Source organism: Uloborus diversus, chromosome 8 (genome assembly GCF_026930045.1).
Source record: "Uloborus diversus isolate 005 chromosome 8, Udiv.v.3.1, whole genome shotgun sequence".
Taxonomy (NCBI): Eukaryota; Metazoa; Arthropoda; class Arachnida; order Araneae; family Uloboridae; genus Uloborus; species Uloborus diversus.
This window is the reverse complement of record NC_072738.1, coordinates 23,938,112-24,075,094: the sequence shown is the minus strand read 5'-3', so window position 1 is coordinate 24,075,094 and position 136,983 is coordinate 23,938,112. Positions and strand designations below refer to the sequence as shown.

The window sequence follows — 136,983 nt, the reverse complement described above, 5'->3', positions numbered from 1 at the left end:
GGAGGAGAAGTCAGGGTAGTTTTGCTTGTTTCTGCTTGTCCCCAAAACCAGAAACGAAAATTATGTTATTTCGGTTGCAGTGATGTAATTGAAATGGGAGGCTAAATTTTATCTTGAACGTAGGAGTAAAATTTTCATTTTCTTAGAGCTTTTCATAGAAAACACGTTGTAATTTCTAGATGCAGATATTTTAAAAGCACATTTCTTAGGTTGCGTTCGACGAGCTCGAACGAGAGCGACCGGTTAGTTAATCACGTGACAGCTAATGATCACGTGCTCTAATCAACCAATCAACTGCTTAGAATGGTAACCGCTGTGGTAACCGGTTGATCATAGAACGCTGCGGTTAGTAACCAGTTACCTACCGGTTGACCGGTGAGATTCGTCGAACGCAACCTTATATGGTGTAACAAAGTTTTTTCTTTTAAATATTAGTTTCTTTTGCTTGGCAATACCGCTTTGCGTATAGATTTATTTTTCTTCCAAAGCGCTCAAAAACGTGTATTTTGAAGAAACGTCAACTTGTAAAGATTTCGTGGTTTGTTTTGTATTATTGATCAAGATGATTTCTTAACCTTGCATACATCAGGAATACTATATCAGTTTATAAACGTTGTCTTTCATTGAATAAGCTTTGATTAGAGAAATGTGAACCTGTGCGTTTCAGCAAGAAACTTGATTTTTGAAATTTCGCACGATCATTTAATTTATTCTATACTTTTGAAGATATTTTACTGCTTATGTTTGTTTTTATCTTGAGTTTTGTTTAACGGATTGCTAGCATCGAGTCGAAATCCATTCGAATCTTTATTTTCGTGCCCCTTGATCTTTAATTTCAGTGACTTTCTAAGCGATTTTACGCGAACATACGCGATGGAAGAAAGTAGTGGTAAAAGCTCTGAAGAAGAGAAAAAAGACAAGTTGAGGTAACTACCATTTCATTCCTATAGAGTTAAAGGGCTTTCATATTTTATCTGAATGAAATTATAGTCAATAGTACCTACGTTATAGGTTTTGGATCATGGACTTGCGCAGAGTTATGAGTGCCACACCATACCTACGGGTCTTAGAGTTCAGATTGTGTGCACAGGGCTGCCCCTGGCGACTAAAATAGTGATTATTGCTACTATTTTGAAACAAAAGCGACTGTTTTAGCCAGAATATGGCCGAAAACGACCGTTTCGCAATCAATTTTAAAAAACGGCAACTATAATGGAGAAAATGTGACTAAAATCTATGAAAACTCCTTTCTTTTTTTCCTAGTGCGAAAAATTTATTAAAACAAATTGAAAATCCACTTTGCCTCCTACAAAATAATAATAATAAAAAACAGCAGGCTTATGACTTGAAGGGTTGCAAACTAGATACTTGTTGACAAAAAAGCCTCTGTAATACACTAATGATCAGGGCTCAGTTAACCTTTGAAGTTAAGGGAGGGGATCTAAATTCTATATGTATTGAAACAACTCAAAAATTACAGTTTAATCTCCCCTCTTCCGTTGATATACAGATTGTCAATAATTTGAAATTTTGTACATTATATATCGTTGCATTGCAGTTGGATCAGGCTCATCATGATCTTAACACAGCAATGCTAATAACTAAATCATTACAGTATTTTTGCGCTTGTTTTTTTTTTTTTTTTTTGTTTGCATCCTGCCTGAGGAATATTTCTTTTTTCAAAAGAGTTTGGATCTGGCCAATTTTGGACTAATATGCTATGCATAATGTGACCAGATTTTTCAAGCTAAAAATCAGGACACATGATGGAGGGGTGGGGGGCCGTCTATTAAGCCTTTTTTCCACAGGCTTACTTAATATTTTACGTAACATAAAAATGCCAAGAAATAACTCAAATGTACCAATAAAGAACTCAAGTTGAAAATAATTTAATAGTATTGATGTAAAGAATATTGCATCAGACAACAAATTTATTAATCAAAATTATTATTTTCAGTTGTACTTGCTGTTAGAAGCAATTTTAAGAAGCAAATTCTTGTTGCCTTTCAGAAAATCAATTAATTTCTTGCATGAATTTATTTTCCTCCTTTCGCAGCTAACACCTGACGCTTAACAGCTCCTCCAAAGCTTCAATCCAAATCATGGTGGAGGTACTTCAGCATATTAAACATTAAAGAATAACATTTTACATGGCATTCTTAGTTTACTGACAGCAAAAAATCGAAAAAGCGTTTAAAAAAATCTAGATTGTATGTTACATTTCTTGTGTGATGGAATTTAAACAAAAAAAGCAGGACTTTTTCAACAAAGCGGGACACTTTGGCGGGACGGTAAGACAAAAAGCGGGACGTCTGGTCACATTAGCTATGCAGTATGGGGCCTCTAATCCAGAATGCTTGGAAGTGCGACCTTTCTGTATTGTGGGTTCTGATTCAAGAAATGAAGTGAAAACTCTCCTGTTGTATGGTCACCTTTTTTCTGGTTTCTCTTATGTTTACGCTGAATTTCTTTTATTTTTTTATCAATCTGAATGAAAGTATACTTCATCATGCTAAAAGGAAAGTTTGAGATTACTTACAATGGTGTAAAGTCCGCGAATGTTGCTTTTTATTATGCAATGTGCTGATGAATACAATAAATGAATCATATTTTTATTTTAAGTAATTTTGTATTTTTGTTCAATAGGTTTGTATTGTATATTTACAAGAAGAATTAAGTTATCGTTGACTGAACGTAGATGTTAGAAGATTGTTGCTCAACTAGAACAAAATCCTTATTTGCACATAAAACGTAATAACGTATAAGCATCAAAAAACTTTTTTTATAAAGCTGTGTTTTTAACATCAAATAATTGCTTAACATTTCCAATTTTAAGCTTTTAAAGCTGAAAAAAAAAAACAAGATTTTTTTTTTTAAATAAAAAGATGAGAAGAAAAAAGTTCTGGACTTCAGGTCTTCTGGATTTTTGGATCTCATAACTGTATATCACACTACTTACATTTTAAGTAACTCACAAGTTCTCATTTAAAATGGCCTAAATTTCCCTTTTTACTTCCTTTCACAACAAAGGAAGTATTGTATTCGCGAAAAAATCTGTGCTCCAAAATCGACCTTAATTTCCATTTTTCTCACCCAAAAATGAATGTTGAGTTTTTTTTTCGACCCGACCACGCGTACATATGTACCCAAGAACGTATAGATGCCCAAAATATCCATTTTGACGTTTCCCGAATTAATTATAACGAGTTTTCGTGACGTCTGTATATACGCATGTATGTTGCATAACTCAAGAACGGTATGTCCTAGAAAGTTGAAACGGTACATAGACTCCTAGTGGGCTCTAGTTGTGCACCTCCCCTTTTGGTTGCATTTGGGTATTTCTAAAGGGGTCTTTTACCCTTTTTTGGGTGGAAATCATTGTTAATTTCGATGCAAACTCAAGTAGTATTATAATTTGGCGGGCACTTGGCGATATATCGCCAGTCTTTTGGTTACCAAGTCTTGTCGCCAACTTGGCGACAAATTTGGCGATTTTTTTAAATTTTATTTTTAAAATCTGGTTTCAATGTAGTGATGTTCCGGATATCCGTATCCCTATCCGCGGATATCCGAGGGAAAATAAAGATCTGTATCCGTATCCGTTACTTTTTTGACTGATCTTAAACGAATCATTTCTATTCTAAAATTTTTTAAATATTTGAATAAAAGACTCTTAAATTCTGTTTAAATTAGGTTTTATTCCCTATTTAAATTATAAGGTATCATTCCAGAAGCCAATTTGTACCCCCCCCCCCCCCCCCCCCGTTACAAAAAGGAAGGGGAAATAAGTTTTAAAAGTGTATCAGCGTGTCTTTTTGTGGCAGCGTTGCTCCTAAACAGATGAACCGATTTTTGATAATTAATTTTTAATTCAAAAGTGTTCTTAGCTTGGCCTCGTTTTTGTAGAACTTTAATTAGCGGAAATATTAATTAAAAACCGACTTAACATTTTTCACAATTATGGTAGTAAAAATTTACCCGTACGTTAAAAATGTTGGCCCTAATTGAAAGAACGAAGTTTTCTGCATTTGATATTTATTTGAAACTTCCAATTTATATACAGTAGGAGCTATAATCTTGTAAAGTAAATTTTAAATGCAATTCTAAGCCTTTATACGAGTGATTGGTAGCAATTTCATAGTCGGAAGATGAGAAAAAGCTCAATGACTTAAAATTTTTACCTGCTGTCAGTTCATATTCGTTAACAAATGTGTAATCTGACCTGCGAAATTCATCTTAATATGAGGTCGGCTCTCTGGGACATGTTTTGTTTTTTTAATCTTTAGTTTAATATTAGTTTTTGTTATTGATTTCAGGTTTCTGTTATTCTTCATTTTTGTTTTTCTCGGCATCCTTCAAAAAAATGTGAGACTAAATTTTCTATTTACTGTTTGTAAAGGTGTTCCTGGCTCTGTATTTCGTCAGTTGGAGTAAGTTCGGTGGAATGGCTCAGCGCTGCATTTTTGCTGAAAATAAAAAGCGACAAATTATTTCTAACCTCTCTAGTAGCAGCTTTACACTCTTGCTCCTGTATCCTACATCTACTGAGTGAGCTAGAAATAATTTTTCACATTCCATCTAAGCATTAATGCAGCGCTGGCCCATTCCTTCCAAATCTGCCTCAATTTTAACGGAGATTTCTTTAAAGAGTAAATCATAGTTTTGGTTATATTTTTGCCGCAGTTGACATTTTTTGAAGAAACTACCATTATTCTGAAGGAAATACCTTCCGTAATAAATTTTACACTTGGATAGTTGAATTGGGTAAAAACAGTTTTGAGATCCGTACCCGCGGATCTTGACACTAATGATCCGGATCCGCGGATCTACTTTTTTAACGATCCTGCACATCACTATTTCAATGTGGCCATTGTTGGTGATATTTAGAGAGTTAACTCTTGAATCACATTAAAATTGCAATAATGGGAAAATAGCATTAAATTGGTGCAAAAGGAAGTCATGTGATGCACACATAAGCTCGTTTTTTGATGTAAAAGGGAGGAAATGTATTTTCATATTCTTGGTAATTGTACTAATCTCAATGTGTTGTGCAAGTAATAATAATGTTCAGGTTAGCAGCTCTATTTTTAACACTACATTTGTACAAAAAGAGTTTTTTATGGATAAGTTTATTCAAATAATTGCATGGTTAATTTCTTTAGTGAATAAGTCAATTTTATGTTGCTATTTTTAAATTATTGTCTTGTTTTATATTAAAAAGTGCGTTCAATTTTTCAGTGGTGGAGAATATAGTAGTCATCATGAAAGTGATAATGGTAAGTTTATTTCTTGAGTAATCTTAAAATTTTAAAAGACTTCAATTTTATATAAATTGTATTTTGATTGCAATATCTAGTTCCCAGGTTATCCTAAATGTTTTACTGTATTTGTTATGCTCTTGTTTAATGTTTTAATTGTATGATTTTATTTTTCAGATTTTACAAATAGTACATTGATTGATAATGATCCAGTGAAGGTGCTACAATTATCTCAACCATTTTTTGTTGCAGATACTTTGGAGGATGATGAGTAAGTCTAAATATAATTATTCTTTTTTTATGTTTAATTTGTTTTTTCCTGAAATGTTTGTTGCCCTGGAGCTGAAAGAGTGACACAACAATGTGCAGATAATTATCATAAACGTTTTTGTAAATAAATAATACTTGGACAACCTTAAGCTGTTATTTGTATTTATAATTTTATTTCTCAGTTTTTTAATAAATAGATTTTTTTCCCTTAAATGTGGGTTTTCAAACTCGATCCGGAGGCAAAAAATGATCTCCTAATCGAATGAAATTTTATATATAAACTTAAAACATCATTTGGCACCTTTTTCTTGCCCTGCCCAATAGAAGTTGGAAACTTCTTTTTACCATAGGATGGTGATTCACCCTCCCTAATGTTCATGCTGGTGAAGAATCATTCTCACTTTTACACTAGAGAACTTGTAGGACTTTTGTCTCCTTTCTACTCTGTGATATATATATATATATATATATATATATATATATATATATATATAAAGATGGGGGACAAAATAATTTGAACACCTGTGAAATAAGGAAAAATCTTTATTAATAGGAGGTTGGACCACCCTTTGATTGAAGAACAGATTGAATGCGACGGGGGATAGATGCATAAAGGTCATGGACAACATTTAAAGGAATATTAAGCCATTCCTCCTGCTGAATGGTCTCTAATTCCGAAATTCCGGATGGAGGTGGAAATCGGGAACGAAGTTTGGGACTCTAAATATCCCCATAAATGTTCAATAATATTTAAGTCCGGAGACTGAGGGGGCCAGGCGAGATGTTCAACTTCACTGTCATGCTCTTCGAACCATTCTTGGACACATCTGGCAGTGTGTATGGGGGCATTGTCGTCTTGAGAGAGCGGTCGCTCTCCAGGGAACACAGTCTGGACAAACGGATGGACATGATCCTCTAGAATGCTCAGATAGTGATTAGATTTGACACGCCCATGCAGAATAACAAGTGGCCCAATAGACCAAGAGCTGACCCCCGAAAACGCGATTTATCTCTTTTATGGCTTGTGGCCGGTTAAAATAATAAAAAAATGCAATTTAAAACTTTGGCTCGAATCCCCCCCACTAATTTTGGGTCACACGGCTGCGGGGGTGGATGAAAGGTCAAAAAAATGAAAAATATCAAAGTGATGAGTTAAATGGCTAAAAACTATATAATAGCATTATATTAATAAGAAAAAACCCGTAGCGAATTTCCCCCCCCAGCTATGTTGGGGCGAACGTGGTGCCCCCCAGGGGTAAAGTATCGATTATTAAACTTTAAAAAAAATGATCACTTTCGTGGGGGGGAATTTTACAGGGTATTAGTTTCATTATTTTGATTGCCAAAAAAAATTCCCCCCCCCCAGTAACTATGGGTCAATTTGTCAAAAAAAAATTTTTTTTGTTCCTCTTTATTTGGTTCAAGTCGAGTATTATTCGAACTTACGCATGACTGTTTAAGTTGCAAAAAAAACCCCCAATGTTTGAACGTTTTTTCATTAAAAAAAACTCGTAGCAATCCCCCCCCCCCACACCTATGGAGGGGGTTGCTACGCGGTGCGCAGTTTTACAACGTGGTGCCCCCCCCAGGGGTGAATTGTCGATTGATTAAATTAAAAATAAATGATCACTTTCGTGGAGGAAGTTTTACAGAGTATACATTTAATTGCAAAACAAAATATCTCCTCCCCAGCAATTATAAGTCTACTAGCTGCATTGCCAGGCGTTGCACGGTCTACCTCAAAAATGTACGTGTATTCGGCATTCTAAGCATTTTATACAATTATATAAATTTTCTCGCTTTCATTACATTTCTTATTGCTGCTCCACTCCTATTAGTCAAAGCGCAATGTTATATAGCCTATAGCCTTCTCAATAAATGGACTATTCAACACAAAATGAATTTTTCAGTTCGAACCCGTCGTCCCTGTAGACCAAGAGCTGAGCCCCCAAAACACGGTTTATCTGTTTTATGGCGGGTGGCCGGTTAAAATAATAAAAAAATGTGATTAAAAATTTTGGCTCTAATCCCCTCCCCCCTCCGCCCACTATTTTCGGGTCACACGCTGCATGGGTGGATGAAAGGTCAAAATAAAAGAAAAATATTAACATAAGTGAAATGGCTAAAAATTATATGATAACATTAAATTAATTAAAAAAAAAAACCACGTAGCAAATCTCCCCTCCAGCTATGTTGGGGCGAATGTGGGAACCCCCCCCCCCCCAGAAGTGAAAATCGATTGTTAAAATTAAAAAAAAAAAAATCACTTTCGTGAGGTTGGGGATGGGGAACTTTACAGGGTATTTGTTTCATTATTTTGATTTCCAAAAAATCTCCCCCCCCCAGTAACTATGGGTAAATTTGTCAAAAAAAAAAAGTTTTTTGTTTCTCTTTATTTGGTCCGAGTCCAGTACTATTCGAACTTTCCCATGACCTCTTAAATTGTAAAAAACAATTGCAATTATTTATTCGGTTAAAAAAAACACGTAGAAAATCCCCCCCCCCCAGCTATGTTAGGGCGAACTTGTTGCCCCCAGGAGTGAATTATCGATTGATTAAATAAAAAAAAAAGATTACTTTCGTAGAGAGGAGGGATTTTCTCAGAGTTTACATTTGATTGTAGCAGGGAAAAAAATCCCCCCCCCCCCAAAAAAAAAATGTTTTTAATTTAAATTAGAAATTTCGAATATTTTTCAAAATGAAAGGAAGCAATACAGCGTCCGTACATCTGCTTCTACCATTGTGTGCTCAGCATGAAAAGAATGAAGGGGAAAGTATACGCCTGTGATGATTTCTTCTTGCTGTTTCGAGGGCAGTTTCGTCAGTGATCAACTGTAGCCAACACAGTGAAGTCGTTATAGCTGTTGGTTTTTCTTTTCGGAGCACACTGTACCGTATCCTTAAACTGAAAACGTAAAAAAAATCCTTTTTTCAAAAATATATTTTGATGTTTTTATATTATGAGTGTTTTAAAGGGTAATTTTAAGTATAGCTAGCCACCAGATAAAAGATAATTTAGTATATTATCTCTAGAGTATACATTTAATTGTTTTAATTGCAAAAAAAAAAAATCTCCCCCTACCCCAGTAATTATGAGTTTATTTCACAAACAAAAGTGATTTTATGTTAAAATTGCAATAACGACTTTTTTACTTGTAAATGTTAATGCGTTAATCCGATGCGTTAAATGAATTTTTAAAATAATAATTTGGAAATTCATATAGATTTATTTACCTTCAGCATATTGCTTGTGATAGTGTCTATCTAGTTTGATAAAAATGTTCCTGCAATCTCGATGATATAAATCTGCTTCTGTTAAGAACTCGGAAAAATCTAAATCACGGAATTTCAGTTTTCAGTGTTTTCGAATCTTTGAAACTTTTATTCCTTCAAATAAAGTTTCTGTCAAAACATTATCTTTTATCTGGTGGCTGGCTACACTTAAAATTACCCTTTAAAACACTCATAATATAAAAACATCAAAATATATTTTTGAAAAAAGGATTTTTTTACGTTTTCAGTTTAAGGATACGGTACAGTGTGCTCCGAAAAGAAAAACCAACAGCTATAACGACTTCACTGTGTTGGCTACAGTTGATCACTGACCAAACTGCCCTCGAAACAGCAAGAAGAAATCATCACAGGCGTATACTTTCCCCTTCATTCTTTTCATGCTGAGCACACAGTGGTAGAAGCAGATGTACGGACGCTGTATTGCTTCCTTTCATTTTGAAAAATATTTCAAAATTTCTAATTTAAATTAAAAACATTTTTTTGGGGGGGGGGGGATTTTTTTTCCTGCTACAATCAAATGTAAACTCTGAGAAAATCCCTCCTCTCTACGAAAGTAATCTTTTTTTTTTAATTTAATCAATCGATAATTCACTCCTGGGGGCAACAAGTTCGCCCTAACATAGCTGGGGGGGGGGATTTTCTACGTGTTTTTTTCCCGAATAAATAATTGCAATTGTTTTTAACAATCGATATTCACTTCTGGGGGGGGGGGGTTCCCACATTCGCCCCAACATAGCTGGAGGGGAGATTTGCTACGTGGTTTTTTTAAATTAATTTAATGTTATCATATAATTTTTAGCCATTTCACTTATGTTAATATTTTTCTTTTATTTTGACCTTTCATCCACCCATGCAGCGTGTAACCCGAAAATAGTGGGCGGAGAGGGGAGGGGATTAGAGCCAAAATTTTTAATCACATTTTTTTATTATTTTAACCGGCCACCCGCCATAAAACACATAAACCGTGTTTTGGGGGCTCAGCTCTTGGTCTACAGGGACGACGGGTTCGAACTGAAAAATTCATTTTGTGTTGAATAGTCCATTTATTGAGAAGGCTATAGGCTATATAACATTGCGCTTTGACTAATGGGAGTGGAGCAGCAATAAGAAATGTAATGAAAGCGAGAAAATTTATATAATTGTATAAAATGCTTGGAACGCCGAATACACGTACATTTTTGAGGTAGACCGTGCAACGCCTGGCAATGCAGCTAGTAGACTTATAATTGCTGGGAGGAGATATTTTGTTTTGCAATTAAATGTATACTCTGTAAAATTCCCTCCACGAAAGTGATCATTTATTTTTAATTTAATCAATCGACAATTCAACCCTGGGGGGGGGGCACCACGTTGTAAAACTGCGCACCGCGTAGCAACCCCCTCCATAGGTGTGGGGGGGGGGGGGATTGCTACGAGTTTTTTTTAATGAAAAAACGTTCAAACTTTGGGTTTTTTTTTTTTTTTTTTTTGCAACTTAAACAGTCATGCGTAAGTTCGAATAATACTCGACTTGAACCAAATAAAGAGGAACAAAAAAAAATTTTTTTGACAAATTGACCCATAGTTACTGGGGGGGAATTTTTTTTGGCAATCAAAATAATGAAACTAATACCCTGTAAAATTCCCCCCCACGAAAGTGATCATTTTTTTTTTAAGTTTAATAATCGATACTTTACCCCTGGGGGGCACCACGTTCGCCCCAACATAGCTGGGGGGGAAATTCGCTACGGGTTTTTTTCTTATTAATTTAATGCTATTATATAGTTTTTAGCCATTTAACTCATCACTGTGATATTTTTCATTTTTTTGACCTTTCATCCACCCCCGCTGCCGTGTGACCCAAAATTAGTGGGGGGGATTCGAGCCAAAGTTTTAAATTGCATTTTTTTATTATTTTAACCGGCCACAAGCCATAAAAGAGATAAATAGCGTTTTCGGGGGTCAGCTCTTGGTCTACAAGACCACGCTAAGATATCGCACCCCGTACCATAATTGAGCCACCCCCATGCTTCACAGTCGGCAAGAGGCATTCAGGATTAAAGGCTTCTGAGGACGTTCGCCAGACATAAACGAGCCCGGTAGTCTGAAATAGGGTAAATGATGATTCATCTGACCATATTACCTGTTGCCACATCTGTGGGGACCCAACTTTGTGGTCTCTGCACCATTGGCGTCGCTTAAAAGCATTAGTTGCTGTCACCAAGGGTTTTCGAATTGCTACTCTGTGATGAATGTTCGCAGCATTAAGTTCCCTTTTGACAGTTTTAGTAGAAACGGAGTCCTGGAGATGGCTGTTCATTTCAGATGTTATTTCGGATAAGGATTGCTTTCGGGCTACTATGCGCTTCAAAGCTCTTCTAGCCCTATCAGCAAGCTTTGACTTTCGGCCACTGTGGTGCTTTGAAGACGTCTTCTTACCTTCTTTCGTGTAAGCTGTCATAACCTCTGACACCGTACCTCTTGCACACCCCAAAAGCATCGCTGTTTCCGTAACCGATGCTCCACTTAAACACGTCCCAACAATCATTCCTCTTTGGAACTCTGTAAGGTCTGACATCTCAACTTATTACAGAAATTTAGAACCAAGCATGCAGCATTTGTGACTACTGTTGAGACACTGATAGGTTCTTCTTCACGCTCACCAGGTGGCAGACTTCTGTTGCAGGTGGCGTGACTGTACTATAAGTGTGAAATACGGCATACTTTTTCATAGGTGTTCATATTATTTTGTCCCCCATCTGTATATATATATATGTATCTGCAAATCATTTTCAACTCCTTAAACAGTGTTGCAGATTGTCAGAAAAGTTTGTTACTGGATATGTAAGGATATATGATTTCTGTTTCTGGATAAAATTAAAACAGCACTTACTTTCAGTTCTATGATGATATCTTCACAAGAAGATACTGTGCCTTTTCTGATACCAAGTACTCCGGTTGAAGCTGGAAAAGGACAAGGTGCTTACATTAGAGGGGAAAAAGAAGAATGTATAACTATACTAGATGAGGTAATGATTCTGTGCTATTCATGATATCCACATGTTAACTATGTTTTAGTTTTAATAGCTGAGCTCTTGTCAGAATGGTTATTAGTATTGGCTTAAAATGTAATGTATAGAGGATATATTTGTGTGTTTATGCTTTCTCAAAGCAAAATAATTTTCTCTGAAAAGCATTGTATGGGGAAACAGTAAGATCCTCGATCATCAAGCCACCAAGTCGGTGTCGAAAAATCTAGGGGGTGGGGTGGGGGGGGGGCATTTTCTATTTATTTTTAAGTGTACAAACATTTAACAATTTACTAAAAAGAATGAAATTATTAATAATAAATAATAGTTATGAAATATTTTTTAAAGTTAATTCATAAGTTTTTGAATTTTATTGTATTAATTAGTGACGTATGGTCTGCCCAAGAAAACCAAGCAGAGACCTTGGACACTCCGAAAATTATTTTCATTTCTCATTTGTATGCTCATAATTGACAGAAAGTATGAGAAAAAGCTTTTTTTTTATCTTGACTTTCACTTAAAATAAGTGCAAAAAAAAACATTTATTAGTTGCTCGTCACGAAGAATGGAATTCATTTATAAATCAACTGTTAAAAATTAAATGCAGTATTACCCCCAAAAACTCGGAACTTGTTAATAGTATTTTGCAATGCTACATGTTTTTGGCCCCAGTTTTAAAAAAGAAATTATGAAGCAGAGGGTCATAAGACAGTTGTAATGTGCTTTTCTACTGGTCCTTCCTCTACTCCTCTACCACAATTTCAAAAAATTTCTTATTTCGTTTATTTTTCATTTTTATTGCATTTGGTGTTTTTACATGCAATTTCAACATACATTTTAAAATACTATTTCATTCAACAAAAATTTTGTTACTATTAAATATCTTCTGATTTTTTAAATTTTATGTACATGTTTTAAATTGTTTTATAAAAATTAGTTAAAGCAGTGTTAATTCTTTTAACTTGAATTTTCTATTTGACATACAAATGAACATGTTGCAAAATGTCTTTAGACTTAAGTGTCTACTTTTTTCCTCTCCCAACCAGCATGTGTGCACATCAATGTTGCCAGATGTCCCGGATTTCAAGGAACATTCCCGTATTTTGAAAAATTGTCCCGCATCCCGGAGAACTTCACTACGAAACGGCAAAAGTCCCGTATTTTAGCTGATAACAATATTTCACAGAATGAGACATTATTTTCTGGAGAAACAAATAAAGTAAAACAAAAAAGTGAAATAATGAGCTCTAAGAAAACCATGTGGCAGCAATCGCAAAAAAATGTTTTTGTTTTGATTTGGTTTGCATGTTTTTGTTTTGGTAGCAGACCCTAATTAGCCATATGGTTGCTTCTCCTTTTCTCATATACTAATGCTGGAAATATAGTTCTTCGCATGCTTCATCAATAAATCGCAATGAAAACAATTTTTATGTTTTGATAGGCGACATATTGCGAAGTTTAATGCTTTGTTGCGATTGAATTTTTCAGATTTATCATGAATAGGACGTCTCAAAAAATCCCCCCCCCCCTTATTACTTCTAGAAGCTTGTCCCGTATTTACTGTTCCTCAATCTGGCAACCCTGGTGCACATAGTGCTTTAGTTGTATTGAATATTTCTTTCTGTTAAGAATTCAAATCTTGGTTTAAGTAAGTGACTACTAATAACAGTAAAAAAGTGGCTACTAAATATTTGAATTTTTATGTCTATTTAACAGAATTGTATTTCTTCTTCTTTGTCTATTTGTATTATTATTATTAAGGAAAACCATAATTTCTTTAAATTATCCAGTTTACCCTGCTTTTTTTACAAAATTTTTTATTTTATTCAAACTTATTTTCATTTATCCTGATTTTTTACTCTTAGACTTGTGATCTTGGAGACAGTGAGAACAAAGCACAAGTGACTCCAAAAAGCTGATGATCACCCAATCTCTTTAAAATGAAAGCGACATGACGCAAGATTTGCCTGATCTGGATGCAAACACAAGAGTTGTTGCCTTGTAAAGAAAGTCCCAAAAAGACTTCGATTGAGAGTAAAAACAATAAAAGTTTTAGATGATGATGATGATTGGAATTTAAAATTCTCAGAAACACAAGGAACACAAGATCTTATGGCTGTTGTAGCAGAATCGCCAAAAAGTGAGTTAGTTTCTTATACTTATTTCCTGCATAAATTATTTGGACTTTTCTAGAAAAAATTATTTATGTTGTATACAATTTTATACTCCTGTAGTAGTTCTTTCTTTTTCGATGATATAGTTTTTAAAATATATAATACAGTTAGCACTAAGTAGCAATTATTATGTTTGTATTAATAGTATAGATTTGTAGTAGTACTACAGTAATAATATCGTCGGCACCATGCTAAACTAACAAATGTGAAAATTGGCACTTTTCAGGAGCTAAACCAATAATTATTTTTCCACTTGATGCATTTAGTTATTTTCAATGTTTTAATTTTTATAAATAACTTTTAAATTGTAAAACTTTCATTTAAAGTAGTTGTAACCGATAAGTAGCACTTTTTGAGCGCTACAGCAAACCATTGAATTTGAAAAAGGAGATATGTGATTTTTCACATTGGTTAGTTAAGCATGGTGTCGACCGATATGAGTTGTACTTTTAAAAAATGAAATATTTTATAAACAAATTTTGCATTCCTTCTGACAGAAAAAAATAAATAAATCTTTCAGATATCCCCGTTGAAGAAAAAGCACCAGACTTAGAAGAACAAAAAGCACCAGACTTAGAAGAACAAAAAGCACCAACTTTAAAAGAAGAAATAGATTTAACGTCTGAAAATATCAGTAGTCCAACTCTGTAAGATTTTTCTTTATAAGTGTATACAATAACTTAAAATTACTACATATCTTGCATCCATAAATCAGAGATGAGATTTTTCCGGCTTTTTATGTTGACTTTTAAAACCTTTCCTCCTTTTTTTTGCCTTTTAAGGCCTTGTTTTTCTCAAAAATCGGAAAAGAATACAATTTTTTTAAAATTTTCGATCTACGATTTCTTGTCCTTTCTATTTTCCCCTCGAATCTTCATCCTCCGCGATATCTGCCAAAAACGTATGTTTTGAAATCATGCCAACAACATCAAACAAGTGCTGCGCCGAAAGTTGCATGCCTCGTTTGAGATTTCAATCTTTTTTCATCCTGCAAGTATTTCAATTATTTTTAATGTTGGGTTAGTTTTTTACTATCTGCTACCTTATATCTGCTTATTTTGTTCATCATTTCAATAATATTTTTTAATTTCTTTAAGTTATTTTAGAAAAAATTCAAAAGTCAATCAAAAAATGTGGCTTAGCATCCAGTCTCGTATTTTACTGAAACTTGGCATGGTTACTTTTTTATGTATTTAAGAAAGTGTAAAAAATATTTATGGTGAATCTCAAATGGTTTAGGCTTTACAGCCTGTTAAAAGTTTTGGAATTTCATGATTAAATGAGGCAGCTGCAAGTTGTTCTTTTGATTCCGAAATCGATTAGGAAGTTTTTAGAAACAAATTTTGGGTTCCAATGCAAGAAAAAAGATAACCAATCGTTTAAAAATTTCAATTCTTACTATGAACAGTATGTTCTACCATATAAGGAAATTTTAGGTTTTTCTCTCTATTGTAAATTTTTACTTTACAAACAGACCTCATTTTAAAATTTATGTTCTCCACTCGTTTAACACTATAAACTCAAATATTTTTAATGAAAAAATGTTTTTTTCTCTAAAAAATATGAAAAGTTGACACTATTGTGTGATGCAGCCAAGATTAGCCTTTGGCTCCCTCAGCCCTTTGTTCAAGGACTCAGGGGTTAGAAATTGTTGCCTCTTTTCCAAAATGTGGATTTGTTTAGGAACAAAACTCTTGCAAGAAATGGTACAATGCAGCAAATTGTACAAAATTAGAACTTATACTTACCTTTAAAAATGGTAAATTAGCTATTTTTTCTTGAAATTTTTGAATATCAGGGCTTCCAGGTTCTATTTTGATGCGGTTTTGGATATCATCCCTTTCGCTAAATGTTTTTGGATTTTCTCCTTTTTGCTCTCTGACCACTCTCATCCCTGATAAATAGCAATGTTCTTTATGTATGCCATTTTAACACTTTTGCATCTATTAACAAAAGTTGTACTGTTTTTAAGCGTAATTTCTTTACTTGCTTTCTATATCATAATGCCTATGTTTTACCTCCGGTTGCCAAAAACAATGAAAAATAATGGTAACTATAAAGTTAATATACACTCCATAACAAAAAGAATCGACGCACCAAAATCAAACAACTCCTTCTTGGTGCATTGATTTTTTTGTTTTGAGTGTACTTCCACTTTTTTAATTGTTGCGAAAAACAATGAAAAATAATAACAATTATAAAGTTTAAGTTTTTTCAGTAAATTTAACAAATTAATTTCAAGGCTGAAACTTAGCAAGCATATGTTTTTAGCTTTTCAAATAATGCAGATTTTTGAGCTTTCTTTGATTCAAGTCAAGTCATCATTTTAAAAGTGTTTTTTAAAAGCAATTTTTTTCACTACTAGGGGACTTCGCCATCGTACGTAATTTGAAGATTTATATTAGCTTTTAGGAAGAATCAGATTAAAATGCAGATTAGGATTAGGACAAGAGGAAAATCCTGCTCTCCCCGAATAAAGAGATTTTATGTAACAAGCTCATTATAATTAGGACAATATTACAATCCTGTTTCTACCCAAAAGAAAAAATGAACTTAGTGAAAATTACTTCTACCAAAATTATTAATAAGCTATTTTTAAAAAACCCCAAATTCTTCTTATCATGTAATTTTTTTTTTAAGTTAAAGTTTTACGCACTGTAAAAAAGTGAAAGGATAAATTTCAGCAGAAGAGAATTTATACTCTCTTATGCACTTTGAAAACCTGGATAAGGGTTAAAACTCTGAGGCCCAAAACACCTTATCTAAGCATTAAAATCAGCCTTGATAACGTTAAATTTCTGATCATATTCATTTCATGGGGTCATTCGATTCCTGTAATCCAAATCAGATTGTGCTGTACGTTTGGGGGAAGTAGTCATAACGAGAAACAACTGGCTCATTTTCAAAAAAATTTACCAAATAGGTCAAGACAAAGGACTTATTTGCTCATCAAACGTTTTTAAGATCAATATTGCTGAAGTTTAAAAAAGTTGAAGTTATATATTGATAAAAAGGTTGATGCTTTCAAACATCGATGCTTTTTGGTCGATGTATCAATACCATCGATGTTTTAATTTCGAACATCGATGTCGCACCTCTAGTACGTGTCCTGTTTGATTTTGTTTTGCAATAAAATCTTCTGGATAAAAAATTGAAAAATCTTCCGAATTTTTTTTTGGAGGTTGGCAGGTAAGCAATGGCCGAATTTTTTGTTATTAAATGATGTGAAAAATAAATTTTCTTTTTTATGGTCTTGTAAACAATTTAGTGAATTTTAACAAAACATGTTTTTTTTGTCATGGTAAATGGTAAGTCTGCTTTTTAAGAATTTGTTAACTTACGTTGTACTGTACTGCTTTTTACCTTTCTACAGCAGTATAACAGCACATTAAGCAGTATTAAAGTCGATAAAATAAGTCTATTTTTCTTTTCTTTCTTTTAAAAGGAAAAAAGAAACTTCAAAGCCGGAAGCAATCGAGTCCATAACAATAGACGAATCAGAAAACATTGAAACCCTAAGTGATGATGAAATTGAACCTAGTCAACCTTGTCTCTCGGAATATCAAGGCTTATCATCCTTTAGGTTTCAGTCAGCTGAAGAGGCTAAAAAATAATAGTACTTCGAAGGAACAAAGTCAAGAAAATGGTGTAAAAATTTCTGATGTTAGCAGTAGTGCGGTTGACTCTAATGCTGATATTACATCTTCTTTGCCAATGGTCCCCCCAAAACCAACCTGGTGACATTCCTCCAACTCCATTCAAGAATGCAGATAGAATGGATGACGACGATGAAAAATGTGATGATGTAGTCGCAGAAAGCATTGGAAACAAAAGCAACGGAAGTTCTTCAAACAATATTGATGATGGTGAACTGTTGAAGCCTGAATTAAGTCCTAATGAAAAGGATGTTATTAAGATTGATTGCAATGAAATGTTCCTGAGAAAGAAGAAGAAGCGAGTGATCATGTTAAGTCGGCTGATGGAAGAGTCCAGTTCAGTTGTTAAAGAAGTGAGAATTGATGTTGCAGCATCATTGCCAGATATTGAACTTCCAACGAAAAAAAAGGTTGGTTTTAAAGTTAACCATTCTTTTAAAAAGCATACAAGAGAGAAAATTAGTTAAAGATTTTATTTATTTTAAGCAGAACTCATGCCTGTTGTAGAAGGATCTAATAATTTTTTGAGACAGCCAAGCTTTCATCTTTTTTTTTGTTTTATGATTCAAATTATTTATGAATGGTAGTGGAATCATTAAAATATCCGATTCTGAAGAATGCAAAAATTCAATTCTTATTTCAATATCCAAAAAATAATTTATTTAATACCCTTCGTAACTTTTTTTTACGCATGCGCACTATTATGTTCAACTACTGAAGTAAATATGTACAGCATTTGTTTTAACAATGGATTCATACTGTAAAAAAATCAAAAATAAGGACCAATTTCTTTTATGTAAAATGCATTTGAATTGTGTTTAGAAATGAGCAAACTCTAAATTTTCCAAACCAAAATAATGATCAGAATTGACAATCTCTAAAAGTGAAAATTTTGGTAATATTTGTGAAGGCATAGTGTATGCCTTCACAAATAATACAACTTATTTGATTTGATTGTTCAATTCAACCATATGAAACTTTGTTTAAAGCTTTAGTTTTTTAAATCAATTTTAAATCATGCTTTGCAGTTCACTAGTAAATGTTTTATCCAAAAAACTTAAAGCATCAAATATGTGTATAATCATCGCTGGAATATATGTGATTGCGTGTGCAGACACACAGATGTGTATAATAATTATTATCTTTTCTATTATTTTTATAGATTGCAGATACCACAGAAACTAAAGATGAAAAACTTGAAGTATCTAGTAAGTACATTTCTATTATAAAGGTAAATTGTATTAACTTTTGTGTGGTTTAACTGATCTTTTTTACTGTTTTATTAGGTCAAAGCAAACCAAAAGAAATTGTTAAAAATAATACAGAAACTCCTCCAACTGCTATGCTGCCTCCACTTACTTCTAGAGTAACCTCTTTAAGAAAACAAAGAACTAAAGTAAGTTTATAATAACTTTCTTAATGTTACCCCCCTTTTTTGCCTTACTGAAACAATACTCAAGTAAAAATTTTAAAATAAAGAACAAAAAAACCCATGAATTCATTTTTGACAAATTGAGGTTTTTGCAATCGAGAATTGTTTTGCTTCTCCCTGCCTCAATCCAGAAACTTCTGTTAGTGTTAGACGGAAGATTATTCTGCTGTTCTAATTAATTGAGTAAACTTAATCTGATACAGAAAAAAAAAAAGCTCTTTTGAATGTAATAGAATGTTAAGGGTTGGGGGTGGGAAATTTTTCATCTCTTCAATAGGCAATTTAAATGAAATAATAGCTTTGAAATTAATTAGAGCAGCTAATTTGAAATTCAGAAAGGGGGGAGGGGCAAAGCCCTGTTTATACACCTAGGCAAAAACAATTTGTACAAAATTTCAAGACTGTAGGTACTAGTAGTAAGGGGTTTCCTGGTTGCAGACCAGCCACAGACATAATTTCAATTTCTTTGATGTTACTTTTTTTTTTCCCCATATAAGGCAGTGAGAAGCAAAGGGATGTAAGTTCCAAAATTAAAAATTTGAGGATAACCAATTCAAATGGTGGGTGAACCTCTCCTCTCTGTCTTGGGGCAAGAGATATTGCTAGTAGCCCTGGTAGGCGATGCTATACAGCATGATTTAGAAAACTGTTCAATGAAAGCCTACCTAGGACTAGGACCACAACTTTAAACACGTTTTACTCAAAACTTGAAAATGTTCAGGTACATCCATTTGCATCTCATTTCCTTATGTATAGGGAAAATCATGGTTTTGTTTAAACCCCTGGTTTTTGTTAAAAACATTTCTTTCAATATGATAATTTATTTGTAAAAAAAATCTTGATTTTAGAACTTTGAATTCTTGCATTCCTGATTATTTCTTTATTGATATATATATATTTGTATTATTAATATTCAAGTAGTATAAAGAATTACAATCAACTCTCGGTAACTCGAAGTCCCAAAGGACCCGCCTAAACTGTTCGAGTTATGGAAATTTTTCACAACAGTCTCAAGAGTTTGGGACCCGATAGAAACTTTGAGATAAAGGAATATTCGAGTTATAAACTTCAAGTTATCGAGATTCGGCTGTAACTAATTTAGTCCAAATATTTGTGTGTACAAGGTGTCACCCCCCCCCCCCCCCCAGGCACATTAGAAATTTTATCTCAATAGTTAAACTTACATCAGTTTTAGAATCTCCAGAACCTCCATTCTCTTGGTTAGATGGCAGTGCCATGTTGCTTTCTCACATTTTAATATCACAACTCATGCTTTTCTGAAATGTTTTGGGTCACAGCAAGAAGCTTTTTAAAATTTGAATTTTTAAACGGGGTAGGTAGTTGAATGATGAATATTTTTTATCAATTTATGCATTTTCTAATCTTATTTGTTTCAGCCAAGTGACAGAGCATCAGCTATATCTGCCGTGGACACACCTGAAAATACCAGTAAACATTTAGTTGGTTCTTTCAAAACAAAAGCCTCTCTTCAAAGAATGTTAAACTCATGTGGATTTTCTTTAGATGAGGAGGTATGTATTTTTGTTTTTCTTGGGATGGAAGTAGGCTTGTACCATCATAATCGTTATGACTTTTATTGGTCATGTACTGTTTCAAAACGAAATGTTTCTTGTAAGTAATTGCGCTCACCAAAAAAAAAAAACTTAACATGATCTTCAGGGTTGATTCTAAGGTCATTTATTACATCATAAAAATTACTTTTTTAAGATGTTTTTCATCATTTTTTTAAAAAACTACAAAAAACGACTACCCCTACTAGGATTGAACCCTTGATCTCAGCTTTTTTAACAAGTCGTTTTAACCAACTGAGCTTTGAGGCTTCATGTTTACATAAAAGCAGTGTAAAAAAGCTGAATAAACCACTTTTTTTGGACCAACCTCCATAATGTAAGTTTTCTATTCATTTTTCGACAAAAGCTTCGAAACAAAAATAATATGGGTTCCGATGGGTTCTGATCTTGTCACAAAAAGACTTTGTCACTCAAAGAATGATTCCAATTAGTACTCATAATGAAATTTTATTGATATTAGCAGTTATATACAAAAGATATTTACAATTACGAAATTACAAATCAACTTCTACATTATAAACCACGGCATTTCATAGCGAAATTATTCGGGCGGCTTTTCCGCACATATATTCATTCTCGTTCCCTTTGCTGTTCTTCACAGTCTCATGGGATATGTTGATTCCCGTGTGGCACCGGCTGCTCCAGCTCTCTCAAGGCAGTCCGTTATTATGGGGGCCCCCCGGTCTGGGCCTCTATAATAATGTTCTTTAAAATAATGCTTTACTTATGAAATTTGATGAATCATTCATAAAGTTATGGCATTGTCACAAAAAATAATGTATATAGCTGACTCACATGAAGCATTCAAGCTCGAAATTTACAGCCTTGCTGTAAAAAAACAATGTAGATTGAAATTTATGCTTCTACTTTGTAAAAATTTTTTTTAAAGTTTATCTATGATTTACTGTGTTAAAATCAATGTTTCTTTTCTGATTTTAACAACAATAGAACTCTAGCTTAGATAGAACCCTGTAATAAGTTTACCAACTAACGGAAACATGGATTAAAATTCGGCTGAAGAAAAAAATCCTTTAAAACAAGATTTTTCGGCCTGGATTCGAACTTCCCGTATAAGCATGACGCTTCATCCAACCGAGCCAATGTGTCTTCATTTTTGGATGCTATTCATAGAAGTAATACACAATATAAAAAAATGTTTTTTTCTTTTTAATTAAAAAGAAATTTTTTTAGACCATTAATCTATTTTTTGTTGTTAGCTTGCCCAATAAGCTTGAAAATCCGTGGTAAATCATGGAATTTAATACAAGAATAAGGAAGATCTCATGTAGTGACATAAAAACAGGCAAGAGAAATAGTATATAAGATTGCCTCATTGAAAGCTAAAGAGTTGGAAAATAACTTTTTGACTTGCTAAAAAAAATCTTTTGCTATCTCATTTTTCTCTTATTATTTATTATTTTGTCATAGTGTATACAAAAGATTATGATGTTGCAAGGAAATGAAAAGGCTAAAGTTACAAGAAATTCTTCAATTGAAATTGAAAGTGGGAATCTTTATTTAGATGAACAAATTGTTGTAAGTATATTTTAGATGTTTTTTTACCTGACTAGTTACACTTAAGCACTTAAAGCACGGGTTAACAATCTTACTGACTAACTTAAAGCAATTTCCATTAAACAAGCACCTAAAATAAGAAACAAGTATAAAATGGGCCATTCTCCAGAAAACGTAACTTTTGAATGCAAATATTTTTCAATTTCGAAATTTTTTTTTTTATTTTTAAATTCTTACATGAAAGTGTTACCAACTAAAAGTAACCATAAACAATGGCTCAGCTAAGTTCCAATTATTTTACTCATAAATGAAAAAAATATATAATGCCTTGTTCACAAAAATGAAAAAATATATAAAATTTTTTAATATTTAAAAATCAAGGCCAATTTAATATCAAAGTAGTAATTTTGTTAATTGGATACAAACAATCAGCTAATTTAATGATTAGTGGGAAAATGATATTAAGCTTTCTTAATTAAAGTACAGCTTAATCAGTAGTTTCAAATGTATATTAAAAATAGTATTAGTAAATTTGAATAAAATGACAATTTATAATTTTTGTAGAATGACTACTATTAATGTATTTCCCCTCCATCATTTATTTTCACCTCAGAAATAATATCATTGATAAGGGCTGTCATGGAGGTGAGATTCACGGAGGTGAGAAATTTGCCATTAATATAGGCCTAATAGATAGGCCTAATCTGCACATGTTAAGCATATGAAAACATTTTTTACATTCAGTTATATTCCTGAAATTCAAGTTTACAGAGGTGAGAAGTCAGAATAACCACACTAGAGCAGAATCTATCTTCTTGTTTTCGACAAAAAATCTCACAACTGAGGAATGGCATTTTTGTGTTTAGGTAACGGAGGTGAGAATTTATTGTGTGACATGACTCCTTGTTCAACTAAAACCAACTAAAACACAATATTAAAAAAATTAAATATACTTAAGCAATAAGTATTTGAGACACTTGGTGAAAGGAATGATAAATGAATAAGTATATACTTTTAATTAAACAAGTTATTAAGCAACATAAACAGTCACACAAGGTGTGTGACATGCCATGGAGGTGAGAATTCACATGTTGTGAACCAAAAATATACTAAAATAAAAATTAATATTAAAAAATAGTTGGCAGGTTTAAATAGATATATTTTTGATGAAATTAAAAATCATTTTTAAATGAATTGTTCCTTAAAGTTTTTACTGTTAAAGGCGTGTAACAGAAAAGTTAAACTTTTTTTAATGACCCAAATGTATTTATTTATTTTTTTGATGATTCCTAACTGTTGTAGCTGTATTAATAAAATCATTGAACTGTTCTATGTGGTTTATTTTGATATTTAAATTATTTATTTTTTATGTCTATTATAAAATATTGTGTCTCTAATTATTTATTTATTTTGTGTAATTTCTGTCCATATCTTTTCTTAAGCTATGATTAAAATCTTTGATGACTTTATCTAGATTGAATTTCCTGGCGAGCAGCCTCGTATTGAAGTTCTGTCACCTTATTCTGGGAGTTCTTCATCTTTATCTAACAAAACACCACATTCTAGTGATTACATTGCTGATGTTAGTTCATCATCATCCGGCAAGTAATGGGGGGAATTTTCAGTCCCCATCACGAAATGACCACCAATAGTAGTCAGTTACTATGCATCCCAAGAAACAGGCCCAGAAAATTATCCAAAAAACATCCACTCAAAATTCTGATCAGCCTAGAAGCTTTAGCAATGTAGGTTTTGCACCACTCAAATCGAAGCAAAGTGGAACTATCAAGGATGAAATCTCCCCACCGACAAATAGATTGTCTCCTATTAAATCGGAAGAGAAAGAAGAACCAGAGGAAAAAGACGAGAGGAACGAAAAACTACTCGCAGGAAAGCAACCACTACCAAATCAAAAAGCTACTCCAAAATCCAATAGAAGTAGATCAGGAAGAAAAAGGTCTGCTGAAGATTCAGACTCTTCAAAGAAAACTGAGTCTACTAAAGAAGTGAAGCCTAAAAAAGACACACGAAGTAGGAAAGCTTCTTCAAGTAAAAAAGATCCTGTTGTTGTAATAAGGTATGTTATCTTTTTTTACATATATTTTTTTAAATAAAACCTGCAATTAACTGTTATTGTTTTTTTTTCCTTTTTGATGATTACTAAAATGTATTGATTACATGATCTAATTTTTTTTTAATGTTGAGGTTACAAACTTCATTTTGTAGAGAATTGTGTGGCAAAGTGGAAATAGTTAATACTACTTACTACCTTTTATGTAATGAAAAAATTGGAAATTTGTTTTGAAAATGAGTGCATAAAGACAGGGCAATGTATTTTTTTTTTTTTTTTTTTTAATTTGCATCAGAGTACTATTATTTTTTTGGTTGTAAATTTAAACCTTCAAAAAAGAAGTGGACATTTTTTTCCTTTTGTGTGTGTGTGTGTTGGGAAAAAAGTGAAAAGTAAAATATTTTTTGTTTGACTCTTCATTAAATGAACAGATAATGAGTTAAATGAATTAATAATTTAATATAGGGGGAAGAAAAATGAGTTAATTAATTAAAAAAATAAATTAATGATTCAGTACGTAATTGATATAATAAGTTTTAGGTCAATGAAGCCCCCAGTTTGCTCCCATTCACTTTGCCCAGCGTGCTCACACACACTTCACACATTCAAAATATTAGCTAAATAAGTTCTGCATTGGACAATTCTTGATCCCAATTAATACTTAAAATGTTAATTAGAAATGCTTTATAATTTTACAATGACAAAAAACATTTTTGACGAACCACAAAAAATTACACTATATGTTGTCAAATTTTGAAAATGACTTGTTTTATTTTTTTTTCCCTTGATCTTTACAACTTTTTTGACTGAAATCAACTATATGTTTTGAAACATAGTTCAAATATTGCTAGTTAGTAGGGGCTGCTGACACTGTGAAAATATTTTTCTATTTCACTCCTTACTATTTCCCTTTGTCTCCTCCCCCCCCCCCCCCCCCCGCCACATTTCTCTACTACTGAAAAAGAAAAGTCATATTGTCTCAATTTGGCAAGATTGGACACACATTTACCTTTAAAAATAATCAGCAAATAATAGATTGCATTTTGTTGTTAAAAAAAACAGCTGAGGAAGGAAAAGTTGCTTCTCAGCCAAGATTCCCCCATTCAGGCTGAACTCGTGTGCTATAAATAATATGTAAAATACTGTAGAAAATGAAAACATATTTTTTTTGCAATTCTAAGATCAGTGAATTTTACTCCTCCTTCGTCCTTCGGTACTGCACTGATAGATAATGATAATAATTATTTTCTTTCCGAGCTTGAATTGAAATTAACTTTAAATTTTAGCCTCATGCTTTCTAAATTTTGAAATGTAACTTGGTGTTTAAACGAAGTCAACAGTCTGCTAAATATAAATTAGTAAAAATAACTTACTAGTCAGACAACTGCTGAGATCTCCATTATATGGGAGCAGATTTGAGCATCCCTCTGAGGGTGGTGGTGAACCAAGAGCGTGTTTGACACTTTATAAGTTTTAAATGGAGACCTCATCTGGGAAAAAGGTACAGTGGTATCTAACATACAGGATGAATCTGAAAAGTTGGCCCAAATTTTAAGAGATGATTGAGTACACCTAGATGATTCAGAATTGCATAATACTGTTACGGGCTCAAAAATGTATTCTGTGGTATATGGCGCTCTACGGGAATTTTATTGTACAAAAATTTTCTTTTTAGGTAGGGTTGATAGATTTTCAGGGTTCTTACGCTCCTTACAAACTCCTTATAAACTCCTGCTTTTTAAGAAAAGGAAAAAAGGGCCATTAAAACTCCTGAATTTTGTTATAATCTCCTAACAAACTCCTTATTTTTTTAATTCTACATGACTCAAAGATTTTCTTTAATTGCTAATCCAATACGAGTGATTACTTTATACCGAATTTTACCGGACTTCCTCTATTTTTTCATCTATTAATACCGGAAATCCGATTTTTGCCTTAGACTATTTTCTTCCCCACATCCGATTCCCCCCCTCCAAATTTCTGAGGATTATGTCGATAATTACTGTATAACATCTTGTAGACTTGTTAAAGTACCTTCTATTTTTTTTTTGTTGCTTTAATAAATTTTTTTATTTGCCGTTTTTAGACTTTTGATGCTTTCATTTTGATTGAAACAATCTCTTTGCATCCGATATGAGAATCAAATTTTTCTGATTTTTGATGCTTATTATGCTTTTTTGGAGGGCAAATAAATTTTATTTCTTTTTATTCCTATAGAAATCACAAAGTTAAAATTTTCACGCCTAATTCTGTGTCCTTTATTAGAGTCAAAACGTTAAAAATCTAAATAGCTAGTTTAATTTGATTTTTGCTTCAGTTACGTTGGTTGTTATTAATAATACGTTTATTGAAGAGCTCTAAAATGCAATTCTAAAGTAATTTCTTTTATGTGCCGTTCTTTATACTTTTAACATGTTCACTTTGAAAATCCCTATCTCTTTGCATTGGCCATGGGTATAATATTTTTTACATTTATGATGCTTACTATGCCTTTAGAAGAGGCAATAAAATTAAGTTCATTTGTATTTTCATTAAAATCATTTAAATTGAAAAGTTTTTAACGAAACTCATCCAACACTTTAAGAGTGTCGAATGTCACAAAGTTAAGTACGGAAAAGCTGGCAGAAATTAATTTTTGTTTCAATTTCGTTTAGTGTTTTAATACATAAGTAACATCTGTAGTTTGGCCAAGTTTGTGATTTTTTGAATTTAAAAAAAAAAGGAAAAATGGACCTTTTTTAATTTAAATCAGTTTTTTTTTTACATTTTAAATATTTGTAGATATTAATTACAAAACATGAATAAACATAACATATTTTATACAATAGATGAAAGAGCAACTTAATAGCTGAACAGTGGTACCATTATATCCTAGACTTCTAATTTCAGTACTTTTTAGAAAACTTCTTAAAATTAGTCGATTTTCTATGTTTATCAGCGTAGTGTAAGAGAAAAGTTTTGAAATGGTCTACAAAATTTTGATCAATTTTGAAGGTTAAAATAATTTGTACAATTTTTTAAAAAGGATCCCTAATGTTTAAATTTTCTGTATTTCAATCTCGTATGAGTAACCTTATGTTCCTATGGCAAAATGAAACCCACAAGCTTTTTCCAAAAATTGTTTGTTGTGTTTGAAGTTTGTCCTTTTGTATCCTATAAATATTTCAATTATTTTGATAGTTGGAAGTTATTTTGGCCTCTACTACTTTCAGTTGGCTTATTATACAGTACAACCTCGATATCTCGAATCTCTCTGGACGGGAAAAAATTTTGAGATATCGAGTTTTCGAGTTATCAAGGTTTTTAAAAAATTACACTAGTAACTCTCACATTTACACACACGTACGCTATTAGCATTTATATGTACTATTAGTACAGTAAAATTAGGCCAAAAAATGGCCAAACCCAAACATCCAAAAAAAAAAAAAAAGTGAAACCTGTTGCAAATTACTTCTTACCCTTCCAGCAAGAAGGGGTAAAAAGTCCCAGCACTTTGCGCGTCGGGTTTTGGGGGGAAGGGGGGGGAGACGAAATAATCCTCTATTTAAATAAAAATAATTTCTATTACTTAAAAAAAATTCTGAAACCTCGCAGAAACCACTCTATAATAGTAAAACAATAAACTCTCGCATAAAAAAATTCTAATTAACCGGGGTGTACAGGCGGGGGGGGGGGGGGAATGGGGGGGTGTCCATGGAGCAGCTTTGCGTCATTGGAATTTTTAAGGCAGTTTTTTCAAGGGTAATTTCTTTCTTTATTGAGGACTTTTATTCTTGATGGGTACTCCGTCACACTTAAGGGGTGCCGCCATCGCTTTGGGGGGGGGGGGACCCTGAATTTACATTCTAAAATCACAGTGAGTGCACATTTGCAGTGAAGTTCACGAAAAAATTTCCCTGACTTAAACTTTTCCGAAGTACAAAATGCCTCACAATGATATGGTAATGTCAGAATGATAATTCTAAAAGATCTAAGCGAGCTCAGTAACCAAATTATTTGTGACTGGAGTTATTAAACTGTTTAGAGCGCTGGAAAAAAAAAATTCCTGTGCAGCATAAAAAAAGTTCAAATTGACCAAAGTTTCCTTACTTTTTCTTGATTAACTTACTTCAACTTCTCTATAATCTTTTGCCATCACCGTAAGGGTGGGACAAACCGGAATTGCCAATAGTGAGACGGGCAATGCTGCAATTCTGCACCCTCTAAGTCGGTGGGGGTTCTCATTTGCAAACACCAAGTTACCTCTCTTTTACACAGCTGGTTATGTGAATTATGCTAAATATGCGGACATATACTTGCAACTCTATCTGAAACTTTTGAGTACATTATGCGATAAAAAAAAATTGATCACATCAAACATCAGCAATCCATCGATCTAACGCAGTGACAAATTCAGGTGGTCTAGAACCTGTAGTGATTCAACGATAGAACAAGTCTTGATGAGAGCAATGAGCAATACATCAATAGAATGCTAAATATTTACACCTTTTTGTCTCCCAGTTTGGAAATCTCAATCCGTTTCTAAAGCCCCAGAAGTTTCTTCCCTCTCAAGTTGGTATGGGTATTGCTCGCTGATGATAAGGTGAGTTGCGATAAGACCTTTAACGTTCGGGTAGTAACATCAAATCATATTGAAGTCAAACAATTTTGTGGCATTTCTTTGTAAATTAGGTAAGCACAGTTATGTCTTTAGCTTCTGTTACGAGAGTAGTTACTATCTAAAGATGTGTAAGCCCAAACCATCTTTTACACCGAATGGTATGAACAGTAAAGATGGAATAACAAATTGCTAAAAACTTCTGGTACGAGTTATGCGCTGATCCTCCATCAGTATTCGATGAATCTGGTTTCAGAAGGAAAGAAATCCTGTATCGTTAAAGTGCTTTTATCTGAAGCAAAAGGTTCATCCACCATCACAGAACGAACAGCTGGTGTCATATATGAGGCAATGAGAAGCAAAAAGGATGTAAGTGGACATTTTCAAGTTTTGAATAAAACGCGTTTAAAGATAAGATCCTAGGTAGACTTTCATTGATTTCTTTTTTCTAAATCATGCTGTATAGAAGCAACTACCAGGTCTACTAGGACCATTTCTTGCCCCAAGATATAGGAGAGGTTCACCAACCATTTGTACTGGTTATCTCCAAATTTTTAATTTTGCCCTTTGCTTCTCACTGCCTCATATGTAATAGAAGGAAGATACCCGCTTGAACATATTTTTGGTAATGATATGTAAGTTTCAAGGGAATATGCCAGCAATGCAGCGTGTAGGTCACTTGTAAGTATGGGAAAGCTAGTGTCATTTTTGATGAGTGTCAAGAAAGCACCACAGAAATATAAATGAAGTCCTATTACAACAGCCAAGCCTTCTGCTCTAGAAGACTTTCTGCGTCTCAAATCTTGTGCTTGCTCTGAGGGGTTCATTGGATATAGTGAATGTTTGAAAAGTCTGAAAGTAGACTGAAGTGCTCAATTATATGCACAAACTGTGTTAGACATAGCTGCAACAATAACGATTTTGCTGAGGATCTAGATTCCAAAAAACATCTTGATAACGAAGACTTTTTGTTACAAGCTTAGGAGAAATCATTTGAAAGCAAAAAACAGCTCAGCGTTATTTTTCTGGCCATTCAATCAAATGTGCACCATCAGAGGGGGTGGGGGGGGGAGGATAATATTTTAGTACATAATTTCGTTTTGGGACGTGAGCTACTGTTCTTATGGGGTGGACAGTCCTGATTTATGCATTTTAGATTTGCATGAAATAATACTTCTACTTGAAATAAAAGGTTGGGGGGGGGGGGGTGAGGATTTATTTTATTTGGCAGAGGGGGGGGGGTGTTGTAGCTTTGAGAGGAGGTGCACCATCGCTCTTGGAAAATGGACACACTTGATTTCTAACAATTTTCTTAGCATAAAATAATGTTTCCATATGAAATGTATGGAGGGGGGTTCGGGGGTACTGCTTCGCTTTACCGGGGATAGGGGGTCTCTGTAGCATTTGTGGGTTTTGTCATCCCTCTTGGGGGTCAAACACCTTTAATTTTATGCTTTTGAATTTAGTATAACATAATATTCTCACTTTAAATTTATTCTAAAAATTCTGAAAAAATACTCAAAACTGCAATTTTTAGATGCCCCCCATTCCAAAACCCGACGCACAATGGGGTGGGACTTTTTACCTGTTCTTATTGGGAGGGTAATAAACAATTTGCACCAGGTTTAGCTCTTCTTTTTTGGATGTTTGGGTCCGACCCCTATTTTTACTGTACTATATGGGACCATTTCGAGTTAACATCAATAAAGTAGTCTTCAATATTTCACTAAATTTGAAATTTTCTAATTGTCGAAAGTGCACAGGATGAGATTTTGAAATGAACAACAATTTCAACATACCTAAAAATTTAAAAATTCTAATTTTATCTTTAACCAGTAACCTCAGGTTCAAAAAGTTCTCAGCAGCCATTTTGTAGGAGTTAAAAAAGCTGAATGATGAAAATGAAGAACACATTTTCCGTTTTCGCTTGAAAACTGACGGACGAAAAATCGAACTCCTTCCCTCAAAGTGGACAACATTTTCGAGAGAAATGCATGAAGATTCTAAACTCTGGGGAAAACACTGCACCCCCTTCCTGCCAACACTCCCCTATTATCTTGCCCTAATCCCCTATTCACAAAATTTCCAAGAATAGGGATGAAAAACGTTAAGCAATTGTCCCTGGAACTGATTTTACTACAAAAATTGCCAAAGCAAAACAACAATTGAAACTTGCTTCTGTGCAATTATTTTGACACATCAAGGGTTTCGAAAAATAAATTTCGAGATAACTATGGAAAATACATAGGGGTTTTTATAGAAAATGCTAAGGAAAGTGCTTGTTTCGACAAATCAAGGGGTTCGAGATATCAAGGTTTGACTGTAGATCTTATCTTAGCAATTATTTAATTTTTTAAAGTCTTTTTTTGGTTAGGAAATTGTTAGTACGTGTTTTGTTTTTGAGAAAATACTAATTTTCAATCAATATCGTTTATTTTTTATTCATTTTCAAAATAAAACGTATTTGAATGGTTACCCCCCTCCCCTCTCCTCGTATTTGAATTTGATTCCGAGATAGCTCAAGTCTAAGAAGCAGTAAATGCATATTTTACAAAAAACTTAGTATGTTTGTGCATTCAAGGTTTTGTATGAAAGCAATAATAAATAATATCAGAGTTGTACATAATTTTTCTGAAATACGTTTTAAAAAATGCATCTTTAACCAAGAAACTAGTCCTTAAAAAATTAAATGAATTCTTGCAAAACTCCTTTAAAACTCCTTACTTTTAATTTTCAAAGTTGAGTATTGAACCCTGATTTTTGCTTATAGTGGATAAAACCATAGAAAAAAACTTTGGTGGTAAAGATTCCTTTTTACTGCTTTTTTGCCAAAGTAACAGAAAATGTATCTTTATTTATAAGGATGTTACTAAATGTTCAGGAGTTTCTATTTTAAAGTACTCTTTTAACTCTGAATATTCAATGCATCATTGAAGCAAAAACCTAAATGTTTTCTCCTCGTAAAATATTACCTTTCTCTTAATAAAATGCTTTTATGGTGCAACTGTGAATTTAGAATAAGCGGGAGATTAAATAACATTGAAATAACTCATAGGCTTTGGTTTAAAGTTTTTAACTACTGAGCAACGCTCATAACTTGAGTGGTGGGAGCTAGTCAGGCTATTCTTATAGCCTTTACTCCCATCTACTCAATCAGGGATATTCAAATAGACAGGGTGAAATATATTTCTGTTTGTAATTTCTTTTTTCTTTTATTTTATATGTGAAATGCATATTTGTAAAAAAAAAAATAAAATATTTCCCTGATTGAAATAAAATTAATTGAATAATTGAATTGAATAACCAGGGGCATAGCAAAGGACGATTGAAGGTCAAACCTCCAGAACCCTTTGCTTTAACACACATTGCCAGCAGTAATATAGTACTATTTATGTACATGTCAGGATTGTTATGAGCCCCCTCCCTTATGGTGGACAGAATGACCAACCTTACTCTTAGGATAGTGCATGAAATAAAATAGATAAAAATTCTAAAAGTGGTATTTTTAGATGATAAAATCTGTGTTATTGTTGCAAAAATTGAAAAAAATGCTGCATACACATGTTTTTTGGTGGTAAGAAACTCTTTTCTCTATGACAAAAAAAATCTTGAGTTTGGGATGCAAAAAAATGCCACCAAAAGAGTCCTTTTGGTTTTGTTACATTGAAATGACTTGTTTCTCAATGTTTGTAGTGTTTAATTGAAAGATAATGAATACATTAAAACTAGCTGATTGATACATCCAATACTTATATGGAAAACTTTTGTTCTTTTGAATTCCTGTAGAACGCCACCTACCACATGAGGAAACGCTGTTTCTCACCGACGCGGATATTTGAAAGATATGCCATTGCACAAAACTATGTAAAGATGAATTTTCAAATTTTGCCTTTAAGAGGTTACAGTACCTCAAAAATGATGAAATGATCAAAAAAAATTTTATTGCTTATTTCAAAACTAAAAACTATTCTGAACACAGAGGAAAAGTTTCATTGCTTAAGTTCAAATATTTCAAAAGTTATGAGTGGTTTTAACTCGATCATCTAGTAAATTTTAGTCCAGTTTTTAATATTCATCCTCTAGTCCCTGATCTACCTCTACTAGTAGGATGTTTCGCTCAGTTAAATGTACCAAAATTGACGTCTGTTTTTCTTTCTTCTGTTTGTTTTTGGAGCAGTACTGGCTTGGAATAAAAATGGAAGCTCTACCAATGACTAATGATACAGCTATCTCAAAAGGAATTAAAAATAGAACATATATGTTCCATCAAATGAACATATGTGTTTTGCAGTACATCAATACACTCTCCAGCCTTTATGTGTTTAAAAATGGTTAATAGATAGGTTAATGGGGTGTCATAGGCATTCTGTTTTTGGGCGCTATGTTTTCATAATTTTTTAGCTTGCAACTGTTTCTAGAGGTCTATCTTGATTTAATTCAAATTTAATGAAATCTAATTACATTGTGTTTGATTCCTCTCAATTTTTCTCTCCAAGAGATATTCCTGTTGCTGAAGATTCAGGTGGAGCATATGAAGAATCCCATTTTGGCAATATTACTCCAGGTGAAATATTGTGTGTTTTTTTTTTAATTATACTATAACATACGATGCACTGACACATGATGTATATATTTATGCGTTTGTATATCTACCTTTTCAAAAAACAACTAGTGTCAAAAATATCAATTTTGCAAAAAGCAGTCGCAAGGGTTCAGTTTTTTCGCGCTCTGCCTACTTTTCACACCCCTATCTAGCAAAATTTGGAACACTTCAAGAGATTTTTTATTTCATGATGCCTTAAGAATGTACATATACTTCTATGCTGTTTTAATTTTGTACTTGAAGTAAATAAAACGTATCTTGTTTTACCTCTAAATGAAAATACTGATTGTTGAAAAAGCAAAGATTATAGGAGTTAAGTAAGTGTGATTACTATAACTCGGTAATCATACATTTTTGTTTTAATGAATCAAAACTGTTTCAAACAAACCTGATTCAAAGAAGTGGCAGTCACTGAATATTTATTCCTTATTTGTTTTACAATCGTTAAAGTAATTTTAATTGTAAAATGAAATATCAAAGATGCCTTGGTAAAAATTGGGACAAGTATTTATGCTGGACAGATTTTTGTCTGACTGTAATATGCTGACTATAAAGCTTTATGTTAATTAATTTGCCTATCCCACTTCAGGTGTTCGAGTCATGGCTCGCTGGAAAGATGGTTATTATTATCCTGGAACTGTACAAAGTCAGGAGTTAGAAGGCAGGTATGAAAAATATACTGATTATCATTATTGTTACTGCTCATGTGTCTGATTTCACATTTTAACTAATGTCTATGTTTTTTTTTGTAAGCTTTTTTCTTTTGGTATATATAATCATCTGAAATGCTAAAAATAGCATTTTAAGAAATTTTACTGCTTTGAGAATTTTTCCTGAATTTTTAGAATGACATGTGTAATGACATTATTTGTTTTGATTCTTTCCATTCATTTTGTTTTCTTCCATTAATCAAGTAATAGATAACAGGTAAATAACAAAAATTTCTGAACACTTAAAACTTTTAGTAGGCTATTAATTTACTCTTTTAAATTTCATAACAGCTTTCTTGGTTTCTTTTAAAATAAGGGATGGTTCGAACAGTCCTCGACAGCTTTTAAAAATTCATTAAAAAGCAACAAACTGTCGTATAAATATGCATTTTGCACCATAATATTTCCCAGGCTCAAGAATTTTTTATGACATAGTGAGAAGGAAAAAAATAAATAATTTGCATTGGCTGTATTGTCACATTAAAAATTTATTTCTCTTACTGTGGCGATACATCCCTCAATGTAAATTACTATTAATTACACTGCAATTCTTTTTCTTTTTTCCTTTTATTTATTTATTTATTTTTACAATGTCATAAAACAGTCTTGAACCTGTGAAGTATTCTGGCACAAATCCTGCCTTCATATGACAATTTGTTGCTTTCTATAAATTTTTAAAATGTGTCGAGGACTTTTTATATGCCCTGTTTTTTTTTTTTTTTTTTTCTATTCTTTTGCTTCTGGATTAAAAATGGACTTATTAAACTCGTAAAATGTTTTGAACTGTTTGTATAAATATTGCGAAGGATTTTAAAATCTCTTAATGGTTACAGAATATGTACATCATAGTCTGTAACAACAAACTGACATCCTTGAAGACTAATAAATATGCTCTTCCACCTATAAACCCGATATTTGCCTTTCCAACTCATGAAGTAGTCAAACAGTATATGAAGAAAAAAACGTTACAAGGATTTAATGCTATGAAAATTGTGTTACAGTAAGCCAAAATATTATTCCTGCAGCATTTAGTGACAAAATGAAAATAGATGACTTTATACACTTTCAGAATGGAATGGTGTCATAGTGATTTTTTTTTAATGCTAAGTCATGAAATTTGGTAATGAAACAAAGCTTATAAATGGAGGGTTTGTATAATACTTGTTTCTGGATAGTTAATGTTAATATTTTGTAGATGGGTTGTTATGTTTGATGATGGAGACACACGGACAATTGCCCAAGAAAATTTGATGAAACTTGCTATGCTTCAAATCGGCACAAGTGTTCTTGTCCAGTCTTCTTCTGATCAGTTCTATGATCCAGGTATAGTGTGTGGCCACTTTAGGGAAGGAAATAAAGTCGGATATGAAGTAGAACTTGACAGTGGAGTAACAAGAAGGTACATATTAAAAAAATATTATTATTCATTTTTTGCCATATCAATTTTGCAAACGATAAAAAAAAGGGGGGGGGGGTGTCATGGCGCAGACTGCACTGTTAATCTTTTTAAGGGGGTTTTGAGGGTTTTCTCTTTTTTTTGAGGGGGGGGGGGGAGGCTTACTCTAGATTTTGTGGTAGTTAGGCAGGGCCCTTGCTGTTGGGGAAAGGGGATGGGCACCCATGGTAGACGAGATTGCTTATTAAATTTTATGCACTTTTTAAATATCAGGCACTTTAAATATTTTATGCAAAATTTCTAAAATTATAATCTGTTCATATCTAATAATTTTAAGTTAATAGTAGTCATTTTCAGCTATTTTGTTCCACTGAGAAAGTTATTTATTTAATTTTTAGCAAGTAAAAATATCAAGAAACGTTTTTTGTTAAATGTATGTTAAACATTTTTAGAATTAAGTATCTTTTTGGGAAATTGTTTGCATTCTCCTCTTAATACATTATCCCCCTCATCAGTGGCGCAGCAAGGGGGGGGCGGGGAAACACCCCCCAGAGCCATTGATTTTAACATAAATGTAAATTCTAATACAGTAGTTTATGCCTATAAAAAAGGTGTTTTGATCAAAAACAAAAACAAAAACCCTTTAAAAGGTAGTTTTGATTAAAAAATCCTCTTCAGAAGATATTTTTGATCAAAAACTCCCCTGCAGAAGATATTTTGGATCAACCCCCCCCCCCCCAAAAAAAAGGCACTTGTGCCCCTCAGTAATAAATCAGTCACCATGTTGTCTAAATATGTGTCTTTATTGGTTAATATTTAAAAGATTTTGCCAATTGAAATCCTGTTGAGAAATAATTGTTACATATGGTATAAGGGTTGTTCAAATGAAAAAGTACCAAATGATAGTGTGGGTCTAAATGAAGACTTTATTCGAAGTATGCACCATACGCCTGAACACTACGATCCCACTGATTAATTGACCAAAGGATTTCTTATTCCCACAAGTTCTGGATCCGTGATGAGACTCAGTCTTTTGTTTGGTATCTTTTCATTTGAACAGCCCTAGTAAAATTCTTATTCTTTTCGTCAGTTGCATTTTATTAATTTCATTTGTGATTTAGATATCCAAGATCATGTGTCATACTAACTACAGACCAAGCAAAATTAATTACAAGTAGTCGACCTCCTACCACACCTGCAACAGTGACTATTAATCTAGGTAAAATAGTCTTTTTGTTTCAATGTATTTTGGTTTTATTCATTACTATGAATTTTATATTTGTTTGTGAGTCTCCCTTTTGTCTTTGAATGAAAAGTAAACAACTAATAAGAATTTTTTTTTAAGTAGTGCGTAAAAAAATAAAGCTGGGAGTCTTCCCTCCACTTAAAAATATGAATTTTAGCCCTTGCAAAAAATGATTGTGTCTGATAATTTCTTCAAAAAATGTGTTTCAGATCACAATAGAATATTGTATAAGCCCAATTTAAGATACAGAGATAATACAGCAAGAAGTATGTCCTAATGAGAGAGACAAAATACAATGTCAGTTAGCTAATGTAATGATAAGGAATACTAAGGTTTTTAGTAAAAGATTCTCATTATGATGACAATTCTGAAACATGTTCAACATAACAGCTTTCATATTTTCTATGCATACAGTTTGAGTGTTTGAGTTTTTTTTTTTTTTTTTTTTAACGAAACTGCAACCTGGAACAAGTTTGAATAATGTGAAGAAAATTTTGTTTTCATGATAAGATAGGCACTGATTTATGGCAGTGATTAACTACAGGTAAAAAGTTCTAAAAAAATGGGAACACAGATTTATTTCACTTGAACCAGTGTTGGGTTTTGAATTGTCCAAAACTGGTTTAGGACAGGACAGGTGGTTTTTACCTTTCAAAACTGTCTAAAAGTATCTGAAAATGTCTTAAACTGTCCAAAAGTATGCTAACGCTAAAGGAGTGTAATCTAATCAATTCATATTTACTGCAATTTTCATAATGCAGAAATATAAATATAATTAAGTTTTAACTAATCAGTATTTGATTATATTTTTCTTCGAAATGTTCATTCAAAAAATATTTTACTTAAAAAAATTGCCAATAACTCTATTACATAAAAACTTCCTCATGTAACAATTCATAGATTTATGAAAGGAAATTCGCAACACAACCAAGATAACTAATTTCAGTTCCATTCATAACTCAAAGGAATGTTGTTAAATGTGCAATGTTTAGGGGCCGCAAAAAAAAAAAAAAAAAAAAAAAAAACTAATTTTTAAATGGTTTTTTGCATCTAAGTTTTACATGATGTTTTAACAAAAATTCTTTTTTGAATCATAGATTAAAGAACGATAAACTGATGATTAAATGTATGTACTTGACAGGGTTGAAAAAAAAATCATGATTTTTTTAAAATAAAAAAATCAGATTTATTTGATTTTTTTTTTCTATTATATTTACATATTTTTTGGAAAATGCGTGGTACAGTTTGTTATAACAAATAAGCTTTAATGTGTGGAATATTCTACTCAAATAGATAGAATCTACCCAAAATATTCTATTTAAATATTTATTTCTATATTTTAACCTAAAGGCATTCTATTTATTATTATTATTATTATTTTGTTATTGGATAATTCAAACTAAATAAAAGGAAGTTTTAAAGAACAAATTAAATATTTAATGTAAACTTTTTATTTAAGGAAAAAAATCACAGTTCATACAACATTTTTTAAGAAAATGAATTCTGAGAATTTAAATAAAAACTTTAGTTTGATGCTTTGTTCACTCTTAAATTGTTATGAACGTTAGAGAATGATCGAAACCAAAGATTCCTTGAAAACTCTTTCTATTCCATCAGACGAAGCTGTAGCTGTTTTTATTTGGTGTATAAATTAGGGATGCACCGGATAGTGATTTTGCCGGATATCGGATATCTGATGCCCCCTTACCTGCCGGATTCGGATATCCGGCATTTCGATTGCATTGCATGTTTGCATATTTTTCTACAACGCCATTTCAAAACAATAAATCAAACTTGTTCCACATATCATTTCTTTAAAAACATGCTAAGTACATTCAAATGTACTTTTTTTAGAGCCTTTATATTTTAATTTAGGAATTGTGCTATATATAAAATGAAACATTAAAATATTGTTTTATTTTGACAGATTTTTTCGAAAGAGACAAACTTTTGGCAAAAATTAATTCTGTATGTAATGTACACATGGTTTAAACTTTTAATTATTCATAGTTGAAATCTTAAAGGTCGTATAATGAGTCGTATTTGTTATTAGATTTGTATGACGTGTAGAAATTTTTTTTAACTTTTTCATAAAGTAATACATTTTCTTGTTTCCAATTTAGAAATAACAAAAAATAAAACTTTGTTTTTAAATCATTTTTATTACAGATAATACACGTTTGAAATTTTTCTAACATACAAGTTAAAAAAGAAAATTTTTAAAACAAGGCCAGTTTGACTCAAAAAATAAATAAACTTAAATAATCAACTTAAAAATTTTTTTTAATTCCAGAAATAAAGGTATATTTTCTCTAAAGATGCAAATTAGCATCTTAAATACAGGGGTGCCCCCCCCAAGAGCAAGGCCCCCCCTAAAAACCATAAATACCCCCCCCCCAAATAGAAAGCCCCGCGCAAAAAAGAGAAAATACCCCTACCCCCCCCCCCCCAGGTGGGCAACCCAGTTAACAAATTAATAAACTTATGCTAAAATAATCAACTGAAAATTTTACTTTAATTCCAGAAAACAAAGATTCAATCTCTTAAAAGATGCAAATTAACATCTTAAATACAGTATTAAGAGTCGTTCTCAACGCGTTCACTTTTCAAAAACAAATTAATAAACGTATGCTTAAATAATCAACTTAAAATTTCCCTTTAATTCCAGAAAATAACGATTCGCATTATTAAAAAATGCAAATTAATATCTTAAATATATTATTAAAAGTCGTTCTCAACATGTTAACAATTTTTTTTAAACATAAATAAAATTATACTTAAATAATCAACTGAAAATTTCACTTTAATTTCAGAAAATAAAAATTCACATTCATAAATGATGCAAATTAACATTTTAAACAAACTATTAAGAGTCGTGTTAAACACGTTCACGCAATTAAAAAATTAGAAAGAAGAAAATGAAGCAATAACTTATAGCTGTTATTTCTCACTGCTATATTCACAGTCTATTTTAAATGCTAAATATCAGTTGAAAGTCTTAGTTAAAATAATTATTCTGGGAAAAGCAATTATTACTTTATTCAACATTCTAAAATTTCCAATGGACTCAAGTTAAGATCGGCGTTGAATATGACAGTTAGAATTATGCTTCATTTCATGCAATATACACTTAAGAATCTTTATTTATCAATGCAGGGGAATATTTTAGATTTTTCATTACAAACAGAAGTTTTTCTGCATTATTCGGTTGATAGTCGGATGCCGATCTGCCACCCTCCCTTCTCCTTCCTCTAAAATGTGTCATGCTTCAATAAAGTGAATTGTACATTTGTTCTGAGATTTTTATTTTTATGTGGATGGTTTTTTTTCCAGGTAGATTTTAACTCATTTTTACGGAAGTGGAATAATTTAAAAAAGGAGAGAAAACTTTTACGGATAACTAAAAATAGAAAAAATACAAACGCAACACAAAATTTTGGATATAAATGAATGTAATGAAAGGATTTTAGCATGTGTAGAAATATACAAGCAAATATAAGTTCGAAAATAGTTCGTTTGTACAACTGCGCGTGCTGGGTGCAAGCATCGATTACGTCATTGGTCACTACATATTGGTTTCTTGATGGTTCTTCATCCTTTTAGTATCACTGAAAATGGAAGTTTCCACACCGTACTACTCTAAACATTGCTTTGTTTCAGTGCAACTATTCCGCATTTTTCATTAGTTTCTTTCATTCTTCGTTTTAATGTTCATGAGATATAATGGCACCAAAGCGTGCATTATTAAATTATTAATGCACTGTAACTATATTATTGTTTTATTTACATGTCTCTCTCCCATTGACCATTAATTTTGTACATCGTAACAGAGTTTTATGTTGAATAATACAGCTTTTTTTATGCAAGAAACGGTAATATATAGTTAAGAAATGGTTCAAAATAGTGTGAGAGGTGTTTACAAATTCCTAAAAATTTTTAGTGTGTTTCTAAAAATCCGAATTCATACATTTTTCTACTACGCTAAATTTCAACTTACGCAAGAGGAGTAGTAGAATGCATTCCTCCCGCAAGTCGGAACTTGACTGTATTTTAATTTTTAACACGGCCGCTCCTCGAACTTCAAGCACTTTGATATGAACCATTTCAAGGTCGACTTTTCACTTCAGCGTGATAAAGCAGAGAGAGTGAGAGAGGGAGGGAGAAATTATTGGCAACATACCGTCAGCAGATTCGCGAAGGAGAGGGGGGGGGACGATGCGGGGGAATGCCAGAAGCTAGGTTTGAAGAGGAATGGTCGTTTTTGAAGCAGCAATTAAAAGAGAAAGCATCATCGAAAAGTTTATGAAACTGTGAAAGCTTTAACTGAAATTTTTGCAAAAGTAAATTCAAAATTAAACCCTCATTTCGTACCGGATAACCCCACATCAACCCTGGATATCTCTCACATTTTTACCGGATAACTGCTCGGATATCCTGCAAAAAACTGTCGGATATCCGGATCCAAAGTGGCTTGCCGGATCGGATACCTCATAGTTCCGGATAGTTAAAAAATCAGCCGGATACCGGATAGTTACAGGATATCTATTGCATCCCTAGTATAAATTGGATTTCTGGTTCTGTAATGCTCTCTCTACTTCCCATTGCATAAAATGAACCCCACCAGTCATAATCGGTCATTGTAACTGATCATATTTTTTATCAATCAATGCTGACTTTAGAAATGGGCCACTTCTTGTTTGCTACAATGCTGACAAGGCTTGGACCTATTTCTTTAATAAATTCCAAACCTTGATTATTCTCATCCACACTAATTGAAATTTCATTTTGATCAAAGACAGAGAGACTTAATTATTAACGCCTGCACATTGCTGGTATATGTTGCTTGTTTGTAGCTTTCGTATTTGATTCTTATCCAACACTTTTTTAATTTTTAAAAATTAAGTCCAAACTAAAAAATTACTTAAATCAATGATTTTTTCAAAAAATCAACTGATTTAAATCAATGATTTTTTTTTAAATCAATTGATTTAAATCATGCCAACGCTGTGCACTTATATTGTAAAATTTGTGCAATATCTTTTTTGTAATTCATACTATTAATACAATACATTCTGTAACTACAATGAACAAAAACTGTAGTAGCTTCAAAATTTATAGAAACAAATCATTGCCATTTTCCTATAGTAGTTAGGTGGTAATTTAGTTTTAGGTCATGGAATGGTACCATAGTCAAGAGAAGAAAATCTTCACAAAGCTGTATAAGACTCTTAAAAATATAGATTCCCCCCCCCCCTCAGTTTGAAATTTGCCATTTATTGCATTTAAGATAATTATTGCACTATATTTTGAACACTTTCATTTGCACACATGCATAAATGTCAAAACATTTGTTTACTACTAATTATGCAAAAAAAAAAAAAAAAAAAAAAAAAAAAAAAAATTCAAACTTTTAATGAAGAATTCAAGTTCTATGTAACTAGATTAGAATCAGCTGTATAAATAAGGTACACATATATTTTTACTCAAATGTTGACATTGAATATGTATTCAATGTAAAACATAACTTTGACACATTTTTTTCTGTTTTTGATATTTTCTCACAAAATACAGTTTCTCCAAAAATGTAGTTTTGGACACTAGAGTTTTGGACCAAACCATAAAAACCACGGTATTTACCATGGTTTTTACCATAATGTCCAGAAACCTTGCTAACCATGACTTGAACCAGTCCTTGAAGTATGATGAAATATTAGTTAAGTCAGAAATGTGTTAGTGACTGCTCTTGTAAAATTTAGTTCTTACTGAGGCTTAATTTCTATCAAAAGAAGGGTGGGAGTCCTTTAAAATTAATTTTGATGCATAATTAGTCTGAATTCCTTCCAATTTCTGGAAAATTATATAAAAGTGTAATATATATAAATTTAAAATACTGCAAATGCTTTTAGCAGTATTGTATTTTTTTTACACTTTTGTATTCAAATTATTTTTTCTTCTTCGGGCAGATAACATCATAGATGGCAAACGTAAAAGGAAATCAGTCCAATCACCCGTATCAACTCCTGTTTTGAAAAAGTCTCCCAGAATCTCCCAAAGGACTTCAAAACTTGATTCGAATTTGGATAGCACAGCTAGGTCGACAGGTAGTTCTGCGGGTGAAGCTGCTCTGCCTAAGTCAAGGGAACCTGAAAGTACAGAAACTGAAGAGGATGTGAAACCAAGGAAAAGGGTCAGAAAAGCTGCAGCACGCGCCACTTCTGAAGTAGCAAAAGTTCTACCAAAAAGTAAGCAAAGCTTTTGATCTACTCTTTCATAACTTGGAATGAGTTGAGGTATTGAATATAGTCGGTACATTACAAATTACCTTGCTTTTGGGTAATTATTTTTTTGAAACATATTTAATGTCACTTGTACCCATTTGCTATAGTTAAAAGCTTGTAACATGAGGCAGTGAGAAGCAAAGGGATGTGAGTGGACATTTTCAACTTTTTAGGGAAACACTTTTAAAGTTCTGGTCCTGGGTATTCTTTCAGTGAAAAGTTTTTCTGAATCATGCTGTAGAGTATGGCTGGGTGATGTAGAAATTTCTACACTGCGATAAATCGCCAAGCTTACATCAAGATGTTGCGATGCATGGTACATGGTGGTGTAATTCAAGTTTTTTTTTAAAGCTTTACTAAAATTTGCTTGTTTAAATTTTGCAAAATACATGCAAGATTTTAAAATGTATATATTATGTGAGATGCTTACTGATAGGTTCTAGCACCAGCAAGAAATTATCAAAAGAAGAAATACAGCGTTAAAAGTGTAGCTTGGCAATAAACATTTCAGACACGTGTTTTGGGATTAAAATGGGTCTATATTTTCAATTTAAAAAGATGTGAGCTTATGTAAGCCAAGTCATGTATTTCATTCACAAGCCCCCTTTTTCATGCAATTATCACTAAAATATGTATTTGCAATTGTTGTTGCTACTTACCTTCTTTTTTTTCCGGGTGCGTGATTGTATGCTGAACTTTGTTTATCAATATATTTTCCGTCTAGAGCTAAACAAAGTCGTCTTTCCTGCATGTTTGGGGAAATGAAGGTCTTCCTTCGCTTATGGTACTTCCATCAGCACTTGTTTGAAAAGTTTCCTTTTACTAATTCTTCTCACCATCGTTGTTAGGCTTAAACGGTTTAACACACTGCTAAATTCAACATTGGTGTGAAAAAATTAGAGATTAAAACAGCAATGATTGTGGATTGGTGTCTGCACATCAGTGCTTGAATTTGTAGTTGGTGTGATGTTGATACATCGGTTTAGAAAGAAATTCTAAACCGATTTAATTATGTGGAATGTACACCTGTTTTTTGAAATGCACTGATGCATCGCCAAGCTCTACTGTATAGCAGCACCTACCAGGGCTACTAGTACTATATCTGGCACCAAAGTTGAGGAGAGCTTCACCTACCATTTGTACTGGTTATCTTTAAATTTTGGCACTTACATCCCTTTGCTTCTCACTGCTTCATATGTCATACATACAGTTCAATGTCGGTGTTGCAGTGCTAGCATGTGGGACTAACAACTACAAGAGATAAAGTTTAGTATTATAGCATATTTGCTGACATATGGCCCTATGAAATGCAACTTAGCATTTATGTAAGCACTGCAATACCCCATAAAGTCAGAAATTAATATTTTTACTTGTGACAATATTAAACTGGATGTGGCGATATTTAGACTAAAACATGAGATAAAAGTTTAAAGTATTCTTCTCAGGGAGTACTTTTTCTGCAGTAATGCTATTGATTATATGTTTTCTCTGAGCAAAAATAGCTATGAATGTTTGGATTTTAAAGTTAATTTAAAATGTCTAAAAAAATCGATTAATGCCGTATGTTGTACCCCTGTATTAAAACTATTAAAATGATTAAATAAACCAAGTTATTTAATTGCAAGGCATGTTTAATTCCATTTTATTATTATTGTTTTTTTTATGTATTTATATTTTGGGGTTTCTAATGTCATATTTTAGGATAAATGCAACATAAATTGTAAAAATATTCAGTACCATCATGCATGTAATTCAGCTCCTGTATTCTGCCTTAATTTAAGATTAAAAACTCATTATTAATTTTTAAGTTATTTTGATTATTTAATGATGTTGAAACCCAAGTGATAAATAAAGGTTAGTTCTAATGCTAAAGGAGGAAATTGTTTTACCATCCATGTTGAAAGTGAACATGCTTTAAATTCTATGAATGTGTTAACAACTCTTAATTCAAAATATATATATTGCAAGTTTCAATTAGTTTTACAAATATTTGCAGTTCTGAACTGGGTTTTCTATAATGATCTCTCTTTTTTTGGGTGTTTGACCTTCAAATCTTGAGAAAATTTCAAAACTGGCCCTTTGACCGAAAAGTTTTGAGACTTAATGTTGCTTAAATGAACAGAAATTAAAGGTTAATGTTATGATTGATTATTTCTAGCTGAATTATTCTCCATGGTCGATGGTCCAACCAGAATATTTCTAGCTAGCATTTCACTTGGCACGTTTTATCAGAGCACAAATTATATAAAAAGATAAGTCACAGTCTTAAAATTTTTTGTGAGTCTTGATCTAAAGATTAACTACAGAAAGTAACTTTGCTATAACCATTGGTTATAAAAACTTTAATTTTAGCATTGATATACTTCTTTTCAGGAGGCGCCAGGAGTGTAAAACTGTTTAAGGATCATGCTTTTCTTTTGACGAATGCAGATAGAAAAGTTATTCCTAGAAATGACGATTCGGATAATAACTTAACAGAAGGTAATCTGATACGATTTATTAAATTCATGATTTTTCTGTGAGCTATGCTCTGTAATGGTTAATTTGTTTTTTAAAATATTGATACAGTAGAAGACCGTTATAACGCTGACCTATATAACACAATTCTCTATAAACCGCACTACTTTTCAGAAGTAAACAATAAAGTTCGAAGTTTAAAAAATCCCTCTGTTTTGCTTTGCTAACATAAAAATTATTAGGCAAATTAAATTTTGAAAGTTTTTCATCTTTTCATCTTATTTCAAAGCTTTTAAATTGAAAATTAATACTCATAGTAAACAGAAAATACCAGCTGTCTTTTTAAAATGCAGCTGTTATGCAAACCATGAAGCTAGCAGAAGTGCAGGATTTTGATTGTAAAACATATTTATTTGTGAATAACTAATTGTAATATTGGTGCTTTAATACTCATTGCAGATAAAACTCATTCTGAAGTGCTAATATATAGATATATTCTGAATATTAGTTTCAAAATTTGTGAAATGATCTATATAACGCAAAAACCTGTATAACGCAAAAGCTCTGGTCCCAAGGTGTGTGTTATAACGGTCTTCTACTGTAGTTCTTTTGTGTATTAAAGTGTTTTATAATTACCAGTATTAATCATTTTCAATTCAGTTATTTTGTAAATTTATAAGGCCAATTCAAAAGTCCAGGGGTCAGCCACCTGCACTGAGTAGCAGCAAATTGAATGATCTGCACCAAGCTACTACAAAACATATTTTGACTTTTTCTGTGCCAAAAAGCTTTACATACTTTCATTTTGTTATTGTAATTTTTGAAAACAATTAGTTTCACAATCACATTTTAATTGTTGCTTTAATCCTACTTGCTTTCATTAAAATCAATTTCTTATAGTCCTATTGCATGCTTCTTTTTTTTTTTTTTTTGCAAATGAACAAATTTCTATGGAATTCATTGGAATTCAAAATTTTCTGTTATTTTTAGAGTCATGCTTTTATTGTATCTAATTCAATCATTTAATTAATAATCATACATTGTAAAATTATATTCGATTTGTCAGCATTTATTTCTTTAGTGTTTAGTTACACAGGCTCAACTTAAATTGAAAGTATGTGCATGTGCAGCTTTTTAAACGTTGTTCGGAAATTTTTTTGGAAGTGTTGCCCCACATATATATTGGCATTCTGACTTTGAACTTGTTTTTTTTACACTAAATTGCATAAATTTTGAGTGAGTTTATAAAGTATCAATGAAAGTTAATAAACTGTCTGATATGTCTGTTAAGGCAATCATCTGATTTTTTAGATCTGCCATGTTAAAAGTATCAGTAATAATTCAAGATTTGACTTTTACATTATTTGCTGTCTGAAAAGCATACAATAATTTAAATGTAGTAATACAAGGGTTTCAAAAATTTTAAAACAGTGAAGCACACATATTTAAAGTTTAAGCATACATAAAAGATTAAGTTTTTATGATTTTATTTGCTTACTTTTTATTCATTTTAACATCACATCTAACACCATTTCAAAAAACAAAGTATTCTTGCTGAAGGATTTTTTTTAAAACATTTAGAAAGGAAACTTTTTAGTTTTTACAATCAAGGATGTTTACAATCAAATATTTATAATTGATTAATGCTTGATATCTCTTTATATCTACTTATTTTGTTTAGTTGAAGAAAAGTTGTTTGATAAAGATCAACTTTGTTCGGATATAATCTCACAAGGTGGTTTGGTTCTTGACAAGTTTGAAGACATACAAGTATTTAATTTTTCTTTATCTCAACAATTTTTAGTTTGGCATATAACCAAAATGTTTAATTAATTCTGTTTTACTTATAGAAATGTTCAAGAAAAAACATATTCTTGCTAGCAAATTCCTATCTTCGGACTATAAAGTACATACAATGTTTAGCTGCTGGAATCCTGTGCATCAGACATAATTTTGTGGAAGATTGCTGTTTAATGGTATGTCTTATGAATAACAGTAGCGTATTTTTGCACATAATATTTTGGAAGACCTGTATCACCTGATTTTAAATTAATATAATTCTTCTAGAATCATGTTTAAGTGTTCTGTAATATTAATCTCACCAATAAAAATGATTGATGGGAATATATGTCTGGATCTTTTCTGCATAAAAATTTTAATATATTTTATTTCTATTATTTTTACCAAAGTAAAATATATTTATTTCTAGAACTCTTATGATAAAGATATGCATCTGAGTTTAGTGCTAAGAATGTTTTTATGTTAGAAATGAAATTAATACTTGTCCTGATTCTGTCCCGAAAATTCAATGTTTCTGACTGTCTGCACAGAATTTAAAAAAAAAAAAAAAATGGTCATAAATTCGAAAAAATTGAAAAATTTCATTTGTCTATGCAGTGACATTTTATCGCTTCTGTTATTGGATTATAGTATTAAAAAGAACTTCAAATCCTTTTTCTTTCTTAGGATGAGCTTCGTTGTCACACAGATTACCTACTACCTGCTGGGTACTCCATTGTTTCAGATGAAATTATTGATTGGTAAGTGTTATTTTTTTTCTTTAAATTAGATTTTTCCCTCCCCTCATTTGATGTTCTTATGTGTAATAAAAATTACTTTTCAGTTAATTGCTTTTCCAGAAAGCACTTATTTTTGCAAAAATGATATCGGTGATTTTGATTAATATAGTAAATGAAAAATTTGGTTTATATTTATCTGCAGCTTCTGCATAAATGAATAATTACTCTTAACTTCTTTCCTGATATACGATTGATAACTGATAATCATGGTAACATGTTATGTTTTAGATTAAGAATCTAGCATTTACCTTACAAACCAATACAAACCCAAGTTGCTTAAAGAACCATTACAATTTTATTCAAAGTTACTAGCTGCGTGCCCGGCGTTGCACGGGCTACTTAAAAACTGAAAGAGATGTCCAATTGATGTTTTTGTATTACTCTGACATCAGTTTCTAAAGCGCTAAGGAGTAAATAAATACGCGTAATGCAAGGCTTGCAAAACACCAGTAGAGCATATTTTTGGCAAAAATCTCTTTAAAGTTAATCATAGTTATCAATAATGCAAGTTATGAGTATTTTCAGTTAGCACAAAAGATAAAAATACATGCATTATCAATTATAATTTGTGCTCACTTTAAACTGAATGAAATCTGATAGACTATACCTGAAACATTTGTATGTACAATTAAGATCAGCTTTTTACATAAAATGACACATACTTTTTGGTTGCTTACTTGAAACTAAAGCACCAAGACTTAATAAATACCAATCAGCATTAATATAATACCAAGTCATCAGATTCGAATTAAGCTTTAGTTAAAATCCTTAAAAACAATATTTTTGTTCAACTCTGTTTCACTTAAAGAAATCCAAACAATCTTAATTTAACATGTTCTTTTAACGATACAAACTGTATTTCAAAAATAGAAACAGGAAGGAAAAAGAGAGTTATTACAATTCGAAAACTCACCCATGTGACGGGAAAAGGTCCAACAAAATAAACATAATTAGTCACATCTCCTAAATGTACCAAAATATGAAGCCGGCGAATGATAAACTTACACTTCAATCAATAAAGATAGCTAAAGAAACAACTTTCCTATGCTGAAAAAAGTTAAGAACGTTGAATGTAAAAATTAAAAAAAAAGACAGACGATAAAATAAAGGCTATGTCCGAATAATGCAACCAATTTTAAACTAATTTAAAATAAAAATTCTAGATGGAAATGTTGTTTTAAGATTTGGACAGCAGCCAAAAAATCTCTTTTAAAAGAATTATTAGAATTTTACTTGCTCACGCATATGCAAAGTGGCAACAGGAAAGAAATAAAAATTCCTGAATAACGTTATGTCAATTAACGTTTTAATTAATATCTCCGCTAATTAAAGTCGCACAATTACGAGATTGGTCCTATTGTTTTCTTTGGAATATTTCGAATTGATCGGTATCTCATTTGACTCTCGATTCGCAGCGGTTCTCGAGAAGATAGATCTTCAGACAGACAGACAGACAGACGCGAACAGATTTTAATATTATAGTGGATGGATTTTTGCTATCTTAGTCTAATCAGTAGTCGATTATTAATTTGTCATAACTAAAATTGAGGAATAAAAATCAAACTTTGCCAGATATTATTATTTTTAATCATTAAGTGCAAAGGATTATTAAACTTTGTTTTACACTGATCAATTTTAATGGTTGTTTTTAAACAATGTTTAATATTTCATAGGGTATAAAACTTAAGAAATTAAAATATTCCAAAATTTAATATCCAAGTTTTTTTCTTTTTTTAAACTGCATATTTTAATGAAAATTAGCAGTAAATTGACTTAATATGGTTTTTTTAAAAATTTAAATGGTTACAGTAGGGCCGTTTCCATGGACTCATTCGACCCCGGAAAAAACCTGCTTTTCACCGCATTCTGGTTATTTGCTGGGAAAATGTGGATTTTTTCTCCTCCCTCCCGCTAGCTTCTGGAGTGAAAGCGGTGTTTTTACCCAGAATGCATTACGTGAAACAAGTTCGTCTACTAGCCGCTAAGGATGCTGGGCAAAAACCGCTTTCTCTGGTACAATAGGAGAACCTCTTTTTGCATGGAAACGGGGAATTTTTCAATCTTTTTTTGCGGAACCAGAGCGGGGATTTACCGGGCCGAAAAGTGCGTTATGAACGCGACTAGTGTCATGTTTAAGTGAGTGTGTAATAGTGTAATGTGTCATAAGATTTAAGAAGAAGTAAAAAGCAACAATGTTTTAATTTATCTGAGAGTTTTCTTTTACATCATGATTTCTTTGAATATGATAAAACTAGTAAGTAGCAATTTCAAATTGATTTTCTGCAATGGTTTCATACTACAATACTTTCATTCACTGTGCCAAAAATATGTTTGTTTACCAATTATAAAACATTAAGTTTTTTCAACTATTTGGTTTATCTGCGGAATATGCAGTATACTGCTGTGCTAAGCACAAAAGTTGTTTCTGCATTTTTGATCAAAATTGAGTTACGGTCACCAGGTAGTTCTTTGTCACATATTTCATGTAATTACAATGTTTTATGGTCATTTTCAATGGAAAATATTTCTTTAAAAATTCTGAAAAAGTTGCTTTTGAATCATGTAGATGTAAAAGTTTAAATGGCAATTATTCATCTTGAACTTAGTTGCTGATACGACTTATTCGCTTAGCATGGCAGTATACCAAATACCAATCAACTATTCAGTGCCTCTCTAGTTAAAATGTTTTCGATGATATTTTTGCTCAAATTTTATTTAAAAAAATGTCTACACCAGTGTCTAAACAAGGAGCTTGAGCCTCCCTAATAGGCAGCTACATCTGATGCTGTTATTATATTTTTCTTCTAATATTAAAACATGTTTTACTAGGCATGGGAAAAGTGATGCTTTAAAAGGATTGAAAATAGCTCTGATATCATCTAATGAAAGTCACTTTGTTCATATATGGGCTCCAGTATTATTAGCAGCGAAAGCTGATTTTGTTCAAAAATGGACTCTCCCATCTTCCAAGTCAGGTAAATGTTTTGATTAGCCTCTGTTGTTTCATTCAAATATAGAATTATTGTATGTTTTAAATTATAGGTAATTCTCACAAATGGCAAATTCTTTTTTGAAAAAATATACTTACTCTTTATTATGAACTTATTAAGAAAAAAATAGAGGGAACTTACTTTAACTATACCACACCCCTCAAAAGAGGAGGTGACAAAATGAATTTCATCAGGTGTTATCAAAAATTTTACGAGCAATAAAAAACTAACTATAGCCTAATAATCAAAGTGTACATTTATTGCTTGGTAAGATAAAACCGGTAACATTGCTTAAAATGAAGTTTTCAAACTTTTCTGAAAGGCAAAACTTAGCAGCTCTGTATCTTCCATTAAATGTTTTTGTATGTGTATATTATTATTTTTTGACCAGCACCAAGATGTTCTGTAAGTGTACATTATTATTACTAATTGGTATGATTAATCAAATTACAGTAGAATCTCGAAAATCTGAGTCTCGAAAGTTTGAGGTTCAACCACCATTATTCCACCTGCTATTACATCGGTCTTCTGGCACATAAAATACTAATTTTTTTTGCACCAGGAATGTGATTTTCCTTACACAAGTTCCTTTACTTTTACTTCTAGTTACCTAGACCCAGCATTATATTTTATGTTAAGAATTTTATTGTTTTCTTTTATTCTAGCCTTTAATTTACTATTACACGTTACACATAAATTTAAAATGTAAAACAAAACTGTTGTCCTGGAGACTAACAGCAAAAACCTTACATACCTCAGTTTTGAACTTTAAAATTGTAATAAGAACAGCAGGCGAATTGGATCAACAAAATGGTAAGAATTAACAGTATTGCCTTATAGCAAATTCAAAATTTCCTTCTTTTTGCCTGTAATAATTGATCTTGCAGAGTCGTAAAAAGGAGCACATAGCATTCGTTTAACAAGAACCAATTTAATATCTTTAAAACACTAAACAAGTACAAGCATTGTAAAGAACTAAAAACAGGTAAAAGACATTCAAAGGTAAAGCTACAGCATGACAAGTCTAGAGAAAAGTGACTAGCTGCCGACTGCCGTGTGCAGGCTTTTTAAAACGTCAACACTGGCACTGGCGAGTCAAGTTGAGTTGTACTCTGCTGGCGCTGCAAACTAATTCCTAGGTCAGGAGAGATATGGAAACCTTGAAACAAACTCTTAACTGATGTACTTTGATTATTTAAACAATTTCATATTTTAAAGCAATATTGTTTTGCTTTTAAGTATGCATAATTTAGTACTACAAATAGAATTTGTAGAATGTTGATATAAAGTTTTAAGTAAATTAAGTGCATTTAACAAACAGATCCGACACCCCACTTTCTGGTTATTCAAAAGTTTTTGTAGGAAAAAATTAATAAGTTATTGTTTTAATATGAATGTTGTAGCACAGGAAATATTACAGTGCCCCTCGTTATATCATGCTTTGTTTTATCGCTGATTCAGATATATCGCTGTTTTCTTCTATCTCCCAAATTAAAGAAAAAAAAAAAAAACTTGCTTTAAGTTTGAAATCATTCATGAAAACATATGGTATTACTCAGAAAAGGTCTCTTTCTTTATTTTGTCAATGAACAAAACGAAGATGTTTCCATTCTTCTGAATTTGCTGGAAAAGCAGCAAGAATTCATATACATATGACATAGTTTGTAAACTACTTGACATTTTCTTTTGTATTGAAACAAAGGCTTTTACAATGAGTGAGAGTCTGCAGGCCCTAGTGGAAGGGAACCTATGCCCTTTTCTGACTGCCTTTTTGTACAGAAAAGTTTTGTGCTTGGTTGCACAAATCAGGATTTGCATCAAAGAAAGGAAGAATGACCTAGACGGAGGAAAGAGATTTTTGGAAACAATATGGTTACTTTTGCTTTTCAAATCCTTTCTACAGCAAATCGAAGGGATTAGAAAGTCTAATGGGAATAAGGGGGTATTGGAATGCTTATTCTTGTCTCGTAGCTAGGAAAGATCATCTTCATTCTCCATTTGATGCTTGTGCCTTTCTGACACTGAAAGTTTACTTAAATTTCATCTTGTATAAATTTTAATATGTGAGATAGTACATTTGTGAATTACATGAAACCTTTTGAAAATCATGTCAAAGAGAATGAATGCTATTTTACTTGTATGTTGAATGGTTGATGGATAACTATTTTTAATGACCTCTGTTATATTGCACTTTTTCTTTGTCCTCCGAAAAGCGCAATATAACAAGAGGTTACTGTGTTTCTAACAATTCACATATGAAATTTGTATACCATATTACAGGGCTCCCAAATGGTCCGCTTTTCCCGCCAAAGTCCGTTTTTAAGGTTAAAGTCTGCTTTCGACCGCTTTTTAACATTTTGGTCCGTTTAGTCTGCTTTCGACCGCTTTTTAACATTTTGGTCCGTTTAGTCCGCTTTTATATTGTTTTTACTTAAAAATCAGATTTTAAAAGTTTTCATTACGTTAAAAGATAGTGTATGCTGATGTTTCTTACGCCCAAACATGCAACCACTGCGCCTTGTCACCAACAAGGCACTGCAGCCTTGGATTCAATCTGACTTTCTCATATTATTTCGCTTCAGATTGACATCATTACTCCCCTTCAACAGCTGCAGCATGGAAATCTAGCAAATGGAGAAGTTTGGGGGAAGAGTTATGACGTCTTAATATGCCCTTGAAAAAAAAATTCATTTTCAAGTGCTTGAAAAAAATGTGAAAGTTTTTTTTAATGCTTTGATATGCAGATATGCAGCATCGCGAAAAATAGCTTCCTACGTTTGCGAGTTCTATCCTCTGCGTCTTGTTAATATTTTGATATTTTTGACAATCAGAAGTTATTTTAACATAAGTTTCCTTAGAGTAGCTTATTTCATGCTTAATTTCAATAGATAATAAAGTACTTTTTTTTCGGAACCATGGCAACATCAAACTTACTCGGACTTCACCGAAAATTGCTTGTGGAGAAATTTCGATCTCTTTGCATCTTGTAAATATTTTTCTATTGTCGGCAATCGAAAATTATTTTGACATACACCACTTTAGATTAGCTTATTTTATGTTTAATTTTAACAAATAATAAACTTTCTTATTGTTGAAGCCGTGGCAGCATAGCACTTACTTGGATTTTGTGGAAAATTACTTGTCGTGTTTGAGATTTCAATCTTTTTGCATCTTGTAAATATTTTAATATTTTGGGCAATCAAATGTTATTTTTACATATGCTATCTTAGACTAGCATATTTTATGTTTAATTTTAGTAAATAATAAATAAATTTATTTTTGGAAAACATGCTAGTACTTCGCGAAAATTTGAGTCTCGTGTTCGAGATTTCAATCCTTTTGCATCTTGGAATTATTTTAATATTTTTGGAAGCTGGAAGCTATTTTGACATGTGCTACCTCGGATTATATTATAATTTTTAAAAAACTAAATTACTTTTGTATTTCTTTGTATCCTTATTTGTTATTGAAAATACTCAAAATGACTATTTTCAATTTGAAAATATAGCTCTATGAATCTGAACTTTCACATTAATTGATTATATTAAGTTATTCAGTTAATCAGGCTCAAACTTACGTTCAGTGTATTTATCACTTAAACAGCATTTGCATGTTTTTAGATGTGGCGACTTCAATATAATATTTTCTTTCTTAGTAATTTTTATATATACTTGAAGACACAATACCTTGGTGGCAAAACAACTAATACATACATGTGAAGAAAGGATTTAGATACTTAGCATACTAATAAATGGTTTGGAAACCTCTAATATTTTTGAGCTTAGGCAGTAACATAGACAGATATTACCTCCTGAAATGGGTGTTTGGTCATAAACTCTCATATGTATATAAACTACCATATTAGAGTTGGAAATATGTGTTAAAAACAAGGGCTCCAGAGGGGGGGGGAGCCTTCATGGCCTCTAAATTAAATCTTCTTGTATTGTAGTAACTTAAATCAAAATGAATTCTGTTAAATGGTTACGTGAAAGTTTTGTAAATGACTATGTGCTACGATGTTCACTGTAAAAACTATCTAAAGAGTCTTAACTAGGTATACACTGATTATATACAATCAGCCAGTTTTCACCAGTTCATTAGTAGAAAATTTATTTTTCAGTTAAAATTAGTCTGTAATATCTTTAGTTAAATGCTGGCTTGTCAACCCCCTCCCCCATCCAAATGCTTGTAAATAATACAATTCATTGGATAAAAAGTTCAGCTGTACAGAACAGGATAAAGCATTGTCTAAATAAAAATCATTATTATGGTTAATTAATGAATTATTTTCAGGGATTCAGCCAGCAGGCAGCTAATTTTTCTTTTGGTGCTTCCCTGGGTTTAACTATGAATGGTCCTCCCAAGGTCCTCATTTTAATCCTAACTGGTCCTCTTTAGTCCCCTTTTTGATTGAAAGTGGTCTTCTTTTACCCTTTTCTATGGCTAAAATGTGTTGGGAGCCCTGTATTATTATCACTAAATTTTAGAAGTTAGGAGAATATTTTTGAATATTCTACTTCATGAGAATATTCTTGAGAATGTGCTCCAAATGATTATTATTTAGATTTGTACACCTTTAAATTGTTGCTTTAAATGCTTGAAGCTATACATTTTTCATTTGTTGGGCTTATTAAAAATTAATACAAATTGGTTTTAGGTTCATCTGCTTTTGTAGATGTTCTCATTACAAATCATCTTTGTCCCCAAGATGTACTGCAGTCAGCTAAAAGAAGAAAAATTCCCATTGTTTCCAGTGAGTGGATTATCCAGTCTTTAATTGCAGGCAAACGCTTGTCATATAATGCTCACCCAAAGTTCAAACATGACTTCACTGAATGAAACAAAACAGTTTTTAAAAAGAAAATTTGCATTTGTATCATAAAGCTTAAAGTAGTTTCAAAGTTGTAAAATGGTTATAAATATTATTTATAGTTGATAATTTTATTTTCACGTACTTAATGTGGATTAAACAGTGTTTGAAGTAACTGCTGGGTGACCAAAGATCAATGTAGGTGTGGGAAAGAATTCAGCTGTATAGTTTAATTAAATGGATTTCTGTGTATTATGTAAAGTGGACCGGAAAGATTTTTTTTTTTCAAACGAATAGCTTTTTATCAAGATTTTATTTTTCATGAATGATGTAATTTTTCTTGTCATCTACTACCTTTTGCCATTTAGTTACAAATTTTCAATCTTGGATTGCTCAAATTGATTGGTTTTCAGGCAAAATATCTGAAGATGGCATTTTGGAGATCAGCTAAATTTTTGTGTTTTTGTCGCACAGTAATGAAACAGTATAACGGGGTAAGTATAAAGGGTAATCAAGTGGTGTAGTGTCAGTAAATTGGTCACACATTGGCAACTGGCAACTGCTAATCTAGTGCTCTAGATGTCATGGAGGCAAGCCACTGAAATTCATAATTTTTTCCCAGGGTTATTATAAGCAGTGTAGGGGTCTTGCTCAATCATGTTTCATAAAAACACTTTTTTCATTGATAATCATTGAAATATATGTGCCTGTTATACATTGTGACATGTAATTTCCCTTTCTTCGAAACGCTAACTTTCAAACACTTCCTAACAGACAAAAACATGAAAATTTGTCTAATATTCAAAATGCCATCTTGTACAGGTAAAACCTGTAAAGTTAACAACCTTTATAAGTTGACCACCTGTCTAAGTTGACAGCTATTTTCAGGCACAGAATTAGATATATATCACATAATTCAACCTCTATTAGTTGACCGCCTGTTTAAGTTGACCACTAAAGTAGTGCACCGCAAGTGATCAACTTACACAGGCTTCACTGTATTAATATTTTGTTCAGAAACTAGTTGGTTTTTATCCGTCCTGGGTTGGAAATTTACACACTAGATGGCAAAAGGATATTGATGATAAGTGTAATTACATTGTTGATTAAAAGTAAAAACTTCTGTTTGAAAAAATGGTGTTATTTTCTGGTTCTCCTAATAACACATTTTATGCATTGTTTTGGTATGATATCAGTTGTTCTAGTTATTTGTTTTAAATTTATTTTCTAGTTACTCCACTTGTTTAAAATCACACGGAGGTGGTATGTACAAGTTTGAGGAATCGTTTGAAAGGGTTTAAATCATAAAACTTCTTTTAAAAATACAGTGAAATCTTGTTACTACCAATGTAAAGGGGTTGCAAATTTTATTCGTTGTAATGGAATTCAAGCAAATTAATGGCAATTAAATCAGGAATGAAACATTATTTTGCTACAAGGGATATTTAGTAACAGGGTTTTGCTGTATTTCATTGTATTTTAAAATGGAAGAAATTTGTTAAATAAGCATCTTGCAACTTTGACATTGCATTAGCTGCCCCATAATTATCCGTTGTGTATCCTGTGAAACTGCCTAAATAGACCTCATTTTGTTTGAATGTAAAGTAGAATTATTCATTCCATCTGTCAAACATTAACTCTTAAATCATTACATTTCACTGTCATAGTCGAATTGTATTATATAGAAAGTGTTGTTCTCTTTTTGTTGTAAAATTTAACTGTACAGTTTTTAAATAAAATAATTAAAAATTACATTTGAACAGTTTGCTCCATTTTTGTGGAATAATAAAAATACAGTATTTTGTTTTGTTTATTTGTAATTGTATATAATTGTTTGCTTTTTGTGTATATTTTCATGAAACAAAAATGTGCATTTGAATAAATAATTTAACTATTATTTACATATTTTTTGCTCTTGGCATAAACACTTTTTGAAATGTACAATTTGTTTTTAGATTTGAAGTAGTTTTATGATCTGGGCATTAGTTATGCATAAAATGTAATTTAATGAAGATTTTTAATGGTGAAATATTTTGCCTAAATTGATGCATGACTTATTTTGTTAAGCTTATTGATTCTTCAAACTTTGAAGAAAGTCTGTATTTCTGGAATAAAAATGAAGTTAATTTAATGCTTTTGAAGGGTTTAATGACTCTTCAGCTTTCCAATACAGATTGTGAGTTTAATGTCGACTGAAGGAAATTAATGTTTGTTTATTCCAACTGCAATTCCGGATTGTGAACTGAAAAAGTTCAGTTTATTTACATAATGCAGGTGATAAATAAATTTAAAGATAAATATTTAAAGCAAATTAAATTAAACCCGTTGCTGGAAAAAAATAAATAAATAAATGAATAAATAAATAAATGAAATCTTGGTTATCCAGAATGATTGGAAAATGTTATTCTGTCATAAAATGCCTAGAATTTAAATAATAGATACAATATTAATTATAAAGTTCGTCCAGAACTAAATCAACCTATTTCGTGAAAATACTAAAGCAGAATGGCTGGCATTGGTTATCTCATATTCACCTCAAAATTATTTCATATGTTCCTCTGCATTATGAGTAGTTTTTTTTATTTATTTTTTATTGGACTTCGGTTCATGGAACCAGTTATTTCAAAATTTTACTAGTTTTAAAAACACTCACTGGTTTGTTCATTCATCTGTTTGATTTTAAAGTAAATACTTGAACGTGTTTGTAAATCAAATGAAATTCATGTATAGATACAGTATTTTGATATGTTTTTTATAATTTGGAGGGAGTGTATTACAATTGATTTTTCTTTTCATGCATGTGATTTTTTTCACTAATTAATTGAAATTGGCGCAGTTACACAAATTTCAATCTTCAGGTTCACAGAATTCGATTTTCTAAAAGTTTTAAGAAGAAAACTACAAAAGTTTAAATAATGTCACCTCGTTTAAAGTTCCATTCCTCGTATTAACTTTATGTGCTTGACATTTGATTCAAAAATTGTTACTTTCAAAGTAACAAGACTTTAATCATAGAAGCTTACTTCTAAATTTAAAAAATATTATTTTTTTTAAATGTTAGTTTTTGTAGGTAAATTTTGTGTCAGACTAAAGTTTTTTAAGCTGACAATATGCTTGCTTACACTTTCAAACCCTAAATTGCATACAGTCAAACCTTTCTTATCCAAAAAACAATAATTAGCGTTATGTGTAAATTCAATAAGACTGGGATCAAACATGATAGTTCGTCATAACAGTAATTCATTTCAAGGGTGTTTGAAGAAATGAAGTTTGATTGTATTAAGATTATTTTGAACCATTTTCAATTTTTGTAAACTTCACTCCTTGCTCATTCAAAGAGTTTGGATACCTTTGTAGAGAAATATATGGTATGCTTTTCAAGTTATGCTTGCATTAACTTCATTCATTTTCTAGACAAATTTCTGAAACATTTATTTGTTTACATTGCGTTACTAATTTAATGAATTTCTAGTATTTTATGAATTTTACCTGTATAAAACATTATGTTGAGCTTGGGATTGTGCCATTAAATTTAGTGAAATACTGTAAATCTTTGTTGTATTTGTTCATGAACAGTGATACTTTTGTCTTTTGTGAAGAGTGTTTATATTTGAATTTTTTTTTCTCATGTGCTCCAAATTCTGAAAATTCTAAATGAAATGGAAAACAACAAAATGTTGTTCAAACTTGTATTTTATTTATTCCTTTTAGTAGTTTTATTCAAAAGCTTAAGTTACATTTTTATGGATTAAAATAAATATTGCATAATGCCAATGATACCCATATTCTGGGTTAATTGAAATGGGGGGGGGGGACAGTAAACAGGGTTCTTTGGTTGTAGTAGCTTTGAGTTTTTTCAACAATGTAAAGTAAATGAAAACATTTGGGAGGAAAAAAAGATAAGTTTTTTAATCCTTTGGTTTAAAAAAAAGGTTGAACTAAACAACCCTCTTTATACTTCATTTTATTGAAGGTATATTTTTCAGGAGGAAGGAATACACATAGCAAGCATATTACATGCTACTTTCATTAACCTTATGTAAAATGATTCTAAAAATATTACCAAATAATTCAGAGTATGTATTTTAGTTCCATGATAGCATTAAAAAGCATTGCATTCTTCATCTTAAGCATTATTATCAGATCTGTCACTGGGTGCTACATCATCCTCACCACCTTCAGTTTTGCAATGGCGGCATTTTGGGGACCCTATGCAATGGCAGAAAAACCAGACCCTGAAAATTGTGTAATAAAAGCGTTATCAAAACAACCTCTGTGTAATTGGGAGGATAATATGATGAAATGTGTTGTTATGCAAACATTCAAGTTAAGGAACCATTTTATTCTTTTCAAAAAAACAAAACAAAAATTTTGCATTTAAAATTATACACTATGTATTACAGTTACCATGCTCAGAGAAGAGTTTGTGTGTTTTCATTATTTCAAATTGAACTTTCCTTTTGTTTTATCAAAACTTTTTTTTTTTTTTAATTTATTTCATAACTTAAATAGAAGATACTTCATAAATTAAGATAAATTTTAACTCTCATGCTGGCATGAGAATTAAAATTTGAGGAAGTCAATTAGTGTGCCTTATCCAAGGCAGCTGCCTATGGTGTCTAGTTTATATACAATTTTCAAAAAAAAATTGAGGTATTAAGTTTACTTCCATTACCTCTCTAACTACTCTGAAAAAGTGCCAAATGATGCTTCTTTCTTTTTTGCTTTAAATTCTTGCCAAGAAATAGTTAAAGCAAAACTTTGTTAAAAGGCTCATTTTTGCTAAACTTCATAAAAAAAACAGTTTTGCGTTCCAATTACTTTGGAAATTTCGAACAAATTTGATCTTGTGCAGAAAAAGAAGGGTTAATGTATAATAATATGTGTGAGTTTTTTCAGCCACATGTGGAAATTTCGTTTTAAATTGAAATAAACTAATTATCAGATGGTAAGTAATTAAGCTGATTACAGAATATTGAATTGCCACCAGGTAAGAATTAGCAAATCAAATTTAAAAGATTTTGAGCACTGGGAAAGGGGGAAAATTGAATTGAAAGATTCCTGAAATGAAGCAGATAAGGGGATACCTTGATTATTAGGATTTTGCCGCAATCTCTAAAGTTTGGAAAACAATCGTTTTATTCTATCAATATCAGCAAGGCTGATATACTTCAGCTATTAATCTTTAGCATAAAAAAAGTTGGCACCTATAGGAAAAATTGCCAAGAATCTCACTTATCAATCTTCCCATTGATAACTAGGAAAAATCAGAATGTCTTCATACTAATTTCAAATTTGTCTAAACCAGCAAATAAATTATCGTGAAAATTTGCTTTAAATTTAATCTTTATAGCATTCACTTCTTTGTCCTTCTCCCCCATCTTGATAGTGAAAATGTCTTTAAAACAAGGTTTTGTTCATGTTTTGTTACATAATGAAAATTAAAACTATTATTTTTTTTCTTCACATGTTTAGTTTTTATCAAAATTGTTGATTATGTTGGATAATTGATGAATTTTTAACTTTTATTTCCGTATTTATGCATATAAGTAGATATAACAAATTATCAGAAATTTTAATGAGATGTCCTTTTATGTGTTAATATGTATTGTGTGTGCTAATATATAATAATGTATGTGCAAAACGCCATTTAGCCATATAATTCTCGTACATTCCAATGTTATATATATGTTTTCTAAAATCCTATTATGATTTTATTTAAACAAGTTTTAACAAATTTTAAAATTAACTATGCAAAAATCTTTTGCTTTTGAATCTCATTCCCCCCCCCCCCCCAAAAAAAGAGAGTATATATTATATTTGTTTATGCTTCAGTTGCTTACAAATCTCATTTGTCTTCCTTTCTACATATATTATGTGCTTAAATACATATCATTTGCAACTTAATGAACTATATATTTGAGTTAATATAAAAGTGTTTTTAAAATTAAGCGCTATGTAAAACATCTTGCATTATTGAGTTTCTTTTTAAGACAAATTATGTACAATATCTTTTATGTTAACAACAAAAGAGAGCTTTGCCATTGTGATAGTTTCTGTAATGAAAAGGGTTTTTGCCAAATGTAGAATTCAATAAATTTTGTTTTAAAAATGTAATCTGTTTATTTTCTGATGAACCTAGAGGTGTTCTTTTAATTGCTTCCAATTTTCATTGCAACCAATTCAACTAAACTAGAAAATGTTGTTTTCTGGTTTAATATATGATTTTGAACTCCAGCCAAATCTCCCTTGTTCATGAAACTCTTAGTTATCCATTGCACAAAAGAGAAAAAAGATATTTATAAAAGAACCAACGAAGTCATGAATATTAATTAGTAACTAAGTGCAGTTACATTAGGTACTGCATTGCCGTCGCTACAAATCATAGGTAATTTTGCCTTGCTATGATACATTCTGTTTTCCTCACCAAATTGATGGTCTGTCCCATTTTCTTCTACTGTCCAATGAAAAATATATACTGGGTGTCGAAAATTCCTTGACACATCTTAAAAATTCATAGAAAAGCAACAAATTGTCTAATCAATATGCGGTTTAGTGCATAATATTTCGCAGATTCATAGGGAAAATCGGCTTGAATTTTCGCCTTCAGCAGTCATTTCTATTCCAACTTCCTTTTAGTTCTGTACCTCCACAAAACAAAATTTGCAGTGTCCTAACAGTATTGTACACATGATTTTCTGAAAGAGGGCGTTCAATTTTTTACAGACGTATATAAAATTGTCCCCCCCCTCCCCCGCCTTCCAAAGTAAACTAATAAGGGTCAAGGTCAATAAAGATGGCTTTTAGCAATGCATACAAATTTCAAAGGCAGGAATGCCATTGTGTCACGTGTCCATCATAAGCACATGTCCATTTTTGACCAGCAAATACCTGAAAATTATCTCATTCCAGCCAATTCATTTTCACTTTTATAAATTTTTGACTTAAAATTTTAACAAATAATTTCCTAATTTTTAACTAATTGCATTAATTTTAATTTAACTTAAATTAAAACGTTACTTAATCAAGTGATATAGTTTTGAAAATATTATATTTTAGGATTTGTTTTTTTGAGAAAAGTTTAAGAACCAGTTATAAGGTCACTCCGCTTATAAGATCACGTCTCGAAGTCCCGAGGGGTGACCTTATATTGAGGTCCGACTGTAGTTGTAAAAAAGTGTGATGTTAGAAAAAAGAGCTTCAGGACCCAGCCTCGAAAATTTTTTGAAATTTAAGCCTAAAAAATGTAATTGTGGGATTATCTTTGCTTATGTTTGGGGAAGGGATAGATTCAAGTTAGCACTCCTGGCGATTTTGCAATATTGTAGCTTTAAAAATGATCTTTTAGACTATCTTTGATGATGATATAAACAAGAGAGATGCGAGGACCTTCTACTGGAAATTTTTCGAAATTGAAGTCTCAAGGAATAATGCTTGGTAATTTTTCGAAATTGTAGCTTTTAAAACTCACTTCAATCAATCTTTGGTGATGAGAATTGTACAGTAGAAGATCAGAAGCCTTCCCTGAAATTTTTTTGAAAATGAAATCTCAAAAACACAATTGTATAGGCCATCTTTGTAACAAAAGGAATGGGGTATATTAATTCTCAAAGGTGTTTTTCTTTTTTTTAGGGGGGGAGGACGCTCTATAACTTCTTTAAATAAATCACTAAACTTCATTTGATTTTTTGATACTTTATTATGTATTCTCAAGACAGGAACCATTAGCCAAGTTGGTTAGAGCATCATGCAAATAACTTGTAGGTTGTGAGCTGGATTCCCCATTTCACAGAAAATATCGTTTTTGAATCACCTAGTTTCCTTTACTGAATAAGAATTCTGATCCAAATTTTCTTGAATATATGAGGCAGTGAGAAGCAAAGTGATGTAAGTGGCAAAATTTAAAGTTTAGAGATAATCAGTACAAATACCATTGAGAAGCAATACTAATAGAGGGAGCCATAGCAAATGTGTCAGTGAAATAAGCTTGGACCCAATGTTTCCCAGGTCAGGTGACATGTTTGGCTGGGAAGTTGTCTCGTTTTGGCACGCAATCGCTCTTTTGGCATTAAATATTTTTTAGACTGTGCTTATTATGAAGTCGGGACTATAAATCAGAGCAACTCTGGCTCCAACTCCTTTACCGCATAATAATAAATAAATAAATAACGGATACAAATACAGGCCTATCGTTTAAACTCCCTCTCCCCACTTCTTTCCGGATTTTAAAATATAATGTAATTGCATTTTTCATGTATTTTGATGTTTATTCTCTGAAATGACGGGCATGTACAAATAGTTTTAAAGTGTTCTGTTATTGACTGAAAATTTATGGATTCATACGTATTATAATCAATGTTTTGAAATGATTTCATACGCAGGCATACTAGTATTCAAATTGAAGCATAAAAATAGCAAATCTTTATTCTTGCGCATCTGCTGTTCACAGGAGCTTGGCGAGAAGATACTCGCCAACAAAGCAAATGTACACAAAATGCTTAAGAGCCGTTAAAATAATTACTAGTTAAGTAAAAAGTGCTTTTATGGAACTGAAATGTTATTTGCACTCAAGATATACAATGTTTTATAACTTTTATAGGTAAAATAAGTACAAAAATTTAAAAATTATAGGCAACTGTGGAATATATACTCGTTGAATGCATATAAATGTTACTGGACCTCCTGGTGTGGCTTTTTCCTCACAGTTTACAATGCTAGAATACTGCACTATTACTATAAATCTAATTTTTCCCTTCTACAGTTAAAGGTTGTTATCAGGCATGGCTTCAGCTAATGAAAACTTCTTCAGCGGTTATGGTCAATTCGAAATTGCTCCCCAGGTCACATGGTACTGTTGCCGTATCAGGATAGTAGGGTTGCATTCTCTCCATCTATTCCTTCTCAATGACAAATACCAGTAAGGGAATATCTCCTCTGTCTTGGGGCAAGAGATAGTTCTAATAGCCCTGGCAGGTGCTGCTGTATAGCATGATTTAGAAAAAAAATTTAATGAAAGCCTACCGAGGACGTTATCTTTAAAAGCGTTTTATTCAAAACTAGAACATGTTCACTTGCATACCTTTGCTTCTCACTGCCTCATATGATCTAAACTCATTGCAGGATTTTGAACTAATTTTGTTGTAACATTAAAATCGGAAAAGAAAATGATGATTCTAACATGTTAAACCACAGTATCATCATATGTATTGTTTCTCAAGGGTGGTATTTTTAAATTATATTTCTTGTGGTCATGTTATAACTTCCTTTATGCTTTATAAATTTAGCATTATTTTAAAGATTTTTCTTACCCCTATTAACACAAAATAAACAAGCAAATCACATTTTGACAAAAAAAAAAAAAAGGTCGGATTTTGAATTTTCACTGTCTAGTGCAAATGCTTCAAATGAGTCAGCTAGCCATGCATGTATTTAGTGGTTACTAAAGGATACTGAAATTTAAAAATAAATGCCAAGTATGAAACATATTTAATAAGTAGCTTAGTGTGTAATCCTTTTCTGTACACTAATTTTGGCTTGAAAAGATTTTGGAAAATGTCTATTTTAGATTTGAACTGACTTCCGAACGGCACAACCTTGAGGGTCACGGATCTGGACGAAATTCTGCATTTCGGTCAATTTGCGTTAGATATGAACCCTGGTACAGCCATTTGACTGCATAGGCCCTAGTTCGGCCTCAATTCGGGTCCAAAGTTGCTTGTTTAGCTCAAGAAGAGCAATGATTTTTCCTTTGAAATTAAACTTTTTTTGCCTTTTCTTGCTATTGCATTTCAATATTACCCAACTGAATGCATTCGCATTATATAATAAATTCCCCTGCCCCTACATTGTATTAACAAGAGACGCGAAAGATGCCAGGAGAGCAAATATTGTGCCAAAGATTCTAATTCCAAAGAAAATGCAGTTTGCGTTTCGCCTATGCACTCAAACAATTTTACCTGGGCTCATATCTAGTACAAATTGACCTAAATCCTGAAGTTTATCCAGATTCGTGACCGATTTTTTGCCGTTGGAACCAAACTGAGTTCAAGGACTCCAGAATTGCAATAAATCTACTTTCTTAACATTAAAATCTGCATCTTATAGCACTGAAACAAATATTAATATTTTCAAAAGACTTAAATCACGCAATTTGATGCCTTTAAAATTAAATTGAATTCCTCGTTAAATTTTGAATTACTTTTTGCATATCCAAGTACTGGTACATACTCTAAATTATTTTTTTTTTTAGCATTGAAGCAGCGAATCTTATGACGCTGAAACAGACATTCATACTTTTTAAAAAAAAAGTTTTATTTTCGAAATTTGCTGCCCTACGCGGCCACCTACCCCAGGAGCCGGGTTTGCTATTCGTTAATTGCCCCCTTGCTCATCAAAAATTGCTGATTCCAATAAAAGTCTTTTTCTGGTAACATTCTAATAACAATCCAATATTTCTAACTCAAACTAACAAAAAAAAAATCTTTTCGGCGGTTAAATTAATTTAGTATTTCGAGGTTTATTAATTTCTAAATAGGGTTATTTGCATCCATTTTAGTTGAGGGAAAAAGAAATATTCTTTAAATAGAGCTCCATTAAATCTGGGTCTGACTAACTTGATTCAACCAAAACAGGATGAGTTTGCCGTTCAGGGCAAAGGCCTTCGTTTCCACCTAGGTCTGGCACTGTTTGTACCATTGGAGGCCACATTTAAATGTGCAGTGATTAAGGAGACTACATATCTTAACAAGCTTATAAATTTGACTATTATGTTTTTTGTGTAATTTTACCAATTTGCATTGAAGAAAAACAAAAATACAAATAATAGAAAAAAACATGAAACCATTTATTCATTATTCAACATAAAAATGAACAAGAACATTTTTGTATTCAAGTTGTAACATTTAAAAAAAAAAAGGACAATACATAGCAGCAATGCATAAAATAGTTTTGAAATCCGATTTAGAACGACTGCACAAGAAACTGACCAGTGTACTAATTTTAAATCTAAATAAGTTACAATCATAAGAGTATATTAAAACATGTTTATGGACACATAAAATTTTTACTTGTGTCCCCATTATCGAATAAGTCTTAAAAGTGTGCTGAATTTCCAAAAAAAGAAGCCAAATTTAACAAGTTTCAGTGAGAAATGGAAGACGTCTTTCATATGCTTTGCACATGAATATCCTCTCCCTTCCTCTGCAGACAGCAGTGGCAGTAATTCGGGGGGGGGGGGGGAGCCCCCACATTTTTTTTAAAAACCATGCTGTGGGTGAGATTACCCGAACGTCACCAAATATTGTTTAAAATTTCAGTTTTAAAACTTCAATTTTGAAAATTTCCCTTAAGTCAGTAAATGAGAAGTCTGAAATAACATTTTAAAAGACGCTTAAAAAGCGTTTTAAACTTTGCAAAATTTCTGGGAGTGAACCCCAAACCTCTTGCTCTAAGTTTGCTAAAGATAGCCTTAATTTGCGTCTTTAAGACATCAGTTTAATTGTAAGGAAAGAGCCTTCCTTTTATTCTTATATTAACAAAGACAGTGCAAACTTCTTTGTTTTTATTGGTAATCAGTGGCGCAATTTTGCAAGGGGATGGTTCAGAGTTAAAAGTCCCAATTTTGTATCATACCCCAATATGCCATCAAACATATTCACTTGATTTAATCAATTCTTGAGAACAAAAACAGTAAAAAAAAATTGTTGAAAAAATAATTAGCATTAATAAATGTAAAAAATATATATAACAGATACCTAATTAAATTACCAGAAAGCACAAGAATTTATGCATTTACTTTTTTTCTAATTCAAAAATGAAAACAGCAAAGGAAATTCAGGTATAGGAAGCACCAAGTCTGAAGAGTAAGAAAAATTGTTTTAATTTGTAGTTATGAAACTAAAAACAACTTTATTACAGTATACATCATTTATAGTCACCAGTCTGCCTCTATAGGCTCACAGAATATTGTAGAATAAAATCCAATTTTCTAGTTATTTTTCCGCCTTTATTTATAACCAGGGCTGTGGAGTCGGAGTAGAAGAGTCGGAGTCGGACTGATTTTGGGATAAAGGAGTTGGAGTCGTTAGAAAACATGCCGACTCCGGGCTTCTTTTTTTCTTTCCTTTTCACTGACTCTCCTTGCATTTTTTAAAAACTGATTACCAATTGGTTCGATTACATGTATAAAAAGATACTAATGAGAAAATAACTGCCATTATGGCAATTAGCTAGCTTGAATGCTTACCGAACTTTCTGTAGCCGTCCCCTAGTTTGCTTGCTTTTTAACTTAACTAATAGCAACTGTCAGCAAACGGTTTTGTTGCCTAACATTTTCAAGTAATCACTTTCAAATAAAAATGAAATATAGTGTTTTGTTCGATCTCACTTATAAAATAGTAAAAGAAACGTAACAAATTAGTAAGTCGACACCCGTAGCTAAGGTTGAAACGTTTAAGTGTGATCGGCAAATTCAAAGAAGTTCTGGCGCGAAAGCACGAATCCCAAAGATTCGATGAAATAATCTAATGTTTTTTTCTTTATTAAGACTATTTCTGTAAGCTTGGTTCTCACTAAAAAGTATGGAACAAAATAAGTAAATGATTTCTTGATTACAACACTCAAGAATTGCAGTTAATCTTAAAATCTTCATATTTAGGTTAATTCTAAAGCAGCCAATAAAATTTAAATTAAAAATTTAGCGAAGAAGAAATATGGTATAGTAAAAGTTATTCGTATAAATTTGTATACCGCCGCGTTTTATGTAAAATTAGCTCCTGACGTAAATGTGCCCTATTTTCGTTGAAATTTTTTTGATGAAATATAATTTAAAATATATTCGTGAAAATTTTCAGAATTAAAGTATTAATATTTTTTTATAAACTCTGAAATTAACTTTGGGTGTCATCTACCAGATGGGTGTCACCCGGGGCAAACCACCCCCTCTCCAGAACTTGGATTTAGAAAGAAGGTTTTTTTTCTCTCAAGTTACAGCTTTCAAAAATTGAAAGCACACGATTTGATCAATATCTATTTGTTAAACATTAAAGGGGGGAAAATTACAGATAATCCTTTTTAAAATTTTTAAAAGGGATTTTTAAGTCATCTCACTTTTTAACTTGTAACTATTGGAAAGTTTGATTTTTAAATTGAATTTCTAACGTTGTATGGCGTCTTGGGTTTACAATAAAACACAAAATGCAAAATTTTCATAAAAAGGAATTAATATTTCAATCTGTGTTAAGAGGTTTTCTCCCTTCCCTTGAATGGAGAGAGGGAGTTGAAAAAATACAATTAAAAAAATTAAAAAAAAATCGGAGTCGGAGTCGGGCGTTTCAAAATCCAGGAGTCGGAGTCGGCCATTTTCTTTCCGACTCCGCAGCCCTGTTTATAACTTCATCTTCTTCAGTGTGTGATGATGACATTGCTTGAATTCATCAGTGCAAGAACCCATTAAACATTCTTTGTACATAGTACTCCTTAAGTATGCTTTTCACCTTCTCAAATTCGAGAAAGATCTCTCACTTTTGCAATTCGTTAGAGGAAAAGTGCACATTGAAAAAAAAAATCTTTTAAGAAGAGAGTTTTATTTTTTCACTTATTAGAACTGAAATTGTTGTTACATTGGTTTGGAATTATTTTTACATATAAAATACATAGAATCATAATTAATCAAAAAAAAAAAAGTAAGAGCTACGGAAGGTGTCTGGACACCCTGGAACCCTCCCTTGTGTGCGGCACTATTGGTAATTAGACTTTATTTTTAAAAAACATTACGGGGACAGCCCTGGAAACTCCCTTTCGTTCCCCAAATGTTGACAAAACTCTAAAAAAACGGCGTTTTAAAAACTACAATTACAAAACATTTACACGAGAGAACATCAGAAGCACCCCCCCCCCCTCAGTCAAGATAGCCTAGAAAATAGTCTTCAACTTTCTTTAAAAGAATTGTCCCTGCACTTTTAAGCCCCACTCGCCGCCTCTAGCACTAGTGAAATAGTGTAGAACCTTCAATTCCTCACTGACTCTTTTAAACTTGGCACTTTCCTTGAAATTTCAACCAACATTTAAGACCTTATATCTCCATAAAGGGGAAAGAAAATAAGGCAAAATAATTTTTGCATTGAAAAATGTTTTAATATGCTCTTTTAATAGCTACCTATTCAAATTTATTTTACAGTAAAACCATCCTAACAGACACCCCTCTTATGCAAACAATTTTTAATTCCCCCGGTTCTTAGGCAAATAACATTATTAAACTCCTGTCCCGTGGACATACCTCTATTGTGAGCGAAAAAAAAAAATTCCGTTAGTGTGCGTATTAGAGGGGTTTTATTGTATTACTATTATTAGTGTGATTTCCTGGTGAGGCTGCACATCTCCCACCTCAAGGCTTCATAATGCAATATGGCAAATTATAGTTACGATAAAAGTTCAACAGGTCTAAGTTTAATTTAAACCCTTTATTTTGTATAATTAAAATAATATGTGAAGCTCAATTGATAAGTAGATTTTCATGGCATACATACAAATCATTTATTCTTGAAATAAATATCTACAGTTGTTTCATGACATCTCTTTAGATTCTGGTCACAAAATCCAATAGAAAACTGTTTCACAGACTTAAAATAATCCAACCCTCGGCCAATCTTGATAACCCAACCGGAATCAAGCCGTATTTCTCGATCATGCAGAGTATTAGAAAACTGTATAGTTAATTCAATACTATAATCACGAAGACTCTCTTTTAAACTCTGAAGCTTTGTATTTTGATTCCTAGAATCCTGATCATGAACACCAGTGACCAAAACAATACAATTTAAAAATGGGCAATATCTTACAAGCAATTCGCAGAAATTTAAGAAGTTGTAAATCTGGTGTGTAGTCCTCACATAAGGATCATCAATTTCCACTTTATTGACAGAATCGTCAAGATATTTTTTGAAAATCGATTCGTAACTAAACCCCACACTATCGTTCGATATTTGAATTTGTTCGTGATAAATACCGCTATCTTTCTGCTTCTGAACTATGCCTTTAATTTTCTCAGCTCTACTCATATATTCTGAAGTTTTTCTGCGCAAATGCTCAAGCTTTTTCTTCTCTGACGTTCCTTTGATAACTTGCAGAAAAAGCTGTATTCCTTCTTGATAACAAGCAAGTGACGATGGGTATTTTCCATCATTATCATGCTTTATAGCGCTGCTAATTATTGAAATTGCAGATTGTTCAATACCATCCAAACTGTTATTAGTTGTTCGAGTGTTCATTTTTCCTTGTTGATTCTTCAATAAAATATGCAGAAGACGATCATGACCAAAGATTTCAAAAACTTAAAAGAATCAAACTTCCAACATAATTTCCAAAGAAATTTTTCTTTCATTGAATAACTATGCTTAGATTCATTAAAAAAATGATTAGAATTTGTGACTCAGGTCAGCACGAATTTAAAAGAAGAGCAGTAATATCTTTGTAACCGAAATCTCAAAACTGAAAATCTCGACTGATCACGGATTTCGTAAATAAACAAAAACTTGACTGCGGGACAGTTATTTATTAAAAATGCAAAAATTGTGATTGTTTAGAAGTTATGCGTTCTACAAAAAAAAAAAGAAAAGAAAAGAAATTATGCAGGGAAAACTATAATAAAAAAAATTAACTGAAGTTATAAAACATTTTACTAAAAATTTTGCGTCCAATTGCTCGGAAAAACTTACTTTGAATAAATTTTATTGGATTTATTTGAATTATATTCTTTCGTTAAACTATTTTAAAATAATTTTATAAAGTTGAAAATAATTTTCGTCTAATCTTTTTTTCAGAACTCAAAATTCAGTTTCGATTTCTCAACTCTGACAGCTGTGACGTCATTACAAATTGGAATGATGGTGGTGGGGTTTTAATTTTTAGTGATGTAAATAATTTTGGTTGGAATCTATGTCATACTTTGTTTTGTAGCCTTTGTTTATTTTCTATATTCGTGCACAGAGGAATCTGTTTTTGTGCTAAATTTTTGTGACTGGAGCCAAACCAATAAAATGGACATCGTCGATGATGAATTATATGATGCTGATTCGGGAAATGAATCTAGCGCAGAAGATGAGGACGAACTTTCTATTTCTTTAGAACCAGAATCAACATCGAGAGAAAAAATTGAAGCAGAAGAGTTTCATTATGAAGTACTTTCCACGGAGCAAATCGTGCAACATATGATAGACTGTATTCGAGAAGTGAACACTGTAGTTCAGGTAAATAGTTAGTGTTAACAAGTTTGCCCAAGTGTAAATATTGCTTTTTTCTCCTTATCCTGTTTTTTTATACAACTTAAATTTCCCTTTCGTGCAATTATAAATTTACTCTTTAATCATATTACGAAAAAGAAATTTAATTTTTCTCACTTTTTCAAATGACGTTCATTTTTTAGATTCCGCCTACAACCACAAGAATTTTGTTGAATCACTTTAAATGGGATAAAGAAAAATTGTATGAAAGGTTGGTGTTTTGTTTCTTCTAGTGTAAATGTCCTCTGTAATATCTTTTATTTATTATAATCATATTAAATACTCATTTAGAATGCTTATAGTGTTAATTTTATTCTGTTTTGAGAAAAAATTCACTTGTGCTGCTTAATGCAATCAATATGTGTAGTTGATGAACATTACAAGTGATAAACTCATTGTGGAAAATTTGTTCTTGTAATTATTATTTGTTTAATTTTCTTTAATTGAAAAGTCAAATTTAATTTAGAAACAAATTATATTCAATTGCTTCTAGTAGTTCTTTTTTTTTTTCAGTGATTGTTTGAATTCGTTGTGTATTATTTGTTTGTAGAGTGCTTTAAGATCTTGGTAGATTTTTATTCATTTCCAAGGAATGAACTACTTGGTAATACTGTAGAGAACCAATTATCCGGGAAGTTCGAGACCATAGCTATCCCGGATATCTGAATTTCCCGGTTTTCTGGATCGCTAAAAGGAGCTTTTGGCCAATTGTTTATAAAACTTAAATTACTACAATAAATAGTAATAGGTATTAAAATAAGAAGAAAGCAGTTCAGAAATGCTTATCAATATCGAAACATTAAAAACCATTAGTGAGAGAGTAATTAAAACACCAAAAACCTTAAGTTATTTGATAAGACCTGAGACCCTCACACTCATTTTGAAAAGGAAAGAAAAACACCAATTTTCGATGTTTTAAAATGAAAGAGAATGAAGGGAAGGGCAAGAAACAAGTTTTTGAATGTAAATGTGCGATTCTTCTACTATAGTGTATGAGAGAATTTGTTTTCATGAACACGTTTTTTTTCTTCACTTTTTTGTAAAGGTTTGGCGTTAGCGATTATTGATAACTATTGCTTTTGCCCCCCATTAAGTTAATACCAATTGAAATTTAATTTATGAGTTCCTGCAGCCTTATTACAGTCTTGCTTTTAACGATTTCTAGATTCCACCATCAACAGAAAATTCGAAAATCGGGGCGTTTCGCGCGCTTTTGCGACATCTTCTGCTCTAAACGGTTTGAATTAAAGACCATTCAATAAAATATTGCATAATAACATTGCATAATATTCATTTCTTTAGTTTTTAGTTGAAATAAAGCACAAAAATTTCCGACTTCGGTTGTCCTTTTTAGTTCAAGAAAATATTCCGGAAATTTTCCCCTGCGTTAAAAACAACCCTTTGAAGTTCATTTTTGTCAACATTTTCCTGAGTTATAGTATAGATGAGTAATATGGTATTTATTAAGAAACCACTCATCTTCTTTTAGGTATTTCAAAAAAATGCTTAGTTTTTCAAAAATTGCCAAAAATGCGTATTTTTTAAAAAATGGAGGGAAAATCGGCAAAAGGTTTTCCAGGTTTCTGGATTCCCAGATAAAAGGTTCTGCACTGTACTTTAAAATGGAGCTGAATGAGTAAATGTTGCTTTCTATTTAATAAATCCATATTTCATTTCAATTTTTGTGCCTGATATAATTTCTTGATCTACAGGAAAAGATTTAAATATATAGTTTTTATAAATTTATTCTTTTTCATGTAGGTATATTCCTATTTTTTTTATCCAGACTGTGTAATGGATGCACCAAATACCACATTTTGCTAAATACTTAATGCAACATTCAAATTAAATATTTGGTTAAGGGTACATTGGTCTGCTTTCTTACTTTTCCTTTTTTATCTAATAAAAATATTAAATGAGCAGTTCTATTATCCTCCATGAGGTTCATTAAATTTTTTTCACCATCCCAGATTTTTTTGAAAATGTTCAGGTCATTAGCTTTTTTTACATTAATTTTTAACAGAACTCTGTGAAGCAGACCAACGTGCCCCGAGCATGGGGTACATTGGTCCACATTGCAAAAAGCAACTTATAATGATAATATTGATAAATATTGTAAAATACTGTAACTAATGTATGTTCTTTTGTGTTTAGCATGAAAATAGAATAATTTTAAGGTTGATAACATATTAAAATTTTAGACCAACTTCTACTTCTGCACTATTTATGCCAGAACCATAACATTTTTTCAAGAATCAACGGTCAACGCGACTTTGATCTTATCAACTTCGCTGTTGCTGTTATTAGATTTTTTCTCTACTTGTTCTTTTAAAAGTTTTCCTTTTTTGGTGGATTTTTTAAAAGTAAACAAATGTGGGTACTTTGTGTTCTTAGGTTGAAAAAATGCTGTCATGATTTTTTTTTTCTTTATGACAAAAAAAAAAAAAAAAGATGAAACTATATGAAGGGCCACGGGGAAGAATGATCATAGTTCACCATGCTCAAATTTCCCTCATTACGTTTCTGAGCTTGAAATCTCGAATCGTTTCCAAGTTCAAGGGAGGAGTTCAATTTATTACTCCATTCTTTATTAAAACTATTTTTAAAAATTAAGTGAGGATTATTCAATAAAGGTGCTTTTCCAAATGCCGCCAAATTTTGGTGATAAATCTCTCTCTTATGGCAACCAAGCGCCACTGTCGCAATACTACGGCAACCCTACTATTTTCCCCTTCCCTGGCGATAAACTGCTCTCATAGCAAACCGGCGCCACTACGGGGATACTACGGCAACCCCTTTACTACCCACTCTACGGAGCGGAGCGCCCCCTGCCTTTCCCCCCACCCCCCGCTTTTCGCATTTCGGATGGGAGTGCAGTGGTAAATTAAATTCACCTCGTGGCCAAATTTTTTTTAAAATTAATTTAAATTGGGCGTTTTTCTTTTTTCAAAAAACTAAGAGGATCTTATTGAAAACCTGCAAGCAGTGAGTACAACTTTTTACTTTTTTTAAATTTAAATTTGTAAAATAGTTTTTATAAAACGGCATGGGATGCAGTGATTTCATTGTTACATAACCACCCCCTCTTTTGTAGTGCTTAATTTTACAAAAATAATTAATTTTTTGGAGTCTAATATTTATTTTAATCCTAAATTTATCCTTTCCAATCGTTTTTTTCTTTTTTTCAGTCCAGATGTATTTAGATTTTGCTCTAATCAAGCTAAACCTGTTTGCAACCATGCCGTTTTATTTTTGTGATTTTATGTGTTTTCCTTCAACTGTTGCTAAATTTTTTGGCCCCCATTTCCAGACGCTATTTTTTTCGCTCTGCAAATGAAAAAGAAAGGGTGAAAATATTTTTTTTTTCTATCCTACTTCCGTGGAAAATGAATGAATTTCTCGCGTTTTGTAGGGTTTATTTTTTAATTGAATTTTTAAGAGTTTATTTATTTAGATTAGTTAAATAATAGTGTTTTTGAGGATATTTCCCAAATTAATTTTTGATTTGATGTTTGTTTTAATGTTTTTATGGTCATTGGGAAAGTATCTTAATTTGTGTGGTCGGCCATACATAATTCGTCCGACCGCATAGAATATCATTGGTCGGCTGTTGAAATTAGATCCCGCCCCTTTGGTCGGGTTCATAAAACAGTCCCGACCTCAGGCAGTAATTTCTACTCTGCTCATGCACAGAAGTTGGTCGATGCTTCATTACATTTCCGGCGGTCGGGTCTGCAACCACTGCCTTACTAAAAATATATCTATCTAGTTTTCGCAGCATTTTATTGTATTGTTTAGGGTTTATTTATTTAGATTAGTTTATAATTAGTGTTTTTGTGCATTAAGTTATTCAAATTAATTTCTTTTTTAAGAGGTTAATTATTTGTTTTAATGCTTTTTACCGTTTTTTTAAAGAAATTTTTTTTGCCTAGTTTTCTTTGCATTTCAATGTAATTTTCAGTGTTTATTTGATTAGATTAGTTCATATTTAGTGTTTTTAAGCAGTTGAGTTTTTTAGTATTTTTCTCCAGATTTAGTTGTTTTTGAACCTTTTGTTTACATTTTGATGCTCCAATTTCATGTATTTCTGATGCAAAAACTCCATTTCATTCATTTTCCAGTAGGTTAGTAAAAAAAACATACGTTTCTCCCCCTTTTTTTTCATTGGCAGAGCGGGAAAAATAGCGCTTAGACTTTGGCGCCAAAAAATTTGGCGAACTTTGACAAAGTCGCCAAGACGCACCTTTATCGAAAACTTCCCAATTAAGTTGTAGAGTGCTTTAGTGTTTACTATTTTGTTTGTTTATTGCTTTTGAAGATAATTGGTAATTTCTTAACCGTAAGCAACCAATTAGCTCTCAAAGTGATGTAAATTTACAAAAAAATTTGAGTAGTATAATGAACAGAAGTTAATACTTGTATACGTTTTAATCTGAAAAATTATCGAATTATATTCTTTTTTACAGTTTAATTTGTGCTATTTTGGGTATACATATATTTCTTTGTTTTAGTCAAAAGTTGTAGTCAAAAATATTTAAACATTTTATTTATTTACAGTTAAATAAGTAAAAAATATGTGTTTGTTTTTATGTGATAAAAACAATTTGTTTCTATAAATATTTGCAGATATTATGATGGTGACCAAGATGCTCTCTTTAGAGAAGCTCATATAATTAATCCTTACAAGCCACCAAATTCATCATCAAAGGTGAGAGTGAATCTATTACTGTATTTTTTACTTTCTTTTCAAATTTCATTTTCCAATTGTTGTCGTTTTTAAATTATTCACTATTTTATTTTACATATTTTCTTACTTTTATTTATTATTATTATTTGAAAAAGTTCAAGTAATTTTGAGAAATTTCAAAATTATATCATATATTAAAAGAATTCTGCATTAGAATTTTGTGAAACATACATTTTTATCAATCTTAATTTTGTGAAGTGTCCACAAACAAGCCCAAAATTTCCACTGGCTAGATCCCTGACAAATATATAATTTATTTTGGAATCATACTTGTGATGTTAACTATTTGTGATAAGATTTTTCCATCTTGTATGTCTTTTGAATCCTCTTAGGCATGAATCTTATTGGATTGTATAACAGTTCTTCTGATCATGGTCTTTGTCGATTCGCATATGGAATGCACTTTAAACTGTTTTCCTTAGAGACAATTTTTCCCCTCAGTCTGATTAATAAGAGTTTCTTTTTTTTGGAACTAATGTCATATACCCCACCCTTAACGACTTTTTCCTGTTGGCGCCAAGAAAACAATGTATGACGACATATGTTTTTTCACGGTCCGATGGATCGCTGAATGAAAACCAGAAAGTCTGGCGAATGACGCTGTACGTAGATTTCTTGCGCTGTCTCTCAAGTAAGATTGTGCAGTGCATCAGGTCGCTGTGGTTATTTTGAAGCACTTAGTGAACGAGGAAACATGCCTCGAACAATTGCGTTTCCCGCTAAGTGTGAAGTTTGTGCTGTAATTCCATTTCTGAATGCTGAAGGAAGGGCAATTCAGAACAAACGTAGAGGAATGTTGTCATCAGGCATTGTCCTTCTGCACGACAATACGCACCCACACATTGCTGCTTTAACCAAAAATTTTCCTGCAGCAGTTTTGCTAGACAGTGTTTGACCATCCTCCATACAGCCCTGACTTGGCGCCTTCCGATTACCATCTCTTTAGTCACATGAAACGCTGGCTAGGAGGACAGACGTTTGGCTCCGACGACGAACTGCAGACCAGCGTACAGAATTGGCTGAAAGCACAGGCAGGCCTTCTATGACGAGGGTATCGGAAAATTGATACCACGCTACAACAAATGTCTTAAACGGAGTGGCGACTAGTAGTTGGAAGGTGTATGCACATATTCCAAATAAAAGAGTTTTCTTTTTCTTTGTGGTCTTCATTTTGCGATCGATCGGACCTTGAAAAAAAAACCTCGTAAGATAAAGTTTACAAGATCATTTTAAATAGGCCAGCTCTCATTGCTGTCAGTTCTAAGCCTAGATAAAATGAAAGAAAATCACACATGCATTATTGTATTCAATTATTTTTTAATCTGCCTTTCCAGTACTAAATTTGATAAAAACATTTAAAAAATAACATATAAAAAGAGTTCAGTAAAATCTCATTACAATGAATGCCAACAAATTACCCGCTTCAACAAAATAAATAGTCAGTCCTGTTTTAATTGCCCACGTTCCAATAAACAAAATTTGTGTTCCCTTGAGGTTTATTGTCACCAGTGAAATAGTATGTGACCGCACTTGTTTTAACTCATTTAAAAGATAATTGTGTAATTTTAACTTACTTTAAATTCATACCTGATCTGAAATTCTTGTAAAAATATGAACTTTTGAAAAATGCTTGAAATTTTTTGATATCCTTCATAGTTAAGTCACTTCATTCACATCAAATTAAAGTTGTGTTGTTTCACTAGTGTTAAACTTTCTAAGAATACTGAAGATGAATGATTATTGACACAAGATATTATGGAGGTGATTTTTACGTTTTACATTATTCCGGGTTTAATTCTACAAATTTTTCATCATCATCTCTGCCAGCCTCTGGAATACAGAATGAATGTTCTATTTTATTCATTTTTGCCAAATGATACTGCCTCAAAAAAACTTACTATTGATAGGAGCAGTTTTTCTACTTTTGTGATTTCTGCTCCAGAGCAGGTCTTCTAGCATCAGCTATAAAATTGTGCTTATCATTATCTTTAATGTGTGTAAATTATCCCATTTGAATTCCACACGTAATGATGTCACATATTTTTATTACTTAAAGTGTGCAGGAAATCCAAAAATATTAAAACTAATACGTTACCTTATTTTGTTGGAAATTTAACGCGAAACTTTTTTAGGATGCAAGATTGGCTTCTAGGACAGAAGATTGTGAAATATGCTTGATGAGTATTCCACGCACTGTAAGTATAAAATTTTCCTTAACTGAATTACGAAAAGTATTTGAGTGTTAATAAGCTATGAGCAAATAAGTATCAATTCTCTCCCATCAAAAAACATCCTTGTAAGGAGACAAAATGAAATGTTCTAAAAAAAAATATTTAATTATATTTGGTATAAAAAATTCGTTAGTTAGACATATTTTAATCGTACATAAATGACCACTTCTGGCAAATTCATGACAAAACAAATTTATAACAAGCTTGTTTCCTTTTAAAAAGTTGTATTTTATCAAAATGTTAAAGAATGAGGAATTTACTGGAGTGAGTATTTAAAAAAAAATTAAAATAAATAATTCATTGAGAAACATGCATACGGAAGGGATTTTTAATCTGGAGAAAATTTGGAGCAATTTTAGGTGATTAAACTTTTGATGTTGATTCTGTAGTTCAGACGAGCTCAAACCATAATAAAAGAAAAGCATGTTAAAGCTGTATACACAAACTATTCCTCACTGCTTGAACATATATTTCTCATATGCATTAACAATGAAACAAGTAATGAACTGCATGAAAATAGTTTTTAAAAGCCAGCCTTTTTTTTTTCAGCATTCTGCATTGTAAAAAATTAACACGAAATTAATGCCTAATGCAAAGATAAATTTGATTCCAAAATTTTGTTAAAATTCCAGCAGTCGTAAAATACTTACTTTGCTTGCAGCAATAGAATTTTTTTTTTTTTTGAACTACATTAATACATGATTAAAAATACTAAATATTGAAAATGTTTATGATAAGAATTTTAGATTAAAAACTGAGAAACTATTGAAATTTTCAGAACACTTGATCTATTGTAATTTCTTTTTAAACTTTGGTTTGTATTCAGTTTTTGTTGTTGTTGTTTGTTATAAAATCATTGATCTTGTTCAGTAACGCAATTTCAGTTCTCTTATAATGCTAGATCTTCTAATACTACAAAAAAGATGAATTTTAAAAAATTGTGAGCAAATTTTTCTCTTTTGGCACTTGGTTGATTTTTGGCACCTCTGCATTACAGTTATTGTACCATTTTCATTTCTTTCTGCTCTAGTGGGGCACATTCATTGTCATTAATGAATGGTTTTCAGTAACCCAATAAGGGTGCAGTAGATATACACCCATTATTGGGTTAGTATTAGGTATACTGCATTAGGCTCAGCGAATTACTTTTAATTTCTAAAGTTTTGCAGCATATGAAATATTCAATATTGTTTAAAAATAAATTATTTAAATTAATTATTGCCATCAAAATTTAAAAATTCTAAATTGTAGTTCAGGAGCATTCAGCATTTTCATGTTGTAGCCTATTGCATTTTGATTCACAAACATTCTCTGCTTCTGAACATAGATGTTCACTAACCATTATCTGTATCAACTTGCTTTTGGAATTATCTATTTTATGCTGTATTTATTTCAATTAATGATTGTATTTAATGTAGGTAAATTTAGAATGTTGAATGGAAATGAATTTACATTTCACAAAAGATATGAACAAAGTTCTCTTTTAAATTGGCATAAAACAGAAGTAAATGTTACAGTAAAAAAATAAATAAATAAAAATAACCAAATATTCTGTATTCAGCCAAATATTTAGATAAAATTTTTACCAAATATTCAGTATTCAGAAAAATATGGTATTTGGTGCATTTCTGGTTTTTAGACAGGAGAGATACAATGCCTAACATAATGCCTTTTTTACAGAAACATTTATGAGCTGCCTATTTAATGTGCTTTTGTATGCCTATATTTACTAGATGTTATTTTTGTAAAATACAGATGATGACGGGCATTGCTTGTGGTCATCGCTTTTGCACTGAGTGCTGGAACAAATATCTCACAAGTAAAATTATGGACCAGGGCATGTGTCAGGTGAGAAATTCATTTATTAGTATTTTGTGTTAAAGTGAGTGTTTTGCTAATTTATATAACAGATTTTTCAGCAATTTCTGCTGTTTAACTTCAAAGGTTTTCTTTGAGTTGAAGTGCATATACAAACTAGCCATGCAGCATAATGTTGTTTAAGCCATCTCAAATACTTGATCATTCCCTGACAGAAAAAAAAAAAGTATCCTGTGACACCTTCTCTCCCAAATATACTAAATAATATTAATATCCCATAAAGTTAGTTAAAAATCTCTGCTAGATGGAATTTCAGTTCTCTTTAAAGAACCCCAGTAAAAATAAGGACAATAATTCCTAAAAATCACCAAACTGGGGTCAACAGCTCCATAGTTACATCAATACTTTCTTAAAAATCCAAATTAGAATAAGAACCTGAATGAGGTTAGAGGTACCTAAGAATCCCCATTAAACTAATGACAACAGTTCCTTTAAAGTCCCATTAGAATAAGAACAACAGTCGAGAAATTTCTTTAGGATAGGGTTTTTAGTCATGACTACTTCTGTGTGTATAAATAGAGTGAAATCCTATTGCAATTAATACCAGTGCAATGAAACATCTGTTTCAGCAAAATAAATGTTCTGTTCCAATTTAGTTTGCTATTGCATTGGTTGAATTTCATTGCAACAAAATTCTTGTTACAGCGAATAAAATTTCTGATCCCTTGGAGTTTGTTGTAAAAGGATTTCATGTATGAACTTTCGTATTAGGATTAGCAATATGTATTAAAACCCAGGGAGAAGGGGGGGGGGAACCCCTAAACTTCCCCTGATGTGCCACAGATAACAGTTTAGAACATCAATGACGCTTAAAGTTCTTTTTAAATTTTTGGTCAACAGTTCCTGAACATCAAAATAAATAGAGGTTAAAAATACAGAATTTTAAAGTTGATAGAAGGAAACAATAATGCAAAAAGGGGGGAGGGGATCAATAAATTATTTGGGGAGATCATTTGCCTCAATAATTTATTATTCATGAATTTATTTTGTCATACTTTATTATTTATCTGCTTCACTTACATAAATCAAACCAGATAAAACAAAATACTTGTAATCTTTTGGTATCACTTTCAGCCTGAAATTATGAACTGTTCATAAAAAGATAGCAGAACAGGGGGATAGAAATTTAATTAGAGTAGTGTAGGCATATTTACTCATATATACAACTATGCACATTGGTTTCATTCGTGTACATTCACTGCTGTAAAACACAATTTTATTGAATGCCATCATTAGATGAATAGAATATGAGTATCTAATAAGTGGTTTTTATAAAAAGTGTTAGGCAAAAATTAAATTAAAAATATGCCCAACGTTCAGCATTAAATTATATCAAAGAAAGTATTAAAAAAATCTAAAATAAGCTAATGAAAAATAGTCCAATAAACTATAAAAAGATTTTTAATAAAATCTAAACAGTATTTCTGTTTAATTTCATTTCACTATTAGATAAGGAACTTAAGAAGTTCTTCCTCGCTGTTGCTGGTCAAGACTCTCTCTCCTGAGTTTTCCCCACCTATCCCTATCCCATGCAATGGCACTCCATCGGTTCACTCCTATTACTTTTAAGTCCCTTTTTACCCCATCCAGCCATCTAGCTGGGGGGTCTTCCTCTTCGGCATTTTCCTTCAATGCTGGAGATGGTGATTCTTTTTGTGGGGAACGCATCTTCATAACGAAATATGTAGCCCAGCCACCTAATACGAGGCACCTTTATAACATTTAAGATGTTAGGTTCATCATACTTTTTGTATATTTCATGGTTGTAAGCTATTCTTCAACAGTTGTCTTGTTTTATTGGTTCAGAAAATTTTCTTAAAGTTTTTCTCTCAAAAATCAGTAAAAGGTCTTCTTCTGCCCAACTAAGAGCCCAACATTCACTCCAATACAGGACAAGTCTTATCAATGTTTCACACAAACTTATTTTAGTTTTAATGCTGGTGTATTTTTATTTTAATTGGTTTTTAAAACCATAGAAGCACCTATTCATTAAATTACCGCCTTATAGCCAGGGCTAAGGCAGAAATACATGAAATACACCGCCAGCTCAGTCAATTCCAGCCGAGGACTGCAGTTTCGTGCTTATTAGCACTCATCAGCCCGGCATAGGAGTGACTGAGCTGGAGGTGGAAAACCTCTTAAGGAAGCCAAGAGTGCCAAACAAACTGGTAGCTAATTCAGAATTAGCACTAACCAGAAGAGTGATCAAAGCAATCGTTTGGTTCATCTCGAATATTGAAGGCAAGGCAGGAGCAGTCCTCGGCTGGAATTGACTGAGCTGGCAGTGTATTTCATGAATTTCTGCCTTAGCCCTGGCTATAGGGCGGTAATTTACTGAATATACCTGCCTTGCCTTCAATATTCGAGTTGAACCGAACCATTGCTTCAGTCACTCGTCTGGTCAGTGCTAATTCTGAATTAGCTACCAGTTTGTTTGGCACTCTTGGCTTCCTTAAGAGGTTTTCCACCTCCAGCTCAGTCACTCCTCGGGCTGATGAGTGCTAATAAGCACGAAACTGCAGTCCTCGGCTGGAATTGACTGAGCTGGCGGTGTATTTCATGCATAGAAGTACCTATTGGCCATGGCTTGCCTGTTTTTAATTTCAATCTTTAGATCATTGCAGCTTTAGATCATTGTGCCCAGGTACTTAAGAAGATACTGTGTAATTTTATCATTGTTAGACTAAGCCAATTTGAAATGTTTCCCAATTTTTATGCTAAAGGTTTAAAAAAGTACAATTTGTTTTACAAAAATGTGGCATTTGTGACAGTAATTTTAGTTTGTTTTCAGAAAGGAAAAGAATTTTATTTATTTAAATGTTGTCTTTGACCTTCTGTGATTTTGACTGCAATATAAACTTCTTTTTAGCTTAACAGATTCATTGATAGATTGAGATATGAAAAAAAAAAAAAAAATTATTTGTGGTTGAAATGCCCAATGCCCTTCTGAATAATTTTTTGCTTTGTTGTTTTACTAAAAGTGGCTAAAATGTCTTAGAATCTTGAGATTTCTTCTTAAGTCTTCTTTAACTTTGGTAATCTCTCATTATTATAAACTCTACGAAGAAACCAAAAAGAAATTTTAAAAATCTTTTAAAAACCTTTTTTAATTACATTGTAGTTTAACTCTCATGGCTATTTTGCTTTTGTGTGTTATGCAAAGCATTTTTCAAAATTGATTTGCGCAGAGATTATGTTATTTTAATTCCTTTACTTTCTTTCACAGATCATAGCATGTGCTGCCCATGGATGTGACATATTAGTTGATGATCAAACAGTCATGTGAGTATGAGTATAACCTAATGCAAATCTATATAAATAAAACAAAGAATATGTGTGTATGTTCCCTATACAAATCCACAGTTTACTTCGGATCTCGCCCAAATTTGGCAAGGAGGTACTTGGGCACTTGAGAAGGAACGTAGGGGGTTTTTGAACGCCAAAAAAGTACCGAACTGTTTGAATTTTAATTTTAGGACCCAAAAATGGTTCTATCTACCAGAAATAATTATCCGATTTCTTTGATTCAGTTCTCATTCTGAAGCCTGCGAAAAGCACCCATATTGTTCATTCACTTCCTTCAAATTTCAAAAAAATAAAAAAATAAAAAAGGCTGTAAAATCACCGGGAAAAAATTAAAAAGCACTACTAAACCTAATGGAACAGAAATTTTAAATCGGAAAGTTATCTTTTGCGCGATCTCATTTTAAATTAGCATTCAGATCGTTGCCACTTTTTCTTTTCTCGGCTGTGATTAAATAAAATTTTGTTTTTGTTTTGAGGCAAAAATTTCCCCTTTTGATTATTATTTGGCGATTTATCTTCTTTCTTCTTTTTTTTTTTTAACGATTTTAGTTGTATTTTTGTCGAGTTGCTTTTAATTTTTTTGGGAGCTTTTAATTTGTTGTTTTTTTCTTTGAGAATGATTATTTTGACGGGAAATTTGTAGTATTTTTTTTTTCTCTGATTGAAGCCTGATTGTTGAATATGGGTCACTTGACAAAACTTTTATTTTCGAGGTAGATCGTGCCAAGCCAGGCAAATGCAACTAGTATTTTATAAAATTGTATAATTTTATTCCTTGAAATTCTGGTAAACATCCGATGCTTCATTTTTTAAGTATTTCATGCTTTATAATACTTGTGATTATTTTAATTTTTTTATGACTTTTACTTTCTGGTGTGAAGTAAAGACATTATTTTATTCACTGAATAGGGAGTATATTAACTTAATAGTATAGCTTTATCATTTGTCAGGAAATATAAATTACTTATGATTTTTTTATCGAAAAAATTTGTGGTTATATGTATGTATATGTGTTATACATAAAATTCTTCTTCCAGCTGATGAGTAACTTCGTATAATTTGTCATCCTTGGATGTATTATGTTTTAAAAACTTGATTTTATTTTGCTTAGAGAGTTGAACAATTAAAAGCAAGTTTCTCATGGGTTCAGCCCTTCAGTACTCTTGTGTAGCACCAACTTTATTTTTCACACACACACATATGTATATACTATATATATATATATATGTGTGTGTGTGTCTGTATGCATGTGTATGTGATCTATATATGAATTAATGTACATAGATTTTATACTGAGTTTTGTGTTTTTTTAGGTCTCTTATAACTGATCCTAAAGTGAAGCTCAAATATCAGCATTTAATCACAAATAGTTTTGTAGAGGTAAATTTTACTTTTCATCAGCACATGATTTTTCATCATTTTTGTAAAAAATGGGCCTTTTTCCTACATTTACACATGTTTAAGATAGCCTTGTAAAAGAAAAAAGCCTTGTTTTCGAAAAGGCTTATATTTTATTTGCATTTTCACTATTGCTGAACATGTGAACACTGAAACCATGAATGAGAATACCAATTCATTCTCAGAAAAATATACCCTTTTTTTGTTCTTTTCTTGAATTGTAAATCTACTGTTCATCGTATGAGACATTAAGTTTTTCTTGCAGATGTACAGGAAGGTGATTAAAACTTCAGATGATACAGATAAAAATATTTGTTTTATGAAATCAAAAATTGAGAAACAATTGCATGGAAAATCTTTGCGAGATTGGAAATCCCACGTAATTTTACTGTCAATTCTACGGGAATAATCCCGCTGAATATCACGCAGGATTTGGGATCGGGATTGCGGGATTGGAAACCCTAATTCCTTCCACTATAACATTATAACCAAAATCAGCATTCTTACATTATAGATAGCATTTATTATAATTATTTCTTAATGCCTTAGTATCAAAAAAAATTTTAGTTAGCTTCTGAATAATGTTTATTGTCATTAAAAAGTTTTGTACATTTGATAACAGTACCTCCTAAACTCAAACCTTCTAAAGCTGCCAGCTCTGGTGATGGAGCAAAAGTCGAAGGTAGCGGTTAAAGGAGGATTTTATCAATGCTTCAAATGCATGTTCTTTCCAAAATATATTTGAAAACAAATACAGTTGTCTCTCTGTTTAACGACGATCTATTTAACGACTTTCTCTTTTTAACGACGGCTTTTCACGGTCCCAGATGGTCCACTATAGTGTTAAAAGCATTCTATTTAAGGACGATTTTTTGTGGTCCCTTGAAAGTCGTTAAACAGAGAGCCAACTGTATTTACCTTTCCAAATGAGCTTTGAATAATAATAGCAAATGGAATATCTATGAGTTCTTCTACCCCTAAACAATTATGTTTTTCCTTCAACCTTCAGTATATTTTGGATGCTTCTTTTCTTTGAATAACTTTCCTCCTTTGAATTGCGAAAAAATTATTAGCAATAACTTGCTAGTTTACAGCTTTGTTTTTATTCTTAAACTCTCAAACTAGAATTTTTTCATTCAAGTTCTTCAATATTTTGACATAATTACAGATAAAGTAAAATAACAGAAGGAATTCTAATGCAAGCTGCCTTTCACTGAAGCCTGCATATTGACGCCTCAGAGTAACAGTAAAATATCTAATCCCCAGAAATAACACTAAGATATCTTACCTGTTGCTCTGAGGCGACTATATGATGTCAATCACAGGTCAAGCCTCAAAACACCCCTGACCAGAACAGAGAAGGGGGTGAAAAATAAATGATGCTTTCATGATATGAGTAGGGAAATGTCAAAATGGAGTGATGGAAAGTAGGGTTTTCGCTATGGTCGCTTTTTTTTCAAAATGCAAGAACGCTATCTAAATTACAAAAATTAAGTTAGGTATTTTCGCTCTTATGCTCAAAAAAGGAAAAAAGATGCACAATTCAAGAGAGAAAGCAAGCATGGAGATATTGAACTTGATCTTTTTATAAATCTTAACTGACATGTTTGAACTACCATTAAGTTCAACAATACTTGATCTTAATAACCATTATGTTTCCCCCCAATAATTGCATTATTGGCGTTTAAACTTGTACGATTCTAAATTTTCATTTCAAATTTAAAAGAAATATTAGCTACTATGTATTTATTTCTTAAAGATGTCATAGCTGAATTTTGAATTTCGCTTTAAACTGGAAAGGAAACACATATTCGGTGAAAAAGATATGTAAACGTATTCATTTGCTTTCGACATTTTAGCATTTTGCTAAAGCTTTTTTCCCTATTTTAGTTTTTTTTGCTAAGAAACATTTGAACTCAGCTTAAACCCTGATGGGAAGGGGAAGGAGAACTGACAAGTTCAGTTTACAAATTCCTGGAGAGGTTTTGTAAATAATTTCCTTTGTGGAAAGGAAGTGGATTAGACACCGAATGATCAGCAAGCAGAGGCACAGCTGAAAGAGATAAGAAAGCTGGACACTTACTAATCTAGGCGTTTTTGTAAGGTGCGTTAGTGGCAGGTGCATCTGAGGTATTCAATATTTCCCTTAGTGGCACATGGTTGTTTGCTTACCTAAATGGTTTATCTCCTGCTATGAAATTTTTTGCCTGATCTGTCAAGATCGCAGTTTAAGGAGTTAGATTATCATACCAATGTTTGCAGATTTCTTTAAAACTCGATGGCGGTTGGCGGAAAGTTGGGTAGAGTTTGATGAGGAAATTTGAATTGCATTTTAATACATTGCTTTTTTTCCGTCTTTATTGGCAAGCTAAAAGAATGGCGATTTTTACAAGATTCGACATATTCTTTTTGCAGAATTTTGTTGCCATCGGGATTGAAGGTGATCATTACTCATTCAACTTCCCTGTCTTTTTAAAATTTATTCAAGAACTATTATTAATTAAAATAATAATTTAGGTTTTATTCTTGTAAATTAATTCTTGTAAATGTTTTTAAAATTTAGGCTTAAGGGTAAGTCTTTTTGTGTAGCAGGATTATGAGCCTTGTTGTACTAGAATCTAGTAATACACATTTTTCACATAAAATTTTATTTTCTAACAGCTTGAAAAAAAATTTTGTTGAATAGATTCAAGTTTGTTTTGTTACATTCAGATATTTTAATAAGCATGCATAATTGATGGTAATTACGTTCAAGAAATTTAGTACTTCAAAAAAAATGTAAATTAGTATCATCAAATTATGTACTTTTTGTGTTTTTTAAAAGATTTTTTTTTTCAATTTAGTGTAACAGGTTGCTGCGATGGTGTCCGCAGCCTGAGTGTAACTATGTCATAGCTGTACAGTATGTAGATGCTCAACCAGTAACATGTATTTGTCGTCACACTTTTTGGTGAGATTGATTTTCTGCATTATGTTGTCTGTAAAATTATAATTCTGTTAAACTGGTATTTTATATATGTATGATTTATTCTTTAAGTATTTTAGTTTTTTTTTAATTTTAATAATACTTCAAGCTATTTCAGTTTTTAGAAAAACATTTTTCATATTGACTTTTAAATGCATTATTTTAAATTATTTTCCGAAGGTAGTTTGTCTAAAACCATCATTTTTCAGTTATTGTTTTATTGACGTAAAACAAGAAAAGTTTCTTAATAAACCTATTTTTAAAAATATATTATTAAAATTTTTTTCAAAAGCTTTTCTATGATTTAGTGTTTAATTTGTATTACATATAGCTTATTTTGTACATAATATTCAAACAGTAGCATTTAAAAATTTAATTATAGTGAAATCAAAGACACCTAAAAATGAATTACTGCAAAGACTAACAATATTTGCAAACCCCCTCCACATAAAGTATGTGCACATAAGACTAAGCTCATGCATAAAGCTATTCAAGCAGTTAAAAAGCTCCCTTTCCCCAAATTTTCTTACTGTAAAAACATTAAGACAGAACTTCATTGCTCAGTAAAAATCATTCATAAAAATTTTTGTAAATTTTGTCTTATTTCAATATTTTTAGCATAAAATATAATTTGTTTTATTATGTCTTAATTAAATTGCAAAATTATGTTTAAAAGTTATTATTATAAAATTTATTATTCCCACCAGTTTTGCTTGTGGGGAGAATTGGCATGACCCAGTCAAATGTAATTTATTGAGGAAGTGGCAGAAAAAGTGTGATGATGATAGTGAAACATCTAATTGGATAGCTGCTAATACTAAGGTATGTTTTCATAATAGATTTGAACATTTTTATAGAATGTTTTGACTTTTTGTTTTCTGTAAAATCAATATACAGTAGAAGGTCAAAAATCTGAATTAATTGGGACCATAGGTAGTTTGGATTTTTGAAAATCGCCAAAGAAATACCATTTTAGGAAATGTTATGCTGTTTAATGAAATAAAATGCGGGGTTATACATTACGTACATACATAAAATACAATACATTACATAATGCTTCAACGCATAATGCATTACATACTTAAAAAATTACCAAAATTAACTGTCATTGTTTCCTGAACCTAAAGTAAAATTTTAAATCTTCATGGAAGTGCATTGGGATTTTTGACCTTTCAGATTTCAATATTTGGATTTTTGACTGTAAGGTTTTAGCTGATTGTATAATTTCAAATGTAGTGCATTGATCATTGTAGTATGATTGTTATAGAAGTTAAAATATTAGTTTACATTTGTTTGAGCAAATGGAGCTTTACTTATTAAAAAAAATTGTTCTTTATATTTTTTGAAGTAAATATTTATAAGCTTTTATGAACTCATGAATGAACTCATTTTGATTCTTACCGCATATCTCCCTAGGGGCCCAAAGTGATGTAATGTTCACATTTGTAAGAATCCCCCCCCTCCCCCTTTTCAGTGATACAGCCAAACAAAGACAATGTCATTGTTTAATTCTGCTGCCAAAATTTGACTTGCTTTTGTATAATGCTTTGTTTTTTTAAGTACAGTGAAGCACCGTTTATACGTTTCTATCAATTATACACATTTTAAATTGGTCCCTGTAGAGTCTTATGCACATTAACCTATACCTATTATATGTTTTTTCATTTGTACACTTTTTTCATACAGTCCCTTCAAAAATGTATAAATGGTGCTACACTGTAGGGCTGGACGATATCTGTATTTGCATATCGCGATATATCAGAAACTAAACATCATGATATATCGATATATCGGTATAATCAGCAGAGTTGGCAAAACCCCGGGTTTTTTTTAAAAAGCCCATGGACCCAGGGTTTTTTGGGTTTTTTTAAATAAAACCCAAAAAAAACCCAACTAAAGTTGGGTTTTTTAAAAGAAATGTGGGTTTTTTTGTCTTTTTTTTAGGGAAAATGTGGGATACTTATAGCATATTGTAGCGCAAGTATATGGACAAAGTGCAAAAATTGTCTTCGGGTAAAAAAAGCTGGGAAACTAGTTAAAATTCAGCGTTTTCACAAGAAAAGTATAAAAGACGAAAAAACCCAAGAATGGTGATGTTTGAGGTTTTTTAATTTTCCATTATTACCAACAGTTAAGGCAAAGTTACTTCTCAAGTGATAAAATCTATTGTTTGTTTTTAATTACTACATTTTTTCTTTGCATTTTACTTTATTGTATTTCATTTTGTTATGCAAAACTACTGTAGAACCTCAAGTAGTTTAAATCCCTTTTTACTGAATTCCAGCTTAATCAAAACATTTCTTTGAATTTTATGTTGCCTGTTTTTCTATTTTTGTGTACAGAGTGAGAAATATTAAACTTTTTCGTAAGATAATGAAAATACTGTACATGTTCTGTTTTCTATCAACCATTTGAAAAATCTGTTTATTTCTAAAAAATATACCTTGTGTTTATTCGCGATTTGTAACGTGTTGGTTAGCAGAAAATAATTCAAATGAAAGCCTTTTAACTAGATTAGTTTCCTCTGTACAATCTACATATATTGAGAAAATCAGACGTGACGGGACTTGGTCAAGATAATTTGAGTTATTTTTTGACCAGTTAAAGAAAAAAAGTTAAATACATTTATTTAAAATCTTTGAAGTATTTTTTTAATGCCGTTAAGAGTTAAGAAATACTATTAAAGTTCAAAATTCATTTTTTATATTCATTGTCTGTGGTAAAGAACAAATAAAAAAGAAGTTTAAATTGTAAAAGTATTTAAATTAATTAATTTTTTTAAAACTTCTCAGAAAATTTAAAAAAACCCAAAAGTGGGCTAAATAATGGGTTTTTTTAAATGGGTTTTTTCAAAAAAAACCATTGGGTCCAACCCAATTGGGTCCAATTCGGCCAACCCTGATAATCAGCTGTGTACATATAGAGGGGGACTTATCATGGCATCCCTTCTCCACACCTTTATGAAATACATATCAAAATCAGGCTCTCATTTTTTACAGGATCATATTAATAATTCCTTTTTTCAATTCAAAACAAGAGTTTTGAAGAATTTCCCAACCTTTATAGGTACAGTACAATAGCGTTACAACACACACCTTGGGATCATTTGCATCAAAGATTTTGGCATTATACAGACAATTTCTAAAATTTATAAAATACTATTCAGATGCCAATCACATCAGAATACAGGGGTTCCAATCGCCCCCCCCCTTTTTCTCAACCATCTCCCTTTTTTTTAGATCTCATTTTTATTTGATTTATTTTTTTAATATTTTTATATATATTATTGGTTTATTATTATTTTATTAGAAAAGTTCTGTGTGCTACGCCAATGACACACACCCACAAACTAAATAAATAAATGAAATAAAATATAAACAGAACAAAATAAATAATTTAAAATAAAAATAAATCAAATAATTAAATAAATTAAAAAATTATCCCTCCCGCCCCTCGGTCCATTTTTTTTTTTTGATGGCGCAAGTAGTGCTATACCCCCCTCCTCCTCTCTCTGTGAGTACCCTTGTCAGAATAAGTTTTAACTCTTTATAACTTATAGTGATATAAATTGCATCAAACGGTCTAAGCATAAACTAAGAAAGTTAAAAAAAGAACAGTAGGAACAATAAACAACGATAATTATTTTAAAATATGTAACAATAACAACGAAGTAAGGAGAACAGAGAAAAGAAAATTAATAAAGCGCCAGAAAACCAAATGAACGGTTCCAAATAAAAGCTTAGTGATAAATTGGGTGAAGCTCACGAAGGTGAAAAAACCGGTTTCAGCAGCTTCGACAAGTTCGAAATTCGAATCTCCTCCGAAATTCGAAACAACGAAGCTTGCTACCAAATACCGGGATCGTTAGGCATTAGGGAGGTGCATATCCCCTCTCACCCTCCATTCACCCTGGAAGCAGCACAAGCGTGGTCCATAGACATAACACTCCTCCGTTCGCGCTGGCGACTGGAGACGATCGTGCGGCGGAGAGGGGGGGGGGAGCATAGTCTTCGAATCAGCAGGTCTCGGATGGGAATCACCGATCTTCAGGTAAGTCGAACGTCCGTCGGAGAGATCGCAATTCAACCGGTTTCATGCACCCGATTCCAGCGTCGGTGAATTCGAAATTCGAAGACACCTTTTTCGTTTACGATATACCGCCTTCCGTGATATATCATGGGTTCAGTTTTCAAAAAACCGGTTTTTATGATATGGCTATGAAACCGATGTTCAGCGGTATATCGATATATCGTCCTGCACTACTTCACTGTATTATTATTATTATGATATTTTGATTACTAACTTAATGCATACCGTACATATTTTTTAAGGGGGGGGGGCTCTAGCTATTTTTTAACTTTGTAATTTCTGTGTTCCACTTCCTTTCTTTCTTTTTTTTTAAAGGGATATAATATACCTCATTTTGCCTAAAGACCAAATTTAATTGGTCTAATTTTGTTAAAAATACAAAAATTACATTCATTTTCCTTCTTGTTGCTCCTGTTCCTCTTATCATTATCAAATTAATTCTGATATCCAGCCTTAACCCAAGTACTCAAGACTAGCAATTATTGCACCATAAATTAGAATTCTTAATAAAATGTTATATTAGATGCTATATCATTCATGTTGGTTTGCAACTCTAATGTAATGCTTTTGCATCTGTGAACATGTTAACATCTCATTAGATGCTTCAAATAAGGCTTGACTTACAATAAGCAACTGTTTTAAAATTAACAATATATAATATATACAATTGTGTTATTGAATATCTTCTCATCTGATTGATTTATTGTTCATGAATTTCAAAATGAAAAATTGAAAAATTAAAATAAAAGTTTTATATATTTTTTGCAATACATTTTTCCTTTTTAGGAATGCCCCAAATGCAATGCAACCATTGAAAAAGATGGAGGCTGTAACCACATGGTCTGTAAAAACCAGAACTGTAAATCAGATTTCTGCTGGGTATGTTTAGGACCATGGGAACCGCATGGCTCTTCATGGTGAGTGCATTTTTGGCAATCAAAATGTTTTCTTCTAGCTTTTGTTTTTAACTGTTTTTTCTTGAAATAATTCTTTTCTCCGAAGAAACAAATCACTTTTTTGAGTAAAAAATTTTAGGAAATAGGATACTGACTAGCCTCTACATTGCATTATATAGCCATATTATAGTCAAATGTACTGACTGAAACTTTGATGTATGATGTAATTATATCACTATTTTTAAATGGATGCCTCAGTTGCCAAATCAAGAACCTCCACTTTAAAAAAAAATGCTCAGTTCTAATTTAATAGTTCTTTATCAATGTTTAGCATGTGAATTTATATTAAAGTTTTGGTTCAGTACATTTCTGACCATGTGATAGCAGAAAATGTAACACGGAGGCCTATTCACTCGTATGGATAACACTATCTTCTTCATAACTTTTTCAACTTTTTGTTTTATGGAGTTAATCAATTTGGCAAGTAAGGCATCCAAATATAGCTCAATTGGGAAATTTTTTAGTTAATTTTATTGCACTAGCTGACATTTTTGTGTGATATTTAATTAGATTAATTTTATTTTAAAATATTTAAATGCTGATTAGTTGAATTATGTGTTTTGACAAACATGAAATTTTGTACTCTTACATGTGTTAACAGACAATAATAACTAAAAAATGTCTCATGCAATTAATTTTTAGAAATAATATTCATTCATCATTATCAAAGCAAGATTTTAATTTTTTGAAGATATGTATACATTATAATGATAATTTTCATTTAAGAGAATGAGAAAAACCTTCGAAAGTGATTAACAAAGAAGTTACCCTATTTTTTTTATTTCAAAAAAAATTTTTATGTTAAATTTAACGAAATAAAATTTACGTTTTGAGTTGAATCTGCTCACAGTTCGAACTTTCCGCCTTATCTGATAATGTATCTGTATCACAGACATTTAAGTGCGCCTCGTTTTATTACCTTTGAAGTTTAATGATACCTGCTACAAGTGCCAATTTCCCCCTTCTTTCTGTAGGTAATATGCAACTCTTTGATTCAATCTCCTCATAGATTTTGAACAAATTATTTTTTATTTCTCTTTCAGATAGTTGGTTCAGTATTTTGGCATTAAAAGCGCTTTTCCCAAGCACAGTGAGAACAATTTTGAACATTCAACCATTATCTTAATAACAGTTTGAGATGGTTTGAGAATTATAATATTTTTGTTTAGCTTCTTCAAATACACTTATTTTTATTTTGTTTTCCAAAAAGTTTTTGAAGCAGCCTTTTCACTACTGTAGCAATGTATTTATGTTAATGCTTATTCTTCGTAAAGATGCAATGTTTTTATTTTAATTTCTTAATTTTAGAGTTTGTCATTCGTATCTAAAATGAGTTATATGATGCCATTATTGTAGCTAGTTTATAAAAGTATTTTCAAATAGTCTCCAGAAATTGTCAGGGAATTTTAGCCATCTAATTTAGACTTTTAAATGATGCTTTTGTCTGTATTTTAATTTGGAAGAGTTCACTGAATTGAATCATGTTACATTTATTCTTAAGTTTTGGTAACTCATGATAAAAATCAACTACCGTTGAACATGCTGAAAAACTGAACTTGATTCTTGGAAATTTTGATATAATGCTAACACTTGTAAATAAAAATGTCAAAGTTCCTAATAAGTGAATTAGAAAACTATTACAGTTGTATTTTTGTTTTAGTAAATATAAACAACTTCTATTTAAAAAAAACCTTTCATATTTATTATTTTCTTTACCAAAAATTTTTTTTAATTTTCTCGTAGGTATAATTGTAATCGTTATGATGAGCGTGAAGCCAAATCAGCAAGAGATGCTCAGGAAAAATCTCGTGCAGCTTTGCAGCGATACTTGTTTTATTGCAATCGTTACCTGAATCATATGCAAAGTTTGAAGTTTGAACACAAGGTATGATTGCAGTTTTTGTTATGCATCAACTATATTTAATGTACCTTTAGTATTCTTGTAGTTATTTTATTATTTTCCTTTATTTGTTATTATTTGTATATTTTTTAGGTATTAAATTTATTTTAAAATAGATATCCTTATTTCTTGCTAAAATCATATAAACTGTATGTATCAAGTTTGGGTTATTTAATATAGTTGTATATCATACTAGTAGTACCCGCAGGGCCATGCCCCTGGTATTAAAAGGCCATTTGGTTCACTTGCAGGACCAGAATGTAAATGCCTGACCATTTATGTTCAGTTCTTGTACAAGAATATGATGTTTGTCGTAATGAAATAGGGAACTAATGCAGTTTTACATATTATTTCTTACCTTACGTAAACCTTGTACGTATTAAGATTAACAATACTTGAAAAGTATTTCAATGAATTAAAATGATTACGTTATTTCTAGCTAAAGCATGGTTTTTTAATTAGAATGTATTCTTATTTAATATAGTTGTATGCTTCAGTTAAGGACAAAATGGAGGAAATGCAACAACAGAATATGTCTTGGATTGAAGTTCAGTTTCTGAAAATTGCTGTTGATGTGCTTTGTCAATGTCGGCAAACATTAATGTATACTTATGTATTTGCTTATTACTTGAAGAGAAATAATCAGTCAGCAATATTTGAAGTAAGGAATATACTCTTTGAATTCTTCTATTTTTAAACTATTGTCAGAAATATTTCCTAATCAGTGTGTTTTGTTTATATTGTGCTATTATTTTGAAATATTATTGTGAAATAAATTCTTATCAATGTATTTCTAAGCATGAAAGTACAAATAACTTTTTGTACACAAGAGTGCTAAGTAATAATTTTGAGTTATTGTGCATAATTTTAATTTTACAAAAAATTTGTAGCATAATCAACGAGATTTGGAAAGTGCAACAGAAACATTATCTGAATATTTGGAAAGAGATATCACGCAAGAAAATCTTTTAGACATTAAACAGAAAGTCCAAGACAAATACAGGTACATGAAAAAGTTACTTATATTTTTGAATAATATTCTGTTTTTTGCCTCAGAGCAATTACTCAGACATCTAATCCCAGGAATAATACTTTAGACATCTTACTGTTGCTCTGGGGCAACAATGTATCATTCATTTATCAATGTTGGGTGTCATTAATTTTTTTTAAAAATAGAAGCTTTACCTTTCAGTTTGCTCATTTTGAAATGAAATACATTTCAAAATTAAAAAAAAAAACTATTAAGCATGATTTTATGTGGCAGAATAATACTTTTAGTTTTTTAACCTGGCAAGCTTTAGTGGTACTGATACGTACCACTAAAATGTTAGGATACTGTATGGTACCTCAAGTTTTTTTATAATAGCTTTTTTATTTTTATGGTTGAAACTGTTTCTTCATTTTAGTTATGTTCATGACTAGTTAAAGTTTTATTTTTTGAAGAGACACATGTAAAATCAATATTGAATTGTGGATAACATGAAATTGAAGGGTCCAGGAAGGAATTAACTTTGTTTTTAAAAAGTTGCTGGTTTACAATTACCAACATTTGTTTTCGCTTTTTTAAAGAAAACTTCATTAGATATCGCCGTTATTGGAATATTGCCTACTGTATTTGAGACTTTTTACTAAAAAGAAAAAAAAAAATTCAATATTTCCCCCCCCCCCCCTTTTCCCCTCCAAAAATGGAAAATTTGATTTTTTTTTTTTTTTTTGAAGGATTAAAATAAAGTTTCATAGTAGTTATGTTTTCTGACAAAACTGAAAAAGTACTGAATATATAAAAATATGCCATCCATGTTTTCTTTCTTAGAAATATGTACAAAACTTTTGCAACTAAAAAAGCCTTTCTGCTATTTAACTGCCAGTATATTTCAAAGTTCAAAACACTAAAACTTATCCAAATAAGTCAAATCATCATTTGGCTGTTAAGGTGTGGTATGGTTTAATTTAAGTAGGGTGTGGTTTCTAAAACTGTTGGAACTTCTTTTTTTTTAATTGTGAGATTTTGATCAGGGAGGGTTTTTTTTTTTTTTTTTTTTTTTTTTTTTTTTTTTTAAGTTTGTTACATGCATTTACACAAAAACACAACACACACATTAAATAAAAATATATTGACATTTTAACTTAAACATTTCCATGTTATTACAATGTGTGGGCTGTGTATGCATTTACATTTTTAGTGAGTCAAGTTACTTTGGTGCACAGAAAAATTATATAATACAGCTTGCAATATCAAATTTAGTGTTTTCATGTGGGATACTGAACTAAAAAAATATTTATGCCAAAAAAAAAAAAAAAAATATTGGAATGTAAGTTTTATAAATTTCTGAATAGATTATTTTGTGCACAAAATTTCAAAATTTTTCATTTTTTAAGAGTTGAAATAAACTCCTTTGAGGAAAAAAACATTTTACTTCCCAAAATTTCCATGGCATAATTGTTCCTCATATTTGAATAAAATGGAAATTGAAAGCCAAAATTCAAAATTTTGGGAGTAAAGTGCAAATGTAGGGCTTGGGACAGAAATATAACAAGCCACGAGGAGTTACTTTTTTATCAAAATTTTTGTTTCTCATAACTATAATTGAAATAAACATGACAATGTATGATGTCGTTTGGAGAGAGACTTATCTGGTTTTAGACTTGCCAGATTTCTAAAATGTTAAACCGGGACACCGGAAGAGAAGCCCCCCCCCCCCACCTCAGTGTCGCGAGTATTCAAAAGAATTCACACCCTTGGCTCAGTGGCGGTTCGTGCCTTGAAAAAGTGAGGGGGCCAGATCATGGGTGCATGCACTCCCCCTCCCCCACCCCCGTCGAATTTTGTAAACAAAAAAGATTTTTTTTTTAAAAATATTCTTTTAATCTTTAAATTTTCTCAAAATAGTTATTTGTCTGAAATTAATAAAGTTAAATCCTTTTTAAACAAGGGACAAGCTACAAAATACTTAAGCTACTAAGTAAATCACGAATATATTAATCTCATGTTTATATCCATGATCGCCGGCAGGGTGGTGCACTTTCACCCCCTGACTTTTAAAGTTAAAATTTAAAAATCAGATTGGGAAAAGCTACAAAATATATCACAAAAATTATTAATCTCACGTTCATATCCAGTACGCTTTCCGGCCCTGCAGTACGTCTCCCCCTGTAGGACCGGTAAGGAGCTGCAGGGGAGGCTTTTCATAATAAATAAATTTTAAAAAGCAATATTAATCTAATATTTTTAATAGTAATATTATGTTTAATCTTTTAATAACTACAGTGAAACCTCCGAATAGCGGACAGTCAAGGAACCAGAAGTTTTGTCCGTTATTGGGAGGTGTCCGCTATTAGGAGGAACTACTTAATTTACCTTTTTCAAAATGGGCTGTTGTTCCCTTTGTAGAACACAATCGAAACAATTGCGAAAGGTTTACTACATTTTACGTCAAGTGTAATTAATCTGTTTTTTCTTAAATCTCGAGTATCACTATTGAATGATTGAGAGTTGGCAATATGACCTTGAATATGGGCAAATCTTTTTCATGTCTAAAAATTAAACAACCCAACGAAACCACGGCTCCATAAAGCCGACTACTACCGGCGCCGGTCTGCTCAATTGCATCTCCCGAGAGCCCCACTTAGAAAAAGCGCTCAGTTTCTTCTTTTTTATCTTAACTTTTATAGTTATTATGTACAAAATTCATTAAAATCTTAAGAAAAACATACGTTAATTGTTAGGCTGACATCAGTTTTCACTTATCTGCTTCAATACTCTCAAAACTAGCCGTTACAAAATTATGACTTTTTTTTCTTTTTCATTTTTTGCTGCCCGCAAAAAGTACCATGCCTTTTAGTTCTTTTTTTTTTCTGCCCCCAACTTTTAAGCCCCAATCGCTGCCTCTGCCCCTTACCACCTTTTTAATTCCAAGAAACAGTGATAAGGAAATGACGGGGGTGGGGGTGGAATATCAGTTGTGGAGGATGAAAAGCTTTGTAAGGCAAGCAGTTACTAAGATATTCTGTGAAAAGAAAAAAAACCGGAAGCGCTATGATCGCAAGGAAAATTTTTTGTGAAATAACTGTCCGTTATTCGGAGTGTCCGTTATTCAGAGTGAATTACATGGAATGGCCTATATTGAGGGACTGGGACTTGCAAAAATGTCCGTTAATTAGAGGTGTCCGTTATTCGGGAGTGTTCGTTAAGGGAGGTTTCACTAATTATTTTGAATGAGTAAAATTAATTTTATTTTAAGCAAGACCAATTTACAAAAGTGCAAAACTATTGTTATCAGAGAAATATGTAAAAATTATAAATTAAAACCCTTTAGCAAAGATGAAAGTACATCTCAGTATTCGTTTTAAAATAAATAAGGTAAAAATAGATAAACTAAATTTTTAAAAAAGATAAATAAATAAATAAACTAAGAAACTAGGTAGTAAAAAAATTTCTGAGCGATTCTCATGCAAGTGCACCTTTTTACATGTTATTCCATGGGCCAGATACAGAATTTTTCTGCAGACAAAGAAAAACAATATCAAACTCTTTATTTTCTTCAAATTATTGATAACTTCTTACATTTTCGTTAAAACTACATGAGCAGTAACTTAAAACAAGTAATAATTTCTGTGTAACAATGGAAAAACATTTTTTGAATTAAAAATAATATTTTGACAATATATGCACTCATGTACATACAACACAATACACAGCGGTGGCGCAACTAGAAAATAGTTTTTAGGGTGGGGAGGGGCACAATAGGAAAAAATTCTCATCAATTTGATTGATTTGATTTGCTCATCAATTCTTTCAATGTTGAAACTTTTAGTAGTTTTAAAAACGCAATTTTAGACTGTCTTTGGTGATGTTAGGGGAAACGGGGAGGGGGGGTACAGAGGACTCCGCGGAAATTTGCAGAAATCGAAGCCTTAAAACGAGGTTTTAGAACATATTTATTGATGTTATGCTAAGGGATGGAGCTTCAGGACTCTCTTCATTTTTTTTTTTTTTTTGAAAAATAAATAGAAATCAATTCCTCCTCTCCCCTGCAATTTTTCGAAATTGCAGTTCCAAAAACGCAATTGTAGACAAACTTTCAAGATTTTTACGAAAAGGGGTACTGACGCTCTCCCCTGGAATTCTTTTCAAAATTGAAGTCTTAAAAACTTAAGCACAAGATTCTACGGTAATATGAGGAGGAGAGACTATTCCACTTAAATTTTTTGGTAAGTCGCTGTTTAAAAAACCTATGTTTTGATGATATTAAAGGAAGGCGGTTTGAGGGCACTCGCTCGAATCCCTTCTGAAAATGAAGGCTTAAAAACGAGATAGTAGGACCATAATTGGTAATGTTAGAGACAGCAATCTTTTGAAACTGAAGCTCCAAAAACTCAATTTTAAGTGATTTTCAAACGCAATTTTAAGCGATGTTGTAAGGTATTCAGAGACTTTCCCTGGAAATGTTGCAAAATTGAAAATCTGGAAATAAAAGTTGAGATGTTTCGTAATGTTTTTGACGGGAAGGGGGTGGGGGGGGGGGGGGGGGGGTTTGTTTGGAGAGACTTTTATTTTCAGACAAACTTAGAAAATGAGAGAAAGAAATAATACGGGGCGGGGAGGGGGTGTCAACTAGCTGTAATTATTGAAAATTTAAAATTTTAAATTCCCCCTTGAAGGAAAAGTTGAGAATATGAGGAGGAATAATTTCATTTCAGGGGGAAAATGCAACAAAGTAATATCAAAAAAATATATTTCCTGGACCCCCTCCCCCTTTTTCCTCCCACACATACATTCCATTTTTTTTTTAAATTTCAAGCATGCACACACCAAAAAAAAAAGGGGGAAATAAATAAAAAGTTATTAATTATTGTCTGAAAAAAGTGAGGGGGCTTTGGCCCCCTCCGGCCCCTCCCACAAGCCGCCACTGCCTTGGCTAGTTTTTAGAGTATGTTAGACGGTAGTTCATTTTACGTGCTATGAATAAATGGTCACTAAATTATGAACCAAAATCATGAGTAATACAGGACCCAAGCAGATAAATTTTATTTCCTACATGTTAATATTTTCAAGTTACTTAAGGAAGGAGAAACACTTTGAATAAGGAAAAAAAATTAACAATATTTATATGTACTTTTTATTAGCTCTTTTGGTTTCAATATTGTTGTAAATGCCTTCACAAGCTAATTCAAAAGTTATTTTACGTTTTTATGTTACAAATGGCAAAGTAATTATCCTAAACAATCCTTCGTAGTTAGTTATTTTTCGACTTTTTTGTTCATCTAAAGTTAAATTTCATTTTCCGGGATGTAAAGTAAACCGGCCGGGACACCAGAATTGTATCTGAAAACTGGGACTTTCCCGGTCAAACTGGGACATCTGGCAAGCCTAGTTTTAGTATTGCAGCATATAGAATGCATAATAACTTTGAAAAATCACATTCTTACCCCAAGCCCTTCAAATATATGAATAGAAATGTCACACCCATGAACATGGATTGAGCAAGCTACCTAACTCAAAAGTAGAAATATTTCAAGAAATGAAAATTAAACCTTTTCTCAAATTATAGTTGTTTGGTTTTTTAACCTCTGATTCCTCATTGTAACATATTTTCCTTTTGGTTCCCAGATATTGTGAAAGTCGATGCAAAGCCCTGCTTGAGCATGTTCATGAAGGCTATGAGAAAGATTGGTGGGAATACATTGACTGAACTCTTCTGGAAATTTTGTAAAAATTCTTTAAGAAGACTCATTGCATGATGCCGAATCACAACTCTCGCCGAGACCCCACGTCCATTACAAAATCTGTAGAATCATGTTACTGCCACGGACAATAAATTTAATCTTTATATATGTGTATCTGTGCTGTAATGGTGGACGATAAAGCCCAAATCTCTTTGTCTTGTTTGAGCTGGTCTGGAATGAGAGTTCGTCATTAACAGATTTATTAAGTTTTTAATTAATTAAAGATAAATCATTAAATGATATTTATTGAAATGGGTGAGCGTTACTTCAAATGCTCAGTCACGGTTAATTTTGCATTTTATAGTGGTATGTTTTCCTAAATGTGGAAGAGATGAAGGAACAATGCAATGTTTTTGTTTGGTAAAGAGTGGAAATCATGAGTTGTTTTTAAATAAAATGCACCAAAATTGTTGAAATAATTTTATTTGTTCACCCTTTTTTAATTTATGCCAAATATTGGAAGTATTTGGCAGTAGTAAATTAGATGATACTTCATTTCTAAATAATGTTGTACAGTCATAGCTGACTCAATTATTCTGCGGTTTTTGTTGGTCAACTGCTAATTGTTATGAATAAATAATGCAAACTTTCTTAACAATATCTTTGGCTTGCATTTGTAGCATACAGTGGTCTGCAATATATTTAACGCAACTAAGAGTTAAAACCAGGACTTAATTTCTACCAATAAAGTATGGGAACCTAAACATTTATTCATGTGTAGCTAATGAATTCTGAAAGATAAAAAAGCAACGTGCCGGAGTTGAGCTTTCAAGAGCTTGCTTAGAAGTTAAGCTCTGTATCCTGGGGATGCACTCTTTTCAGTGCAGTAACATCTAATAGCTGGCAACAACTCATCAAGTAGGTGGTTATACAATGAGCAACATCATTAATTCAATAGTATTTGTTGCACAAGTGAATATAGTGAGCAAGTGAATATATAAAGAAATTAAAAAACTAAAGTCTTGACAATGAAATGAGAAATAGGAAAAAATTTAATTTGAAACAAATGTGAATAGAGAATACTAAAAAGAAAATCAGTACCGGGAATGCTATAACTGCTATTCTATTACAGTACTGCTTGAGACATAAAGGTAGTTATGCTTGTATGGGTGGTAACTTTCTGCTTCAAGGTAGTTATAGTCAATAGCGACAATCCATATCGCTGTGTGGTCTCTGAGAAGAAAAAAAAATCAGTGTATAACTTCTTACAGCAGGAATAAGCTATCAGTTGTGTGCGAATTTATGCTATATGGGCGAACATTGCTGTACAAAAAGAATGAGAATTATTCATGACTATCCATCCGTTTTGGGTTTGATGTGCTGGTTGCTGTAAAAGTTCTGTAGTTGATTTTCTTTGATAAATAAGCCCACACTAAATTAGTTAATACATTCTTTCTCTAGGAAAAAGTGAAGAAGGTATTTTTTAAGTACATTTGTTTTTATTTTCAACTACATTTTAAAGGTAAGAAAATGACATTTTATAAAAACTTGAACTTTATGTACTTTAAATAAAGAAAATCATGGCAATATATTTTGTTCCTTTTACATTTTCGAGTTAAAGATGTCCAGCATAAAAATGTTTTGACTGACATAAAAGAGTCTTACAGTAGTAATTACAAACAGTTAAACATGTGTAAAGAATATCCTGACATTATTAACAAACAGTCTTCAAACTCGATTAACATTTTATGTCTTCATTTTCAATTCAAGTGAAGTTGCGCTAGGCATTGCTTATATTCTTTTTCCTCGGGCATGTGGTATTTAGTGACTTAAAAGTGTGTCTCTTCTAGTTTCGTATTAAAAAAAAAAAAATGCTGATACAAGGGAGCCATTTTGTATTAAAAAATATTAGGAAAAAGAGACCAACAACATGTAAGAGAGTAATTCTTTAGTCTTCAAAATTGTAATTCTTTAAAAACACACACAATTTAACCAGTTTTTTCAAAACTACAAATATATAAATTAGTTTTTGCAGAAGTTATATCTGTGTGTATGTGACATAATGTTTGTATGTTATATACATAGTTGTTGTTTTTTTTTTTTTTTTTTTTTTTTTTTTTTTTTTTTTTTTTGTATTTTTAGTTTTAGTTTTTAAGATGAGTCACATGTTCTATCACATTTTAAAAAAAATATTTTTTTTTTAAATGCAGTCACTATTGAATAAATTATTATATGTTCTGATGTTTCCCTGCTTTCTAAAGTATTGATTTTCAGAATACATGGCTTTCAAATTTTAGTCTTGTATGCATTTAGGATGTGCATGAAATCATAGTTGGAATTTCACATACTGATATAAGTTGAGGCTTTAGAAAACCTGTAAAATCTGATTTTTAATCGTTTTGTTAATTTATTTGGTTGTAAAACCTAGTATCTGTTGAGTTAACATTGAGCAGACATAACCAGGACAGCGAGTGGGCTAATAGTAGTGGTGTCAAACTATTGGTTCGTCAATAGGACTATCAAAATTTTACTTGAATTTATTTGTATGAAGCTCATTTTTATATATTAGTGCTATTTTGTTAATGTTTTAATAGTTTTAAATGCAGTTAGTTATTGATATCAAATTTGATTGCATCTGTGATTATGAAATTGTTATCCCTAGTTTGATGCCACTAGATGCAAAAATGTCCTGTTGCCATTAAAACATGCTTGAAAGAATCTGATCAATCAGTATTTTATTAAAGTCACAAATGTTGTTTTTTCTTACTTTTTTTATATTAAAAAAAACTTTTGCATGTTATGCCGAAAATACTCAAAATATTTTTCGACTAAAGTTAAAAATGCTTTATTTAGTATTGTACCTATAGCAAGGGTGTAAAATGATAATTATAACTTTTAGGTTAACTTTGAGTTTAGGATAGAACTTTCTTCTGTTTGTCAATTATATTTCTAACTGCAAGTATCAATAGTGGTTATAATGACAGAAGTTTTTAAGTATTCAATAACTCTACTTATTTTGAATTTTTCCGCAGTTCACATAATTGCCTCTTTAGTGCAATGAAAATTTAAACAAAAAATGAACAGCAATAGTTAAGTATTTTAACTCATATTAAATAAATGTAAAAACAACGAAAAACATTTTAAAAATAAAGTTATTGAACACTGATAAACAAACTCAAAAGTAGGAATCCTCGGCTGAATATTTGGAAGTGAGGCATTCATAGTTGCATCAATATGAGAAAACAAGAAACTGATGTACTAAATGAAAAATGATCAAAAATGCGTGCCCCGGGGTTGACCTGTTGCTTGCTGACTGGTTGATTGTCGTCTTGTGTCATGAATTCCTACTGGTTGACCCATCTGGTATAAATACCGACTTCCTTGGTGTGGTGAGCTTCTTGCACTGATGAAGAAGCTCCATTGCAGCCTTGAAATAGCTATTTGCTGTATTTTCTTGAAAATTTGTTCTTTCTGTTGGTTTTTCATTTTAGGCGTATACTAATAATTCTTGTATACAGGGCTTAGATAAAAGAAGTGGGAATATAGAAAAAGCCTTTTGGTTATCAGAATTTATTTTAATGTGTATGTAGCCTGTATTCCGGCAGTTTTAAGGAAATTCCAATAAAATTGAAAAGAACTCCCATTTAAGTTGCACGGCTTTGTAAAAAGATTTAATAAAATGAGGTACTAATTGTAAATTGCTTTAAGTTATAAAAAATCATGTGCTGTTTTGCTAAGATTGTAAATATACTTCTCAGAGTCAGTGAATAACTCCATTTCTTTAGTCATGAATATTCTATAATTGGGGGAAAACCTAACCTTACAGGGTTGTAATGCTGTGATTAGGATCTGCGTAGCCTTCACAATGCTGCCAGGTTAGGTTTGCCCCAGCTATAGTTAATTTTACTTTTAATTAGTATTATCCTAGGCAGAGATTATTACAAAAATGCTGTGTAACTGTAAAAGTTATCTATCAAAGCAAACCCAATTTACCAAATGATTAAAATCTGCTTAGTAAAAAAAAATTGTTTTATTGCATTTTTTTTTTTTTTTTTTTTGAAGTTATGAGTTGTTCATATTTCAAATGTATTTACCCATTTCACACATTTTAATGTTATGTTTGATTTTTAAAATTATTTTTTTGTTCCTTGATATGAATTTTGAATGAGCTGATATTCAGCAAAGCTGTTGAAAACAAGATGTTGATACCAAGTGTTTTCAATAAATTTCTGTAATATATAAATTATGATATATGCTTTGATAATATCATAATTGAATGACATCATTTCACTGAATGAAGACATTTTTTAAATTCCATTTTTTAAACATACGTTGAGTATGAATTTACAATTTTGTCTTTTGTAGATAGTTTTTTATTGGTTTGTTGTGGAGAGATATTTAATAAATAATGATATATATAATAAAATTAAAAGGGACATTTTAAATATGATTTTACTACTTTTTGTTTGTGATAAAATTTAATTTTATTGCCTGTGTTTTTTCCCCACAATCTAAAAATAAAATTAAGCATTTAATGTTCTTGAACATAATGTTATTTACTTTATACCTGATTTTAAAGTGAGTACCTTAAAATCAGGATATCTAACATGCAAGGTGTTAGAAATAGAACACACAAGGACATATGCAAGGCTCCCAACTAGTCTTCTTTTTCCTTTAAAGGTTCTTTTTTTTTTTGTTTCAAGTCCCTAAAAGTTCAGCTTTTTTTCAAAATCTAGTCTCTTCCTTTGCCTCCTATTTCCTTTAAAATTTCAGTTTTATTTTGGATTTTCCCTACAACCTCTCTTTCATCCACTTGTATATTTTTTCTCCAAAAAATATTAATTTATTGTTCCCTAAAAAAAATAAAAAATCTTCCAATTAATTACCCAAAATTCATTCGCCACTAGTTACTTGCTCTAAGCAAAAGTAGTTTTCATTAAAGTATTCTTTTTCAGTCAATTATTAGAAAATCAGCAAAGTGAGCGATTTCTGATTAATCAGTGCAATCCTAATTTCTGTACCTCAAAGCCAGACTAAGGTCAGTCACATTTTCACTACTTTGCAGGACTATCTAAAAATTTGTTGGGAGCCCTGTACATGGTAATTTACTGTCTAAGGTGCTGAATTTGCTGATAATATGAAGTAGCTGGCTAGCTTTAGTCTGTATAGTTGGCTTTGTTTTTAAACATAAGCTAAAGCATGCCCCTAAAATTTGAGATGAAATTTGAACCCCAAACTCATTTCTCTTACATTCAATTATGGGCCTTGGTCGCAGGATCAGTGAAAAATGCCTCTTTTTGCAGTTGTTGTTTAATTTATAGTTACATGACTATTTTTTACCAATAACATGATTATGTAATTCAAACTGAAAATAGAAGCTTTGAGTAAGATAACTATTATATAAGTTTTATTTACGCATTGTTTTACTTAAAGAACATATGAGGCAGTGAGAAGCAGAGGAATGCAAGTGCCAAAATTAAAAATATGCAGTTAACCGGTACAAATGGAAGGTAAACCTCTCTATTTTTGGTCAAGAAATAGTAGCCCTGGTAAATGATGCAGTGCAGCATGATTTTGAAACAAATTTCAATGACAGCTTACTTAGGATCGCAACTTTAAACTCCTTTTACTTGAAACTTGAAAATGTCCACTTACATCCCTTTGGTTCTCACCAAGGGCCCCCGTATGCAAAATTTCAAAGGGGGAGGGGGGCTCAGATATTTTCCTCATGGTTTAGCAGGATAATTTCCCCCATAGAAACTTATTTTGATGCAGTTTAGAGTTTTTAATTTTTGACATTTTTAATAACTTATTCATTAATGGCCGGAAAAGAAATGTTTTTACATTTTTGCAAAAAAAAAGGCAAGGAAGTTCTTGTTTCTAGGGGGGGGCTTGATCCCCCACTTGCCTCCCTGTATGGGCACCCTTGCTTCTCCCTCTCATATGATTGATTATTTAACTTACTTGTATTTGGGGGGGGGGGGGGGGTAATCAGTTATAATAGCTCATAACTGTTCATCTGCCACAAAGTCTAGCTACAAAAACATTTCTGAAATTTTTTACAGGCTTTCTTCTGACTGAAAAGATCAATCGCCTCAGAAAGGTCAATCCTCTTGGCTAACTCATCCCCTATGCAATGCCAAGTGGAAGTGGTTTTGGCAAATTTGGCTTGTTGTGCGTATCTGCCAGGTTTTTAAGGAGTTTAGTAATCTACTGAAAGACCTTTCAATTGTTTTAACTTTAATTCTCCAAATCCTTGAAAGATAAAACTGCTGAAAACAAGTCACAGATTTGTTCCCAGCTTACAATCAGAAAAATACGATCCAAATTACTTAAAAATAAAAATACCGCCAATGAATGCTTGACCTACAAATATGGTTAATATCGAAGTTGTAAAGTATAAAAAAATTATTAAACAATATTGTTCCCCCCCCCCCTTCTCTCTCTCCCTCTCTCTGAAAACTGATTCACTTTTTTTGTTTTAGGGAAACTTTTTTTCATAAATTTTCAAGGTATTCAAATAAAATTTGCTCCTGGTATGTTTTGAAGCAGAAATTTAAGAGTAAAAAGGGCGTATATAGGGGTGGGGTCGAGACACCCCCCCCTCCCCCAAATCGGAAAAAAAATTTAAATAAAGGTAGTTATATTATGTGGTTTTAGTTTGCTCACAAATAATTTCCAAAATTTTAGCAAAAAAAAAAAAAAAAAAAGAATAAATAAATAGTAATAATTATAATACGTTAGATCAGGGATTTTCGAACTGGGTGCCGCAAGAAGAGGTGAGGGGTGCAGCGAAGTGTCCATGATAACAATAATATGTATTGTAAAACTAGACTATAGGATGTCGTGAGAAAATTCTAATTCTTCAAAGAGTGCCGCGAATCGTTAAAGTTTGGGAACCCTGCATTGGTGAGCACGAGGCAATGGTGTTCAGAAGGGGTCAGGAGCAATTTTGGGAGAAAAATCTCCATCGTTTCAAAACGAAATCATTAATTTAAAATTTTCTTAACAGATGCATCAGATTATTGCTTAGCAAATTAAGTTCTCCTCTCTTTCTCCCCCCCCCCCTTTTTTTCGTGGTCAAGCAGAAAAGAAGGGTCTTCAAAAATGTTTCTCGCTTTCAATCTTGTCCCCTGCAAGAAATTGAAAAGAATTTTTTGTTGTTCGGTTGGAGTAATAATGGAAAATTGATGTTCTAAAAACGCATTTATTTAGGCGTTTTTCGGACATCAATTCCAAAACATTTCTGGAGGAGGGTCTCCAAGCCTCCTATGTAGGCGTTACCGAAGATATTAATTGAAAACCGTGCGGAATTTCGGTAGTGAAAGCTTACTTGTACATTTGAAACAACAGAATCAATCGAAAGTACAATATTTTCTGCGTTTCATGGAATTGTTTTGGAACTCCTAGCTTGTATAGAACTCGAATTATAACCATTTTTAGCTGGTTTTAAATACAATTCCGAAGCTTTCATCATTAACGCGATTTGTAACTGGGAGAGAAAGCTCAATGATTACTTTAAAAAATATTTACTGCCAGTCTTTCTTTGTGAACCAAATAAAATACTTTTAATTGATTTAATACAAGGCTTTTCAATTTTCCCTCGTGATTCTGCTTTTGCGGCTGCCAAATTTCAGTATTTGATCATCTCCTTTTCCCTATTTCCCACATTATCTAGAAAAAATTTCGATGTATCTAAAATGTATATGTGTTCCAGGGTTCGTACGGATCATTGAAATCCTGTAAAGTCATGGAAAAAAAATAAGCGAATTTCAGACCTGGAAAAGTCATGGAAAATTGAAATTTTCATTGAAAGTCATGGAAAAATGTCCTGGACACAGAGAAAGTAACAGTAACTAAAGAAGCATTATAAATCTTGAGTGATTTAACAGTATAGCACATAAAAGCTATTAAAAGTGGAAAAATTGAACGATCTCAAAATCAAATCTGAATTTTGAAATCTCATTGCATCCACTTCTGTCGCAGCCGCTTGTCTTTTTTTGCGATGTGATTTTACTGCTTGGACATCATTTATTTTGAATTTACTGTTAGTTTCAACACTTCTTATGTTTCATATTCTTAAGTAGCGAAATTTCACGTTCTTAGTTTCGCCACGCCCACTCAAAAAAAAAAAAAAAAAAAACCTATTCAATTGCACCCGAGTTCGATTCCATCACTCTTAAGAACTTTATTATTAAACTTATCAGAATTTATCTTAATTTGTTGAAGGTTTTAGAGAATAAAGGTCTTTAGTCAGGCGATAGAATACAGAAAAAGAGGAATTCTAATACTCTAAAACAGTAGTGCCCAACATACGGCCCTTAAAACTAATCCATGTGACCCACTGCTATGTTCAATGTCAGGAATCAAACATGTTCTGGAATTTTTGTTTCTATTAATTTATATGCATTTGAAAATCTGCAAATAAATAAACAAAACAAGTATACTTTTGAATCATAAGATTGATTCATTACAAAACGGTTTTTTCAGAAAAGATCTGATTTAGAAAATAAAAAACTAAACTATGTATGTGGCTTTACTTAAAAGAATCAAAATACTGTCAAGTAACGTGGATGATTAAATGCACTGTTGACACTAAAAAGCAACTTTTGAAGCAAATTTATTGAAAACTTAGTGATGACTCATTCAACCTTTGTCCCATTCAATATCATTCTGCCTGTTTATAAATAAAATATCTGACAATTTAAGGATCATCATATTCGTTTTGCTGCATTTTTACTTGACTCAAATTTATATGATGAAGACAAATAAGAATAGTTTAGTTTTTTAGGTGTACACTTATATTTTTCTCATTACGAGTAAGGGCTTCAATGAGGCCGTAGCATTCATGTAGACGTTTTGCTAATGCTCATTTCTAAAAAATTATCAAGTTTGAGATTAAATAGTGCTATTCTCTTCGCGTAACGAGGTCATGAAAATTTTCATTGAAATCATGAAAAAGTCTTGGAAAATCATGGAATTTTTCTATCCGAATAGAGTATGAACCCTGGCTGTACGAACTCGCGAGATTCGTCTTAATACAGTGGACGCCGGTTAATTGAATCAGCCGCTTTAATGAATCAAATTGTCAAAAACAATAAAATCTAGCTTTATTGAATTAGCCGATTTATTGAATCAGCTGCTTTATGGAATAAAAACTAAGATTTGGAACAAATGTGATTCATATAAGCGGCGGCCACTGTAATCGATAATCTGAGTGAGGGTTTTTTTTTTTTTTTTTAAATTTGTAATTTAACATTAATACTTGAAAATAATGATATTGATTACAGCTGACGTGTTCGATTTCTGCAACGATCTACTTTCCAGTGACTGATTGACACGTTTAGGAGCCTCTTTGTCTAACATAAATTGTTTCTCACGCGCAGTTTTAGATTATTTTCGGGGGCCCTCGCAATTGAGACACGGTAAATCCGCCACTGCTATTGTCAGGTACACAAAAAAAAAAAAAAAAAAAAAAAATAGATAAATAATAATAAATAAAAACTGTAGTAGTACTTGAGAATTGCTAGGAAACTAATCTTTCATAAATTTTTTTAAAACACCCTGTCAATGCTACTTAAGAAGCTGTATCGTTACTAGAATATTTTATGGAATCTCCGTTTCCTAGACATTCTCTAGTAAAGTTACTGCATTTTTTTTCTTAGTATCGTGATAAAAAAATTTCAAAATCTAAGCAGCAGTGATGTTTCCCAAATCGCAACGAAGTTTATTTACTCGGCTGCTGCTGGATATATGTAATGACTTCAGCCATTTCAGTAAATCTTGAGCGACGTTCATATATTCTCAGAGAACATTTCGTTTTCACAGCTGCGCACGAGCGCAATCGGTGTTAAGTATCTTGCATGGAGTCTATGGTATCTTGAGGTCAAATTATTCAGAAATACGTTGCCATCCACTTTTGCGATTTCATTTATTTATTTTATTATTATTATTATTTTAGTGAAAAAGGGAGAAAAAAAGCATTCCCCCTCTCCCATCGGAAATCGAATTTAAATATTCCCTTAAGGAAGTTTAAAATTCACTGAAATTTTAAACTCCATTAGCATTATCCTCATATGTATAATAGCCGATGATCGAGTAACCCGCGAGTTTCAGCAATGAAACTCGCACCACGGCATGATACTTTGATAATATGTTTTGGTAATGTTTAACATGCAGGGAAAGGCTTGATTGTGATAAGGCTGAACTCGATCCGGTAACTAAACTGTTTTACTAATAAGACTGTGTCATTTCAGTTGGAATGAAGAAGTGAAACAACGGTCAACAATGAACGCTATCTACTGGAGTTTAGGGTTAATCCATACTGGAGTTAGGGTTACTATTTAAACTATCAAACTAACTATCACCAAACAGGCAATGGCTTCGTTCAAAAAATGTAGAAGCAATTTTCACTCGTCCTACCTTGACGGGCGATTTTCTAGTTTTAAAATAGTTTTTTTTTTTTTTTTTTTTTTTTTTTTTTTTTGCGTATTAAATTGCTTGTACTTCTAAAATACAGAAGTCCTCATCAAACGCTAGAATTTAGCGTCGGGGGGAGTCCTAGTTCGCTATAGAGTTGGTTGATAAAACAAAACTTCTGGGGAGGAGGAGTTCAGTCTCAACCCGTTCTAACTGCGCTCCTGGTATGACTCTGCTCTAGTTCACACACACACAACACTAATAAGACATTAAAAAAAAAGGATTTTGAAATTTTTTATATCGATGTACAAAGTACATTCTTACTAAATCTAGTACTACTAGAAAATCGCCCGTCAAGGTATGACGGTTGAAAATTGCTTCTACATTCGAACGAAGCCATTGCCTGTTTGGTGATATTTTGACGGTTGAAATTTTAACCTTAACTCCAGTGGATGAACCTTACATTCCAGTAGATAGTGTTCATTGTTGACCACTCTTTTTCGTTTCTTCATTCTCTTAAAATGACAGTCGTAACAGTAAGACAGTTAAAATACCGGATCCAGTTCAGCCTCGTCAAAATAAAGCATTTCTCTGCATGCCAAACATTACCAAAAAATATTATCAACTTAGGATGGCGTGGAGCGAGTTTCATTGTTAATGACGTCAGGAGCGTTACTCGATCATTCTTTATAAATATGTATAACATGCCACACAGGGTCGAACTGAGCAGCGATTTTTTTAATATGCAAATTGCCAAAATCAAATTGCCGTACTATTCTACAGGTAGCTACTTTTTTTTCTTCTCAGTACAGGATATGAGAACATCCTTTTACCCTTTTACCTTATTCTTTAATAGAGGTCAAAACAAAAATAAATGCAATAACGAAAGCAACTTAATAGGCTCCGTTAGCGGATGCAGGGTTAAGAGAAAGAGGGGTAGGAACGGTGGAAGCAACTCACGTACATCAAGGAGATAGTTAAAGTAGGTGGTTGAGATCATAGGAGTCAATGATCGAACGAAAAGCCGGAGCTTGCATTTTGATAAAGACACGTACAGTAAAAAGAAATTATTTTGGAGAGGAAATCGGAAACCGAGGGAAATAAAACTTACAAAATGGAACAATAGTAATGAAACACGAAAAGACAAGAGGTTCATTAGAAATTATTACAAAGCAGAAATGTCAAAATTTTCAAAACGTAATTCTTTGTTTTACTTTGTATATCTGTTTACGAAACATTATTTAGTACAAGTAATAACTTTTAGTTGATGTATTCATTGTTTAGATATTAGTAAATCAATTGTTTTACTTTATCAATCTATAGTTGTTTAATAAAATTATTACCAAGTGTCTGTGACACCTCAAAATACTTCGGGGGTAAATAATGTAAGTCTAATTCATGTCTAAGTGTTTCTTCGGAGAACTTGTGTGTACTTATTGTGTATAAAATTTATCAAAATCTTAAGAAAAACGTGAATTAAGTTCCACCAGTGAGTTAAATTACATCAATATCCACTTATGTGTTCAATTTTCTCAAAGCCCTTATAAAATGTCGTACTTTTTCTTTGTTTCTTTTTTTTTTTTTTTTTTTCATTTTTTACTTACACTAAAAGTCTCACGACTTTTAGTTGTCTGTTTTTTTTACCCCCCCCCCCTCCACTTATGAGCCCCAATCTCCGCCACTGGTACTGCATTTGATTTAGTGATGTAGCTAAGTTGGGGATGGGTGGTAATGCACCAATGAAGCCATAAAACATGTATACTGATGTATATGTGTGTGTCATCCTGCTAGAAATTCCTCACTACGCCACTGATTTGGTTTTCCCACGGTAGAATAGGTACACTTGGATGATACTTCAATAAGGGATAGAATAATCTGTTGACGATTTAATTACTCTATCCATAGCCAATGATTTAAAGATATTCATGTTCATGACAATGCAAAGACTCATAATGCGAGCGAAGCTCAAGAATTCGAAAAAAAACTTTGAAGCGGGAAATCTTAGAGCCCAGAGTTGGCACCCAAAGAATAGATTACGAGTTTCCTTTTCCGAAAAATGAAGGAACATTTCTGTTGAACGAACTTTTATTTTGACAGTGATTTAAAATTTGCTGATAGACAGAGACGTGGTTTTATCAATACAAGCCAAGTAAGGTGTTATACAGCGTTCACATAAATGACTTAATAGCTTTTAGGATTTTGTGGAAACACGATTGGTAAAGGTGCTTCCTAATTCCCTTTTGTATTTTTTGAAAATTGTTATTGAATACTTTTTTTATAATGACATAGATCAGAAGACCAGTAAAATGGAATGTGAAAAGTTCTTACTGTTAAATTATCATTGCTGTTCTTTTTTGTAGGCAATAAGTAAGTTTATTGCAAGAAAAATAATGGTTTATTGTTTTGTGGTTTTAATTTAATTTAAATGTGTTTAACCAAGGATCTGTAAATGGTCCTTTCGTTTTCAACGTGGAAGAAAGAATTTCTCAACTAAATAACATCAGTTTTTGATTCGTTTTTCAGTGATGGAAGAAACGTTTTCCAAATTCAAAATGAATCTAGATGAACCAGGAAAGCACATGGAGCGTACCTGCCCTAATTGATATGATGGGAAGAGTTGAATTTTACTTTTTGAATAATTGCGATATCCATTTGAAAATTTTAATTTGTAAAGTTGGACATAAAATTTGGACTTATTTTCTTTTTTTCTCAAGTGAAATTCTAGAGTCTAATCAGTAGAATTGATACAATCCCCCACAGGGGTGCCCATATCCCCCCCAAGTTCAATAGTGCAAATTCCCCCCGACCCCCCCCCCCCCCCAAAATCTCAGCCCTCTTTCTCTTTTTTATTTTTTAGCTCTATTTTTTTGCTTTATTAATTTTTTTAAATAATGAATTGATTTATTTTTAAGTATTTTTTATGTATTAATTTTTATTCATTTTCTTTTTAATTATTATTAATATTATTATTATTTTATTAGAATAGTTCTGTGCTACGCCAATGACGTACACACACACAAACTAAATGAATAAATGAAATAAAATATAAACAGAGAAAATAAAATAAAATAAATAATTTTCATTAAAAATAAATCAAAAAATAAATTTAAAAAGAAAATTAAAAATCCCCCCCCCCCGAAAAAAAAATTTCATGGCGCAACTTGTGCCATAATCCCCCCTTGTGGGCACCCCTGATTGCCAAACTATGTTGTCATTTATAAATGTTTTTAAAATAAAATGAGTCATACATTTTCAAGAGCAAAAAGTAATCTCTAGTTTCTAAACGCTATAGGCTAGTACAATTGCTGTTCCATGAAAAACTTTTTGGTTTTTGAATTCTCTGCGCAATCTTATTTTCAATCGGATGAAGATATTAAAAACAAAAATCCTCGAAGTGTATCATTCAACGAAAAACAATGCTGCCTTGAAATTTGCTTGGTAATACCAAATTGTTATTTGCGTCAAATTTTAAAATTTACGTTTGGCTGAATCACATTTGAATCAAGGGATGCAGTCATGCAATCAGGCTTTGTTCACCGTCTTCGTGCCAATTCTTCCAATTTCTTCATGAACTCGATTTTTCAACTGCTGAATCGAGTATGATATTAAACATTGAAAGCTTGGGGTCTCTTCAAGTAGGGTAACAGCACCACTCCAGTCACAGACATGCTTAAGACATCGCTCTCAGGTTAGCTCAATTTTCTGAGACTTTAAATGAATTTAGAATTTTTTAAACTATTTTTCTCTCACGAAACATCTCATCTAACGTTTAGCTGCTTCTGGATTCTCTTGCTCAGATTCGAAATAAAAAAAAAAAAATCCGACACCCAGTAGCAGACACCGAAAAATCTGATGATTCCCGGTAAAAGACAGGATGAGTAATAGACAAAATTCCTTTTTCCTCTTCAAAATGTGCAAAAGTTATTTATTTTCAAAACCAAAGCCTTATTAAATTCAAATGAACATGAAACACTAGCTGACCTCGTGGTAGATGTTCATAAACTTCTACCACTGCCTTGTAAATACCAACTGCGGCTCATAAAATTCTCTCTGATAACGCTAGATGTCTGTACCGTATTCATGGGCCACAGAAACATCAGTTTTATCCGTCTAAAAGGCTTATTATATAAATCCAAACTAATGACTGTCTGTTACTTTTTAGCTAAACAGGCCACTTCCTTTTCTACTAACTTTCATGTTCATTTCCAATTCAGTTCCTTTAACTATCATCAACGATACCCTTCTTGATGATTTGCAAATCTGTTGGAACCCTTACTGGTTACTGGTGGCCTTACCCTAGTCCCCCAAGGAATAATAGTGGGGTGAAAGATCAGGTGTTCTTGCCTTACGCCTCTAGTATCCTAAAGGACATAGTGTGGAAAATAACATTTCGTGTGCTGCTCCCATGGTGTGGGTGGCAGCAATGGCAATGGTCCATTTGACTTTTCGCTTGCGAGTATTTTGATTCAAAATGTTAGTATAGTGCGAAAAAAAATTTCTTTATTTAATTATCACTGGACTTTATAAACGAGTACATGATGAACATGTGTAATGCTTAATGCTCAGACAGACTTACGGTTGCTTGAAAAATGCTGAGAAAATGGATAAATGACAAGAAAATTTGAGTTTTTACCTATTTTTTGCTGAGGAGCCAAGAGGTTTAAAATCGGGAAAATCTTACTACTATTATATATGCGAAAGTTTGTCTGTATGGATGTATGGATGTTTGGATGTATGGATGTTTGTTACTCTTTCACGCAAAAACTACTGAACGGATTTTGATGAAACTTTACAATAATATAGCTTATGCATCAGAATAACACATAGGGTAGTTTTCGTCCCGTTATGGGGGGCAAAACCCCCCCCCTTAGGGGAGCAATAAAATACAATTTTCGTATAAATTCTCTAATATAGGGATGAAAAAATACTTGCACATATTTACATTATATGTCCATCGAAAGCTCTGATTTTTCTGCTGAAGATGGCACTTATTCGAAATTTCTAAGTAGAATAAAAAACGAGTTATGAGCTTTTTAGTTCCATGTTCGAAGACTTTCCTAAACTCAATACAGTATTTAGTGTATCATCTCAACTCCCTGTCGATAGCGACTATTGTTGTATTGTTGACTATCTTTGCTTTTCGTGACTGTTCAAGGCTTTTCTCAAGTCAAATCTTGAAGTAAGATTTTTGCACAAGATTGGCAAATAATACATGATTTGGCTGATCATTTTCCATTTAAACGGAACTTTAGTGTAATTAATGGTTTTTATTATTATTTATGCTGATTGAACACTTACTCATTATCCAATCAACCAGCAGATCGCCAAAATGTTTGCAGAAATATTTCCGTAGCTGATGCATTTGGCAGCTTTTTTCAATGTCGCTGTTTTTGAAGTCGAAGACTACGTCATAATGTTTCTCAGTTTTCACCATGTAAACAAAATATCGCCAATCAAAGAATCTTTAAAAAACTTTTTTTACTGTGTTAAATAATCCAGCAACTAAATTAAGCTAATCCATAAACAGTACAAAAACTTCCATTAATTTTTCCTTTTTGCACAATTTCAAACAATCGCCAAATTTTGCTACTTATTTTGGAAACATTTCGAATGAAACTCTTTAGCGCTATTTTATGGTGACCAAAAGTATCTCAGCACCTGGCGATAATATCTTTGTAACGAAAATTAATACATCATTTTTACAAAGTAAGGAAAGGAGGGAGCATCATCGAAGATATCCCAAAACGATTCCCGCAAATTCGGTAAAATCGCACCAAGAGCCCACAATGATTGAAATTTCCCAAAATAACTAAAGCAAGTATAAGGGGATAACGAGCAACGTCAATAGCAATATAGAGAAGGTTTTAGATCCATGTTAAAAAAAAAAGTATCAACAGATTAATCTTTTTAAACATGAGAAGAATAATTTCATGTTTTGGAAATTTGTATATGCTTAAATATAGTGCTTTCGTTTCTAAATCAATACTATTTTGTTCATTATACTTATTGCTATTTTACTTTTATGGGTAAGGAAGAAACTCTACTTTTAATCATGTCAAAAAAATGTGTTTTAAATTCTTTCACTTAAACCAGAAAAAAAAAGCAAGTAACGATTTTTTCTCATAATTATTACTGACCCAGGCAACGCCGGGTATTTTTGCTAGTATGATTATAAAGGGAATATTTCGTACATCAAATGACACGCTTATCATTCTTAACATTTCTAAGTAAAAGCATTCAAAAGACCTCGTTTTAAAATAGAAGTAAAAATTTTTCAACTGAAAAAATGCATGTGGTAATGGACGCTGGAGAATCTGATGTTCGTCTGCTACGGTACCCTCAGTGACGGTCAATACCCGCAAGTGACGTTAAGAAGAGTCCTTTTGAATGTAAACACTTTAAAAAACAAATGTTACAAATACAAAAGGCTGTTACAGTTTGACCACGAAAAGATGGCGGATGACCTTCGGTTCTTTCTGGCAGATTCTACCTATTACAGATGATACTAATGATGTTTCGCTTCAAGGTCATCCGCCTTCTTTTCGTGGTCAAGCTTTGCACAATTGGTAAGGTTTATGATCTACTGATAGCGGTTAATGAATGTATGATTAATTTATTTGTTTAGCAGAGACGCCCGCCCCCTCCCCAATAACGAGAACTTCTAAAAACGAGAAACATCTCGATTGCCCCTCCCCCTCCCCTCCCTAAGACAGTGGTTATTCCCATAAGGTATACTCTATATACGCCGTATACTCTCAAACATTTTTTAGACACATAGCGTATACCCTCAAGCTTCAAAGATTTTCATATTATAACATATGCATATGATCGCATACAGGTATTGTGCGTAATGGATTATTGTGAGTATACCCTCAGAAAAATTGATGGGAACATCACTGGTTCCCAGGTACCCCTGTATTTGGTACATTTTGCTTCACATAAATAGAGAAGGAGATGAGAGAGAGAGATTTTCGATATTCTAGGAACATTAATCCATGATCTACGGAGGGAAAATAATTCACACTAAATTTATGGAAAGCTTCTTCTGAAACCTAAAAGTGATTTTCTAAGCAGTGCGTTTTATTTTGAATATTAAGATAAGTTTTTTGTATTTTATTGGTTTGTTTATTTTCTATACATATGGAAATGCAGCTATACAGGTACAGGACTTTTTGCAACTTTGCACTCTTGATACAGTAGAATGCCAAAAATACGAACACACCAAAGCTCTATCAGCAGAAAATAAGTGATTTTGTAGAATGAGTTTATGTCAGTTTTTCCTTACAGACATTATTTCAACTTTCTTTATGTGAAGTCGGTGTATTTAGCAGAAGTTCTTTACGGTATAATAGTTCCTCACAAAGTTCATGCAGTACTGTAAATATTTTCCCTTTATGTTGTAAACACTGAAAGTTCATTTCTGATAAAACATGTTATTTCATAATAGTAGCGTTATGTATTGTGTTGCAGGTTATCACCAGCGCAGCCAGAAATACCTTCTGAAGGGGGTTTTGATAAAAAAAAAAACCTTATAGAGGTTTTTTTTAAAAAAAATCAAATGTAACTTCTGGCGGGGGTTTATGATCAAAAATACTTTCTGGAGGGTTTTTTTTTTTTTTTTTTTTGATGAAAAATAACTTCCAAAGGAGATTTTTTGATCAAAATACCTTCTGAGGTGGGTTTTTTGATCAACACAGCCCTTTCATATGCATGAACTACTTTATTAGAATTTGCATTTATGTTAAAACCAATGGCTCTGGGGGGTGTTTCCCCCCCCCCCTTTGCTGCGCCACTGCATGTTATTTTCATTCATGATTTAACCGGATATCCATTTTATTTGATTCAATGACAGACTGTATTTTCTTATGTTTCGGTTCTTTTTTGAAAATCCGAACTACCTTAGGTCCTAAATTAGTTCGGCTTTTTGCCTTTCTATTTTGCAATGTATCATTTCACTTCATCGTCTGCTTTACTGGCCAGAATTGAGCTTCAGGCGCATGGCAACAGGCAGTCGAAAACTAGAGTTGAAATGGTTGAATCCGTGTCTATCATTGGCCCGTTTTCCCCATCCAAAATAAACAACAAAAAAGCGGACCCAGCTGATCGCCTGTCTGGTCTGCCCCCCATTCCGTGTTGTGGTTCTTTTTTCTGCCCCTTCCAGCTGATTGCCAAGCGGCAGATGGTGTGACGTGGCGTGGGAACGGTCGGAACCACGTGACCCGGGAGGTGCTTGTCTGTCAGACGAAGGGGAGAGGGGGGGGGGGTTGGCAGGTGACTGGGGAGCGCAGTCATGCGAGCAAATCTAATCTCTCCCCCCTTCAGGCTATTAACTATTGAATTTTGCATCTCTTTATATGGGCCAGCAAAAATGCAGTTTTTTTTTTATTTCATCATGCACACAAAAGCTTTTAATCTGCCAGTGCACGAGACAATAATTTGACTTGTAAACTGCTGGTGCTATTAAATTTTTGGATTGATTGAAAATTGCCAAAAATAACTTTTAAAGCAGATCACTGCAGAGACGCCCAGGCCCGTGCCGTGAGCATTTAATTTCTAAGTGGCAGGAATTTTTCTGCAATATGTTCAATTGTTTTGCAGTTTCTTGTAAAACTTCACTTTTTAAAATGAATCTTAACTAAAGTCTGAGATAATTAGAATAGCAGAATTTTTTAAAAAATACTATGCACTTTTCGTAAGGCACTCAAAAGGACAAAATAGCTTTTCCAGGTCAGAAAGGACAATTCAAAAATTCCTGCAGTTTTCGAAAATTCCAAGGAAAATGTCACCACTAACGAAGAAAAGGACGGCTCAAGTCATGAAGAGAATTTCTCTCTTATCATCATCTAGCTTTCAATCATAACTTAAGTGCTGAAACATGCAGATTTTTCTTAATGGGAAAGTTTGGTTTGAAATGACTAGAACCGCTCTTTCCTTCGTTTGTGGTGACATTTCCTTGGAATTTACAAAAACTATAGGAATTTTTAAATTGTCCTTTCTGACCCAGAAAAGTTATTTTGTCCTTTTGAGCGCCTTATGAAAAGTGCTTAATATTTAAAAAAAAATTCTGTTATTTTATTCTTTTTAGTGTAAATGTATTTCTGAAACAGAATAATTTTACCATCATGAAACTTCACCTTATTTTATTATATGCTCGGTACTAAAAGAGAACAAACCTATATACGTGTCTAAAACTTTAAGCAGTTTGCACTAAAATTTAATCCATGTCCCTCTCTAGGATTATTCTTGCTAATTTCATGCTTGCTTCAGAGAAGCATTGATTCAAAATTTTCATTATGATTGTTTTTAACATTACTGTTGCAAGGCAACGAAATTTGTAACAATGGGGTTTATATTTAAACTTTTAATAGGGAAATCACATGAAATTTGCTGTTTTCCATCGTAACTGAAATAATAATTTTATTTTAGAATTTTAATTTTTCAGCTCTAAGCTGTACCTTATGATTAAGTAAGTCATTAAGTGAAATCCAGAAGTCTTTAAGTAGTCTAGTTGCAGAAGCAAAACCTGGCCTCAGATTTATCCGTGACAGTCAGGCTAAGTATAATAAAAGTGCTTAATAAAAAGGCTATATAAATTAGGGATATAAGTGCTATGGTCAATGTGATTAATTAGGTTAATAAAGTCGCTGGTAATTTTTTATATTAACAGGTTAATGCAACATTGACCGTGACAGATATTATTGAAATATATGACGTTAACCAACCATTCAGAGGGTCGAGAAAAGTTGAAATTGCCCTTGTTATGAAGACTTGCAAGCCGGATTCTGAGAAGATAATAGATCGAAAAATGAATTCAAGATTTAAATTAAAGTTCCAGAGTCAGACAGCGGGGCAACGATATCTGTTAATTAACAAATTAAACTTAACCTCACAAAAAAAAAAAAAAAAATCTTTAGAATTGTATTGACTAGATTTTAGATTCATCCTCAAAAGATTCATTTAGAATGGTCTGTTGTTGCAGGGAAAATTAAGTGCCAAACAAGTTACTGAATCCGTGTTATTTTCAGAGGTAAAATTATAACATGTGACGCGCGCTTATAACTTATATTGCAGTTTTTAGCTAGCAAAATACAAAAACAGAACACAGTTTACTATCAAATTTGACTTTTCTGCTGGGCCCGACTAGCTAAAAGTGAGACCCTAGGCCCACAATGATTTAAAGGCCCCCTGAAGAATCTATAAAGAAATGCAGTGGTTGATATACAAGTTTGGAGCCCGTCGGAATTGGGCCTCATTTTGGGGGGCCTCATACTTGCGACATGGTAAATTCGCTACTGGCAGAATGAATAGAAAAAGTTCCTAAAAGGAAGTTTTTTTTTTTCCAATTAACAAATCATTATTTTTTTAATAATATTTTTAAAACACATAGAACTAAATTTAAACTACAGAAAACGTAACTTTTGAACGCAAATATTTTTCCATTTCGATACCTTTTGTTTTCTTTTTTTTATTCTTAGATAAAAGTGTTACCTACTAGAAGTAACCATAAACAATGACCCTGCTGAGTTCCAATCATTTTACTCATAAATAAAAAAATAAAAAACGCCTTGTTCACCGAAAAAAAGAACAGAAATTATTTATAGTGTTTAAAAATTGAGACCAATTTAATATCAAAGTAGTAATTTTGTTAATTGCGCAAACAATGAGCTATTTTAATGATTAGTGGGAATTTCATATTAAGCTCTCTTAATTAATGTACGGCTTAATTAGTAGTTATCGTTTTAGTTCAAGTGTGTGAAAATAGTATTTAGTAAATTTGAATATATCCTGGCAATTTATAATTGTGATAGAATGCCTAAGTTTGTTTGTTTTCCCTTGCATCATTTATTTTCATCTCACAAATGACATTGATATGAGATTCACGTAGGTGAGGAATTTTCCATTAATATAAGCCTAATGGATACATTTTTCTGGGAAATATGTTTTTTCTTCGTTGCTACAATCTGCACATGTCAAGCATATGAAAACATGTTCACTTCTTTTTTTACATTAACTTACATCCCTGAAATTTGAGTTCGCGGAGGTGAGTAGTCAAAATAACCACACTAAGTTTTTACAGCAAAATCTATCTCTGTGTTTCGACAAAAATCTCACAACTTCAACTATGGCTGAAAATAAACAAGGGGGACTTCCTTGTATTATGGAAAATAAAATTTGATGTCATTACTGACACGCGTTATAGAGGAATGGCATTTTAAGTTTGGGTAACGGAGGTAAGCATTTTTTGTGTGACATGACTACTTATCCTAAAAAAACGAACTAAAATACAAAAATTAAAAATTAAATATACTTAAACAATTAGTATTTGAGACACTTGTGAAAGGAATTATCAATAAATAAGTATATACTTTTAATTAAATACGTTATTAAGCAACATAAACAGTCACACAAGGTGTGTGACATGCCACGGAGGGGAGAATTCACATGTTGTGAACCAAAAATATACAAAAATAAAAATTATTATTAAAAAACTGTTGGCAGGTTTAAATAGATATATTGTTGATGAAATTAAAAAGCATTGTTAAATGAATTGTTCTTTAAAGTTTTTTCTGTAAAAGGCGTATGACAGAAAAGTTACACTTTTTGAAGAACGACCCACATGTATTTTTCGTATAGTTTTAATACGATGCATAATTCTTTTAGTAATTTTGAGACAATTTAGGAAGGTGGGGTTCCAGACCGAAGCTTAGCCGGGCGGTGCGGTAATCAGGCTTTGATGACCATGAAATTAGTATTTTAACAGAAAAGCATAGTGATCTGTTGAAGTTATACTTTTCTTGCTAATAACCAGGGCTAGACGACTAGGCTGTTTAAGACTTGCAAGAAAAGCTTCTATAAATTAACAAAAATGACAGTCATTTCTTTAATTTTCTTAAAACCGAAAGAAAATCTATCTTCCGAAAGCAATTTCTTACACCTTAACCAACTCTGTTCCTCGTCAATATATTTGCTATTGTAACACATTTAAAATTTCAAGTTCCCAACAGAAATTTCTTTTATTTCCAATTTTGCCTTTTTTCCAGTTAAAATGCCCGAAATTTGCTTGAGGATATGAATGTCAACATTTTGCATTCACAAAAAAAAAAAAAAAAAAATCCACTAACATTTAAGTCGGAAGAGCCAAAAAAGGGGGAGGGGGAATCTATGATGCAATAAAAAAATTTTGAAAAAAAAAATAGAACCGACTTCAAAATTGCTCTAAAAAGTGAAAAATAATTTTATTCTTTAAACACCATCGATAATGCTTTTAAACATAATTTTTGAAGTTAGCGCAAAAACAAAACGTAAAATCCAGTGTAACCATGCTTTGTTCATATTTTTTTCAGAAAAGCATCCAAAGTTACGAACGAACCATTTATATCGTTATTCAAATATGTTGTCATCAATACATAATTTATGTGATAGTGAAGAAACGGGGTCTGGTTAAATTTATAGTTGTAGTTGAGTTAAGACTGTGAATGATTTTATCTATCGTTTTTGCGCCAACTTCAAAAATTATGTTTAAAAGCATTATCGATGGTGTTTAAAGAATAAAATTATTTTTCACTTTTTAGAGCAATTTTGAAGTCGGTTCTATTTTTTTTTTCAAAATTTTTTTATTTCATTCTTTTTAGTGTAAATGTAGATATTTTAGTAAAAGTAAGAAGTTCGACTCTATATCACTGTATTGGTTTAGAAAAGCCTTTATTCAAAATTATCATTACAATTACTATTATATGTGGCACCAAACTTTTATAACAATGAGTTTCATATTGTCGTGTAGATGAAGATAGCGAAGACAATGTGAAAGCCAAATGAAGCGAATACTCGTTAGTCTCAACTCGAGATCTTTATTCAGAACCACGAATGCACGTTACATCTCCTTATATACAACTTGAGAAAGTGCTGGAACTTTCCAGACTTGGAAAGATACAGAAATCAATAGAACATTCGAGAAAATACGAGAAACAGTAGAAACGAAATTTTAGTAAAATTCACTTTGTCCTAGTCGGGATTTGAACCCGAGTCGCTCGTGTGGGAGGCGAGAATTCTATCACTGAGCCACCGTTATCCACGGATGAAAAGTGCGTACTTCGCTATAATATCATTTTAATCATTTAATAGGGAAATTGCATAAAATGTACTGTTTTTTGCCCATAACTTTTTTTCTAAAGAACAAATATGGTCAAACAAAGTAATGGGACCTAAGTTGAGCCATCCCCTATCCATTAAAAAAAGAATAATCAAAATCGGTTCACTAGGTGAGATGCTATGAGTGGACAAACAAAAAAAAAAAAAAACATACATACGGTATGAACTGATAACCGCCTCCTTTTTGAAGTCGGTTAAAAAAAAAAAAAAAGAATTTATGGCATCTTGATTTCAAATTATGCTTTTCGCAATCACGAGCGTGTGTGTATGAATGCGCGTGTGTGTTTGTGTATGTATGCATGTGTGTGGGCGCGTATGTGTGTGTATGTATGCATGTGTGTGCGTGTTGTGTATGCAGTGCTGTGTGTGTACGCGCGTGTGTGTAGGCGTTCGTGTGTGTGTGTATGTAGGAATATGTGTCTGTGTCTGTGTGCAGACATGAATGTGTGTGTGTGTAGGAGTGTGTGTTTGTGTCTATGCGCAAGCGTGAGTGTGTGTAGGCGAATGTGTGTATGCGTGTGTGTGTAGGATATGGACGCAACCTGGAGACGGTTTTCGCTAGAGGAGCAGCATCGTGCGGCCTGTCGACGCGACGGTGGTGCTGGCAGACTGGCAGAGGGTGCTGATGGGAAAATAAAATGATAGCACATCAAAACAGTCAAATGAAAGCAATAAGCAATCGTGATTGCTCAAAACCATGATTGCTCAAAAAAAAAAAAAAAGAATTGCTTTCAAAGAAGTTAAATAAATTAATTGATTTAATTAAATAAAAATAACCTCACAAATCATAAACAATGTCCAAAAGGGAAAAATTGGCCGAAAAAAAAATCAAGATCCTAGCCCTGCTGATAACTTTTTTCATCCACAAGATCATACTTCTTTGCATTGAATAAGATGTTCCTTATAACACCGAAACACGAGTCTACTGTAATTAACATTTTTTGTGCTTCAAAACGTTGGATAACTAATTATTTTAATACCCAGGGGTGTTCATTTAGGGGAGGGGGAGTGTCATGGCGAAGACTGTGCCATTGAATTTTTTTTTGGGGCGGGGGTAGATTGTTTTAAGGGGTATTTTTCCCGTTTTTTGGGGGGGGGGGTTCTTGCTTTGGAGGGTGCTTACTGTATTTAGGGGGGGTGCGCTCTTTCTTTTTTCTGAAGGGGGGGGGGCACAAATAAAATTTCTAACTATTTCATTCTTTTCTAAATAGCATGCGAAAGTATGGAAAAAGGAAAGAAAACTAAAACAAATGATTGTGTTGTTATATCATTGCTTGATGCTTATGCATCAGCTTAAAAAATATCTTAAATGCATCTGTTTTTCAGAAACCAATGTCTGCATATTTGGCTCCAAATTTGAAACGTTTTCACAAATTGTGCTTTTCGATTTGTAACAGGAAATAAAACAACAGGCTCCGCGGGCCGTACGTTGGGCACCGCTGCTTTAGGACATATAAGAGAGTGACCTGCCACTTATACGCTGGCTTGAGGGACTTTGAGAAAAAAACCTGATATGGGTAACGCACGACTTCCAGGGTGCTTATTAAATTTGGAGATAACCGGCAGAAATGGTAGGTGAACCTCTCCTCTGTCTTGGGACAAGAGATAGTAGCCCGGGTAGGTGCTGCTGTACAGCATGATTTAGAAAAAAAAAAAAAAATCAATGAAAACTTACCTAGAAAGTTATCTTTAAACGCGTTTCACTCAAAACTTGAAATTCTCCAATTATATCAATTTGCTTCTCACTGCCTTATTTAATGACTGATGTTTTTAAGCTTAAAATCTGCAGAGTTACAAAATTCGAAGCTTTGACAAGCATGAGCTTGCTCGGAACAAGCATTCCATGTGCAACAAAATGACATTTTTGAAAAAAAAAAAAAAAAAAGCAAATAAAAGTTTAAGTAATCAGAGCGAAATCGTACTAATTAAGACTTATACTTTTTCAAAACAGAAAAAAAAAAAAAAAAAAAAAAAATTATTCCCCCCTCCCCTTTCCGATGTCTATGCTATTTTTTGTTTCGTGTCGATATTACGTTTTTTTAAATGAAGCTTTTTGCCTTCTTAGTACAAAACGATATTTCTGTGAGTTGTGAATGAATTAATTCCACACTTTAACTGATAAATACTTTAAAGATAGAGAATTAACAATAAGAAACTGTTGATTTGAATAATTTTTCGTGCATTGGGGTGATAGACAGTGGCGTACTGGGTCAAAAATGTGTACCGGGAAAAACACTTGACCGGCGTTTTGTTCTATTTTCGCACTAACCCCCCCCCCCCCCTCCTATTCACCAAGTTCAACTAAAAAATTAAACTTTATGAACTTTCTATTCGAGGAGTAGATAATCTTCAACGCCCCAAGACAACTGAAACTTTTGCGTGCCCCCCCCCTTTTACGAAATGAGAGAAAGTTTTTTACTTCCTTCGTTGACGTTATGAAGAGGGATGTTTTTGGGGGGGGGGGAGGGAGCGGAGGTTTCGAAGTTAGAACTTTTAAAAATTAAACTTTGGACGAGTTTTTTATAAATAAGAAACGAGTAAAAAGAGGAGTTTGAAGGAGAAGAGGATAGAGGGCGCTCCCTCGTCCATTTTTCGGGATCGAAAATTTAAAGTTCAATTGTTATCTACAACCATAAAACTGAATAAATTGATTCAAAGATAGCGCAAGCAACATTCAACATAACCACGAATTGATTTATCAGTAAGGTACTTCAGCAGGAAAGAAATTTATTGACTCTCGATAGTGATTGTGAGTTGATAAAAATGGATTAAATTTCTCATTCGAATGTAAAAAGAAATAGACTGTTATCCTCGTATAGGGTTGTTTCTTTCAGTCTGAAGTACTATTTTCAGCCACTAAAATTGATAGAATAAGCAAAAAAAAAAAAAAAAATTAATTTGAATTTTGACATCTTGAATTCAAATTATGTTTTCCGCAATCACGAGTGTGTATATGTAGGCGTGTGTGTGTGTGTAGGAATGTGTGTTTGTGTCTGTGTGCTGGCATAAGTGTGTGGGTAGTTGTGTGTATGAATGTGTGTGTGGGGGGGGTATGTGTATGTGTGTGTAGGCATATGTGTTTGTGTCTCTGTGCAGGCATGAATGTGTGGGTAGTTGTGTGTATGAATGTGTGTGTGTGGGGGGGGGTATGTGTATATGTGTGTAGGCATATGTGTTTGTGTCTGTGTGCAGGCATGAATGTGTGGGTAGTTGTGTGTATGAATGTGTGTGTGGGGGGGGTATGTGTATATGTGTGTAGGCATATGTGTTTGTGTCTGTGTGCAGGCATGAATGTGTGGGTAGTTGTGTGTATGTGTGTAAGTGTCTGTATGTATGCGTGTGTGCATGTGTTTGTGTATGTGTGTGTAGATGTATGTGTGTGTATGTGTGCGTGTGTGTGTAATTGTGTATGTGTGCGTGTGTGTGTAGTTGTGTATGTATGCGCGTGTGTGTAGGACATGGATGCAACCTGGAGACGGCTTTCGCTATAGGAGCAGCATCGTGAGGACCCGGTCGACGGTGATGGTGTGGAACGGATCGATTTTTCTGTAAATCAGCTATTTCATATCCTACGGTTCCTGTGTGATACCATTTTTGAAAACAAATGTAGACCTAAAAATGTTTCGATTTAAATGTTAATTGGCTGTTGGATATCCTACGTCTCCTGCGTGATGCCAGTTTTCAAAACCAAATTAGATCAGAAAATGTTTCGATTTAACTGTTAATTGGCTAATTGGATGTCCAATGTTTCCCGTGTGATAAAAATTTTCAAAACAAAATTAAACTTAAACATTTTTGGATTTAACTGTAATTTGGCTATTGGATATCCTACGTCTAATGCGCGATATCATTTTTCAAAGCAAAGGTGGACCAAAAAAATGTTTCAATTTAACTGTAAATTGGCTATTGGATATACTACGTTTCCTGCGTGATACCATTTTTCAAAACAAAAGTGGATCTAAAAGCACAGAGTAAAGAAATTACATAGAGAGGCCCCGCTATACTAAGAAATTGAAGCTGGAAGTTGCACCGCTGTATCCCAAGATCCTTAGTTTCTTGTTAAATATCTTGAGACACATTTTGATTCATAACATTGTATCACTGAATCTCAATTGGTAGTTAATTTAAACTTAGATATTGTTGCAAGTTTATGAGGCACGTTTTTGAAATTGCATTACAACATGAATTAAAACGTAAACCAATCCGCCATCAACTTTATTTGGTTGTTATCATAACCCTGCATATCATTGCACTACTGTATCCCATAATGGGGTAGTTTCCAAAAATTTAAAAGTATTTTTTTCTGAAAGAGCATGTTTAAAAACATAGGATTTGAGGGTTTTTTTAAAATAATTTGCTTAGGTTTAATATTAAAAAAAAAAATATTTAAATCAGTTCGCTTTCATTGTTTATATTTATGGCCGAAGGCATCACAAATGATGAAATGCAATTCAGTTTTGCCATTCACAGAGCAAAATATTTAATTCGCATCTTTACTCACGTGTATTGGCAACGATATGGTTGATAGCAAGCGTAGAGCGCAATGGGGTTGTTTCCTTCAGTCAAAAGTACCACTTTTAGTCACTGAAATTGATAGAATAAACAAACAAAAAAAAAAAAAAAAAAATTGAATTTTGACATCTTGAATTCAAATTATGTTTTTCGCAATCACGAGTGTGTGTGTGTATGTAGACGTGTGTGTTTGTGTATGTGGGATATGTATATGTGTGTGTAGGCATGTGTGTGTGTGGGGGTAGTTGTGTGTATGGGTGTGGGGGAGGGTATGTGTATGTGTGTGTAGTTATGAGTGTTTGTGTCTGTGTGCAGGCATGAGTGTTTGGGTAATTGTGTGTTTGTGTAGGTGTGTGTGTATGTGTGTGTAGGTGTCTATGTATGTCTTTTTGTGTGTGTGGGTGCGTGTGTAATTGCGTGTATGTATGCGTGTAAGTGTAGGATATTGACGCAACCTGGTGACGGTTTCGCTAGAGGAGCAGCATCGTGAGGCCGGACGACGCCGACGGTGGTGCTGGCAGAGGGAGGCGGTGAGAAAATAAAATCATAGGAATTCAAAACCGTCAAGTGAGAAAGTGAGATAACAAGAAACAAATGTGATTGCTCAAAAAAAAAAAAAAAAAAGACCTAGAAAATATTTTTGTTTTCCCAACAGTTATTTTTAAATTATTTTTTTAAAATGTCCAATTTTTCAAACAAGGCGTGGTCTTGATGACGTCACAAATGATGCATTTTGGCGCATCTTTCTACCACGTTCCACGTTATGATAATCAACAAGTGAATCAAATATTGCACTTTACGCTTGCTGTCAACCATATCGTTGCCAATACACGTGAGTAAAGATGCGATTTAAATATTTTGCTTTGTGAATGGCAACACTAAATGGCATTTCATCATTTGTTGTCATCGGCAAGATTTGTAAACAATGAAAGCGCACCTATTTAAGTATTTTTTTAAAAATATTACACTTAAATAAATTATTTAAAAAATGGTCGGATCCTACTATGTTTTTAAGCATGCTCTTTCAGAAAAAAAATACTTTTAAAATTTTGGAAACGACTCCATTGTTTGATTCTCTTCTTGATATCATAACGTGGAAACACTGTAGAAAGATGCACCAAAATGCATCATTAGTGACGTCATCCAGACCACGCCTTGTTTGAAAAATCGGACATTTAAAAAAATTAATTAAAAAATAACTGTTGGGAAAATGAAAGTATTTTCTGGGCCCATGTTATTATTTTTGCTTATTCTATCAATTTCAGTGATTAAAAGTAGTACTTTTGACTGAAGGAAATGACCCCATTCCGACCTCAATTTCATCTCCTTATTACCACTCTCTGCCTACTCTCTATTTAAATTTCTTTACCTAAAAATGTGTCGTCGAATTTGCTATAATCGGCTATTGCATTACCTGCTTTTCCGGTGTGATGCCATTTTTCAAAAACGAAACTAAAACTAAAAATGTGTCGTCGATTTCGTTGCAAATTCGGATATTGCAGCACTGCAGTGGTCGATTCCGAATCTTTCCGAAAAAAAAAAAATTTCAATCCGGAAACAGGGGGATTCCTCCCCCCCCCCCTCAAAAGCGGGGGAGATGAGGAGAAACAGCCGTAGGATAAAGCTTAATGAGGGTGAGGAGTCATTGCTGCGTAGATGACAACAATGTATCTCCTGCTGTGTGAAGAAGAGCACCGCGTTCAGTAACGACCAAGAAGAAAAAGAGAAAAATCACAGGATTCTCACAGTCGTTTTTTTTTAAGAGTAAAAAGAAACCGTTTTCTTCTGAGAGGTTCGGTTTCTTCCATGCCAGCTGCTAGTGATGGTTTCTTCGACAACGAGACGTTTTAATGAACTCGTTTCAAGCTTGGATTGTTTCTTGAGGGTAATAATTTCCGTTTATTCTTGTGGAAAAAAGCATATCCTGCAGCTATGAGTGGGATTTCAGTGAGAATCAAATTTCAGCAACTTATTTTTTTCGTTCAATGAGCGGAATAAAATTATTTGAAAAATTTTACTCTGTCTATTCAACATAGTCAATGATTGCACTGGGGAAAAGCAATTTCATTGTCTTAAATCTGTGAATTGTTTTTAACTAACTTTTGGCCTCTGGATCCAAAAATAATCAGTTTTTGTCTATCCCGTCAACGTTTCAACCTACAAGGTACCCTCAAGACTCATACAAATTGTGCATGTAAGAGAAAATAAAGTAAAAACTTACCAAAAGCGCTGTTTACAATGAACAGTTTTATTCATACAAAGGCTATTACAATAGAAGTAAAATTGTGTATTTTTACAAATTAAGATAAACATTTTCGTTGATAGCTTTTTCTTTAGTGTTTAATCTGTGGACATTCTCTCTTGATGCTCCAGCAATAGTCAACCATCATATGTGCTGTGCATCCTATCTACCTTGATATCCTGTCTCTATGACCTTTAAATCATGGTGGAATCGCTCACCCTGTCTGCATCACCACAGACTGCACCAAAAATTGTCTGTTAATTTGCAAGATGGCAAGGTAAAAAATGCAATTTGATGCTCATGTGGCAACCAATCGTTTTGAAGCTCTCTCCAAGAGTTGTTGGACAATTTCGACGTAATTGTGCGCTAGTGTATTTCCAAGAAAGACTGTAACAATGTTTTTGAATGCCAACCAAGCCTTCTTTTGAATTTTTGACATAGTTCTGATGAAAGTTTCATCTTTAACTAGCTGCTGAATCTGTGGACAATCAAAAACACTTGCCTTGATCTTTACAAATGACAGGCTAGGAAATACCAAAATGAGATACTTGAAACAGTCTCCTTCAATTGGCAAAGCTTTAACGAATTGCATCATGAGACTCAGTTTTATGTGCAGAGGTGGAAATATAATGTTCTTTCTGTCGATAATTGACTGATTTAGAATGTTTGGATCACCAGGTTTAAAGGGAGGAACTTGAGAACTTGGCGGCCAGTTCGACTGCACCCAATGTTTCTCACGAGCTCTGCTGTCCCACATACACAAATTGAAGATACCGGCAGAAAATCAGGAAAATAACTCAATTTTTTAAACTTTAAATCAGGATAACTTTATGATCTGCACACTTTTACTTGGACAACCCTATACCATCTTGTTTGTGGTATTTTTATCTAGACTATTTTATCTGAATTATTATGATGCATGACTAGTGAGGAAACTCGATGAGAGTAGATCGATGTGAGACGGATCTTAGACCATACTAAAAAGTCCGAAAATCTGTTCTCTGAAAATCATTTTATTACCTAATAGCAACTATTTTAAAGGAAGGGGAGGAAGCACTCTTTAAATAAGAGGCTACTTTCCAGTAACAAATTGAAATTATTATGATTTTTCCTATTGGTGAATTTAGACTTAGCGAAAAAATAACGCAATGCGCAGGCGCAACACTTGAGAATCGAAATTTAGTCTCTGTGACTCAAGCATTATTCATACTATTTGTGGACATTTTTCAAATCCATAATCCTCGAGTCGCAGGATCAGAGATTGCTCGGTTCCTGGTCTGAATTTAAAAAAAAAAAAAAAAACAGAACTGACTGCAAGGCCAATTGCACCGGCAAAACCATGTGTGGTATCCTAGTGGGGTGGGACCCTAGAGTGTGAAGTGAAGTAAATTTGGACAAAATCTTATTTCTTTTAATTATAATTCGGTCCAACGATAAATGCTTCCTATTCAATTAGAGTTTCATTTTGGTACAAAATGTTGCACCCCGAACCTCAATTTTTGGGAGAGAGGAAATTCTGAATTTGCAGAAAGGAACAAATTTTGCTGAATATTAAAATACGGATATGCATTTTACATCTAATGGAAAGAGAGATTCGGGCATTTAAAATTTTCAATGTTGCAATTGTGTCTCTAAATTTTCCGAATCGTCAGACAAAATATTTTTTTTTATTTTATTTCCAATGGCACATTTAAAGACAGTTGAATATCAAAAGGATAGCAACAAAACTATAAATGAAAACGAGCAATCCAATAGCGTTCCCAGATGGATGTCCGTGGGAGAGCAGGACATCTGGACAAATGAGGCATGTCCATTACTTCGTGGAGATCACACAAAGTGCAGAAAGGGTCAGGAACCACGTTGATACGACAAAGATGTTTTCGTAGACAATCATGGTCATCGTCAGACAAAATTTGAAGAATAATTTTTTTTTTTTTTTTGGGGGGGGGGGAGGTCATGCGGTTATAATGACCTCTCATCCCGGTCACAAACTCCAAAACCTCACAGTTTTGAGACATTAGTATAGCGAAATTAAACTACAAAGCTATTAAGGGATAAAATATTATAAGTTGCTTTTTTGATTCTATAATTTCACAGTAGACACTTATTTACCTTTGTAATTGCATTATTAGTTTCTCTTCTATATTAAGAAATAAATAATTTGAAAATTTAAATACTGTAGTCCTTTAATGATTTTTTGTGGGCTTGGTAACCTTTACTTAAACACCGATGATGATTATTATTATTGCTAGAAAATCGCCCGTCAAGAAATGACGGATGAAAATTGCTTCTACATTTGAACGAAGTCATTGCCTGTTTGGTGATATTTTGATAGTTGAACTTTTAACCCTAACACCAGTGGATTAATCCTTAACTCCAGTAGATAGCGTTTATTGTTTTCGTTTCTTCATTCCCCTGAAATGACACAGTCTTACCAGTAACACTGTCAAGTTACCGGTTCGAGTTCAGTTGAACTTTTAACCCTAACACCAGTGGATTAATCCTTAACTCCAGTAGATAGCGTTTATTGTTTTCGTTTCTTCATTCCCCTGAAATGACACAGTCTTACCAGTAACACTGTCAAGTTACCGGTTCGAGTTCAGTTGAACTTTTAACCCTAACACCAGTGGATTAATCCTTAACTCCAGTAGATAGCGTTTATTGTTTCGTTTCTTCATTCCCCTGAAATGACACAGTCTTACCAGTAACACTGTCAAGTTACCGGTTCGAGTTCAGTTGAACTTTTAACCCTAACACCAGTGGATTAATCCTTAACTCCAGTAGATAGCGTTTATTGTTTTCGTTTCTTCATTCCCCTGAAATGACACAGTCTTACCAGTAACACTGTCAAGTTACCAGTTCGAGTTCAGCCTTCTCACCGTAAAGCTTTTCCCTGCATGTTAAACATTACGAAAACATACTATGAAATGATCATGCCGTGGCGCGAGTTTCATTGTTGAAACGCGTGTGTTATTCGATCATCGGTTATTATTAATATTAGGATTATCAGTTTGAGTTGAACTGCCAAATTTCATTTTATTCTAGAAGAACAAATTCAACTGTCACGCATGGGGGCGGGGAGGATGAAACCATTGTTAATACAGGGCATTGCATTCAATAATTTGATATACGGAAAACCGGAGGGGGAAAAAAAGAAGCCATTCAAAAGGAATTCAATCTAAGAACATCCTCAATTAAGGGCTTCTGTCATTGTTCTGTCAAATGCAACAGCGAATGACAATTAAACTCTGGGAGGGAGAAATTTAAAGGAGTGCTATTCTGAGAGCCAGTGATGTCAATAGTCCATTGAAAAACCAGAAGAAAGAGCTCGCTTCATCCTTGAAAGACGCCTCCACCACACACGCTACTCATTTATTATTAGGATTGCGGAGAATGGCATTACTTTACGGATAGACTCCCTGTGGTTCGAGCTGCATCACGGGGTGTCCCTCTGGTGGAGAAACCAAGAAGCAGTTAAACTGACATAATTTTGTGTAATTATGCCGAGTATTTTCCACCATCCAACTTATGAATGGGGGAGTTTTTCTTTTGTTGGTGTAATCTTTTCTTTTTTTTTTTTTTTCTTTCTGATATACGTATCAACAAAGTGTAGTAGATGACTTTTTGTTGCTGAACTTCTCTCCACCCCTCCCCCACACTCTCCTTTTTTTTTTTTGATAACTTTCGAATCGATTACAATTATTGACTGTTCCAAGGCAAAGGAGAGGGCATTAAGGAACAACTCTTACCTCCTAGAAAAAATAGAACGAAAAAAAGAGAGAAAAAAAGTCAATTTGTAGTAACAAAGTAAAGTAGTGAGGTTTAGAGACAGCTTATGTTGAGAAGAGGGAAATTTTGTGCCTATTTATACCGATCCTTCAGGAAATTTGCTAACCTTGAAGGACTGCAAGTATTAGAACTATACCGGGGATTGAACTTGAGTTAAGAGAGAATTAATGAAATACAGTACTGAGAATGGACGAAATCCCAAATACATCAATAATTTTGCTGTCTTTCTTTTCTTTACTAATAATAAAGCTGAAAGTCTGTATGTCTAGATCTCTGGATATCTGGATCTTTGTGTCTGGATGTCTGTTACGCAGGGCCTGATTATCACACAGGCCTACTAGACCTGGGCCTGGGGCCCCCTCTTCCTAAGGGGCCCCAAATTACTTAAAGAATTATGCATAGCATTACAACTATACAAAAAATACACACATTTTTTAAATAATAGCCTTCAGGGGGTCTCCAAATCATTGTGGGAATTGGGCCTCACTTTTAGTTAGTCGGGCAGTGCTGTTACGCGCATAGC

At 32.4% G+C, this 136,983-nt stretch overlaps 3 protein-coding genes across 3 annotated transcripts; 2 read left to right on the top strand and 1 right to left on the bottom strand.

The window, feature by feature from the left end:
* The first annotated feature begins 873 nt into the window (after positions 1-873).
* On the top strand, positions 874-55,965 carry LOC129227972 (TP53-binding protein 1-like). The gene is made up of 23 exons (XM_054862596.1): positions 874-926; positions 5,239-5,276; positions 5,436-5,529; positions 11,701-11,841; positions 13,778-13,831; positions 13,864-13,970; positions 17,679-18,070; positions 18,823-18,868; positions 18,947-19,056; positions 20,490-20,624; positions 23,674-23,804; positions 24,016-24,276; positions 33,364-33,431; positions 34,060-34,135; positions 35,376-35,579; positions 36,698-36,795; positions 42,786-43,068; positions 45,487-45,581; positions 47,239-47,327; positions 47,408-47,533; positions 48,024-48,097; positions 50,966-51,111; positions 55,784-55,965. Exons 1-23 carry the CDS (start codon positions 874-876, stop codon positions 55,963-55,965), a joined length of 3,003 nt encoding a protein of 1,000 aa, XP_054718571.1.
* Positions 55,966-69,325: 13,360 nt separating this feature from the next.
* On the bottom strand, positions 69,326-71,454 carry LOC129227734 (MIT domain-containing protein 1-like). The gene has a single exon (XM_054862339.1). The coding sequence runs from the start codon at positions 71,200-71,202 to the stop codon at positions 70,465-70,467; it is 738 nt and encodes a 245-aa protein (XP_054718314.1). The 5' UTR covers positions 71,203-71,454; the 3' UTR covers positions 69,326-70,464.
* A 329-nt stretch (positions 71,455-71,783) lies between these two features.
* LOC129227312 (E3 ubiquitin-protein ligase arih1l-like) lies at positions 71,784-102,521 on the top strand. The gene is made up of 14 exons (XM_054861856.1): positions 71,784-72,180; positions 72,357-72,424; positions 76,840-76,921; positions 79,093-79,155; positions 80,947-81,039; positions 84,296-84,351; positions 85,689-85,755; positions 88,617-88,723; positions 89,446-89,560; positions 93,614-93,744; positions 95,527-95,668; positions 96,168-96,344; positions 96,574-96,686; positions 102,294-102,521. The coding sequence occupies exons 1-14, from the start codon at positions 71,971-71,973 to the stop codon at positions 102,373-102,375; spliced, it is 1,506 nt and encodes a 501-aa protein (XP_054717831.1). The 5' UTR covers positions 71,784-71,970; the 3' UTR covers positions 102,376-102,521.
* Positions 102,522-136,983: the final 34,462 nt, after the last annotated feature.

Excerpts from the sequence above, each read along its gene's own strand:
- LOC129227734 (XM_054862339.1), bottom strand. The coding sequence starts at position 71,202 with ATGAACACTCGAACAACTAATAACAGTTTGGATGGTATTGAACAATCT.
- LOC129227972 (XM_054862596.1), top strand. The coding sequence starts at position 874 with ATGGAAGAAAGTAGTGGTAAAAGCTCTGAAGAAGAGAAAAAAGACAAG. Across the intron at positions 19,057-20,489 it reads TAAGAAAACAAAGAACTAAA|CCAAGTGACAGAGCATCAGC; the intron begins GTAAGTTTATAA and ends TATTTGTTTCAG. Across the intron at positions 36,796-42,785 it reads AACAGTGACTATTAATCTAG|ATAACATCATAGATGGCAAA; the intron begins GTAAAATAGTCT and ends TTCTTCGGGCAG.
- LOC129227312 (XM_054861856.1), top strand. The coding sequence starts at position 71,971 with ATGGACATCGTCGATGATGAATTATATGATGCTGATTCGGGAAATGAA. Across the intron at positions 76,922-79,092 it reads CACCAAATTCATCATCAAAG|GATGCAAGATTGGCTTCTAG; the intron begins GTGAGAGTGAAT and ends AAACTTTTTTAG. Across the intron at positions 89,561-93,613 it reads GGATAGCTGCTAATACTAAG|GAATGCCCCAAATGCAATGC; the intron begins GTATGTTTTCAT and ends TTTCCTTTTTAG.